Source organism: Nicotiana tabacum, chromosome 22 (genome assembly GCF_000715075.1).
Source record: "Nicotiana tabacum cultivar K326 chromosome 22, ASM71507v2, whole genome shotgun sequence".
Classification (NCBI taxonomy): Eukaryota; Viridiplantae; Streptophyta; class Magnoliopsida; order Solanales; family Solanaceae; genus Nicotiana; species Nicotiana tabacum.
In genome coordinates, this window is record NC_134101.1 from 10,771,271 (window position 1) to 10,915,449 (window position 144,179).

Below are 144,179 nucleotides of genomic sequence, written 5' to 3' on the forward strand. Positions count from 1 at the left end.
AGAAAGCAGTAAAACTATCAATTAACAAGGATAAGGATTGGAGACAAGATTAAGGAGGTCTAGAATTATGATTTCCCCTATTGTCGAAATCCTTTCCGCTACATTTTCTATAAATTTGCCTAAGTTTTCTCTACCGATCATGAGCGCTCTGAGTATCATAACTCTCTCCCGAGTAATTACCATAATTTATTAGACATATTCTCCCGAATTACGCTAGCTGGCATTAAGTACGGCTCACTCGGGTCGCACCAAGGTTTCGTTATCCCTAATCTCACCTTTAAACCCTCCGTATTGATCCCTCATATACGTTAGGAGTGATGTTGTTCAACAACTACCTAAATATGCACTCTCTCCCGAGTAATAAATATTAAATAGGCACAGTCGATTGAGAGCTCTTCAACCAACCATAATATAAACGTAGTTGAACAAATAGAGAAATCCAACGGCTCAATTATATAAAACCATAACAAGAATTTATCCTACAAAAGGTTCATAATAAATTAACTATTCACAATATTATACATAACTACAATACTAGAATTCATAACCAATAATGGAAATAGGAAGAAGGAAGTGAAAAACCCGTAGAAGAATTCTCCGCCTTGCTCCTAGTGTGTTCTTTCCTCCTTAGGTCGAATCTTCGGTCTAATGTCGGTCTTCCCTTAAATTGGTGTTTAATGACTATTTATATATGTAGGGAAAAGGCCTAGACGAAATAACCAAGTCCAAAATCAAATAGGAGACAAAATAGGCCTTAAAAACCCGGAACACGCGAACATCCCGTTGTAGACCTGGCGACACAAGCTCTAACGCAAGATTTACACTTCTCGTCGCCTGCTTCTTTCTGCTTCGCTTTGAATTTTGATTCTTTCTGCCAAACTTTCCAATTCACGTTTTCTCTTTTTTCAATTTGTTCTTTTCTCTTCTTTTGCTTCTTTTAATTTTTATTTGTTTTCTTTTGTCTCCAATTGCATGGACATAATCATGAGCCATTCTTGTAGTACATAAAATACACATAAAATCTCTACTTTGCTCCCAATTTCATCTTCAACGTATCTACACATAAAATAAACTCAATTAAGCACAAATATGGTATAGTTTAGCATTAAAGCACTTAAAATGTAAAGTATGTAATGCACTAAAAATATATAATTATAGCCACACATCACTACCCCACACTTAAACGTTGCTCGTCCTCGAGTTAACCAACACCTTTACACTATCTTTCAGCACTTAACATATTTAACACTTTTGAAGCATGCTACACCAATTACTATTGATAGCAACAACTAAACTTTAGCATATGCAATCTCATGCACTTCCCTTTTCTTATGCCATACTTCAAAATATTCACAACAACTACAACATGCTCGTAACAATCCTATCCTGAAAAATCGACTCAAAAGTCACAATGCACTCATGGCTTGAACACCCAACATCTTAGAGAAGTCTAATAACGTTACCTATCCCTCATGAAATTATGTGCCCTCACAACAAGAACAAAATAGTAAGTTGAATCCACACACTTAAATTAAATACTCAAATATACTTTAAGGACTCATATATATATCAAAGAAAATCTCTCACTCTCACAACAGAAGTCACATGCATGCAATTGGCACCATAGGCTTGCCCTTAATGTAAATCTCTACTAATGTAGGCTTACTCGATCTAAAATCAATTAGGACTTTTTCAAGATTGTAATGTGGGCTAAGGGATGGGTAGGATATATTTAGGAATAGTGGTTCACCCTCCTAGGCACTTTAACACATCACATAATAACTTTAAGCGCAAATTCCTCAATCCACTTAAATTTCACAAACAAAATCATCCTTAACAGCATTCCCTCTTTCTTTAGGCACTACTTTAATTCATACCCACTATCAAGAACAAGATATCAATTTATTCATCTAAATTATTTTTTTTTCTTTTGCAATTTCCACTAGTGGTGTATTCTTTTACCAAACAAGTGCATTTTTCTTCTTTTCATTGGTTCCACTCAAAAGCCACCCCACACATAATCCTTACTTCTTCTAGCACTCATTTCACAATTAAAATGTTTTAAGAGGTAAAATGATCAAAACAATGTCAATTAAAAATAAAAAGGGTATAGGCTTGTAATGTGGGTGTCAAATAAAAGTCTATAGGTTCAAAAGGGTTAACTAGGGATAACTTTTATTTATGGTAAACAATAAGCTCAACGAGATCAAAGAAAGCTTAAAATCATTTTTCAAATCGAGTATCGCCTAAAATTTCGCTTCGACTCACATACGGGGTAAGTTCTAGACGCAATCACAATGACATGGACTACACAAAACTCACTTCACACGCGGCACATGACTCACTAAGTATGGTCTCATTCTAACTCTTAAGCAATGCAAGTATTCACGAAGCCACGAGATATTAAGCATTAAGCACAACGTGAACATAAGTCAAGAAAATGAGACGTAGGCGTCACAAAACATGTTATCTAACTAACCAAGGCATCATAAGTAATTTTAGCTCTTAGGGAAGATACTACACATGCCAAAGCCTAAATATGCTACTATCAAACAAGTCAAGGGCGCCTAAGAATCTCATCTTTCTTCCTCCATTTATTTCCTAAATTCTAATCTACTCTAAAAAATATAAAAGGAAAAACTACTACCCGGTTCAAACTACATCCCATGGAAAAGAATCGAGGCACAAAAAAAAATTTACGGGGAATTATTACTACCTAAAAAACAGAAAGACATACTTTTGTATTATTTTTTTATTTTTTTATTTGTTTGCTAGACTTTAATCCCTCAAAAAAACTGTCTAGGAGATCCATCGTCATGAAAAGTCAAATATTTTTCAAATTTTGTTTTTTAAAAAAAATTATTATTCCATTAAACTAACACAACTAAAATAGCATAGAAAGTCACCCAGACAATCTCCCCACCCCACACTTAAAATTGTGCATTAACCCCAATGCACACCCATAAATACAAGAGGGTAAAAGAAACTCCCTAGTAGGCCAAAGGCCGAAGCACTAGCAGCTCATGAGGTACTCAGACTTCTCCCAGGCCCGATCCTTCGTGCGGGTACCTCATACTTAGTTCAACCATCTGGTTTGATGTTGCATCCTTTCAATAGCTTTACTTTACATGCTCCTAGAAAATCAAAAAATGACACTACAAACATAATACAATTAAAAAAATAAAAAATAAAAGAAAGCAGTAAAGTTGGGTTGACTCCCAACAAGCACTTGATTTAACGTCGCAGCACGACGCGAATCACTTTCTGCCTCCACTTTGAACTTATGAATTGGACCCTAAGTTTTGATTCTGCTCTATGATCATGCTCCTGGGGTGGTGGAACGAATCTTGACTGGCCCAATAAAATAATATAGTATTCTGCACTTCTTGGCCTTTAGATGAGGTGTGTAATCCCGACTTTCTGGCAAGAAGAATTCCAGAATGTAGGCACCTTGTTCCTCATTCCTTGACTCCTCAAGTGGCTCAGACGACTCTACTTCTATATCATCATCCAAACACAATGTGGAAAAATTCTTGGAGTGTGGACCAATGCGCTCAACTGCATGAACATTGGGATTGTCAGCATCCTCAACACCAATGATACTAGAGTCAACTAAATTTGTATCCTCAATGTCCTTGGTTGACTCTAGTATCTCTTCTTCAACATCGACATCATCAAATTCTAGTTGGTTGGTTTGGTCATATTCTACTCTCAACTCCTCTATTATAAAGGCAATTTCTGCCGCCAATTCATGCTCTTCTTGGCTATTTTCCACAATGTAAGCCTGTTGTGCTTTACAAAGTTCAATTAGTTGACTCACATGAGCTTCCAAGTTGTGAATAGTTGTCTCTTGCCTTTGTATTTGCAGTGGTTTCTCATCATATTGTTTCACAAGGCACTTTAGCATATCTTTGATCTCTTTCAGGTTATCATCCCTCGGTTCTTTATTCCTATTAACTTCACAAGAAAAGAAAAAAACCATCAAAGTAAGGGGTTGGGGAAAGATAAGAAATATAAGCACAACCATGAAAGTGACCATCTTGACCACCACACACATTCCACACATAAGATTGAGTTGATGCACATAACTCGTTCTCGGGAATATTTGGATAATTTTGGCACAAGTGGTTTCCTTCACAATATGTATGAGGATCAACAGTAGAATTACCAATACCTAAACTCCCATAATTCCAAGATGCCATGTTTCTCAAATCAACAAGTAAAACAAAAATAAAAAAAATCAAATACAAAAATAAAAAATAAAAATAAAAGTTCAAACTTAAAACCTAGCAATATGTACATCTACAGCTACACCATTAGTTCCCGGCAACGACGTCAAATTTGATCACGCCCAACTATGCCTTATAAAAAGGACTAAGCGATCGTTGCAAATATAATCCGGTTTACAAGTCCGGAGTCGAATCCCACAGAGAACTAAGGCTTAGCTACAGTTGTTCAATATCGCTAAGAAACACAAGTCCAAATAATTTTCTAATTATAAAGATTATAATATTTATTTTTCTAATTAACTAACAAATACTATAAAGCAGTAAAACTATCAATTAACAAGGATAAGGATTGGAGACAAGATTAAGGAGGTCTAAAGTTATGATTTTCCCTATTGTCGGAATTCTTTCCGCTACGTTTTCTATAAATTTTCCTAAGTTTTCTCTACCGATCATGAGCTCTCTGAGTGTTGTAATTCTCTCCCAAGTAACTATCACAATTTACTAGACATATTCTCCCGAATTACGCTAGCTGGCATTAAGTACGACTCACTCGGATCGCACCAAGGTTTTGTTATCCCTAATCCCACCATTAAACCCTCCGTATTGATCCCTCATATACGTTAGGAGTGATGTTATACAATAACTACCTAAATATGCGCTCTCTCCCGAGTAATACACACTAAATAGGCACAGTCGATTGAGAGCTCTTCAACCAACCACAATATAAACATAGTTGAACAAATGGAGAAATCCAACGGCTCAATTATATAAAACCATAATAAGAATTCATCCTACAAAAGGTTCTATCAAAACTCTAGATAACAAATTAGCTATTCACAATAGTATGCATAACTACAATACCAAAATTCATAACCAATAATGGAAATAGGAAGAAGGAAGTGAAAAACTCGTAGAAGAATTCTCCGCCTTGCTCCTAGTGTGTTCTTGCCTCCTTAGGTCGAATCTTCGGTTTAATGTCGGTCTCCCCTCAAATTGGTATTTAATGACTATTTATATATGTAGGGAAAAGGCCTAGACGAAATAACCAAGTCCAAAACTAAATAGGAGACAAAATAGATCTTAAAAACCCGGAACACGCGAATACCTCGTTGTAGACCTGGTGACGCAAGCTCTAACGCGAGCTTTACCCTTCTCGTCGCCTGCTGCTTTCGTCTTCACTTTGAATTTTGATTCTTTCTGCCAAACTTTCCAATTCACGTTTTCTCTTTTTTCAATTTGTTCTTTTGTCTTCTTTTGCTTCTTTTAATTTTTATTTGTTTTCTTTTGTCTCCAATTGCATGGACATAATCATGAACCATTCTTGTAGTACATAAAATACACATAAAATCTCTACTTTGCTCCCAATTTCGTCTTCAACGTATCTACACATAAAATAAACTCAATTAAGCACAAATATATTATTGTTTAGTATTAAAGCACTTAAAATTTAAAGTAAGTAATGCACTAAAAATATATAATTATAGCCACACATCAAGTCCTAACCAGTAGCATGCTCGCCTGCAAAACCGGTTTCTACGTTGTACCATAGACCAACGTAGGTTCCCAAAAGAGAACGTCAGTACCATCCATTGTACTCAGTGAGTCTCAGCGACAGGGGACGAAACTTTAATAAAATATACATTACGAGCAAAGATTCTAAATGCATGAAAAGCATAAAGCTTCTAAGAACAATTCTAAAATAATTGTGTAATAGCAGTTTATGAATATTATAAAAGAAATTCTTTTTTTTTTCTTTCTTATAAAAAAAAATACTTCACTTTATACTTCGGGAGTTCCAACTATCCTGATTTATTTCTGTCTTAGTCACCGTGTGAGTGGCACGGGTTCGATCCCAACCTGATCGAATAAGCCTAATCCACGAGGTGCCACTCTCTTCATGCATGGTTCTCAGCGCTCATATATCATACCTTAGCCTGGCTAAGTAAATTCTCAACAACGAGACCCTCGGCTCGTGTGCTCCCTACTTTGGCACAAGTAGTTTCAGGAAGTCAATGCCTTGGTCAGGACCCTCGGCCTGGATGATGACCCCTTCTCAGAATAGAGGATACTTCCAAAAATCTTTTCTTTCTAAAACTTCTTCTTGTGACTTTTAAATCTTTTATACATTAATCATTTTGTAGTTTGTTTTTTAGCAAGATCCATTTAACAACATAGAACCTACGGAAGAAGTAATAACCAATTACTGAATGTTTACGTATACATAAAGTTTAGTTTGATCAAAGGCCACATTCCATAATATCATGAGACCGTCACATTTGGCAGAACAATCAACTATCTCCATGAAGTTTAAAGTAAAAGGGAAAGCAACATGGAAATGTTATTTAATGTTATATTCTTGAATAGTATTGCTATATAGCTAGACTTTCTTACTCTACTTCAAAGAACTTTTACCTTACCTTTTAATCGGATATTTGTCATCAAGGAACCTGACAATCAAATTGATACTTGAAAAGAGAACACAAACAAGAAATACAGACAAATGCAATTTTATAATTCCATAAGGTTTAATGCTTTTATTGCAAGAATGAATAAAAATTCACAGTTGCAAAATCCTTATATCACAAAAGAACAACTCGATATAGCATATAATAGTTTTGATTTCAAACTCACTCCAATTAAGTACATATTAACACTTTTAAGCAATTCATCAAACACCTTGTATATGTGCTTTTGTGAGTTAAACCACTTTAGTAAAGGGTTATATCAACTCACCTCTAAACTCCTCGAGCCAACACGTAGACTCCGGTCCAATTTATACCTGTCAAATAATTGATTCTACAACAACCAGTGCATTTTAATTAATTTTAAAGTTTCACACCTAGACATGAAATTTAATGTTGATACAGAGAAAGAAGGGAATTAACTATTCAATTCTTACCTACTACTACTTTAGGATAATTGACAATAGGGGATTTTATATACCTGAGTTCAAGAATTAGTGATTTATAAAGAACCCTAGAATTTGCGTTGCCTGCGTGAATAAAATGTTAATTCTGTTTTGTTCTTATAAGGCTATTTACGCCTCTTGACTTCCAACAGCCCTTTATGGGCTTAGGCTTGGCACGTGCTTCTATTATTATTTTTTTGACTTAACTAGTATTTAGTTATACCTACTTTTAATAATTAATAATATTAAAATTATTAATATTTTCCTAATTGTATATCCAATTATTTATAAATAGAGAATCTCAAAAATCAATCATAAGGGTTTAAATCCGTAATAGAAGTATAATTTAAGATTAAAAAAATTAAATTCTATATTTAGCGTGTCTTGAAACTTTTATAGATTTGAGGAGTGTTACAGATACAAAGCTCGATTGGTGGAAAAAGACTTCGAACAGGAGAAAGGTTTTCATTTTGACGAAATTTTCTCACATGTTATCAAAATGACTTCTATTCAAATAACCTTGAGCTTAGCAGCTAGACAAGATCTTGAAGTGGAGCAGTTGGATGTGAAAACTGTATTTCTTCACTGAGATTTGGAAGAGGAGAACTATATGGAATAGCTGAAAAGAAACACATGGTGTGCAAATTGAATAAGAGTCTTTATGGGTTGAAGCAGGAACCGAGGCAATGGTACAAGAAGTTTGACTCATTCATAAAAAGTCAAACTTACATAAAGACATATTCTGATCCATGTGTATATTTCATAAGATTTTCTGACAACAACTTTATTATTTTGTTGTTGTATGTGGATGGCATGTAAATTATAGTAAAAGACAAGGAGTTGATTGCCAAGTTGAAGGGAGACTTGTCTAAGTCCTTTAACATGAAGGACTTGGGCCCAGCATAACAAATTCTGGGGATTAAGATAGTTAGCGAACAAGCAAAAAGTTGTAGCTGTCTCAGTAGAAGTACATTGAACGTGTACTGGAACGCTTCAACATGAAGAATGCTAAGACAGTCAGCACACCTCTTGCTAGTCATCTGAAGTTGAGCAAGAAGATGTGGCCAACAAAAATTGAGGAAAAGGAGAGCATGGCCAAAGTTCCTTATTCCTCTGCCGTCGGAAGCTTGATGTCTGCAATGGTATGCACTAGACCTGATATTGCTCATGCAGTTGGTGTTGTCAGCAGGTTTCTTGAAAATCCTAGAAAAGAACACTGGGAAGCAGTCAAGTGGATACTCAGGTACCTGAGAGGTACCGTAGGAGATTATTTTTTCTTTGGAGGATCTGATTTAATCTTGAAGGGCTATACAAATGTTGATATGGCAGGTGACATTGATAACAGAAAATTCACTACTGGATATTTGTTTACATTTTTAGGGGAGTTATATCATGACAATCGAGGTTGCAGAAGTGTGTCGCACTCTCTACAACTGAAGCAGAGTACATTGCCGCTACTGAAGCTAGTAAGGAGATGATATGGCTAAAATGATTCCTTCAAGAGCTTGGCTTGCATCAAAAGGAGTATGTTGTTTATTGTGACAGTCAAAGTGCAATAGACTTGAGCAAGAACTCCATGTACCATGCAAGGACCAAACACATCGATGTGAGATATTACTGAATTCGAGAAAAGATAGAGAGTGAATATTTGCAAAACCTGAAGATATCCATAAGTGAAAATCCTGCAGATATATTGACCAAGGTGGTATCAAGAGACAAGTTTGAGTTATGCAAAGAACTTGTCGGCATGCACTCAAACTAGCAACCCCGGTGTTATCACCTTCAGGTGAATGGGTCTAGAGGGGGAGATTGATGGGATCCACACCCACTAAAAAGAAAGGAAAAAAAGGGTTGTCAGATATTCAAAACTAGTTTTGGCCAAACTTGGTTTTGATATCAATTTGCAAGAATCAAATTGGCAAGTTGCAACGAGACAAGCTTCTGATTGGTTGAAAGTGAGGCCTATAAATAGATGCATCGGCTTTATTCTTTAGACACACAGAAGCAACGAAGCATCATGTATTTCAGAGATAAAAAAAATAGAGAGTGTGAGCAATATTATAGTGAGATGGAAATCTCAATAGAGGGTTAATTCTTTTGAGTGTGTAGTGGTTCTGAAGTATTTACTCAGGATTACTTGGTGTAAAACTCCTCATTATTACTTTGCTCCTCTCGTGCCCATGGTTTTTTTCTTTATTCAGAAGGGTTTTTCACATTAAAATCTTTATGTTCTTGTTGTTCTTTTTATTCTTGTTGATTACCGTATCTCGGTACTACATTGTTATTCCGCTGTTATTACCGTGAATATTATTTCTGTGGTAAGTTTATTCCCAACACATATTCCATAAACAAACAATATTTTTAATCTTTTTTTTAAATAGAATTGCCAAAATTTATGGCCAAACAGTTCCCAAATCTTTCGATGCAAAATGATTTTTTCTTTTAGTTTTAAAAAATGTCTGTGGAAGAAAGCCATATATAAGTCGTCCTTTGATTGGGAAAAGTGTTTCTTTCGATCCTTCCGTGCTAGTTTTCGCTTATTGTCTGCGTGGAAGTTCTCATTCTTGTTGGCGTTAACAAGGTGGAATCAGTAAATCTTAATACTATATGATAAGATATCATAATACTTTAATAAAAAAGGTCAGTCTTTTCTGTCTCTATGTACTTTCTTCACTAGGAAAAACGTAACTAACAATATTTTAGATATTTCGGTCTTTATATGGAACTAAAAGGCTTGCCTAACTGGATTTTCCTAGTAATAAGGTTCTTAATAGGCAACTAATTAACAATGTATTCCTTTTCCTTTATTGGGATATTTCCTGCAGGGAATTTTTTTTTTAATAAGGTTTTTACGTGATACATTATCGTTCTAATAAATATCTAAGGGAGAGCTAGCATTGTAGAATATTATATTGTGGATATATATTTATATAGCGCTAAATTTATCCAATTATTAAAAGTTCATTCTCTATTTTGAAGTTGAAGAGTTAATATAACTGGCTCTTCTACAAGGGTAAACTCTTTGCATATAAATAGGTAAGGCCATTTTCACTTCACATCAAACGTAATGATATCTCTTATTAAATTACTTGTCTCATTCTTTTATTTCACTTTTAACTTTCTACTAGACTACTACCAATTGAAAAGGGGTATTATCACTTTTAGTCTGTGCCAGTAATTATTTATATATGGTAGTCGAAAAAGTATATAAATTTTATATAATTTTTGTATATAACATACAGAATATATATATACAAAAAATATATAAATTTTATATATTTTTCTGACTATTATTTTTATAACGGCTATACAATATCATTTTTCCAATAGAAAACAATACTAGTGAACCAATACAGGCCCACAATATTTTCTGGGCCTTTAACCCAATACTGGTATTTAAGTTGAGTCACATGTTTAGTTGTCAGAAATCCAAAGGACGAACGGCAGGTCCCAGAGTCGTTAAGTACTTGTACTGTATTTGATAAAGTTGAGCATGATAATGAGACAAAACCTATGATGGTAAAAATGGTTGTAAAACTCAAAACAAATAAGGTACTAGCTTGATAGGAAATGTTGCCAATGAAAAAAACAAGAGTAATGAGATATAAAGAAAAGAAAAAATATATTTATTTACACTCGAATCAAAAGCAATAAGTGCATGACTTATGTTTTGAAGAATTAACCTACTTAAGCTAAAAATAGCCGATTGAGGTATAATATATGCATAATTTATGTATTATATATGTATAATCGTGTATAATCAATATATAAATTATGTATGTAGATAGAAAAATTAAATAATCAATATGGTCGGCTATTTGTGTTAAGATCCCTTATGTTTTTATATACACATATTACTTAATTATAATTAACTAATATAGTTTTTTAATCTTATTCTAGCATTTAAGCATGTTAATTTATATAATTTGATTCTAAACTTTTTTTGTCAAGGAAAAACATCAAACAAGATTCTTATGGTGGCAGCTTAACGCAGATAATTAGATTCACAACTATTTTTTGCCGAGGAAAAGCGTCAAACAAGTCTCTTCTCCAAATATAAATCATCATAACATAAAAATTAAACTCAAACTCTAGTCCTACAAACTTTTTGAAGATGCCATTAATTATTAGGAAAATGATATTATATAGTTACTCTCAAAATAATAGCCGAAATATACACACACTTCTATATGTGATATACTAAAAATATATAAATTTTATACATTTTTACAAAAAATATATAAATTTTATACATTTTTGCAGCCATCGAATATAAATAATTTCTGCAAGCTAAATATGATCTTTGCCCTTAGTTATTATAAAGAGTAAATTTTTGGGACCATAATTCCATCATCACTCGCACGTTATAATCTTCCTATCCACTCGTCACAACCATCTCCCTCATCAACACTATTATATTAATTTGATTTAGCATCTGTTATAGTTGCAGCTACACAATTGCCATTAAAGCCTATGACTTTTAGTGGCAATTTAATTCAATTTACTAGCAATAAAAATGGGCGTTAAAGTGCAAACTAGGCCTCTTATGGAATTAGTTTAGCAACAATTTTAGTTGCCGCTAAATTATTACTGTTAAAGCATGTGACTTTTGGCGGCAATATAGTTCGATTTACTGGCCAAAATATTAGACATTAAAGTGCATATTAAGCCTACTATGGAATGGATTTTGCAGCCATTAAATTGCCACTAAATATTTGACATTAAAGCATTCGACTTTTAGCGGCAATATAATTAGATATATCGGCCAAAAAGAATGGCCGTTGAAGCACAATCTAAGCCTATTATGAAATGGATTTAGCAACCTTATAATTGCCGCTAAACTTTAGCAGTTAAAGCCTGCGACTTTTAGCGGCAATAGAACCTAGCTTTACCGGCACTTCATCGAATAGCCGCTAAAGGCTTTAGCGACGCCAGCAACCACGGTCAAAAATGAATAGCCGGTAAATCATTTAGCGGCAATATCTATTGCCGCTAAAAGTATTTTTTATTGCCGCTAAAGACTTTTTTTTGGTTGTAGTGAATTTGTTCTTCAATTGCCATGGACTTCGAAAATCGATCAAGTTGCTATTTCTTCACTTAGATTCTAAACTTCGTAGATAATTCAATTTGAAAGCAGAAGGAGACGAAAAAATTAATTGCATAAAATATTGAACCCTCGCTCGAACGAGAAATGTCGTCGATCTCTAGATAAACTAGAATTGCAGTAACTGGAATCAATATTCGCAGCTCACTACTATCTAGATCTCTTGCTCTGATACCATAATGAAGATCAGAGATGAGCTCAAGCTTGGCCTTCAATAGAGGAATCGAAGGATCTAGAGAAGTGCTCTCTATCTGTGGATGAGAGAAAACAGAGCTTCATTTAGTGAAAACTTAAAATGATTACAAGACTAACTTTCTATATAAATAAAGATGTAACTACTGCTATACTACTCACTTAAGCAACCAAGAGGGAAATATACACCTAACTACCACTTCTGTAAATTAGTTATAACTAATTAACAGACGCAAATATATGCCGGCAAAATATGATCTTTGCCCTTAGTTATTATAAAGCATAAATTTTTGGGACCATAATTCCATCGTCATTCGCACGTTATAATTTTCCTATCCACTTGTCACAACCATCTCCCCTCATCAACACTGTTATATTATAAGGTTGCACAAACCAAGCAACTCACCATTTTTATTCAAACACTTTCCTTCAATTCTCACTTTTATTAATTTCCACTTTATTCAGCAAAAAATGGAACTTCCTTCACAAATCAAATATCATATTGTTGCAATGCCTTATCCAGGTAGAGGCCATATTAATCCTATGATGAATTTCTGCAAACTCATAGCTACAAAACATCCCAACATACTCATCACTTTTATTGTAACTGAAGAGTGGCATAGTTTTATTAATTCCGACCCTTTACCAGAAAACATCAAATATGCAACTATACCTAACGTTATTCCCTCCGAAATTGGTCGTGCTAAAGATTTTGCTGGATTTCTTAGAGCTACTTTAACTAAACTAGAAGCTCCTGTTGAGAAATTGATTGATGGGCTTGGGCCGTTGAAACCGAGTGTCATAGTGTATGATACGTATATGAATTGGGTTACAAGAATTGGGAGTCGGAGGAATATTCCGGTGGCTTCATTTTTTCCGATGTCGGCGACCGTGTTCGATATTTTTCATCACATGGATCTTCTTGCTCAAAATGAGCATCTTAAAGCCAATTTGTCAGGTATTTCATTTTCATTTTTGTTTTATTTTTTCAAATGATTATTATGTTTGATTAGGTAGAGAGTGTAAGAAAGAGACTTTTGGTAAGAACAAAATATTTTCTTAGAAATTGTGGTCTTGAACATGCGTTACATATTTTTATGGCTTGCTGAGAGTAAAATGGAAGTTTAAAGTCAAAAAGTTTCAAATATAACTAGAAATGTATCATTCAATTTTAAATATAATTAAAAAAAGGGAAATAGTGCCCTATAAAGTAGAATTCAGGAAGCATTATTTTGCTTAACAACCAGTTATTTGGTCTGAGTAGATCTGATTAATTTATATCTTATATAAATGTATCGTTATTTTTTAAATATAATTAAAAGAGAAAATAGTGTCATATAAAGTGGAACAAAGGAAGCATTCGTTTTGCGTTACACCAGTTATTTACTCTAAATAGTCATGGAAGCAACCATTAATGCTTGCATTAGGGTAGACTATTTATATCAGACCCCTTAGGGAGCGGCTCTTTCCCGACCATGCATTAACGCAGGATGCATTGTGCACCGGTGATGAGGTTAATCTGCCTTCGTAATTGGAATATGTCATCCAAGAGAAAGCTATTGATTAACCATTTCTATTTACATATTTTTAAATCTACATGATTATCATTATTCATGTACAGGAAAACTACAAGAGCAGGTTGATTATATTCCTGGAATTCCTTCTATTCGCGTTTTAGATCTTCCTACACCAATGCATGGAAAGGGGCAAGAATTATTGGATGTAACAATGGAGATCTTCTCTACAGTATCTAAAGCACAATATCTTTTGTTTACTTCAGTCTATGAGCTTGAATCTTCTGTTATTGATGCTCTAAAACAAAAATTTCCTGTCCCTGTCTATCCAATTGGTCCAGCCATACCTTACTTCACTAGCGAAAAAAATCTCTCCTCGACTACTTCTGTCGATGAACCAGAGTACATTAACTGGTTAAATGCTCAACCAAATGATTCTGTGTTGTACATATCACAAGGGAGTTTCCTCTCTGTATCGCGTGCTGAATTGGATGAAATCGTGGCTGGTGTGCACGATAGTGGTGTTCGATTCTTTTGGGTGGCACGTGATGAAAATATTCGATTTCAGAAAAATGGATGTAGCAAAGGTCTGGTTGTGCCCTGGTGTGACCAATTGAGGGTGTTATCACATCCTTCTATTGGTGGATTTTGGTCACATTGTGGGTGGAATTCGACTAAAGAAGCAGCATTTTCAGGTCTTCCGATGCTGACTTTTCCAATATTTTGGGATCAACAAACTAACAGTAAGCAAATTGTTGAAGACTGGAAGATTGGTTATAGGGTGAAAAAAGATGATAAATGTTCGATAACGAGGGAAGAGATCTGTAGCCTGTTGAAGTGGTTTATGGATTCTGGAAATGCTGAAGTGATGGAGACGAGGCGAAGAGCGAAAGAAATCCAGAAGATCTGTCATTTTGCCACTGCAAATGGTGGATCTTCTGAAATTAACATTGATGCTTTCGTCAAGGATGTTTCATCCCATAAGTTTCATTGATGTGGTGTTATGTGGAACTTGTAAGTGAACATAATATTGAATTTATGTTCATGAGATTATTGTAGGAAATTATTGCAGAATCCAGTTCTGCCCTTTAAGTAGGATTATCAAATAATATATGTAGTCTCAACTTTGATTTAGCTCAGTTGTTTGGCTAAGGAACTTGCTTTTCAAAGCTACTGATGCAGTTTATTTTCTTTATTTTATGCAGTGATTCTTTCTCTTCTCAATATCTGAGATTATTTGGTTTGTGTATCGTAGAATGAATTAGAGTAGATAAAGTGAATCTGTTTTTAACTAGTTACTTTTAATGCATGCAGCTTTTTAGTTGCTCCAAGTCAATAGTGACATTTATTTCAGTCTTTTTTTTACCCTCTAGATCAACAGTGTTTTCACTTATCCTTTGCATTATTAGAACGAAGGAGATTCTTGGAGTAACAGTAAAGTTGTATGTGACCTATAGTTCATGCCCTAAAATCGAGTTGTTTGGTTCGAAGTATAAAAAGCTCTTAATATCAACATAGAATGTCGAATTAGTCATACAACCGGGGGCGGAGGGAGAGTACTGCCAACGGGTTCGGATGAACCCAGTAATTTTTACTTATACATTATTTTTGTATTAGAAAATTCTTTATATATGTATAAATGTTTAGTTGCGAACTAAGTAACAAAAGGAGCTATGAGTTGTTCAATGACAAGTTCAGAACCCATAAACTTCAAATCCTAGTTTCGTCTCTGCATTCAACATGTTTAATAAAAAAATGGGTTACCTAACTGCTTCACCCCTCTCCCCCCCTCTCCCCCCATGATTTCCTCCTCTCAGCCCCATCACCCACTCCCTCACGCCTCTAACCCCATATCACATAAAACTCCCTTTTGAAAAAATCCTTGGCACGTGATATGAGAAGGACTAATATTCTTCTATTTAAAAAGAGAAGAACAACGAAAAAAGGAGGGAGGCAATTGGACAAAAAAAAAAAAAAAAATCGGCAACTAAGAAAAATTAGCATGGTTCTTTTAGAGTAAAAATTATTTGGAGATAAATTGTTAATTTGGTGAACTTATTAGGTTTCGAGTCGAAAATCGAGGTATCCTTCGTGGTTTCAAGTTCGCGGGTTCAACTCAGCAGATTGTAAATATTTTTTTTATTGTGAAATCTTACAAAAAAGGTAACACTCAATCTCCTCTGTATAGTTTAAACATGATATATGAGATTTATGTCTTCTTAAAGTCTGGAAATTTCCTTTAATTCATTTGTAAGTTTTTTGTTAAAATTATTTTTTTGCCATCTTCTCTTTTTTCTCTGGTAAAGTAGAGAAAGGTGGCTACAAGTTTCTGTAGCTACTAATAGAAGATTCCGGGACTCAAAAGGTCACTCATATTCCTTGATTATTTTCCTTTCAACCAAATAACAAATTGTTATACACAAGGAGAACGTTAGTCTCGTGCAAATTGTTATCCAAAAAGCGGAGCATACAACAACTATGTAGTAGCAAACTCAATAATTTTATTAAGGCTGTTCAAGATTTGTTATTCCTCTTTGTATGTAATATTTAAAATATTAGAAACACTTTTATACTAATTCATGAATTTGGAGGCAAGATATAATGAGGGTTAGCATGTTATTCTTAATTAGTTAAGTCTATATAGTTTGTAAAGCTCAGGCTTGTTTTGAATTAGTAAATCCAGTTTGGGACGGTGATATTAATTAATTTTAATAAATTGGTCAAATTATTTTGATAAGTCAATGTATTAATCAAAGGACTTTTATCAAGCAAGATTAGTAAGTTGACAAAATTTCAAGATAAAAGTTTCATATTTTCCACAATGTCAACATGTGAATATGGAATCTGTTCATATTGACGTGTGCCTTGGTAAAAGGATGGTTTCATACCATGTTTGATGACTTCATATTTGTTATTCATTTTTTGCTTTGTGACAGATTAATGGTTTGGGATATATGTTTGTTCAAATATTATAGCTTGTTTGGTATATATGATCGTTGCAAGAAGTAAAATAATTAGCATGGTAGGAATAAAATATTTATAAGGTAGCGAGATGAATCAGGAACTAATTTAAGACTCGCAGAAATAAGTAAAAATTAATGATAAAAATATAAAAATATTTGAAATACTCTAAAACGCTAGAAAAACTTTAGATGTACTTTAAATATTAGCTCATGTGTTCATACCCGAACCTTGGATTGATATGCTTAAGCAATAAAAGGACCATGTGCGCATTTCATGTCTTGACACCTTTAATTCTAAAATTATTATATTTTGACCATATGTACATTCCGTACCTTGGTTTAACATTCTATTTCAAAGAAATACCTTATGTGCGTCCCGCATCTTGGTGAACACAATTAATAAAATATAATAAATCAAGTGAAGTGGTAATAGACAAGCCATAATCAATAAAAATACAAGAATAGCCAAAAAAATTGATTTAAGCCTTACATTAGCCAATAAAGCGACCGTGCTAGAACCACGGGACTCGAGGGGTGCCTTACCCCTTCCCCTCGGTCAACAGAATTTCTTACTCAACCTTCTGTTTTTGTAGACCATAAATTAGGAGTCAAACCTTCCTTTTGATAAGGGATTCAAATGAAAGGTGACTTGGAACACCAAAACTCAATTCCAAGTGGCGACTCTAAATAATAAATAATTCCTTTTCAAAACGTCACTTCAATTGGAAAAACTCTTCTAACTCAACCTCGTAATAGGGTTGGGAAAAAAAAAGGTGTGACAGCTCTGCCGACTCTGCTGGGGACCCACTAATAAGAATTCGAGCTTTGTATATTGATTCTTGTTTGGCTTTCATCATGTTTTGGATATTATCGTGTTTGGGAGCCTAATGTGCTATTTGTCGCTTATTTATCACTTTAATATTTATTTGAACTGTGATATAAATTGTATCCTCTCTCGCACCCCTTTGAGTCTTCTGATAGGTAGTTATGTTGTGTTTGTTTACCATCATCACAAAATTTCTGTCTTGAGATAAAGTCGGTTAGCCTACCAGCTTCTGGTGAAGAATTTAGTCACACATGTTTAGGCGGGAGAGCCGTTAGCTAGCCAGTGATGTTCTACTACTGGTGACGCTTGACGCTCTTCGGCTCGGGTTGTCCGCCCGGGTAAGCCAGGTCTAGATACACTCTCCTTTAGGATTTAAAAACTTAGAAGAACAAGCCACAAGCAATGAATATTCCTAGTAGGCTACGCTTTATTTGCATCATGTGCATTGGACTTAGCAGGACTCGGCACATGGGCCGGGCCCGTCTAGGACATGTACTAATTTTTTTAGACCAACATGTTTATTTTTCTGTGCTGAATGTAACATTATTTGGTAGGCTTTACTCAAATGTTGACCGGCTTTAGGATAGATTGATTGAACAGGAGAAAGAGAAAATTTCCTCAAAATTTTCATAAAGTACCCATTTTTTAAATAAAATTTTAAAGGGTTCTAATGTGTAAAATCACAATTTTTAAAATATTTTTTTTTATTTTAACCGAACTACGCGGGTTTGATTCTCACAGGATGTGAGATACATAGGAAACCTTCATCGGGTTCAACCCCATTTTTAAAAAGATATAGTCATTTTGTCAGTTTTATCTCTTTTGACTAGTTTTGTCCTTGCGTCCGGTCCTTTTGTCGAAATAGCCTTGAAACCTTCCTTAGAAATGCGAAAAGGTCGTTTTAACAAAAGAGGCCAGTTTTTTTTTCTGTTAGTTCACTTGTTTTTACAAAAAAAAGTCATTTTGAGCCTTTTAGTTTTTAATTTCATGATTATTTTGTTAATGTAATTTTTTTTAGTCTCACAGTTTGACTTTTATTTTTTATTTTTATAGAGTCAAAACCCGAGAAATCGGATTTTTTGTGTCAATAATATATTTGATTAAAGTCTAACCTCGTGTCTGGGTAAACAGGTACACCATGAGTGGGAAAAGATGTAAATCTGAAAAGAGGCCCAGATCAGAAGGGACACCGGATTTTCTGATAGTCGATCAGATACCACAATTGTTGGGGGATTGGTGGAGAGACTTTAAAGAATATGAACGAAACCAGATAAAGAAGTACTTGGGATATTTGGTTCACATGATTACGATCAAGCCCAGGAGGGATGTGATCGAGGATTTGATTCCGCATTGGGATCCTGAAAATAATATGTTCCATTTTACCGACTGTGAAATGACTCTGACCTTGGAGGAAATTGCCCATTTCCAGGAGTGGGGCCGCAATCTTCGCCGCCAAAGGCCCATAGTACCAAAAAATGGGAATGAGGGTAAGTTTATGAAGCTCTTGAACATAAATTACGGACAATATGAAGGTTTAGGAGGCAAGTGGGTTAAGTTGGGATTTCTGTTTCACTTGTATGGCCTAGAATGCAATTTCAAAAGGAATGTGGGAAAGCTGAAATCAAAGGAAAAATAAGGAAACATGGAAGGTTCACAGAAGGTTTGTATTTATGGTTACTTTTTTGGGGCGTGTAGTTTTTCCGGAAAGGGAAGGACGCATTGACATCCGCTTGGCAGGTGTAGTTGAGGCTCTGACCTCAGAAGGGGATGATTATACTGGTTTCATGACCCTTCGTCGTTTAGTGATAGGCATGAGGGGTCGAACATGAGGAGAAATGATCTACAGATATAATTTTTGGAGTATTTCTATCGTCATCCTACGATCACTGATTTTTGTGAGCTATGGCCCAATCATATTTATGATCACCAGAAAAGAATTAACAAATGTGACTTATCAGAAGGGATAGATGCCTCGAAAGAACTACTCCTTACTCTGTCCGCCAAACGGATCACTTGGAACTACGATTGGTTTTCCTCTAAAGAGGTCATCTGTGAGTCTGCATACCATTCTTATTTGGTACTCATAGGATTGGATAGTGTTCAGCCCTATGCTCCACTTCGGGTAATGCGCCAGTTTGCACGACGACAAGAGGTGCCACCAATACGAGATATGAACAAGTTTTGTTATGATTTTGGTAAAGATCAACCTCATGACGAAAAAGAAATTATGAAAATTTGGTATGCAAGTAAGGTTTCGAAGTTGAATGAGATGGTAGAAGACCGAGATCGTGGAGAGGCGACCCCTGAATATATTACTTGGTTTCATGACCCTTCGTCGTTTAGAGATAGACTTGAGGGGTAAAACAGGAGGAGAAATGATCAAAGAACTATAGAAAGGTTGAAAGGGGAATTGGAGCATGCTCAGATGACCATAGCCAAACAACAAGCCCAGCAGCAAGCTGGAGTCGCTCAGATTCGTTTAAATATTGAGAAAGATTATCAATCTGCCTTACGGGTCATGGATAAAGATCTAAAGCATGCTAAAAATGAGGCGGCCCGCTTAGAAGAAGAACTGGAAAACACGATTGGTTTAGTCAGAAGAGTTGAGGCGAACAAAAATGCCGAAATGCATAAGTTGCAAAAAGACTTGAGTATTATTGAAGAGGATGTGCACCAGCAACAATTGGAGTTTGATCAGCAGAAAGAGCAGTTTGAAAGAGAAAGGGCCCATTGGATACGCTCAAAGGGTCAGTTTCATGCACAATTAGAAGAAATAAAAAGGCAGAAGAAGGATCATCAACATGCAGATTTTGAGGCAGAGCGGCGTCAGTGGATGATAGAGAGAGGTGTGCTAAACCGTCGTATTGAAGAGTATGAGAGACAGGAGGCTCAGATTGGGCACGCCCTCAACACTACCCAGATGTGGTTGCAGAATTGTCACGTGAATATAGGGTAAGCTGGAGTGCAAGTAATTCGATTGGCAGAGGAAGCATCATATGTTCATGATGATCATCGTCATCTAAATAATGAGAAAGTTGGTCAACAGGCACGCATCCTCGTTCCACAGTTATCGACGGTGTTTCAAAATTTGTACGAGACTTTGGGTGGGGGGAGGGGAGGGGGAGGCCAAGAGATGCATATCATTGATGATATCAATTTAAGCAAGAAAGCCATTGGGGATTAAATTTTAGTACAGTCGATTAGCTTTTAGTTTCATTTTCGTTTGTCGTATTTTTTTTATTTTTTATTTTATATTTGGAGTCTTTTATTCTTATCAAAGTTTGTTTTATTCCAGTCATGTTTATGTTTTTAGAGTCAGTAGAGTCAGCTTCTATATATTTTCTTTTCTCTCATTGTATATAAAAAATTTGATTGAAAATGAATGAAAAATATTTTAATTGTTTTATTTTATTTATATATAAAAAAAATTTAATTAATTTTTTAAAAAATCATCAAATTTGTTATTGTTTCCCCCCTGAACTACGTAATGGTCTGATTCATATGGCGTCGTGATACGTAGGCAATCCTCATCGGATGCGATCATAGCCATAATTAATCTGAAAAAAATGAGAGAAAATTTTTTTTAAAAAAAAAAAGGAAAGAAAAAAGAGCGTTAAATTAAAGAGGAAATAAATAAATAAGTCGGGATGAAGCATGAAGCCTTCCAAGATAATTTTAGAAATGAAAATGGCACTAGGTGCATGACATACAATGTGTGATTAATATCTGCAAAATGCCTAACTCTAACACGTTTGTTGTTTGTCATTTTAAGATAAAGTTAAACAGAGGTGGTTGGTTTGTGGTTTAAACTGGAGACTCACCTTTACAACACGAGATCAAAAGGAAAATGTAGAATGGTAAGCAACAATAAGAATGAGTCAGATAATGATGATGTTCATGGACAATTGGTCGAACAAGGTTCGGGAATGGTTAAAGAAGTAAGAGTGTTAAAACAACAATTGGCAGAGATGTACCAAGCCTGGGTGAATGGACAGGCACCGCCCCCACGACCCATAGGGCCTTCGGATAATCTTCATAATGTGTCAGTTGCAACTCAAGTGCCCATATCCCATAACAAGTAACCCATTGTACCAACCTGGATTCAGTCCAAGCATTAACCTTCCCACTATCCCCAGTACCTCCATTCAACGTCCTCAAACCCCACCCCTCAGAAATGACCCACCTACTGTACCCATTACCTATGCTTTCACTGTCCCCCAACCGGCTCTTGCTCAAAAGTCCAACAATGATCCACAATTGAATTCTCATGATGACTAATATTACTCTCCAGAACTGACTTTCAAGGTTCCAGATTCATACAAGCATACTCCTCAGAACGTGTTCCCAATCGAGATCGAAAATCCCGACAAGAATATGGAATAAGAGAAAATGACCAGAAAAATGAAGAGCTTGGAACAAACCATGAGAAACATACAGGGTTTGGGAGTCCACAAGAGTGTTTCGTTTAACGATCTATGCATGTTCCCCCATGTTCATTTGCCACCCGGCTTCAAGACCCCTAAGTTTTAAAAGTACGATGGGCATGGTGATCCCATTGCCTATTTGAAGAGGTATTGTAACCAATTAAGGGGAGCAGGAGGCAAAGAAGAATTACTCATGGCTTATTTTGGGGAAAGTTTGAAAGGAATTGCTTCAGAGCGGTTCATAGATCAAGACATCTCTCACTGGCACGTTTGGAATGACATGGCTCAAGATTTTGTCCAACAGTTTCAGTACAATATTGATATAGTGCCAGACCGCTCCTCTCTCGTCAACATAAAGAAGAAACCAACATAAAGCTTCAAAGAATATGCAATCAAGTGGAGAGAGCAAGCCGCTAGGGTCAAACCACCAATGAAAGAGGCAGAAATGATTGACTATTTTCTCCTAGCTCAAGATCCCGATTACCTCTATTACATGTTGGCCGCCATTGGTAAACCTTTCGTTGAGGCGATTAATATTGGTAAAATAGTTGAGAATGGCATGAAGTCGGGCAAAATTATGAGTCAGGCAGCCCTTAAGGCGACCACACAAGCAATTCAAAGTGGGTGAGGCAGTTTTGGAAATCGAAAAAAGAATGAGGAAGGATCCATGATGGCATCTGGGTTCGGGTGAGTTCAAAGAGGAGTATCTCCTTCTTATGTTCAATTTAAACAAGGACAATCCTATTCTCCTCAACATTACTATTCGCCTCAGGGTCCCCGGTACTCAGTTCCCCCACAACAGTACACAGTGTTTAATGCTCAGGATTATGCTAGGCCTCTCAATCACCAACAATGGTGGGCACCGATTTCACTAGGCTCCCATCAACTCCGGACGAATTTTTTGGTGTCATATAATCCTCGTCCCCGATAGGAATATGTGAGAGAACATGAGCTAAAGAAAGAGTTCACTCCAATTAGAGAATCATATACAAGCCTATTTTAAAAATTGATGAAGTTGCAGTTAATTGAACCTATCATGCCGCGTTATGTGAATCCAAATTCAAAAGGTTTTGACTCAAATGCAAGATGTGAGTATCACTCTAACACCCAAGGTCATAGTACCAAAAATTGTTGGACGTTAAATAGAGCCATTGAAGATTTGATTAAAGCAAAGGCAATTGTGGTGACAAACAATGAGGATACTCCTAATATCACGAACAATCCACTCCTAGTTCATAATAATACACATTTTATGGGATGATTTGTGATGATCGGGATTATAAGCAGTCTGGCAAGACAGAGATGGTTGTTGGAACCATAGGGAAAGAACCAAAAGTGACAATAAGCCCACCGCAATTGGCACCGTTGATTGTGAAAGGTGCGAGCTCTAGCTTGAACTTGGCAAGTTTGGGAAAAATGATTCTCTATGTCCCTAGAAGCACAAAAAAGGTTGAGGTTCAATTGGGTGGACCCAAAATTTATATCCCTGGGGGCATTCTAAAGATCGTTTCGAATAAGGGTTTGATAAATATAACAGAGCCAGTCGTGATCTGACCTGTTGCACAACTCCCAGTGACAAACACGAAAGCTATTCCCTAGAATTATAACAAGACTGTCATGACATACAGAGGAAAAGAGATAGTTGAAGAAACAGATGAAATGGGGGGGCTTGACCCGCTCTGGAAGGTACTACTCACCATAAGAATTGAGAAAAGCTAAGCAAGCCAGGGAAAGTCACTTGCCAATGAAAGAACCCGTTGCAGAAAAAGAAGCGGAGGAATTCCTTAAGAAGATGAAAATGCAAGACTACTCAATCATTGACTAAATAAGGAAAACCCCTGCTCAGATATCTTTGTTATCTTTGCTTTTGCACTCGGAAGAGCATCGTCGTGTGTTAATCAAAACTCTGAACGAGGCATATGTCTCAGAAAAGACAATGGTGAATCAACTAGAAAAAATGGCTGAAAGGTTCTTTGAAGTAAATAGAATTACTTTCAGCGATGATGATTTGCCTGAGGAATGGGTTGGGCACAATAGAGCTTTGCATCTTATGGTCAAATGTGAAGGGCACTACGTAAAACGAGTCATGATTGACGGAGGCTCAAGCATAGATGTATGCCCTCTTTCTACTCTACAACAGTTGAACATTGACACTAACAGAATTCGGACTAGTAATGTCAGTATCAGAGCTTTTGATGGTTCAAGAAGAGACATTATTGGGGAAATCGAACTCACCATGACAATTGGCCCGGTTGATTTTAACATTATCTTTCAAGTGTTGGATATAGAGACTTCCTATCATTTTCTTCTGGGAAGGCTATGGATCCATATGGCCAGAGTTGTACCATCCACCCTACATCAAAAGGTCAAATTCGAGTATGACAGACAAGCAATTATTGTTCATGGGGAGGACGACTCATCCGTCTATAAAGACCCGTCCCTTCCATGTATCGAGGCCAAGGAAGGGTGTGAATCCATCATATATCAAGCTTTTGAGGTGATTGAGGTTGACCAAGTGGAAGAAGGAAAACCAATTCTGCATCCCCGTCTTTCAGCCACATCCATGATGGTAGTTTCACTGATGTTGAGGAACGGCTATGAACTAGGAAAAAGGATTAGGATCCTCTCTGCAGGGAATTGTGAACCCTATTGCTTCTTTTTCGAAGAAAGATACCTTTGGCTTGGGTTTTAAACCAATATCAGCCGACATAGACAGATCCAAGGCCCACAAAAAGAATGGTTGGAATTTGTCCAAACCAATCCCTCACATTGCCTACTCTTTTGTCAAGCCACAATTTGAAGAAGTCCAAAATCCCTCTACTCGGGATGACATTGATGATGTTTTCCAGGGTCTCAAGGAGATGTTATATGAGATAAATATGGTTCAAGTTGGTGAGGCCCTAGCCGTGCAAGTGTTCAGTTGATTGGTCCAGATACCTCGCTTAACAACTGGGAAGCAACTCCTTTTCCCATCAGGAAGGAGTCTTGGTAGTCTGTTTTGTTGCTTTTTCTGTATTTGGATTATTTTAAGGGTTGTAATCCATATAGTTTAGTTTAATTGTTTTGCTTTGATGTTAACCCTTCTATCCTTTCAAATTCAATGAAATGAAGCTTCAGTTTCATAGTAAAATTCTGTCTTTTCCTTTCCCTAATTTTTGTTAATTTCTTATCATTTTCAGTTTCGTTAATGATGGTTTTAAAAACATGACATGCACGCGGAATTCATGCCTAGATCTTAAAAAATTATCTAATCTTGAAATAATGAATCAAGAAGTTGAGTATGATGAAGATGAGGCTCTTAAGGAAATAAAAAGGGAATTGGATCAATTTGAGAATAAGCCTAAGCCTAACTTAAATGAAACTGAGGCAATTAACCTAGGAATTCCTGAAGAAACCAGAGAAACAAAAATAAGCATTCATACTGAACAAAAGACTAGAGATGCCATAATTCAAGTTTTGTTCGAGTACAGAGATGTATTTGCTTGGTCGTATGATGACATGCCGGGTTTGAGTGCCGATTTAGTGGTTCATAAGCTTCCCACATACCCTAATTTTCCACCAATCCAACAAAAATAAAGGAAGTTTAAGACAGACATGAGTGATAAGATTAAAGAAGAAATCACGAAGAAACTAAGTGCAAATGTGATCAGGGTCGTCCGATATACTACATGGTTAGCAAATATTGTGCCGGTTCCAAAGAAGGATGGGAAAATCAGAGTTTGTGTTGACTATAGGGATTTAAACAAAGCAAGTCCAAAGGACAACTTTCCCTTACCCAACATTCATATCCTTGTTGACAATTGTGCTAAACATGAAATCCAATATTTTGTGGATTGTTATGACGGGTATCACCAAATTCTGATGGATAAAGAAGATGCAGAAAAGACCGCCTTCACCACTCCATGAGGAACTTATTGTTATAGAGTCATGCCATTTGGTTTGAAGAATGCAGAGGCAACTTACATGAGGGCCATGACTACCATATTCCATGACATGATGCACAAAGAGATTGAAGTATATGTTGATGATGTGATCATTAAGTCCATAACACAAGCTGACCATGTGGAAGACTTGAAAAAGTTCTTTGAAAGGCTATGAAGGTACAATCTCAAACTCACTCCATCCAAATGCGCATTTGGAGTTCCTTCTGGGAAGCTTTTGGTTTTTATAGTTAGTCGAAGAGGCATTGAGTTAGATCCCTCCAAGATAAAGACCATTCGAGAGCTGCCTCCCCCGAATAACAAAACAGAAGTCATGAGTTTACTTGGGAGGTTGAACTACATCAGCAGGTTCACCGCGCAACTTACAACCACATGTGAGCCCATTTTCAAGTTGTTGAAAAAGAACGCCACTATCAAGTGTAGGGGTGGGCGTCGGTCGGTTCGGTTCGATTTTTCAAAAATTCAGTTCAGTTTAATCGATTTTCGGTTTTTCATTTGGTGCACCAATAACCGAACCAATATTAGTTCGGTTTTATCGGTTTTTCTTAGTTCGGTTCGGTCGATATTCGGTTTGGTTCGGTCGGGTTGAGGGATTTTTGATTGAGCTTGTTCTACCAAAAAAAGGCCTTTAAATTTAGTTTTTTACAATTAGCTTTTTCTAAAAGTTAATTGGACATTTTCTCCAGTTAACTAGTTAAATATTAATACACCACAAACTCACAAAGATGAAAAAAGAATGAGGTAATACGTTCAACTTTCCTATGAAGCTCCTTGGAGCAACTTCAATACATTAATAATTATAGATATTATTTCAAATATAAATAATTTTCATTTTGCCAAAATAAAAATTGGAAACTAAATATGTATCATAAAATATGAATAGCAAGGAATACTACAGTAGAAAATAAAAGGCACAACTTAGTCTTTATAGTTGCTATCTTTTGCTTTTCACTTAAATAGGAACCCTCTAAACTGGAACTAATCTTGAATGAGAAAATAGAAGAGGGATTTTTCACTTAAATAGGAACCCTCTAAACTGGAACTAATCTTGAATGAGAAAATAGAAAAGGGATTTGGTAAACTGAAATCGTAGTCTAAACTATATGTATATAGATATTAACAAAAGGGCTTGGTTTTGAAAAATGGGTTTTTGGACTTCAGCCTTTAGAGTGTGGGTAAGCAAATTGGGCTAGAAATTAATAGGTGAAGAAGAGCCCACCAAAACCTATACACTAAAATTTTGGTTTTTCGGTTTAACCGAAAATTGGGGCACCAAAATCGAAAACCGAACCGATCACCGAACTTTTTTAAAATATAAATCGCAAACCGACCGAAAAATCGAAAAAACCAAACCGAAAAAATTAAAATTATTGGTTCGGTCAGTTTTTCCGGTTCGGTCTGTATTATGCCCACCTCTAATCAAGTGGACAGATGAGTGCCAAGAAGCTTTTGATAAGATCGAGGAATATTTGTCAAATCCCCCTATTTTGGTCCCGCTAGAACCTGGTAGGCCTCTGTTTTTATATCTGTCAGTAATTGATAGTTTCTTTGGTTGTGTTCTGGGTCAACATGATGCCACAGGCAAAAAGGAATAAGCAATATATTATTTGAGCAAAAAGTTTACCACTTATGAGTCCAAATACACTCTTTTGGAAAGGACATGTTGCGCCTTAACTTGGGTTGCCCAGAAGCTTAGGCATTATCTTTTGGCCTATACAACTTACCTCATATCCCGAATGGATCCCTTGAAGTACATCTTTCAGAAGCCGATGCCAACTGGCAGATTGACAAAGTGGCAAATCTTGCTCACAGAGTTTGATATTGTTTATGTCACTCGCACTGCCATGAAGGCACAAGCTTTGGCTGATCATCTGGCAGAAAATCCGGTTGATGATGAGTATGAATCTTTGAACACATATTTTCCAGATGAAGAGGTTAATTTAGTTGAAGAAGTAGTCCAAGATGACAGTCAAATTTGGAAATTATACTTTGATGGGGCTGTCAACATCAAAAGCGTAGGGATTGGGACAATTCTGGTATCACCTACTGGGCAACATTACCCTACTACGGCGCGACTTCGTTTTTTCTGTACAAACAACACAGCAGAATATGAAGCTTGCATCATGGGTCTGAACATGGCAATAAACTTAAATGTGCATGAACTGTTGGTGATAGGAGATTCATATTTGCTTATTCGGCAGGCTCAAGGTGATTGGGAGTCTCGAGACATCAAGCTCATTCCATATAGACAATGTGTGGAAGATCTTAGAAAAAGGTTCAAGTCTATCGAGTTCAGGTACATTGCCAGGTTTCACAATGAATTAGCTGATGTCTTGGCCACCCTGGCCTCAATGCTTCCATACCCAGGTAATACTCATATTGACCCATTAGAAATTCAAATTCGGGAACAACATGGTTATTGAAACACAATTGAAGCAGAACCAGATTGTGAACCATGGTACTGTGACATTAATGAGTATCTAAAAATAAGAGAATATCTGGAACATTCTAATAGGGATTAAAAGAGAACTATTAGGCGACTCTCTAATGGTTTCTTTTTGAGTGGGGAAATCCTATACAAAAGGACTCCGGATTTGGATTAGTTGAAATGTGTGCCAAAGAAGCTAAAATGATTATGAATGAAGTGCATTCAGGAGTATGTGGTCCGCACATGGATGAATATGTTCTAGAGAAAATCTTTCGGGCAGAATATTATTGGATTACTATGGAGCGAGATTGCTTTCGTTTTGTTCGCAAGTGCCACCAGTGTCAGATTCGCAGTGACTTGATTCACTCGCCTCCTTCAGAGTTGTATCCTATGTCGGCTCCTTGACCTTTTGTTGCTTGGGAAATAGATGTCATTGGGACAATCGAGCCAAAAGCTTCAAATGGGCATATATTCATCTTGGTTACAATTGATTACTTCACCAAATGGGTGGAAGCTATTACATTGAAAGCAATTACTAAGAAAGAAGTAGTAGACTTTGTTCACTCTAACATCATCTGTTGTTTTGGTATTCCAAAAACCATTATCACTGATAATGCTGCTAATTTGAATAGTCATCTGATGAAGGAGGTATGTGAACAATTTAAAATTGAGCATCGCAATTCTACTCCTTACCGGCCCAAGGCTAATAGATCTGTTGAAGCTGCGAATAAGAACATCAAGAAAATTCTTTGGAAGATGGTCCAAGGGTCTAGACAATGGCACGAGAAACTGCCTTTTGCTCTTTTGGGATACCGGACAACTGTTCATACATCAGTTGGCACAACGCCAAACTTGTTGGTTTATGGCACTGAAGCGGTCATACCTGCTGAAGTTGAGATTCCCTCTCTCCAAATCATTGTTGAAGCAGGGATCGAGAATACTGACTGGGTCAAGTCCCGATTGGAACAGTTGAGTTTAATTGATGAAAAGCGTTTGGCGGCAGTTTGTTTTGGTCAGTTATACCAACAAAGAATGGAACATGCTTACAATAAAAAAGTGCGCCCAAGACAATTCGAGGTAGGACAACTTGTTTTGAAATGTATGTTTTCTCACCAGGAAGAAGCAAAAGGAAAGTTCGCCCCGAACTGGCAAGGTCCTTACCTCATCAAAAAAGTATTATCAAAAGGAGCTCTACACTTGGCAAATATAGAAGGAAAGGTGACAGATATATCCGTCAACACAGACGCGGTCAAGAGATACTATGTCTGACATGCCTCTGTTGGGGCATTTTTATACTTAGCATTCTCAGGTTGGTATGACGAAAGACTATCATTCTCGTTACCCAAACACTGGTCAACCCTAGTTAGCCCTTTGTAGCCTTGTTTATACTTCTTTGTTTTCCCCTCTTTTGGAACCAATGTACTTAAAAAAAATGAAAATGAATGAAAAAAAAAAAAGAAAAAAAAATCATCATCAAAACAAGTTAATGTTACTTGAACTACGTCCGACCTGATTCCGAAAGGATACGTAGGCAGCCTCACTCTAGGGTTCGGTCACACCAAAACAAAAATCCACATTTCCCTAGTATTCAAATCAACTAGGCATGATTTTATTTTATTTTCAATGGTTGTTCCCTCAAAATGGTTCCAAAAGTTGTAATTCAGTTGAATAGTTCTTTTTACCTTTCCCTGCTAAGACCTTCTGATCAACTTTCGAGAATGCTAAGTCAGTATACTACGGGTAATGCCTCAGCCATTGAAGAGAGAAAAATAAATAAGAGTGTCTTATTGGTGAAAACCTTCACGGGCACTATAAGGCAATGGTGAGTTGAGAGAAAGGCAAATGAGAGAGGTCAGTTAGTGAAAACCCACAAAGGGCATCATTGATCGATTTAAGGCTTCGTACATCCCGACACAAGCATGGTTAAGACAAAGAACTCAGTTTCAAAGTTAAGTTTACAGCAGATTTCAAGAATTATACGGTTCAAACGGATCGCGCATCCAGTCCAAAGTGCATGTCATGTTCATTGAAGTCAGCATATTTCCTCCAGATAAGTCCTTTCTTATTTTCTCCTCTAAAAGGGATACTTCTTGATTAAGTTGTAATACCTATTAGTTCACCTTCTTATTTTCTTTCGCATTACTTTTTTTAGTCCTTTTCAGTCTAATTTTGTCAAAGCAAAGCAAAGAATAGGCCGCAAAATTAGTTACAGTTTCCCTGTTATATAAAGCAAAGATTGTTGGGCATAAACCGTATGGGCAAAGGCATAAAGCCATCTGTGATTTTTCCTGACGAACAAAAGGCTTTAAGGATTGAACAATGTTTCAAGGGTAAACAAAAGTTACTTAGTTAAAAGTTGTTTTGGGAGCAAGGTTGTTTGCACCATGAACACAAATGGTGATAGGCACAAAATGGTTAGGTTTTGATATTGAGAAAGAAGATCTCCAGAAAGAAAGGACGGAATCTCCCGACAATTTGTACAATCATCGACAGAGTCAGTTTTTCTAACAAGTGTAATGGACGCAAGGTCAAGTCGCCCAAGATATCAAGGCCACAAACTGACCACCATTTTAAAACTAACGAATCTTTCTTTGTTCAGAACAAAAACATAACAATTTTAGGAAACAGTTCGTGAAAAGACGAACACCACCAAGTGATGTTCTCAAATCCTTGATTTCCTTCCAATATACATGTAATCATGTTATTTTTAGTTTCATTATAGGGAATCAATGCCCTATCTTCACCTCAGGGTACTACATCCCCTGGTTGCATTTCTTATTGCTAACATAGGGTACGACATTCCCTAGTAGCATCTCAGAGTGCCACGGGTCTCATCTTATTGCCAACACAGGGTACTACATTCCCTGGCTTGGCAATATTATATTTCCAACATAGGGTACGACATTCCCTAGTAGCATCCCAGAGTGCCACGAGCCACACCTTATTTCCAACACAGGGTACTACATCCCCTGGTTACATTTCTCATTGCTAACATAGGGTATGACATTCCCTAGTAGCATCTCTGAGTGCCATGAGCCTCACATTATTGCCAACACAGGGTACTGTATCCCCTGGCTGCATTACTTTCTGCCAACATAGTGTACGACATTCCCTAGTAGCATTTCAGAGCGCCACGAGCCTCATTTTATTGCCTCCTGAGGGTGGGAATTTTGGGTCGTGACATAGAGAGCCAAGAGCCTCGCCTTATTGCCAACACAGGGTACTACATTCCCTGATTTCATTTTATTGCCAACATAGGGTGCGACATTCCCTAGTAGCATCTCATAGTGCCACGAGCCTCATCTTATTGCTAATATAGGGTACTACATCCCCTGGCTGCATTACTTTCTGCTAACATAGGGTACGACATTCCCTAGTAGCATCTCAGAACGCTGCAACCCTTATTTTATTGCCAACATAAAACATTCCCTAGTGGAATCTTAGAGAGACAAGAGCCTCACCTTATTACCAACACAGGGTACTACATCCCCTGGTTACATTTCTCATTGCTAACATAGGGTACGACATTCCCTAGTAGCATCTCATAGTACCACGAGCCTCATCTTATTGCTAACACATGGTACTATATCCCCTGTCTGTATTACTCTTTGCCAACATAGGGTACGACATTCCTTAGTAGTATCTCAGAGTGCCACGAGCCTTATCCATCTTGTTAACACAGGGTACTACATCCCCTACCTGTATTACTTTTTGCCAACATCGGGTACGTGATTCCCTAGTAGCATCTCAGAGTTCCAAGAGCCTCGCCTTATTGCCAAACACAGGGTACTACATCCCCTGGCTGTATTACTTTCTGCCTACATAGGGTACGACATTCCCTAGTAGCAACTCATAGTGCCACGAGCCTCATCTTATTTCTAACACAGGGCACTACATCCCCTGGTTGCATTACGTTTTGCCAACATAGGGTACGACATTCCCTAGTAGCATCTTAGAGTGCCACAAGCCTCATCCTATTGCCAACACAGGGTACTACATCCCCTGGCTGCATTACTTTTTGCCAATGTAGGGTACGACATTCCCCAGTAGTATCTCAGAGTTCCACGAGCCTCATCTTATTACCAACAAAGGATACTACATCCCCTGATTGCCTTCCATCTTATTAACATAGGGTACGACATCCCCTATTATTAAAAAAAAGCATATTTCTCTTTCAATTCTTCATTTTGCAATAGCAAAGATAGTTTATTGTGTTTTTAATAACTCACAAAAATTTCCTAGTGTAAACTGGGGCAGAAAATTTTTGTTCGTTTTGTTTGTTTCTGATGGTTTGCAGGTTTTTCTGCAAAGTACGGATTGGATGTGCAAAAATAAGATTCCAGCTCTCGCCAAAGAAAATGAAACGTTTGATCTCAATACCATCCGAACCAGCTTTGACATAATGGATGCGGAGACATAGGGTCTCAAAATCCATCTTCTTATCATCTAATCAAGGAACAAGCCTGTGAGAATATTTTCATAGTCTGTTATATCGAGATCATCAAGTTTCAGTCTAAAATCAATGGGGAAAACAAGTCAAGAATCAAGACAAGATTCCATATGGCATTTAGATAAGAATTTTATAACTCTTAGATTTCACGAGTATGTAATTTTCTTTTCATTTTTGTAATGATCCAACCGGTCATTTTGACTTTTACAACCCAGTTCTCCTAAATAAAACTCCCCGTATGTGCTTTTATAAATTTATAACTTGCGGGGATGGTTGGTTCAGGATTTGGAAGTGTTCGGGTTAAAATCGGAACGCTTGATTCCTTAAGTTGGCCTTAAAATGCTAAGTTTGACTTCGGTTACGACCCCAGAATAGAATTTTGATGATTCTAACAGCTCCGTATGGTGATTTTCGACTTAGAAGCGTGTTCGGAATTTTATTTGGAAGTTCGTAGTTAAATTAGGCTTGAAATGGCTAAAATAGGAATTTAAGTTTGAAAGTTTGACCGGGGAGTTGACTTTTTGCATCGTGAGATCTGAAAATGACTAGATGCAGTCCAAAATCAAAAATATCAAAGCTAAACTCCTTGTGTGGGGGAAATTTTTCCTAGGATTGGTATTGAAGTGATAAATTGAAATGTGTTGAAAGTAGTGTACACGAGGTAACGAGTGTGTACACGGGCTAAATGTGAAAGATTATGTCTTTAAATTGTGTAAATTATTGTTGCATATTAATTAAATAATTTTACCTTGTTATATTCTTCATCATTGATTTAAATGTTTATAATTTAAATTTGCTTCACCTTTTCCTGCTAATTATTTTACCTGTTTAGTTGAAACTTGATTTCTTTTATTCTGTGCATTATTTGAAGGGCGATTTTCTTTAAATTAAATATTATTAATATGAATTATTTGACATTTTAAATTTGGTATTGAAGCAACGTATTAAAAATTTTGAAATATTATTTTATTGAGTTAATTATTCTCGAATATTTTGTGAGATTTTCGTGCTCATTGTGATGGAGTCGTGAGCTCTTTATTGTGGAAAAATATTATTGTTGGATTATTTTGGCATGAACCGTGAGCTCTTTATTGTGAAAAAATATTATTGTTGGATTATTTTAGCATGAGCCGTGAGCTCTTTATTATGAAAAAATATTATTGTTGGATTATTGCAAATTGAAATATTGGGCACTTGAGGTGCAAATTGTGATATATTGTGATATTGATACGCATGCGGTGGTATAAGGTCTGGGTATTAAAACGCATGTGATGAGATAAGGGTGGCTTGATACGCGTGGCTAGTAGGGGAAACTACTAGAAGTCATGCGGTGTGATAAGGATGGCTAAAACGCGGGATGCTATTTCGGGAAAAATATTTTCTTTAAAATAAATTATGAAGGCTCCCACGGTGATATAAGAAAATGAGATATTGTGAACTTATTTATGAGTTGGGACTACGAGGTGGTACCTCGAGAGTGCCCTTGTTGATATTGATTTATGGCCGCAGTTGCCTTTGATTATTGTTGTGATTTTCTTAAAGTTGAAAAGAAATTCTGTTTTGTTTCCACGAGGTATTAATTTCCATTATTTGGTGTAATTAAATGGTGACATACTACTTGATTCATTTCCATTGTCATTTTATCTTATTATATTGTTAAACATTTTACCATGCCATTATTTAATTTCCAATAGGGCCTGACCTGACCTCGTCACTACTCTACCAAGGTTAGGCTTGGCACTTACTGGGTACCGCTATGGTGTACTCATACTACGCTTTTGCACATCTTTTTGTGCAGATCCAGGTACATCTTACCAGCCCAGGCATCAGTGAGTTACCGGTATACGGAGACTTCGAGGTATATCTGTCAGCGTTCGCAGACTCCGGAGTCCCCTTCTATCATTATCATGTTGCTTCTTTATTTTTCCTTAAACCTTGATATATAGAGACATTGAGGATAAATTCTTAGAAGCTTGTGACTTATTTCTACCGGGCTTTGGGAGTTGTAATTGTTTGAATTGTAGTTTATTTATTTCAGATATCTATTATTATTCCGCATTGATAGGCTTACCTAGTCTTAGAGACTAGGTGTCATCACGACCTCATACGGAGGGAATTTGGGGTCGTGACAATTTTGATGTAATAGTAGGAATCGTGGATCGGAACCTCGACGGAACCTCAGTGGACTCTCCATCTATGTATACTCCATCAGTCTTCTTCCACTTGAACTACACGTGACCTGATTTTATTGGCCTACCCTGTATAAAGATGCAAGTGATCTTGTTAAGAGGTGTGATGAATGCCAAAGAGCTGGTGGAATTTCCAAGAAGGATGAAATGCCTCTCACCACTATTCTTGAGATCGATATTTTTGACGTGTGGGGGATAGACTTCATGGGGCCATTTGTGAGTTCCTGTGGTAACACTTACATTCTGGTTGCTGTTGATTATGTTTCCAAGTGGGTTGAAGCTGTAGCTTTCCCAAACAATGAGGCACGGAGTGTGGTGGTGTTCCTAAAGAAAAATATCTTCACACGGTTTGGCGCTCCTCAGGCAATCATCAGTGATGGGGGTTCTCATTTCTGCAATAAGGCTTTCGACACTTTGCTTTCCAAGTATGGTGTCAATCATAAGGTGTCAACCCCTTATCATCCCTAGGCTAGTGGACAAGTTGAGGTCTCCAACAGGGAGATTAAGAGCATATTATCAAAAACTGTCAATGCAAACCGGACGGACTGGTCAAGGAAACTCGATGATGCTTTGTGGGTTTATAGAACTGCGTACAAGACTCCAATTGGTATGTCTCCATACCGTTGGTATTTGGGAAAGCATGCCATCTTTCGGTTGAGTTAGAGCACAAGGCCATGTGGGCACTCAAGAAGTTAAACCTTGAATAGGATATAGCAGCCAACCTCCGGGTAGAGCAACTCAATGAACTTGATGAATTCCGGTTTCATGCTTATTCCAGCTCATCCTTGTATAAGGACAAGATGAAGTTCTTACATGACAAATATGCCCGAAACAAAGAATTCAATGAGGGTGACTTGGTTCTTCTATTCAACTCCCGGTTTCGACTGTTTCCGGGAAAGCTCAAATCAAAATGGAGTGGCCCTTTTGAGGTGGTGCACGTGACTCCGTTTGGTGCCCTTGACTTGAAAAAACAAATATGGTGAAATCTTCAGAGTTAATGGGCATCGAGTAAAGAATTACCTCGGCAAGTTTGATGACAGCCATGTGGTAACCTTGATCAATTTCCATTGATGTTGGTAACATGCGTCGTGCCGCGATATTAAATCAGGCGCTTCTTGGGAGGCAACCCATGTGTTTTTCTTTCTTCTTTGATTTTCTTCTTAGATTAGGCTTTATTTTGAACTAACTAGTTGTGAGCTTTGTGTAGGAATTGTTTATGCAGTACAGGACTGTTGCTGAAAAAAAATTACCTAAAAGTGGGAATTCGCGGACTACGCTCAAAATTTCGCGGTCAGCGGGAGCTATTTCGCGGGGGCATAAATGTGTAGCGGACGCGGACTTGAAAAGCCTTGAATGACACCTCTCTGAAGTTGAATCCAAGTCCGCGGTCGTTAATTCGCGGTCAGCGGTGCTTGTTTCGCGGTCGCGCCTATTTTTCTGCTCTCAGCAGAGTTGGTCAGGCAGCAGCTTTTCAAAAGGCTAAGAGCGCGGACCGTGGTGAAATCCCGCTGCCGCACCCAGGTAGGTCGGAGGGTCCGTCTGTTCTTAGTATAAATAGAAGGGCCCATCTCCTTTTACCCTTTTCGAACTCTCACTTCTCAAACCCATACAGCACTATTCATTTACTTCTGGTCTGCATCATGAATTCATATCATTAATCAAGAAGTTAATTTCTACCACAAATCAAACAACCGGTATGCTAAATTTCTTAGTCTTCATTTTAGTTCTTTCTTTTATATTCTTTTAGTTCCATTTTTGTTTTTCTTTTAGTTAGGGTTATTACAAGCCTAAGTCTAAATAATGTGCAATTGAGGGGTAATTCATGTGGGTAATTGATTTTCATGCCTAATGGGGGATGGGGTTGTTCATTTTACCACTTAGTTGCCTAATTTTTATGCTAAGTGAAAACCCTAGGTCATAAACTCTTCGTCAGTGCCCGTCTATTTTGAATTTCGCGGACCGCGGTCCAAACTTCGTGGTCCGCATTCTTGATTATACAAGTGCTAGATGGGTTAACTGTTTCGCATCCGCGGAGATTTTTTCGCGGTCCGCGGCTTACATTACGCGGCCGTGCTTCTAATTTCGCGGACCGCGGAGCTGAGTTTCAGAGAGTTGCTAAATGGGGTCCGCGGTCGTGTTCGTTTTTACGCGGACAACGCTCCTTGTTTCGCGTCCGCTCCCAGTTTTTCGCTCTCAGCGGTGGCTCAACTTCAGAGACTGGGTAGTCAAAACCCCAGTCTTCTGCGGCCGCGGCCCTTTTACGCGGACCGCGGTGGCCAGTCCGCGGCTGCGATTCCTTTTCTGCTAACAGCGAACCACTGCTCTTTGAAACACTGCGATCATTTATCTGCTTTTATTTCATAATTGATTGAATAACATTACTAATGAGCTTTCAATGATTGTGTATGCAGATAATGGTTAAATCTCGAGGTGGTCGAGAAAAACAACAAGGGAGGGGAGATTCCTCCCGGGGCTGGGGGAGAGGAAAACAGACAGCACCTCTAGCTCCTAAAAGAATCATTGGGAATAAACAGACCCTCCGGAGACCCACTCCAGACACTTCGAAGACCAGCGAATATGTCCCCTCCCGGGAGATTTCAGAGGGGGAGGCTGCCCAAACCCAACAAGAGGCACAATCTCAGCCTTACAGGCTCGTAAATGAATCTACCTCTTTATCCGGGTCTGGCTCAAAAGGAGGTAGTGAGACTCCAACACCTCCTACCCCAACTGCTACACCTCCAGCCTCCACAGCAGCCCCAGTGAATGTTGATAGTAATGACGATGTCCCAGATGATGAGAGAGGTGGTGACACCCGAACTGAGGGGTTGGTGAGATCAAGGAACCCGACAGTATGGCAAGACCGATTCGTTAGTGAGAAGGCCTACCACAAGTTCCGGGAATGGTGGCCTTAGAGGTCACTCACACTTGAGAGGGACTTCATTGAGAGAGATCTTCTACCCCACAACCCCAACGTTAAGAGATGGTTCAATGAAAGAGTGGGGTGGAAGTTCTTCACTAGCAAGCTACCAGAGGCCAATGAGTATTTGGTCAAAGAGTTCCATGCAAATGTCGCCCACATAAAAAAGGGCACATATTTGACCAAGGTCCGGAACCGGAAGATTATGTTTGATGGCAGGACTTTAAATGATTATGTTGGATTCAATGATGAGGATGAGTCGCTCTATCTGGAGAAGGTGGCTTTAGATGAATTAGCCCGCCCATGGCTTGCATCGGTGATAGCCATTCCTGGGACTATTCCAGCTTGGCTTACACATGGGGTTCCAATCTTTAGGAACACTCTGAGCTTTGAAGCAAAAGGGTGGTCCACTTTTGTGTGCAGTTGGATAGACCCCACTTAGCATGACAGTGATATGCCGGTCTCCCGGGCGATTATTGTGGCGGCTATCATGGCGGGGTTCCCGTTGAATGTGGAGAACATTATGGCTAGAGTTATCACCAGAGCTATTGGCAAGGATGAAAGCTCATATCCCTTCCCAAACTTCCTCACCATGTTCTTAGAGGACCAGGGAGTATAAGGGAGGGACTTTGACACCAAAGTGAAGCCAAAAAAAGCCATTCTCCTGGTACAGCCTTCAGGGTCCAGATAATCCCAAGTCAGGGGGCAAAGCCACCACCTCCACTGGCCAGTCTGAAGATCCAGGGGTAGTGGCCACTGGGTCCGAGCCTTCCACAGCCGAGGGGTCATCTGCTGCCATGCCACATCCACCCTCCGGGCCATCTACTTCTATCCCACTCTCAGTGCCTTCTTCATCAGCTTACCCTCAGACTACATTGAGGGTAAATCAGACTTTGGCCGGCATCAACAACTGGATGCACGTAGCTACATCAAAGCTATCTGCCTTATCCAGTGTAGTAGCAGCTCAGGCAGTTCCAGCACAGCTCCAGATGCCTCAATCAGTGGAGGAATCATTGAAGAGTATTCTTGAAAACCGAAAGAAGATTCTGGAGTCTCTGGGTGTGCATGAAAAGGTAATCAAGGAGCTGGGTAAACAGGTGAGGAAAGTGAAGAAGAGTCAAGAAGAGTTGAAGAAGGAGGTGGCGAAGCTCACTTCCGCCGGCGATATTCCTCTAGATCTCCTTATGGGAGAGACTGCCCCTGCAACACAGACTGCTCAGCCAGCACAGGTACCAGAGCAGGAGGCAAACAGAGAGCCGGTGAAGAGAGTGGTGATACCCCAGACGGAGGACTTGGAGATTGAGCTGGAGGACCCCGGGGGAGGTAATGAGTCTGGCCAGCCATAGGACCCCACCAGTGACCCCATGAAGACAGCGGCCTCATAGGGAGTTCTCTTTACTCTCTATCCCTCCCCTATTCTATTTTTGCTTTTAGCATTGAGGACAATGCTAATTTTTATTTGGGGGCTGGCCTTATTTTGATATGATGATTTTGATAATTGGTCTGTAATAACTTTGATACTATTTTTCTTTATTCTCTACTTATCGTACTTTCATTTTCGTACTTTTCACTTTTGGTATGTATATAAAATTACCATTCCATGTATATATTCATCCCCATTTTGTGTATATTCATTTCAATCCCCTATTGTACATATTCAGTTACTTTCCGTATTTTACTTTATAACTTCTTTTGTAATTATCCTTTATAGCTTAGCTTTTTATTTCATTTAGTAGTTTCTTTTTGAATTTGTAGCTTCTTTTTACAATTTTTCGTGATCAATAAGCCTTTGGTTTTCTTAATGCCACGGTTCTTTCCAAAGGTGGAATTTGTGTGAACCGGGTGGCTCTTCCCAACGATGGATGGCGTGACAACCTTCTTAAGGGATTGAGTCTGTTTTTCTTTTTGTTTTGATATATAGTAGTTATGAATAAAAGTGACTCAAGTAAGCTTCACTTGGTACTAGCACATTTAACTTTGACCTCATGGTTAGAGACAAGTTGTTGACGAGATTAGCTCTAGTTGTGACCTTTAGAATCTTGATTTGACTAAAACTATCATCAAGTGGTTTCTGTTAGCCATATGTGATCTTCAATCTTAGCTAGGTTTGTTGTGGGCCCTCGATTCTATTCTCTTTAACAATCCAGTAGCTTGAGAGGTGAGGTTTTGAATTGCAAGCCCAAGTCCCGTGCCAACAAGTCTAGAACTTGCCCCGAATATTTTTCTAGGCAAAATTCTAAGTGTAGCTCGACTTGAGAAGTGATTATAGGCTCTCCTTGGTTCCATGTGAATTTGAAAACTTCCATAGCCTACCACTATGATATCCTTAGTCAACCCCTTGGAGCCTGAGCCTTTTTCATTCAATAACCACATTACAAGCCTTCATCCGTTCTATAATGACCCTCTCTTGGCACCCAATCTTTCCTTAGCATTCATGATGAACAATAGTCAAAAACATAAGTTTGGGGGATAGAGGAAGAACTTCAAAGTGATGAATGATGCAAAGAACAAAAGGAATTGATGAAAAGGAAAGGCAAAGAAAAGGATTTAAAAAAAAAACAAAAAGAAGCATGTCAAAAGAAAAGCAAAGGTTGAAAGTATTCAAGAAAACAATGTTGAAAGACTTGGAATGATGCGAAAAGGAGAAAAATGATCGTCACAGAGAAGAAAGAGTGACAAAGTGTCTCTCTAGTTCCCCCAAGGAAGAAGAAAATGACTCAAAGAGTCAAGAAAGCATGAGCTGAATTGAGAAAATGGAGTGCTTAAGGAAAGATGATACCATCGCAGTTCATTAGGTCCGACCTTGATCCAAAAAGCCTTCATTACATCCCGCTAAAGCCCTATAGGATTTGAAGTTGAGTGAGCTTACATTAGTGGTGATTTACATGAGGGGCAAGCCTATGGTACTTAGAGCCGGACTTGTGACATTCTTTTGAGAGTGATGAGCGCACTTCTTTACAATCCCGGTTTTGAGTGTCACATTCTATAAGGTAAGATGAGCTCATGGAGAGTAGAGGAGAAGGAGTCTGGGATCCACAACGACCTACGTGAGAGCGAGGTTCCTCGATGAATTGAGTCAACTCTTGATTCTCTTGTGTCACATTAGACCTATGAAACTCAAAAGGTCGTAGCATAATGTTGTTGATAATGCATTGGTGTTGAGGGTAATTGTTAGTTCCAATTGATGTTTGATGAAGTCACCTTAGGACAACTGAGATTTTCCTTTCTTTTTCTTACGGAGGTGGGAATTACCTTGTTTGCTTGAGGACAAGCAAAAGCTTAAGTTTGGGGGAGTTGATAACTAGGAATTTTAGCCTATTATTTGCTCTCTTTTGCTTAGGTTTTAGGGGAAAAAATGCTAAAGGTAGTCCCGAAAACTAACATAATGTGCTTGCTTGCAAGATTTGGTCAAAATGAGGCAAAGAATCCAAAATAAGCTCATGAAGGAGTCAAACTTGCACAAGCCAAAGGCTGAAACTGAATTGCGGACCTCGATGGAAAAGCGCGGCCGCGTAGGGTTCACCGCTGAGGCGGATAATATTCTGCGGTCGGCGAGATAGAGGTTTAGAGAAGCTGCAATCTAGAGAAAACACCACCACTGACCGCGCTACAAAAGCGCGGCCGCGAGGGAAATTACGGTGACAACGAGGATCGAGGTTCAGAGGCTTTGAAATCTTGGCTTAAACAAAGAACGCGGCCCACGTCTAAATTACACGGCCGCGAAATTACCAGACGCGAATGCGGTGGAAATTCCACTGGGAGCATGATAAAATGTTCAGAGACTTGGCAAGTGAAACCTAACTAAGGAACGCGGTCCGCGAACATAATATGCGGCCGCGATTGAAGCTAACGTGGACGCGAATATATTTACGCTGTCCGCGAAACCTAGTCCAGTCCAAGCCCAGATTTGAAGAAACGCGATCCGCGCTCGTTATTGCGCGGACGCGAAAGTCCAAGCGCTGAGGCACCCATTTTTACGCTGTCAGCGAAACCTCCGTAAGGGGCATTTTTGTCCAGAAAATTCAGCCGTGTATAAATAGATCTTTTTCACATTTTTAGAAAAAGTTCTGTATTAGGGAGCTCGTGAACAACCGTACTTTACCATTTTGAGTAATTTTAGAGTAGTTTTAGCTTCTATCTTTAGATTTTGTTCTTGTATTTGACTTTTATGGCTTATATTACATCTCCATCTGTGATTTCTATCATTATTATGAGTAGCTAGACCCATTAGCTAGGGTTGAGACCCAACCCTAGTGTGGGTATTTAATGGTCTTCAATTTTAGGGCTTAATTATTTATGAGTTAGTGATATTTAGCTTGTTTCATGCTTTAATTGTAGAATTGGTAGTTGCAAACACCGATTCATGCCTTTTTGACTTAGGCTCTTCTTGAGAAAGAGGGCCCAAGTTTAGGAAAAATAGTCTAGCAAGGAATTGGGGTAAATTCAAGAGATTGATAGCCAAAATTAAAGGGTTAAACATAGAGATAGTAATACCCGACTTGAGCCAATTTTACTTGCATTATTTGAACACCCATTTAGGCTTGAGAAAGCCAAATCGGGCAAAGTCACTCAAACTACCGAGAGGTGTAGAGTGAGCACTTACGTGTGAAGGTTATATCAGGGCCCCAATTACAACAGGTTTGTCCTAGATTCTAAATCCCATTAGATACTCGCCTAGGAGGAAGTCACTTCCCTAGTGCTTTTAATCATTTGAAAAACTCTCACAAAAATTTTGTACTTAGATTATTTTTAGTAATCAACAGCGTTAAAAGTAGAATAGAAACAATCCCAATCATGGTTAGAAGTGTAATTGGAAACAACACGCACAGCTAGATTAGGTAGAAACCCAACTCCCAACCAATATTAACTCCATGTGGATATCGATACCGACCTATCGGGTAAAACTGCATCGACCACTCCTCGCTACTTTATAGTGGTGCAGGGTTGGCCATGATCAATCACTCCAAAATCAAAAAACAAGACCTCCCGGCAAGTCACATAAGCAGAAAAGATACGGGGGAAGCAGTTAATAGGGGATCGGGGCTATTACTCTCAAAATGACCGGCCGGATCATTACATTCCAAGTGTTAACAAGGCATACTCTATGGTAATATCATAGGAAAGTCAAAGGTCTTTGGGTAAATTCACACAGGCTATTGATATATCTGATGGAGTTACACTATTCAGTAACAAAGGAGGTGTGAACTCACGGAATAAATACAGACCTAGAAGGAACAACTTGTATTGTGATTTCTGTAATTACAAAGGTCACACCAGGGACAATTGCTACAAGATACATGGTTATCCCCCAGATTTCAAGAGGAGGAAGAAGACTACTAGATATCAACAAAGGCCTATGGCTAATCTGATAGCACATGAGATGCGGCAGACACAAAGGAAGCCATCAGCAAATGCAGTAACACAAAGGAGCAGCAAGCAATGAACCAGCCTACAACAAACATAGTGCAAGGACAAAGGCATATTATTCACTGAAGAGCAGTATTATCAGATACTGAAGTTGATCAACAAAGACAACTCTGGTAATCATATGAAGGAGTTTGTAAGTATTTTCAATACTTTTGTTGTGAATGACACGGTAAAGAATAGAGACAAAACAAAAGGCACGAACTGGATAGTGGATTCTGGTGCTACCAGTCATATGGTTCATAATAAGAAATTACTAAATAAAGTAAATAGCAATAGCATCAATATAGATACAAAGGTGTACCTACCAGATGGAAAATCTTTGGACATAGCTTGCACATGTGAATGTAAAATTGGTGAAGGAGAAACCATTAAAATGTGTTGTATGTGCCAGGTTTCAAATACAATTTGTTATCCGTTTCAAAACTAACAAAGGACCTAAGGTGTTTTGTGTCCTTTTATTGTAACGATCCGACTTGTCATTTTGAATATTTATGCTCCTTCCAACTATTTGAAGTCTTGAATAGCTTCATATGATGTATTATGACGTATGTCTATCGTCGGTTTTGATTTTCAGGTGTTTCGAGATTAGTTCGGAAGAATAAATTCCATGTTAGAAGCCTTAAGTTGAAAGAGTTGACCAAATTTGACTTTTTAGTATTCGACCTCGGAATAGAATTTTGATGGTTTCGTTAGGACCGGATGGTGATTTTACACTTAGGCATATTCCTGAATTTGCATTTGGATAGGTCTAGAAGGTTTCGACACTAATTGGCGAAAGTTGAAAATATTAAGTGGAAAAGGTATCTTAATTTGCACAACACCTACTTTTGAACGGGTATAACTCTCATAATGTGAAGATAATTTCCATGAATTTTGCACCTGGAGTGTGCCTTTGAATCTAGTCTCTAACGCATCAAGCTGTTCATCATTTGGACATTCCTACTAAAAGTTATGATCAAATTACCAAAGTTAGATCACCCAATTATTTTGGCGGACAGCGAAGTGAGGGTCACTTCGCCAGACCGGGTGCGGATCCTGCCTTCTCTTGCATGCAGTGGACAGCGAAGTGAGGGTCACTTCGCCAGACCGGGCACGAATCAACTCCAGCTCTTTTTAAGCCAATTCGGGGCTTATTTTCCCCCATTTCATTTGGACGAATTTTGGAGCTCTTCTCCACTCTCTCAAGACCACCAACTCCCCTCTTCTTCAAGGTAAGAAATCCCCATTATCTTGGTGTGAAATTATATCATTTCTATACTAGTATTGATAAAATCTACACATACAATACTTAGATCTTTAAGAAGTTTCTTCAAGAACTCAAATGAGGGTTTTGCAAGATTTCTTCCAAAAAGGTAATCTTATACCCTTAGACTTACATGTACGGATTCATTGTGTTAATATGAGCATGAATTAAGTATTGGAACTCATAGTATGGTGATTGGAAGCCATAAATTCTCAATTTAAATACATAACCATTGTAGAGATTAAAAAGTGATTAATTGATGTAAATTTTGTTGGTTGTGTATGGATGAATGGTCGCGTGTGTGATGATTGGAAGTTATTAATTTGTTTAAGAATGACGGTGGGTAAATTTTTGGTAATTGGTGGTAGTTGGATGAACTAATTCTATGGTTAAGAGATGTAGAGATTTATGCACTCTAGGTGTTTGACAAAATGCCCAAATGGCCTAAAAATCTAGAAATTTTTACTAATATTGGTCCAATTAAATTATGTTGATGTAGATTGAAGTTTTAAGAGTAGTTGGAGGTTTTAATATCACTGAAGAGCTGAATCAAGAAAGCTCGATTTGTGGCGATTTTGCCCAGGGATTTTCAAGGAAATATTCATTTGGATTCCAGCCATTAGGCATTGGATAATCGTGGAAAAGGCTTACCAACGGAGTTGGATAATCGCGGAAAAGCTTACCAATGGATTAAGTTAACGTATTTTTCGGTAAGTATCTTGCCTAACCTTGAGCGGGAGAATTACCCCTTAGGCATTGAGTCGTATGTGGAAATTGTGTAATTGAAAACCATGTACGCGAGGTGACGAGTACGTACTTGGTTTATTTGTGCAAATTATATCGGTTGCAATTCGTAGACGCCCTTATGTATTAGATTGAAAAAATTGTTGGAACATAGTAAATCCTTTATTTGCCATGCCTAAATCCTTGTTTGTTGAAATTATTTTTATATGATAATTTGGTGTGATTGCCATCTTAAATTTTATGTGAATCCCGTATTTTTTGTTGAGTTGATATTTCTTGGAGATAATTTCATTATGGATTATTCATTTGCAAATAATTTATTAAATAAATTTAAAAGGAGGCATTAATCTATTTGCCAAAAATTTGGATTAAAGAAGGCGTTATTCCTTTATGAATTACTTTCCAGTTCATATTGTTGAAATTGGTATTGAGTTATAAAGTCCGTAAATCATATTGAGGCAAAGTGTTAAATTGTGCAATTTTATTCTGTTGAGTTGTTCACTCCCGGATATTTTTGTTAAGATTTTGTGCACATTATGGTCGAGCCGTGAACCCCTTATTGTAAAAATTAATGTATTATTGATTTCTGTGATATGTTGTAATATTTGATCACTTGAGGTGCAATTAATGAGATGTTGTGACATTGGCATGTGATTTTGTTGGGAGGTTTGTTCGGGTGTTTGCACGAGGTTTCTGCCGTGCTATTGTTACTATTTATATATGCACATGCGGCGTGACTAGGCGAGCTATATATATGTGGGTTTGCACATGTGGCGAGACAAGGTGGGAATATTATTATGTGTGTGCGGCGATACAAGGCAGACATTTATTTTATTATTGTGCACGTGGCGAGACAAGGTGGGTTATGTCAGGGATTGATTTGTGATGACTTGTGATGGCCTGGGGGCATTGTGGTTTGTTGAAATTTATTTATGATTTGGGACTACGAGACGGTACCTCGGGAGTACCCTTTTGTTGATATTTCTCTATGGATGCACTTGTCTTTGGTTATTTTATTTTTTTCCGTAATATGTAAATTCATGTGTTCTCCGTGATGTATTATTTGACTTAATATTAAGTGTTTTGTATTTTTTGTAGTATTGTGTTGGCTTTGGCTTTTTCGTACGAGACTCTGAGGATTTGTATTTCTAGTTTTTACTTGTTCTTGATGATTGAGTTGTTTTAAATAAAAGAAATTACTATTATATTTTAATTTAATAAGTTGTACATCCAAATCAGTAGCTTATCTGATGCTTTATTTAAATTGAAATGTCATTTTCTTCACTCAAACTATTTCTAAAATAAACTCATTTCTTTGTTGAATTCTTACTTGGTTTAAAATTTATAACCTTACTTTATTGAAAATAAATTGATCGTGCGGATTTTATGTATTGACATATTCGGCACGAGAGTTGTCCGGTGGTTGTGATAGAGATATGGGCACGAGATGTCGTGAGAATATGAAAGGGGCTGAGACCCGTATTTTTATGATTATGATATAAGATATTTATTTGGAAGAGTTTTATATTCGAATGATATTTATTTGAAAAAATATATTTGGAGGGTATTTATTCGAAAGAATTATATGTGAAAGATTTATATTTGAAGGACTTGTTTAATTGGTTGTACTTGTGTTTCTTATTCGTCTTAGTGATAATTATGGTGTTCTTGCTGCCTTGCTGTTTGCATCACTAGTTGATTATGGTTGTTATCACTGCTATTTGTTTTCTATTATTTTTGTATAATATATTGCACATGTTATTAGACTAGTGAGTGTCTTGACTGTACCTCGTCACTACTCCACCGAAGTTAGTCTTGATACTTACTGGGTACCGACTGTGGTGTACTCATACTACACTTTTGCATATTTTTGTTCAGAGCCAGGTAATTTGGAGTCAGTTGATTGCTAGCTAGCTGTACGGATCTTGTTGCGGAGACTCAAGGTAAATCTGTTGCTGCATTCGCAGGCTTCGGAGTCACCTTCTGATATTGTACTTGCACTGTTTTATCTCTATTTCAAACAGTTGTATTTGTAGGCTTTCTAGTAACTCAGTAGAGCTTATGACTTATACTACCGGGTTTTGAGATTGTAAGTATTGTATAGAGATTTCTACTTCGTATTTGTCAGTCGTCATTTAATATTGTTATTATTTTGGTAAATGTTAGGCTTACCTAGTCCCTAAGACTAGGTGACATCACGACATCCTACGGAGGGAGATTTGGGTCGTGACAATTATCCTGATTTTTGGATAATGCAGGACCTTCACACTGGAAAAGTGAGGGGGATTGGTAAGGACCTGGAAAGACTATACAATCTGCAGCAGAAGAGAATTAAAGCAAATGCTACAGATGTGCAAATAACAGATGGTCATGGGAAGGAAGAGGATCTGGAGATTTGGCATGGCAGACTTGGGCATGCTCCTGATAGGGTGGTGAAACAAATTCCAAGCATGAGTTTTAAGACAAGTAGTAATAGAATAAAGAAATGTACAATCTGTCCTTTAGCTAGACAAGGCAGATTGCCATTTCCTAAGAGTTCCTTGTTCTAATAAAGATACAATTTGATGCTTTAGTTAAGACCTTGAGAAGTGATAATGGCACTGAGTTTTTCAACTCTGAGTGCAAAAGTCTCTTTGAATCTTTTGGTATAGTCCACCAGAGTTCATGTATGCACACCCTACAACAAAATGGGGTGGTTGAAAGAAAACACAGACACATCCTAGAAGTGGCTAGAGCAATAAGACTTCAAGGTCATCTACTCTTGAAGTTTTGGAGAAAGTGTGTTCATGTTGTTGTTTATGTGATCAACAGACTTCCTTTATCAGTGTTGAGAGGAAAGTCTTCATTTGAGATCCTATATGGAAGACCACCGTCATTGCAACACATGAGGATCATAGGCTGCCTATGTTTTGCCAGCAATGTAGGAGGAGGTGATAACACAGCCAGATCCACTGCAACTGTCTTAATGGGATATTCCTCCACACAAAAAGGATACAGACTCTACAATATATTAACTAACCAATTTTTTGTTAGCAAGGATGTTAAATTCATGGAGCACATCTTCCCTTTCTAGTTGCTGAAAGAAGGAAGGCTACAAGTTTTTTTCAATAGTGTGATATCACACACTGATCCCCCCAAAGTAGAGATATCAACCGAGGAGCCAACACAAGCTACAACAACACCAGAAGTAGTGATTCTATCCCTTGCAATTTCACCATCTGTAGACTCACAATAACATTCAGAGGGAGATAATTTGCTTTCTCAACAAGGACTATTACCTGGTGCACATGCCAATGATCAAGATCATTCAATCTTTCCTTTAATAGATTCTGGGCCTACTAGAGGAGAAGAGAAACTAAGAAAATCAACAAGAATAATGAAGGAACCTATATGGATGTAGGATTATGTATGCAGAGGCACTTCCACAAAGCACTCAGCAAAGACAGCCTGCAGATATCCTTTGAAAAAGTATCTCAGTCATCAAACTTTTTCAGCCAGCTATCAGAGTTGCCTGTCCAAATTCACTCCACCAAAGAACCTCTCAGCTATGAAGAAGCAATGGCAGATCCCGGGTGGATAGAAGCAATGGATCAAGAGCTAAATGCCCTTAAAGAAAATGGCACTTGGTCATTAGTAAACCTGCCAAAAGGCAAGGTACCCATTGGATGCAAATGGGTGTTCAAGATAAAGTACAGAGCAAATGGTGAAATAGAAAGATTCAAGGCACGACTAGTGGCAAAAGGGTACAACCAGATAGAGGGACTAGATTACCAAGAAACTTTTTTCCCAGTGCTTAAAATGGTGACAGTCAGAGTTGTTCTAGCATTGACTGCAGCACATAACTTGAATCTATATCAAATGGACGTTTACAATACATTTCTCCAAGGGGATTTGACTGAGGAGGTATACATGTGCTTGCCACAGGGATTTCCTAGCCAGGGGGAGAAAGTATGTAGGCTACACAAATCCTTGTATGGTTTGAAACAAGCTTCACAACAATGGAACCTAAAGCTGACTGAATCGCTTATCAACTCAGGCTTCACACAAAGCCACTTTGACTACTCATTGTTCACTAAAAGAATGGGCACAGGAATGGTAATCATTTTAGTATAGGTAGATGACCTTCTCATTACTGGGAATGATCAAAACATGATTTCAGAGGCAAAAGACATACTGCAACACAACTTCAAAATCAAGGACCTAGGAGATTTGAGGTTCTTTCTTGGAATTGAGATAGCAAGATCAAAACAAGAAATCTTGATGAATTAGAGGAAGATTTCACTATAGTTGATTAGTGAGCTTGGATTGACAGGATCAAAGCCAGTAAGCACACCAATGAAGTGTAATCAGAGATTCACTACAGCTGAATATGACAAGCAAAACAACTATGAAGGTGATGAGAAGTTAGGAGATGCAGGACCTTATCAAAGATTGGTAGGGAAACTTTTGTATCTCACAATGATAAGGCCGGACATATGCTATGCAGTACATGTACTTAATCAGTTTATGTATTTTCCTATAAGATCACACATGGACGCAACAGTTAGAATAGTCAAATATATAAAGGTGTTCCAGGACAAGGACTGCTGATGAGCTCAAATCAGTCGACCAAACTTACTGCATTTTGTGATGCAGATTGGGCATCCTGTCCAGTCTCTAGGAGATCAGTAACAGGATATGTAATGAAGCTAGGGGACTCCTTGGTATCATGAAAGTCAAAGAAGTAATGCACAATGTCACGAAGCTCAGCAGAAGCTGAATATAGAAGTATATATGGTACCAGGGGTCTGAGAAATTCTGTGGCTAACTGGGCTCTGTAGAGAATTGGGTGCAGAAGTTGACTTACCAGTTGAGTTGAATTGTGATAGCAAAGCAGCAATTCAAATTACTGCGAATCCCATATTCCATTAGCGAACAAAACATATAGAGATTGACTTGCATTTCATCAGAGAAAAAATTCAACAAGGAATCGTAAAGACAAGATATGTTATGTCAAAGGATCAAGAGGCAGACTTGTTTACCAAGGCTCTAGGAAGATCACAACATGAGTATCTGATGAACAAGCTAGGGATGCTCAAACTGTTCGCACCATCTAGCTTGAGGGGAGTATTGAAGGAAGAAGCACGCGAGAAGCACGTGTGTCTGTTAGTTAGTTATAACTAATTTTCACTGTTTAGTTTTTCTAGTAGGTATGCATAGATAATATACTGATTATACACAGTTACACACACACACATATATATATATATTACTTCTGCTGGCTATTTTTAATTAAGGGATTAGGTGGACAGTTTTTTGGATTAATTTCCCAATTTCTTTTTAATGTTTTGATAAGCTCTTTGTTACTGGTCAATTTGCATTGAAGGCTTGAGCTCACCTATGATCTTCATTATTTCCAATATAGATAATTAATATTGTAAGTTTAATATCTCAGGCAATTTGATTTATCGCTTGAGCTAATTACGTTACTCTCTTTGTTTTTCTTTAATTGTCGTGGCATGCCTAAATTTTCTACAATTCTATCGTTTTATAGTGATCTCCTTGTCATCATCAAAGTTTTAGTTACTTGCACGTAGGATGACGAACAACTACTTCGTTATCCACTTTGCTTCTTTTCTGCTCTATTCCCTTTCTCGACACTTTTTGGATTATTAATCTTCCTTTCAAAGTGAAGATTTAAAAGGAAATACCCATTGACATTAGAAAATTAGTACTCCAAACTTAAATTTCAAATGAAAACACATTGACGTTAGCAAATTAATGCGAGTTCCCACAACCACAAGAACCATTTTATTGTGTCTACCCATAACTCTGAAAGCTTCGAAATTCAATTGAAAAATATATTTCTAAATAAGCAATGTGTCTTCGCAAATTATAGAATTTCGTGTGGTCACTTCAATTCAATTGCCTATATTGAAGATGAGAAAATGACAAAACGAAAGAAAAATACTACTATACGACTTTGTTCTTTGTCTGAGCCAATTAAATTATCAACTATATTACTCCATCTTATTGCAAAATTTGCAGTCGTATCGTTGTTCAAAAATCATCTCATCGCAGTCTTATTCCATTCCAGAAGAGAAGAGTAATGAAAAAGAAAGAAACATATATGACGGTTTTCATCTCTAAAAGTCCTTTCGTATTTTATTAAAAGGTGCGTGGATGACTGAAATTATTCTTTTTTAGTCAAAAATGTCGTGTTTGAACTCTGAAATTTAGGGTGTGTTTGGCACGAAGAAAAATATTTTTTAATTTTTTCATGTTTGGTTGGTGTAAATATTTTGGAAAACATTTTCCTCATTAACTCATTTTACTTCAATTGGAGGAAAAATGTTTTCCCTATCAAGAGAATGGAAAATATTTTCCAAAATTCCTTCTTAACCTTCCTCACCCTACTACCCATCCCCACCAACCCACACCCATACTCAACCCCCACTACCCACTTTCACCCTATCCCACCCTAACTAAAAATATTATTAATAGTACTTTCTTTTCATGTTATAGATAGATTTTTTTTTATTTCAACAAATAAGTATTTTTTTTCATGATATAAAAAAAATATTTTTTTCATCTTAACAAAAAAAATGAAACTGGGTTTGTTGTTGTTTGTTGTATTTTAACAAAAATAATACTTTCTTTTCATGTAGAAAAAGTATTTTTTTTTATTTCAACAAAAAAATATTTTCTTTTCATGATGTAAAAAAAAATATTTTTTTATTTCAACAAAATGAGTATTTTCTTTTATTTCAATAAAATGAGTACTTTATTTTCACGTTGTTGAAATAATACTTTCTTTTTCAACCAAAAACGAGTATTTCTTTTTAGTTATGGAGCACAAATTTCAACGTTATTTTTGCGTAAAAAAGTAAAGCAGCACATTAGTTCTTTTGAATTTGTGTGAAATTTTAGAGACTTGGGGGAAGGGGAAGGGGAGGGGAGGGGGATGAGGAGAGTGGCATAAAAATATATTTTCTACTCTCTAACCAAACACTAGAAAATATTTTCCAACCTTTCCCCTATTCCCCATCCCCACCAACACCCACCAACCCACCCCACCCCGTCCTAAAAAGCGATATTATTAATTGTACTTTCTTTTATGTTATAGATTGATTACTTTTTTTTTTTAATTTCAACAAATGAATATTTTCTTTTCATGATACAAAAAAGTATTTTTTTTATTTTAACAAAACAAAGTACTTTTTTTCATGATATAGAAAAATAATTTCTTTTATTTCAACAAAATGAGTATTTTCTTTTAATGATATCGAAAAAGTATTGAAGAATTAACCCAAATTGCCGTCCACCCAACTGCTTAAACTAAAAATAGCCGGTGAAGGTATAATATATGCATAATTTATGTATTATATGTGTATAATTATGTATAATCAATTTGTAATCTATGTATATGTCTAGAAAACGTAAATAATGAACATGACGGGCTATTTGTGTAAAAATCCCAAAAGCATTTTCTTTCGTTTCAACAAAAATAGTATTTTCATTTCATGATATAGAAAAAATATTTTCTTTCATTTCAACAAAATGAGTACTTTATTTTCATGTTGTAAAAAGAGTACTTTCTTTTTCAACCAATAAAAAGAGTTTTTTAGTTATGGAGCACAATTTTCAGTATTGTTTTTGAATAAAAAAAGTAAAACATCACATTAGTTCCTTTGGGTTTGTGTGAATTTTTAGAAGAATAATTAAAATTTTGAAGAAAATAGAGTCCTGAAAATATTGGGTATTTGGGGGGGGGGGGGAGTAACATAAAAAATTATTTTCCTAAAAAATATTTTCTACTCTCTAACCAAATATTAAAAAATATTTTCCGGAAAAAGTTTTGTACTCACCAACCAAACAAGAAAAAATAAGTGATAAAATCACTCATTAATCATGAAAACATTTTCTTTCATACCAAACACACTCTTAAAATCTTTTATGGAAAAGGTGTTTTATTTTCGTTTAAGATCAGTTCGGAACTAGACTGCCAAGTTAGTAAACTTTGAAGGACAAAGTTATTCACTGTCTATTTATGTTGAACATAACATACATAATTGGACTTTAGGTATGAACAAATTAGCCGCAGACCGTTAGAAAAGAAAAGGGCAAAGATTAGTATAATATATTTTTTTGTATGTAAAATATAAAAATATATATTTCGATTATTATTTTAAAAACTATTATTTTTCTAAAAGAAAAGGTAGTAAAAAAGGAATATGTTGGGGTCGAGGTGTGAACAAAAATTTGCCTTACACCACCGCTATAATGAAAAAAGGAAAGAACTCTTGATAGTTAAATTAAATTAGGAAAGTCAACAGTTGCAGCAAAATCCCCAAAATTTTGGAACCCTAAACCTAACCGCAACTCCTTTCTTCCTCCTCAAACCCTGCCCAAAAATCTCACAAAAAAGCTTTCAGCTTTCTGTCCTCTCTTGAGCCCTAATCCTCCCTCTGAGCAGCTAATCCTCTAACGGGAGGAACCCAATTGAACACAACCCGTAACCCGAACCGAGAGGAACTGAAACCCTAAAATTTTCGTAATTTCCCCTAATTCCTCTCCATGGCTACCGATGCTTCCCCAAAATTTCAAAAACCGGACCTTTTGTCAGTGCCGCAACCACCTGATTACCACCGTCCGGAGGTCGCCGTTTCGCCGGCGCACGACGGGCTGCATTTCTGGCAGTTCATGATCGCCGGGTCAATCGCCGGCATGGTAGAACACATGGCGATGTTCCCCGTAGATACAATTAAAACCCAAATGCAAGCCTTGGGTTCTTGTCCTCTTAAATACGCCAGTATCCGTACGGCCCTTGGTTCAATTCTCAAATCTGAAGGTATTCCTGGACTTTACCGTGGTATTGGAGCTATGGGCCTTGGTGCTGGCCCAGCCCATGCCGTTTACTTCTCCGTTTATGAGATTTGTAAGAAGAGTTTTTCTGGCGGGAACCCGAATAATTCGGGTGCACATGCTATTTCGGGTGTTTTTGCCACGGTGGCAAGTGATGCGGTGTTTACGCCTATGGATATGGTGAAGCAGAGGCTGCAGTTGAGTGATAGTCCGTACAAAGGTGTAATGGATTGTGTGAAGAGGGTTTTGAAGGAAGAAGGGTTTAAGGCTTTTTACGCTTCATATAAAACTACGGTCTTGATGAATGCCCCATATACGGCTGTGCATTTTTCTACATATGAGGCTGCGAAACGGGGCTTATTAGGGGTTTCACCAGAGAGTGCAAGTGACGAAAGATTGATAGTTCATGCCACTGCTGGTGCGGCAGCTGGGGCGTCTGCGGCATTGATTACAACGCCGCTTGATGTTGTCAAGACGCAATTACAATGTCAGGTATTTAATTATATGCTTTGTGGCTTTGTTGGAGTTGGATTTTTTATGTCGGAGCTTTTTAATATTTATACTGGACCTCCTGTTGCTATATGTGGTTATATGTATTTATGTTGTTTTTGTGTCTGTAATTGTGGGATTAAGCTTGCTTTTCTATGACCTGCCTGAAGATGCTCTGTCCCCTTAAAGTGTCCATGTTTTGCAAAGCACATTTGTAACTGGATTTCTTCAGGTAGCTAACTAAACAAGCAAAATGTAAAAGTAGGAAGGTATCATTTTTGGGAACCAAAAGTGGAAGATAAAACCTGGAGCAATAATTTTGTTGATATTTAGAGTAAGATGCAAGTTCAGCATACAGTTCTTGATGAAGAAGTGATGAAAAAAGAGGAGGGCGAGTGAGGAGTATCTGACCAAAGCTGCTGGTGGGGGAAAGTTTGTTTACTACTTGCTATCAGCATAAATCAACCAGCTTGAAGGGCAGAATACGTAGCTGCGCTTTTGAAGTTCAAAGAGATAGCATTTGATTAGCATGTGTAAAGTAATATCTGTTTTCATTTGCTATGTAAGGGTATCTTGAAAATTGGTAAGAATCTGAAGGTTATTTTTTGGTCTGTTTTTTATTTTGGGGGGTGGGGTGGGGGGTGTTTGGTTGTGAGATCTGGGTTTGCTTTGGGTTATGTTGGTTCAAAGGTAGGTGTGTGTTTGGTTTGAGAGAATGGTACTGATTTGGGCTGATTAAGTACGAAATGGTTGTCTGGGAATTTAGTGATTTCCATCTTAACTCGTTGTGGTATATCGATCTGGAACTAATATTCTAGGCTTTGGAAGTGTAACTATTGAAAAAGGAGACTGAAAAGTTCAGGAAAGTTTTATCTTGGGACTGGGGTTTTTGAGGACAAGGTTACATGACTTAAAAGAACAGAACTAGAGGAAAAGCAGAGAAAAGAAACCTACGCATTCTGCTCGGCTTCTTGATATCCCAAGCTACTTAAGGCTGGCTTGTTTTGACTATTTGGGGTTGGCTCAAGTTGGATTAACCTCAACTCAAGCTCAACCTCAGGAACAGTTGCTGCATAGAAATTATGCCCAAGGTTATACTGAAATCTGTAACCTCTATCTACTGCATGTTTTCGTATAACGTTCTTTTAAAAGTTTGGATATCAATGAAGGCCTTTTCAATCATTGGTGACTGAATTAGGCGACAAGATCAGTAGCATTCATGTCCTTTTTAAGGCTTTATACCATTATGCAGGTTAAGTGGTTAAGGGCTTTTCTTTAACGTAAGAGAATGATGGCCTAATTGAGATTTTTGTTGAATACTATATTGTTTGTCCGGTTAGGTTCTTTTATTTTCTATTTCAAGTTTGGCCTTTCTTAAAATATTTTGAGACATGAAAGGTTATGTTTCTGCTGTCAGCACAAGCAGAATATAGGTAGTTGATTTACGGGTCTAATAGGTTAGTGCTGATGCGCAAGACATTTGCCTTGCCTTCTTGGTTCTGTTGGCTGAAAACCTGAATAAGATACTTTGACTTGTGCTTCATCAAAAAGTACATCTGACTTCTTCATATTATATGACATATGGTATGTGGTAATGATTTATTTAGTTTTTAAAAATGTTTACATGAGCGTACAAAATGATTTTTGTGGTGTTTTTGATGTGGGCTCTAATTAAGAAATCTGCTCTAATGAGTGATTAGAAGATAAATTGTTTTCGTACTTACAAACAGTGCTTCAGGCATCACAGTTCTAGGAGACGTACACTTTGGTGGGGTGGGGGTCCTAACCCCCTAGGAAAAAGTACAAGAAGAGCACTTCTCTTTCCTACTATAAGGGCCACATGCTATGGTCTAAATCCAAACAAGTAATTTCTGTAAATTAATTTGGCTGTCATGAATGGTATTAGGTACGCGGAATAACACGCATCTAGATTTGTACAGATTAGTTGCTGTTGAGTGTTTAGTTATTGAAAATTTAAAACATTTATTTACTATTGCCTGTTTATCATAATGGAACCGATTCATAAAATGTGATGCAGTACAATGCCAATGCTTATCAAGCACACTAGTTTATTTTTGTTCTCAAACTTTCCCCTAGTCTTTGACACTTCACTGTCTAGTCGAAGCAGTAATTGTTGTGATGGCTGAGTGAAATAATTAACTAGGCATTTGGTCAATATTTGAGTTGACATAGAAAAAAAGAATATTTGAAGTTGAAAAGAATCTGTGAAAGTGATGCATTTGTGAAATTACGTTACTCATCTAACTTTAACGTGTTGGTGCAGGGTGTCTGTGGCTGTGACAGATTTAAATCTGGGTCAATTAGGGATGTTTTTCGAACAATTCTAAAGAAGGATGGATACAAGGGTCTTATGAGGGGGTGGGTGCCAAGGATGCTTTTCCATGCTCCTGCCGCTGCAATTTGCTGGTCTACATATGAAGCTTCCAAGGCCTTCTTCCAAGAGCTCAACACTGGTAACAGCAGTGTGACCTGAAAATATATTATTTAGAAAGAGGGAATATTATCAGTTTATCTCCAAAATCTCTGTTGTTGTATGCATACCATCTTTTTTTATGGTCGAGCAGAAATTCTACTTGCTGCAGGAGACTGAAGACGGAGAGACAAGAAGAGGGATTGTGTAGCCTTAATTTGGCATGTACAATCACGTAGCAATATTTCATTTTTATTTTTGTTCTATATAATTTATTTTAAATTCGAATGAGTTAGGTGAGATTGAGTCATTGTTTGATGGTTTTTTTCCCATGTCATGGAGAAAGAGGGTGAATTGGATTGGAAAATTGTGTTGAAAATTTTGAACATTAATTCTTCACATATATTCTTAGAAAAATCTGTGCATGTGGATGTTGTTTTGGTTAAAAGTATATATATATATATATATATAATTTTGAACATTAATTCATCACATATATTCTTAGAAAAATCTGTGCATGTGGATGTTGTTTTGGTTAAAAGTATATATATATATATATATATATATATATATATATATATATATATATATATATAATTTTGAACATTAATTCATCACATATATTCTTAGAAAAATCTGTGCATGTGGATGTTGTTTTGGTTAAAAGTATATGTATATATATATATATATATATATATATATATATATATATATATATATATATATATATATATATATATATATAGTATAATAATGATATATTCTGTATACATATATTTGTTTATTTTTGTGTGTATATCTAATTATGTACACGATATAATAAAGATAAGTTAATAGTATATGTGTGATAAGCTTTCATAGTTTAATTTTAATCATCAAATCACAAGAAAATGCAAAAAGTTAGATCGAACAAATCCACAGATTAATAAAAAATTGTTATAAAATAAAGACTGTAAAGTAAAGACAAGTATAGAGAGAAACTGATATATTATTCAAACTTCAAACTTATGTACATAATGAACTGAAAACTCCTCTATTTATAGAAGAAAGGAAGCAGCTGCGAAGCTTTGCTTGCAACCTGCATGTTTAATAAGAAGTTGCTGCAAATTATTTCATTGAGCTGCTTGCAACCTGCCTGCATCAGCTGCTTGTAGATAAACTTCAACAGAGTACTAAATGGATAATCTTCTTCAGGAAGATTATCAATAGCGGAGTAATAAATGGACATCCACAATATAATTATTTTCATAACACTCCCCCTTGGATGTTCATTAAAAGATATTGTGCCTCGTTAAAACCTTACTAGGAAAAACCCAGTGGAAAAAATCCTAGTGAAGGAAAAAGAGTATACATATTTAGTAATACGCATTTCTAACTGCCTCATTAAAAACCTTATAAGGAAAACCCTGTGGGAAAAAAACCTTAGTGAGGAAAAAAGAGTACATCGCGTATTTTACTCTCCCTGATGAAAACCTTGTTTCAAATATTTGAGTCTCCGCATTCCAATCTTGTATACCATCTTCTCAAAAGTTGAAGTTGACAAATATTTAGTACATAAATGTGTCGGATTGTCACTTGAACGGATTTGTTGCACATCAATGTCACCATTTTTCTGAAGATCGTGTGTGTAGAATAATTTTGGTGAAATGTGCTTCGTTCTATCTCCTTTTATAAATCCTCCCTTCAATTGGGCTATGCATGCAACATTGTCTTCGTATAAAATTGTGGGCCTTTTCTCACATTCCAAACCACATTTTTCTCGAATAAAATGAATTATTGATCTCAACCATACACATTACCTACTTGCTTCATGAATACCTATTATTTCAGCATGATTTGAAGAAGTAGCAACAATATATTGCTTTGTGGAGCGCCATGATATCATAGTACCTCCACATATAAACACATACCCGGTTTGAGATCTAGCTTTTATGTGGATCAGATAAATAACCCGCATCTGCATAGCCAACAAGATCTGCACTATCTTTGTTAGCATAAAACAAACCCATATCAAGAGTTTCTTTTAAATATCGCAATATATGCTTAATCCCGTTTCAATGTCTCTGTGTAGGAGAAGAACTATATCTTGCTAGTAAATTAACAGAAAATGCTATGTCAGGCCTTGTAGCATTAGCAAGATACATTAGTGCACCAATTGTACTGAGATAGGGTACTTCGGGACCAAGGAATTCCTCATCCTCTTCTGGAGGTCAGAGCAAATCTTCTTCAAGTGATCGAACAACCATTGGTGTACTCAATGGGTGCACTTTGTCCATGTAAAAGCGTTTTAAGACCCTTTCTGTATAGGCAGATTGATGGATAAAGATCTCGTCTGCTAAATGTTCAATTTGCAGACCAAGACAAAGTTTTGTCTTTCCAAGATCTTTCATCTCAAATTCTTTCTTAAGATATTCAGTTGTCTTTTGGAGCTCTTCTGGAGTTCCAACAAGATTTATGTCATCAACATAAACAATAAGTATAACAAATTCTGAAGCCATTTTCTTTATAAAAATACATGAACAAATAACATCATTTATGTAACCCTCTTTCAACAAATATTCACTGAGGCGATTATACCTGTCACGACCCAAAATCCTAACTTGTCGTGACGGCGCCTATCTCGATACTAGGCAAGCCGATAATCTCGATAAACCACAATTTCTCTTAAGTTTGAAAATATAATAATTTAACACAATACAAAATCTCACAAATGCTGACATGAATACTCCCCAAAACTTGGTGTCACTAAGTACATGAACATCTAATATGAATACAAGTCTGGAAAATACGGTCTATAATAGTCTGAGACCAGATACAATGAACAAGGAGATAGAGAAGGAGAGACAAGGTACGGAACACGGCAGCTACCTCAAAATCTCCTAAAAATCAACTGCGTGAAATGATCAACGCCCGCTATGTCCGGGAATACCTGGATATGCACACGAAGTGCAGGGTGTAGTATGAGTACAACTAACTCAGCAAGTAACAATAATAACTAAGGAACTGAAGATAATGACGAGCTACACAGTTACAGTTTATTTTCAGTAATTCCAGCAAAGAATAGACATGCTTTCAAATTCGGCAGTTTAAGTCAAATCAATTTTATATAGTTCAATTTCATGTAATCCGGATATAAAATCTTTCAGAGATTTCACAACAATGAAAGATAGCAATCAAGTGCAATAACAAATGCAAAGCAAGTACAACCTCTCAGGCGACAGTCACTCAACTCATCACAACAGCTCAACCACTCGGCTCTCAGCCCTCAGCACTCACACTCAATGGGTACCCGCGCTCACTGGGGGTGTGTACAGACTCCGGAGGGGCTCCTACAGCCCAAGCACCATAATCCGCACGGACAACTCACATACTGCATGGACAACTCACATGCCATATATCTTTACCTCACCGGCCTTACTTAGTCCTCAGCCTCTCTAGTCTCTCGGGCTCTCGAAAATCACAAAGATCAGCCCAAACAAAGATAACATAGTAAATCAACAAATATCAAGAAAGACTGAGGTATGATGCACAAGTAAAATCATGACTGAGTACGAGACAACAATTAGCAAATAATTCAACAAGTACGCGACCTCTGTGGGTCCCAACAGTACTATCACATAGCATAAACATGATTTTTAACATGATTTACAGTCAAATTTCTTCAACACAAAGAGAGCTTATAGCTAACAACATGTTATTCAACTTTACAGTTTCACGGGACGGACCAAGCCACAATCCCTTCGGTGCACGCCCACACGCCAGTCACCTAGCATGTGCGTCACCTCCAAAATAATCACATGACACAAAAATCTGGGGTTTCATAACCTGAGGACCGGATTTAAAATTGTTACTTACCTCAAAACGTGAAATTCTTTACTCTGCTATGCCTTTGCCTCGCAAATCGGCCTTTGAATGCCTCGAATCCAGTCACAAATAATTCTTTTCAGTCAATAAAATTTATTGGAATTAATTCCATAAGAAAATACTATTTTTTCATAAAAATCTAAAATTTAGCTCAAAAATTATCCGTGGGGCCCACGTCTCAGAAATCGACAAAAATTACAAAATCCGAAAGCCCATTCAACCACGAGTCTAACCATACCAATTTTGCCAAAATCCGACCTCAACTCAACCCTCAAATCTACAAATCTTATTTCCAAATTTCTAAGTTCCAATCTCCGATTTACACCTCAAAATCATGTAATCTAGTCGGATTATTCGATGATAATACAATATTATGGAGTAGAAATGATTACAAGGGACTTACTTCAAATTTTCCTTGAAAATCTATCAAAAATCGCCTCTCCTCAAGCTCCAATTTGTCAAAAATGGCGAATGGTGAATGGGACGAAGTCCCTGCTTTATAATTCTGCCCAGACTACCTCGGTTCTGCCTCGATCTTGGCCTTCGATCGAGATCCTAGATCCTGGACCTCGATCATGGCCCTTGACCCTGGCCTTCGATCATGGCCCTCGACCCTGGCCTTCGATCATGTCTTCGACCCTGCCTTCGATCGTGGCCCTCGACCTTGGGCTCGATCGTGGCTTCGATCCTGATCCTCGACCCTGCCTTCGATCGTGGCCCTCGACTCTGGGCTCGATTTTATGGGCTCGATTCTGGGCTTGATTTTATGGGCTCAGTTTTCTGTGCTCGGTTCTGGCAGAAGAAATTTCCAACACAAGGAAATTGCAGCAGCTGTTGTAGTTCAATTTTTGATCCGTTAACCATACGAAACTCATCCGAGGCCCTCGGGACCTCAACCAAATATACTAACAAGTCCTAAAACATCATACAAATTTAGTCGAATCCTCAAATCACCTCAAACAACGCTAAAACCATGAATTACGCCCCAATTCAAGCCTATTGAACTTTGAAACTTTCCATTTCTACAAATAACGCCGAAACCTATAAAATCACGTCATATTGACCTCAAATTTTGCACACAAGTCATAAATGACATAACAAACCTATTAAAATTTTCAGAATCAGATTTCGACCCCGATATCAAAAAGTCAACCCCCGGGTCAAACTTCCCAAAAATTCAACTTTCGGCATTTCAAGCCTAATTCCTCTACGGACCTCCAATTTTTTTTTCGAACACACTCCTAAGTCCAAAATCACCATACGGAACTATTGGAATCATCAAAATTTAAATCCGAGGTTGTTTACATATAGGTCCATATCCGATCCACTTTTCTAACTTAATTTTTCAATTATGAGACTAAGTGTCTCATTTCACTCCGAATTCCCTCCGGACCCGAACCAACTAACCCGATAAGTCATAAATTAATTGCAAGGCATAAATTGAGCAGTAAATAGGGGAACGGGGTTATAATAGTCAAAACGATCGACCGGGTCGTTACAATACCACATGCGCCCAGATTGCTTTAAACCGTACAAAGATCTTTGTAATTTGATTGAGTACATTTTCCGAGATTTTGAATATGCTTCATGCATTTTAAATCCTTCAGAGATTTTCATGTAAATTTCATTATCAAGTGACCCGTATAGATAAGCTGTAACCACATCCATTAGATGTATTTCAAGCCTTTCACGTAAGGCTAAACTGATGAGATATCGAAATGTTATGGCATCCATAACTGGTGAATATGTTTCTTCATAATCGACTCCAGGTCGTTGTGAGAATCCTTGTGCAACAAGGCGGGCCTTGTATCTTTCAACTTCATTTTTATCATTCCTTTTTCGCACAAAAACCCATTTATGACCAACTGGCTTTATACCAGCAGGTGTTTGGACTACTGGTCCAAAGACCTCTCTTTTAGCAAGTGACTTCAATTCCGATTGAATTGACTCTTGCCATTTTGGCCAATCAGATCTTTGTCGACATTCTTCGATAGATCGGGGTTCAAGATTCTCACTATCTTGCATAATGTTAAGTGCAACATTATATACAAAAATATTATCCACCACTATTTCAGATCGATTTAAATTAATCCCATTACTAGTAGAACTTATTAAAAGTTCCTCACTCACTTGAGTCTCGGGTTCATTGATTTCTTCAGGAATCTCAGAACTAATCAGATCTCGGGTCTCTTCAGGAGATCCCTTCATAATATCATTTTGATCATTTGTCGATTTTTTTTTCTAGGATTTCGATCCTTAGAACCCAAAGGCCTACCACGCTTCAAGCGTGCTTTAGGTTCACTAGCTCTCATGCTAGTAGATGGTCCTGCTGGGACATCAATTCGGATAGGTACATTCTCTACAGGGATATGTGACTTAATTGTCCTTTTCAAATCAGTAAATGCGTCTGGAATTTGATTTGCTATATTCTGTAAATGGATGATCTTCTCGACCTCCTGATCACATATAGGGGTATGTGGATTAAAGTGAGATAATGATGAAACTTTTCACTCAATTTCTCTTTTGATTTCCTTTTTCTCTCCCCCTAATTGTGGAAAATTTGTTTCATCAAATCGACAATCTGCAAATCGAGCAGTAAATAAATCCTCCGTCAATGGTTTAAGATAGCGAATAATAGAAGGTGATTCAAACCCAACATATATTCCTAACCTTCTCTGCGGGCCCAACTTACTGTGCTGTGGTGGTGCTACTGGCACATATACAACATATCCAAACATTCATAGATGGGCAATATTTGGTTCATAACCAAAAACTAATTATGACAGAGAATATTTTTTATAATGTGTCAGTCTGAGACGGATAAGTGATGTTGCGTGCAAGATAGCATGGCCCCAAACAGTAGTGAGCAATTTTGTTTTCATAAGTAGTGGTATTGCTATCAATTGCAGGTGTTTAATAAATGACTCTGCAAGGCCATTTTGAGTATGAACATAAGCTACAGGATGTTCAACTTTTATCCCAACTGATAGACAGTAATCATCAAAAGCTTGAGATGAGAATTCTCGAGCATTATCAAGGCGAATAACCTTTATAGGATAATCTAGGAATTGTGCCCTTAATCGAATTATTTGGGCTAATAACTTTGCAAACGCCAGGCTGCGAGATGATAGTAGGCACACATGAGACCATCTTGAAGATGCGTCTATTAGAACCATAAAATATCTGAACAACCCACTTGGTGGGTAAATAAGTCCACATATATCCCCATATATACGCTCTAAAAAGGCAGGGGACTCAATGCCAACCTTCATTGGTGATGGTCTAGTGATCATTTTTCCTTGATAACAAGCATCACAAGAAAACTCATCATTTGTAATAATCTTCAGGTTCTTTAATGGATGCCCACTCGAATTTTTAGTAATTCGTCTCATCATTATTGATCTAGGATGGCCCAAACGGCCATGCCAAAGCACAAAAGTATTTGAATCAGTAAACTTCCGATTTACGATAGAGTGTGCTTCAACTGTACTAATATTTGAATAGTATAAGCCAGAAGATAAAGTTGGTAACTTTTCTACAATGCACTTCTGACCAGAAACATTCTTTGTAATACAAAGATATTCCATATTCATTTCATCTATCGTCTCAACATGATACCCATTTCGGCGGATATCCATAAAGCTCAACAAGTTTCTTCGGGACTTGGAGGAGAATAATGCATTGTCTATAATAAGTTTTGTTCCCTTAGACAGAAATACAATAACTCTTCCGGAGCCTTCAATCAAACTTATATTACCAGAAATTGTAGAAATATTTGCTTTTTTCTTATGCAAATAAGAAAAGTATTTTTGATATTTGAATATGGCATGAGTTGTTCCACTATCAATTACACAAATATCTTCATGATTGGTCTTTGATCCAAACATAATTTGAGGATTATCCATATTCTTCAAAATGACATAAATAAAATAAATATGATAGTAAATATTATTATCAAAGCATAACTTTTATTTATGTATAACTATTACATAACCATACTATCTGCTACAAACAACAAAAATTAAAATATTTACATCTCTACATATTCATCACCGATCACATGACTTGTTTTTTCTTCCGGGAGTACAAAGTAATCAGCTACATCCAAATGCATGAAGTCTAAATTATCTTCAGAAATAAAATTTGTTTCATCATTTTTCTCAGTCTTCTTCAGGGAGGCTTGATACAGCTCAACCAGGTGCTTTGGCGTACGGCATGTACGTGACCAGTGCCCTTTTCCTCCACATCTATAGCATGCATTTTCTGCGTTTGCTGCTTGCACCGCTTCATGCTTTTGTTCCTTCCTTTTCCACTGTTGGTGGTGAGGATGGTTCTTTGGTACATTATTATTACCATGATTAGTGTTTCTTCCCCAACCACGGCCATGACCACGACTGGGGCCACGTCTTCTTCCACGCTTAGCTTGGTGGAAGTTTGTCTCATTCACTTCAGGGAATGGACAAGAACCAGTAGGTCGGCTTTCATGGTTTTTTATTAATAGCCCATTATATTGCTCGGCTACAAGAAGATGTGAGATAAGTTCAGAATACTTTTTGAATCCCATCTCTCGATATTGCTGCTGCAGGAGCATGTTCGAGGCATGAAAAGTGGTAAAAGTTTTCTCCAACATATCATGATCAGTAATATTATCACCACATAATTTTAATTGGAAAATAATTCTGAACATAGCAGAATTATACTCACCGATAGATTTAAAATCTTGTAGCCTTAAATGAGTCCAATCATATCGTGCCTGTGGAGGAACGACCATCTTCAGGTTGTCATATCTATCTTTCAAATTATCCCACAGTATGACTGGATCTTTAACAGTAAGATATTCCATTTTCAGGCCCTCATCAAGGTGATGGCGTAGGAATATCATTGCTTTGGCACGGTCTTGGTTTGATGCCTGCTTTTTGTCCTTGATGGTGTCTGCCAGACCCATCGCATCAAGATGAATTTCGGCATCAAGCACCCAAGACATGTAGCTTTTGCCCGATATATCTAGGGCTACAAATTTAGGTTTAGAAAGATTTGACATTATTTAGAAAAAGAAAGTTCGTACATGTGATACTTTCAAAGTATTTGCTCGAGATGACAGAGTCTCGTGCTGATAACGTGTTATAAAATAAAGACTGTAAAGTAAAGACAAGTATAGAGAGAAACTGATATATTATTCAAACTTTAAACTTATGTACATAATGAACTGGAAACTCCTCTATTTAAAGAAGAAATGAAGCAGCTGCGAGGCTTTTCAGGAAGCAACTGCAAGACTTTTATTTAGCTGCTTGTAAGATGTCTGCATGAGCTGCTTGGAACCTGCCTGTTTAATAAGAAGCTGCTGTAAATCATTTTATTGAGCTGCTTGCAACCTGTCTGCATCAGCTGCTTGTAGATAAACTTCAACAGAGTACTAAATGGATAATTTTCTTCAGGAAGATTATCTATAGCGGAGTAATAAATGGACATCCACAATATAATATTCTTCATAACAAAAATGACATTTACTTATTTATTTATAAAAAATTAGAAATACATCTAGATTCAGGAACTTGAAAATCATTGTGATTTGTGAGCGGAGGCTACAACATTAGACTACTACTCTTTTTGTCATGTTGCAATATCAGCACACAAAGAGAAATATTTTATCAGAATACAATCGCAAATGGGAAAAAAAGACCTATATGAAAATAGAAATGAAGGACGACGATCCAGGTTATTTTCGAGCAAACCGTGCTAACGACAATATTGTTTAAGAAGTGCTTTCTAGGATTGTAATGGAGTTCTTGAAAGGCAAAAGTGAGATGACAGTTTGACAGAGATAGAGGTTCCCAGTGGAGACCGGGGCGGCTCAAGCATATATGTGGCCTAAAGTCAAAGTTTATAATATGAGTCTTGTGAGCACCTAATTTTTTACCGTGCTTGAATATTTTCCGCTCTCATTTTTCCAGGTGTGTCCCCACTCCACTTTCCTTTGTCCCCCATGCTTGTCCCCCACACTTGTCCCACACACTTGTCCCACATGCTTTGTCCCCCATGCTTGTCCCACATGCTTTGTCCCCCATGCTTTGTCCCCCATGCTTGTCCCCCACTCACAAACTCCATACCACTCTCCCTACCCATTAAAAACAGGAATTCCTTTCTTCAAAAAAGGAAGAGAGAACAGAGAATCGGACCCCCTCCCTAAAATAAAGGAGCAACACCCACACAACCGGGACCCAAGGATTTTCGGGCTACTATTGCTTCGTTCATGTGCGCCGCTGCCAGGGGACTCTAAATTTTCAATTGATCCTTCCCATTTTCACCTTGCCTCACGTGTTAGTTTCTAGAAAAAAGGAGAACAAGAAATAGATCTGGGCAAAGGGACAAAACAGGCGGGGATTTTGGAAAAAGCAAAAGGAGAGAGACGAGAAGGAGAGGTTCACAGAAAAGATTTTGATTTCTTTGTTCAAATTTCATCTAAGCTACTGTCAGTTCTGATTTCGATGTACTTGGAGTAATTTTTACTCATGGAGTTTATTTGAGGTATTTGGAGGCTGAGTTTTAGGTCTATCCGATTTCGAGCCTTCTGGTGCCAATTCGAGGTTGCCGACGGGGCTTGCGGTCCAAGCTCCTGCTACTGTTTTGTTTTCCTGTCAGATTTAGTTCGTCGGAGTTTGCTGCAACCGAATTCTTGTTAATATTATTGAGGTCCGATTCTAAACTCTTCCTTTTTTTTTTTACATTTCTCATGTGAATGTTTTGCGTTTGTTTCATCTTGTTTTTAGTTCTTGTTATGTGTATGATTTGCATTCTCGATTTCATATTTGTTTGAGCAGTTCTTTGTTTAAAATTTTTAATTATAAGAAAATATTTGAATTCACGTTAGGCAAATACCAATATGTGTTGAAGAACAAAATGCTTAACATGTGAATGAGTCTCAAAGTCAAAAGAGTTTTTCCTTTAAAGAATAGGGTGATATTATGTATTAATTACTTTTTTCCAATACTTATCATTTAAACTGATATTTGTTCCAGATTTACTTGAATAACTTTATTTATTTGGTAGCTTTTTGGTTTGTTAATGAGTGGGTGCAGCATTGATTCATGAATTGAAAAGATAAACATTAGAATTCTGGCCTTATGGGTTGTGTACGGTTGGGTAACGAGAATTGGGAAGTTAAATGATTTATTGCTTTCGTTTACTGTTTTATCAATTGTTATATTTCACTAGTTTAGTAATTGAAAAGAGTCTCAAGAGGTAGAATATTAGCAATTCATTAAGTTGTAAATATTTCTAATAACTTAGTTATATAATTGATTCTCATGATTTCTTTAGCTCATCTAATCCATAACTTTTGGCCCTACAATAATATCAAATCTCAGGAAATAAACAATCCAAGAACATCGTTAGAGTGCTTTAGGTGCGCTTTTAATTAATTTATCGCGATTATGTATACCTTCGCGTGGCATATTGTGATTTTTAAAATTAAAACCGAACTATGTGTTCGCGTAACTTTGGTCAAAACAATCTTAATATAATAAAATGTTATTAATTGTATACACGTATCGTTACATGATTTTGGCACAGTGAACAAAACGGATTCACACACGTGATTCGTTTCAAATATAGTTCCATATTTTAATAATTAAAAGCGGATAGATAAAATATGGAAACCAATAGATCACAGTTTATCCAAAATTAATTTAAGCCAAGTTTAAGTCAATAAAGCAACCGTGCTAGAACCACGGGACTCGGGAATGCCTTACACCTTCTCCCCGGTCAACAGAATTCCTTACCCGGACTTTATTTTCGCAGACCAATAATAATAGAGTCAAACATTCCTTTGACTAGGGATTCAAATAAAAGGTGACTTGGAACACCCAAAAAATCAATTCCGAGTGGCGACTCTGTAAATAAAATAATCCCTAATCAAGTCTTGTCACTTTAATTGAAAAAACTCTTTAACCCACCATCCATAATACACATTTATCGTTTTGGGGGGCATAAAGGGGTGTGACAGCTCTAGCGACTCTGCTGGGGAATTCAAGAATTCGAGCTTGTACATTGACTTTATTTGGCTTTATTAATTTTTGTATATATTGTGATTTATTTGGGCCTAATGTGTTACTTGTCGAGTTTTTACCGTTTTGATATTGTTGAACTGTACATATAAATTGTATCTTTTCTCGCATCCCTATGAGTCTTCTGATAATTAGTTATGTTGTGTTTGCCTACCAGCATCACAAAATTTCTGTCTTGAGATAAAACCAGTTAGCCTACCAGCTTCTGGTGAAGGATTTAGTCACACGTGTTTAAGCGGGAGAACCGTTAGCTAGCCAGTGCTGTTCTATTACTGGTGACGCTTGACGCTCCTCGGCTCGGGTTGTCCGCCCGGGTAAGCCAGGTCTAGATACCATCTCCTTTAGGATTTACAAACTTAGAAGAACAAGCCACAAGCAATGAATATCCCTAGTAGGCTACGCTTTATTTGCATCATGTGCATTTGACTTAGCAGCGCTCGACACAGAGGTCGAGTTCTATTTTAGGACACACTTTGTTGAGACCATTATGTCATGTTACGTGCTACTTGTTGCATTATTTGGGAGGCTTGCATGTCGACTGGCTTTAGCATATATCAGTTGAACGAAAAGAAAAAAAATGATGTGGTCTAGTGTATATGATTTTTAAAGATTAACTTTCATAAAAGTCAAAAACAAAAAAAAGAACATAGTCGGTTTTGACCGAACTATGCGGGTCTGATTCTCACCGGATGTGGGATACGTAGGCAAACCTCATCGGTTCCGGCCCCAATTTTCAAAAAAAAAAAATACTAAATCCAAAAATATTTTTTTTATAGTCCCATAGTTTAGCTTTTATTTATTTATTTATTTATATTCTTTTATAGAGTCAAAACCCGAAAAATCAGAATTTTTGTGTGTCAATAATATGTTTGATCAAAGCCTAACCCCGTGTCTGGGTAGACAGGTATACCATGAGTGGGGAAAAAGGCAAGTCTGAAAAGAGGCCCAGATCAGAAGGGATACCAGATCTTCTCATTGTCGATCAGATACCACAATTATTGTGGGATTGGTGGAGAGACTTTAAGGAATATGAGCTAAACCAGATAAAGAAATACTTGGGACATTTGGTTCACATGATTACGATAAAGCCTAGGAGGGATGTGATTAAAGCTTTGATTCCGCACTAGGATCCTGAAAACAATGTGTTCCGTTTTACCGACTGTGAAATGACTCCGACCTTGGAGGAAATCACCCATTTCCAGGGGTGGGGCCACAATCTTCGCCGCCAAAGGCCCATAGTACCAAAAAATGTGAACGAGGGTAGGTTTATGAAGCTTTTGAACATAAATTACGGATAATATGAAGGTCTAGGAGGCAAATGGGTTAAGTTGGGCTTTTTGTTTCAGTTGTATGGCCTAGAGTGCTATTTCGAAAGGATGTGGGAAAATTGAAATCAAAAGAAGATAAGGAAACATGGAAGGTACATAGAAGGTTTGCATTTATGGTCACTTTTTTGGGGCGTGTAGTTTTCCCGGAAAGAGAGGGACGCATTGACATCCGCTTGGCAGGTGTAGTTGAGGCTCTGACCTCAGAAGGGGGTGATTATACTTTGGTCCCTATGATTCTTTCTTGCATTTTCCGTGCTTTAACTAGATGTAAAATGGATGCGCGAAACTTTGATGGTTGCAATATTTTGTTACAGATATGGTTTTTGGAGCATTTCTATCGTCATCCTACGATCACTAATTTTAGTGAGCTATGGCCCAATCATACTTATGATCACCAGAAAAGAATTGACGAATGTGACTTACCAGAGGGGATTGGCGCCTGGAAAGAACTACTTCTTACTCTGTCTGCCAAACGGACCACTTGGAACTACGATTGGTTCTCCTCTAAAGAGGTCATTTGTGAGTCTGCATACCATTCTTATTTGGTACTCATAGGATTGGATGGTGTTCAGTCTTATGCTCCACTTCGGGTAATGCGCTAATTTGCACGACTACAGGAGGTGCCACCAACACGAGATATGAGCAAGTTCTGTTGTGATTTTGGTAAAGATCAACCTCATGACGAAGAAGAAATTATGAAAATTTGGTATGCAAATAAAGTCTCGGAGTTGAATGATATGGTAGAAGACCGAGATCATAGAGAGGTGATCCCTGAATATATTACCTGGTTTCATGACCCTTCGTCGCTTAGAGATAGGCCTGAATGATCCAACAGGAGGAGAAATGATCAAAGAGCTATAGAAAGGTTAAAAGAGGAATTGGAGCATTCCGGGATGACCATATCTAAACAAGAAACCCAACTGCAAGCCGGAGTCGCTCAGATTCGTTTAAATATTGAGAAAGATTATCAATCGGCCTTACGGGGAATGGATAAAGATCTAAAGCATGCTAAAAATGAGGCGGCCCACTTAGAAGAAGAATTAGCAAGCACTATTGGTTTAGTTAGAAGAGTTGAGGCAAATAAAAATGCTGAAATGCATAAGCTGCAAGACGACTTGAGTATCATTGAAGAGGATGCGCACCAACAACAATTGGAGTTTGATCAGCAGAGAGAGCAGTTTGAAAGAGAAAGGGCCCATTGGATACGCTCAAAGGGTCAGTTTCTTGCACAATTGGAAGAAATAAAAAGGCATAAGGGAGGTCATCAACATGCAGATTTTGAGGTAGAGCGGCTTCAGTGGATGATTGAGAGAGCTGTGCTAAATCGCCGTATTGAAGAATACGAGGGACGCGAGACTGAGATGGGTAACGCCCTCAACACTACCCAGATATGGTTGCAGAATTGTCTTGTGAATATGGGGCAAGCTAGAGAGCAAGTACTTCAATTGGCAGAGAAAGCAGCATATATTCATGACGATCATCGTCATCTAAACAATGAGAAAGTTGGTCAACAGGCACGTGCCCTCGTTCCACAATTACTGGGAGTGTTTAAGAATTTGTACGAGATGTTGGGGGGAGAGTGGAGGCCAAGGGATGCAGACCATTGATGATATCAGTTTAAGAAAGAATGCCATTGAAGATTAAAGTTTTAGTGCAGTCAATTAGTTTTTATTTTCATTTTTCATTTGTCGTATTTGTAATTTTATATTTGTCGCATTTTCAGTCATATTTATGTCTTTATAGTCATTTTGAATAATAATAATAATAAAAAATCAAAATTGTTATTATTTTCCCCTGAACTACGTAATGATCTGATTCATGCGGCGACATGATACGTAGGCAACCCACAAAAGGTTCGATCAAAATATTTTTCAATGATTCTAAGATGAGGTATCAAAATGAGGCGTGAGTAAAAAAAAATTGAGAAGAAAATAAGAGCGTCAATAAGAAGCTACCTCATAAGCCGGAATGAAACATGAAGCCTCCAAAAGCATGTTAGAAATAGTGAAAATGATAGGAGCATGGCACATTATGTGTGATTCATATCTATAAAATGCTTAACCCTAACACGTTTGTTGTCTCTTACGTAGTAAGCTTAAGGTGGTTGGTTTGTGGTGAAACTGGCAACACACCATTACTTCACTAGATCTAAGGGAGTAGTAGTAATGGACAACGATGATGAGATCGAGCTGATCAGTGATGACCCCCAGGGTCAATCAGTTGAACAAGAGTCGGAGGAAATAAGAAAATTGAGACAGCAATTGTTTGATGTATATCAAGCTTGGGTGTCTGGTCAGCCTCTACCCCGGGGTCCCTCAGAGGGAACTTCCACCGTACCCCTGGCTACTCAACCACCGCTCCATGCAATGAGCGACCACATTCTACCATCAGGGTATGTGCCAAATTACAGCCTCCACGTTGCTCCTGGTACCTCTAATGTGCGACCTCCAGTCACACCGGTCAGGAACACTCCTCTAGTCGTGTCTGGCGCACCGACATACACAATCCCGCCTCCACCTCCTGTGACGAGGCCAATCAACGATCCACCATCTCATGCTTATGATGGCCAATACTACTCTCCAAATATGGCTTTCGGGGTCTCGGCTCCATATAATCAGACTCCTCAGTACGAGTCACCAGTGGAAAATGAAAAGCTTGCCAAGAAGGTTGAGCCGGATGAGATGGCCAGGAAAATGAAAAGTCTTGAACAGAACATAAAGAACATACAGGGACTAGGGGGTCACACAAGTGTTTCGTTCAGTGATCTATGCATGTTCCCTCACATCCATTTGCCACCAGGGTTCAAGACCCCAAAATTCGAGAAGTATGATGGACACGGCGACCCTATCGCCCATTTGAAAAGGTACTGCAACCAGCTGAGGGGTGCAGGTGGAAAAGAAGAATTACTGATGGCTTATTTTGGGGAAAGTCTTGTGGGGGTAGCCTCCAAATGGTTCATTGACCAAGATATCTCTCACTGGCATGTCTGGGACGACATAGCCCAAGCCTTCGTCAAACAATTTCAATAAAAAATAGATATTGCGTCGGATCGCAATTCCCTGTCCAATATAAAGAAAAAGCCGACTGAAAGCTTTAGGGAGTATGCAATCAAGTGGAGGGAGCAAGCAGCTAGAGTTAAGCCACTCATGGATAACCACGAGTTGATCACTATTTTTCTGGAGGCCCAAGAGCCTGATTACTTTCAGAACATGATGTCCGCAATGGGTAGACCTTTTGCGGACGCGATCAAAATAGGAGAAATAGTCGAAAATGGCCTCAAGACTGGCAGAATTGTAAGTCAAGCTGCTCTCAAAGCCACCACCCAAGCTATCCAAAATGGGTCGGGAAGTTTGGCAAATAGAAAGAAGAGAGATGAAGGGTCCATGGTGACTTCGGGATCCAGGGAAGTTCAAAGAGGGGCATCGCACCCTTATGTGCAAGTTCAGCAGGGGCAATCCAGCTACCCTCAACATTACTATCCCCCGCCAATTCCTCAATACTCTATGGGACCGCCACAATATACAGTGTTTAATGCTCAATCATATGCTCGTCCTCCCAATCAATAGGTACGAGCACCAGCTCTAAGATTCCCCCGACCTCAGCAGCAAAATTTTTGGGTACCCTGCAATGCTCGTCCTAGGCAGGATTATGGTCAAGAGCAGAGGCCGGTGGAAAATTTTACTCCATTGGCTGAATCATACTCTAGTATGTTCTAGAAGTTGAAGCAGATGGGCGTCATTGGACCCATCGCTCCCCACCATATGCATCCCGATTCACATGGATTTCAAGAAAATGCTAGATGTAGGGCTGCTTATCGGGCGGATTGGGCGGTTATTTACTCTTAACGGTTTGGCTTATCGGTTATCGGCTTTTAAATGTATAAATCCGCTAGCCACCCGATAAGATATCGGACGGATTGGTATCGGTTTAGCGGTTATTGGGCGGTTTATCGGATTGTTTGCTGACCGCTGTGACTCAAAATAAAATTTCTATGCTCAGCCGACTACATTCCAGTCTATAGAATATGGCACCTAAGAAGATAGCTAAATAGAAGAAATATAGAGCTACATTCCAGCGTATTTCCTAGTAGAATCATCTCTGGGGATGAGCCTATTAACAACTTATAACTATCAGAAGAAATAGAAGAGAATACTGGGTATAACACATGACATCAAAATTATCTAATAGTAACTAACTGGAATAGTAAATTATAACTAAATGTCTAATAGTAAATTAGTAATAGATAGTGTACTGGAAGTGGAAGAAGGGTTTTTGATTATTTAATATATATATATATGGATAAAAATAAATTTTATATACATATATATATTCTTAACGGGTTAGTGGATTATCCGTTAAGAAAATTGAATAATCCGCCCCCAAACCGATAAGTCGTTAATAAAAAAATTTCAATCCGTTCCCCGTCCGTTAAACCGTTAAACCGATACCAATAAGCCATTAAGGTTCGGTTCGATTCGGTTTTCGGTTTTTGGTTTCGGTTCGGTTCGATTCGGTTTTCGGTTTTCGGTTTGGGTTCGGTTTTGAACACCCCTAGCTAGATGTGAATATCATTCAGGTGCTCCGGGGCATAGCACTGATGACTGTTGGACCCTGAAAAGAGCCATAGAAAGACTCATTGTTGAAAAATTGATTGTAGTCACGAATGGCGAGGACCCTCCTAATGTTACCAATAACCTGTTGCCAGTACACAATGATGTTCATTTTGTGGGAATGATTGGCCGAGATCATGAATACAAGCCGGTTGGTCGAGCAGAAATTACAGTGGTAACGATTCAAGAGGGAACCAAACTGGAAGTAAGTCCAAGCCTAGATGCACCATTGATTGTGAAAGGTGCCCAGAGCTCAGAGAAGGAAAATTTATTTGTTCCAAAAATCTCGAGGTTGGAAGTTTGCTCCAATGTTCCAAACCCAAAGTTATATGTCCTTGGAGGTCACCCCATCACAAAGCAGAATCAGGGTGATACGACGGGTATAATAGAACCGATCATAATCAAGCCTGCCACACAACCTCGTGTAACAAATACGAAAACCATCCCTTGGAACTACAACAAAACTGTAGTAACCTGCAAAGGCAAGGAAATCATAGAAGAAGTGGGGGAAACTGGAGGTTTGACTCGATCAGGGAGGTGTTACTCTCCAGAAGAGTTGAGGAAGGCTAAGCAAATCAGAGAAGGCCAAATGCCAATAAAGAAACAGGTCACTGAAGAAGAGGCGGAGGAGTTTTTGAAAAAGATGAAAGTTCAGGATTACTCAATCATTGACCAGCTGAGAAAGACTCCTGCCCAAATCTCTCGGTTATCTATGCTCATACACTCAGGAGAGCATGCCCGTGTACTAATCAAAATCCTGAACGAGGCACATGTCTCAGAGAATACCACCGTGAATCTGTTAGAGAAGATGGCCAATAGATTTTTTGAGGTGAACAAAATTTCCTTTACTGATGATGAACTTCCTGAGGAGGGATCCGGTCACAATAGGGCTTTGCACTTGATTGTCAAATGTTAGGGGCATTACGTGAAGCGAGTCATGGTTGATGGAGGCTCGAGTGTAGATGTATGCCCCCTCTCCACCTTGCAAAGTATGAAGATCAATACAGACAGGATCCGACCCAGCAATGTTCGCATCCGGGCTTTTGATGGCTCAGCGAGAGATACCATTGGGGAGATCAACCTCACCATGACGATTGGGCCTGTTGATTTTGAAATTGTCTTCCAAGTAGTGGACATGTAAACTTCTTATAACTTTCTTCTTGGAAGGCCATGGATCAATACAGTTGTGCCATCCACCTTTCATCAGATGCTCAAATTCGATCACGACAGGCAAGAAATTATTGTTCACGGAGAAGACGAGTCATCCATTTATAAAGACCCGTTAATCCCATGTATTGAGGCCAAGGAAGGATGTGAGTCTATTGTCTATCAGGCTTTCGAAGTGGTTATTGTGGACCATGTTGAGGAAGGAAAGCCCATTCTGCATCCTCGTCTCTCCGCCACATCTGTAATGGTAGCTGCACTTATGATGAGACAAGGTTATGAGCCAGGAAAAGGCTTGGGGGCATCATTGCAAGGAATTTCAGAACCTATTTCTCCGTTCAGTAACAGGGGTACTTTTGGTTTAGGCTTCAGGCCAACACAAGCGGACAAAGACAAAGCCAAGCACCGCAAAAAGTACGGGTGGGTCTTGCAATAACCTATCCCTCACATTTTCTACACTTTTGTCGAGCCACGATTCAAACATGGTCAAAATTCCTCGGCGCATGCAAACATTGATGAAATTTGCCATGGCCTCAGGCAGATGTTTTCTGAAGTGAATATGATCCAGGCTGGTGAAGGCACTAGTCGTGCCGATATGCAACTAATTAGCCCAGAAACCATGCTCAATAACTGGGAAGCAACTCCTCTCCCCACAAGGAAGGAGTCTTGGTAGTTGACTTTTGCAGCTTCTTTCTTTTGTACTTTGGGTTACTTTCAGGGTTGTAATCCAAATATCTTAGTATGATTGTTTTATTTTGACGTTAACCCTTCTATCCTTTCAAATTCAATGAAATGCAGTTCAGTTTCGTATTTTGTATCTTTTCCTTTTCCTAATTCCTGCCATTTTATTTCCATTTCAGTTTTGTTAAAGCCGGCTTTAATAACATGACATGCATGCGGAATTCACGTCCAGATCTCAAAAAGCTGTCTAATTTCGAAATAATGCATCAAGAGGTCGAATATGATGAAGATAAGGTTTTTGATGAAATAAAAAGAGAGTTGGAACAATTTGAAAACAAGCCTAGGCCCAACCTCAATGAAACTGAGCCAATTAATATCGGAGGTCATGAAGAAGTCAGAGAAACAAAGATAAGCATTCACACTGAACAAAAAATCAGAGATGCCTTGATTCAACTTTTATTTAAGTATAAAGATGTGTTTACCTGGTCTTATGATGATATGCCTAGTTTAAGCGTCGTTTTAGTGGTTCATAAGCTTCCCACGTATCCTAATTTTCCACCAGTCCAACAGAAGCAGCGAAAATTTAAAACGGACATGAGTGATAAAATCAAAGAGGAAATAATGAAGCAATTGAGCGCTAATGTTGTCAGAGCCATATGATACACGACCTGGGTGGCAAATGTTGTGCCCGTGCCAAAGAAAGATGGAAAAACAAGAGTCTGTGTTGACTACAGAGACCTGAACAAAGCAAGTCCGAAGGATAATTTTCCTTTGCCGAACATCCATATTCTTGTAGATAATTGCGCAAAGCATGAGATACAGTCGTTCGTGGATTGCTATGCTGGGTACCACCAGATTCTAATGGATGAGGGTGATGCAGAAAAGACCGCTTTCACCACTCCGTGGGGTACCTATTGTTACAGGGTCATGCCATTCGGTTTAAAGAATGCAGGGCAACTTACATGAGGGCCATGACCACCATTTTTCACGACATGATGCACAAAGAGATTGAAGTATATGTCGATGATGTCATCATAAAATCAAAGACACGGGCTGATCACGTGAATGATTTGAAAAAGTTCTTCGAACGGCTTCGAAGGTATGACCTTAAGCTCAATCCAGCCAAATGTGCATTTGGGGTTCCATCTGGGAAACTCCTCAGTTTTATAGGCAGTCGGAGAGGCATCGAATTGGATCCATCTAAGATAAAGTCCATTCGAGATCTGCCACCCCCGAAGAACAAAAAGGAGGTCATGAGTTTGCTCGGAAGGTTGAACTACATCAGTAGATTCATTGCTCAGCTCACAACCACGTGCGAGCCCATCTTTAATTTGCTGAAAAAGGATGCTGCAATCAAGTGGACGGACGATTTCCAAAATGATTTTGACAAGATCAAAGATTATCTATCAAAACCCCCTGTACTGGTCCCACCTGAACCTGGTAGGCCTTTGTTTTTATATCTATCGGTGATGGATAATTCCTTTGGATGCGTTCTGGGGCAACATGATGCAACAAGCAAAAAGGAACAAGCAATATATTATTTGAGCAAGAAGTTCACCAATTATGAGGTTAAGTACACCCTTTTAGAAAGGACATGTTGTGCCTTGACTTGGGTCGCTCAAAAGTTGAGACATTATCTTTTGGCCTATACTACTTACCTTATATCCAGAATGGATCCTCTGAAGTATATCTTCCAAAAGCCAATGCCCACCGGCAGGCTCGCAAAATGGCAAATCCTGCTCACAGAGTTCGACATCGTCTATGTCACTCGCACCGCGATGAAAGCACAGGCTTTGACCGATCATTTGGCAGATAATCCAGTTGATGATGAGTACAAGCTACTTACCACATACTTCCTAGACGAAGAGGTCAACTCAATAGAGGAAGTAGTTCCAGACGACAACCCTCTATGGAAAATATATTTTGATGGAGCTGTCAATATCAAAGGAGTGGGGATCGGGGCAATCCTCATCTCACCTATTGGACAGTATTACCCTGCAACAGCCCGGATTCGGTTCTTCTGTACCAATAATACGGCAGAATACGAAGCCTGTATCATGGGTTTGAAAATGGCCCTCGATCTGGATGTGCATGAACTATTGGTTATGGGAGATTCTGACTTGCTTATCCGGCAAGCCCAAGGCGAATGGGAGACTCGAGACATCAAGCTTATTCCATACAGACAATGTGTACAAGATTTGAGCAAAAGATTCAAATCCATCAAGTTCAGGTACATTCCCAGGTTTCACAACGAGCTAGCCGATGCTTTGGCTACTTTAGCCTCGATGCTCCCTTATCCGGGAAACACCCATACGATCCACGAGAAATCCAAGATCGAAATCAACACGGTTACTGCAATACAATTGAGACAGAACCAGATGGTGAACCATGGTATCATGACAAAAAACGATTCCTAAAAACGAGAGAATACCCAGAGCACGCCAAGGGAGATCAAAAAAGAACTATAAGGCGGCTCGCCAGCGGTTTCTTCCTGAATGGGGAAATTTTGTACAAAAGGACCCCAAATTTGAACTTGTTGAGATGCGTAGATGCCACAGAAGCTGAGCGGATCATGAGTGAAGTGCATTCGGGGGTATGCGGACCTCACATGAATGGATATGTTTTGGCGAAGAAGATTCTGCGGGCAGGGTATTATTGGCTTACAATGGAGCGAGATTGCTTCCGTTTTGTTTGCAAGTATCACCAATGCCAGATTCATGGTGACCTGATTCACTCGCCACCTTCGGAGTTGCATCCCATGTCCTCTCCTTGGCCTTTCGTTGCTTGGGGAATGTATGTTATTGGGCCAATTGAGCCAATTGAGCCAAAGGCTTCAAATGGGTATAGATTCATTTTGGTTGCAATTGATTACTTCACCAAGTGGGTGGAGGCCGCCACTTTCAGAGCAGTCACCAAGAAAGCAGTGGTAGACTTTGTTCATTCCAACATCATCTGCCGTTTCGGTATCCCAAATACCATTATCACTGACAATGCATCCAATCTCAATAGTCATTTGATGAAGGAGGTATGCGAGCAATTTAAAATTATGCATCGCCATTCTACCCCTTACGCCCAAAAGCCAATGGAGTTGTTGAAGCGGCAAACAAGAACATCAAGAAGATTCTTAGGAAAACGATCCAAGGTTCCAGACAATGGCATGAAAAGTTGCCTTTTGCTCTTTTGGGATACCGCACGACTGCTCGCACATTTGTTGGTGCAACTCCTTATCTGTTGGTATATGGGACGGAAGTTGTAATACCGGCTGAAGTCGAAATTTCCTCTCTTCGGATCATTGTGGATTCGGAGATTGAAGATACAGAATGGGTAAAGACCCGATTAGAACAACTAATGCTGATTGATGAAAAACGGCTAGCAGCAGTGTGCTTTGGCCAGTTATACCAGCAAAGAATGGCACGCGCTTACAACAAGAAAGTGCGTCCAAGGCATTTCGAGGTAGGCCAACTCGTTCTGAAACGCGTTCTTCCACACCAAGTAGAAGCTAAAGGAAAGTTTACCCCAAACTGGAAAGGACCCTACATCATCAAGAAAGTGTTACCAAAAGGGGCCTTGCACTTGGTAGATGAAGAAGGACGGGTACCAGACATGACTATTAATGCAGATGCAGTCAAAAGATACTATGTCTGATATATACTCACTGTGGAACTTTCACGCATGATTTTCTTAGATCGAGATGACGAAGGCTACCATTGCTCGCTATTCCAAGCAAGTGTTACCCTTTTGTTACCCCTTTTAAACTGTATTTTTCTTCCTTGTTTTCCATTTTTTGGAACCTGTGTACTCAAAAAAAAAAAAGTCAAACAATAAATTGTTTGAGTCATTGAACTACGTCTGACCTGATTCCGAAAGGATACGTAGACAGCCTTACCCTGGGTTCGGTCCCATCGCAACAAAAATCCATATTCCCAATACTCCAAAACTGGGGCAGAAGTTTGTTTTTATCTTACAGTGTTCCCGTAGAAACAGTTCCAAAAGTTGTAATTCAGTTCAAGGTTCTTTTCGCCTTTTCCTGTTAAGAATTTCTGATCGATCTTTGAGAATACTTGAAGTCCCCATGCCAGGGGCATTGGCCAACCTTCCGCATGAAAAAAAAAAGAAAAAAAGAAAAGAAAAGAAAAGAAAAAAAGAAATGAGAGAGTCTTATCGGTGAAAACCTGTATAAGTACTGTAATGTGACAGATGGGCACCATAAGGCAACAGTGATTAGAGAAATGAGAGAGGTCAGTTAGCGAAAACCCGCAAAGGGCGCTACTAGCCGAATAAGGGTCTTCGATGCTCCGGCATGAGCACAACCAAGACAGTTTTGAGATGAACATTTGCGACGTATTTTGAGAATTAGACAGCTCAGACAGATCAAGCGTCCAGTCCAAAATGCATGTCATGATTCATTAAAGTCGGCACATATCTCCAGATAAGTCTCCTTATTTCTCTCCCCGAAAGGGACACCTTTTATTTAGACGCAATTCCTTTTTCACTTCCAATTGCTCTTCTATTCTTTTCCATATATTTTCTTAGATTCCCTTTCGGTCTAATCTTGCATCAAAAGCAAAGCAAAAATGGCTGCAAAACTGTCTACAGTTTTCCCGTAATACCGAGCACAATTTGGAGCATATACGGCATTGACGAAAGCAGGAATCCATCTGTGATCTCTTTTGACAAGGCGGACAAAGTGTCTCAAAGAAACTGAAAAGGTCGCCTAAGCAAGACTTGCTTCATGGGAAAAGTTGATAAGCACTACAGACACAAACTGGTTCTGAGTGCAAGACAACTAAGTTTGATTTTAAAGAAAAATTGCTTTGCCTTAGATACAAGGGTTAACGGTACCGTGGACATCCGGGTATGAAACAGCCAGGGGAGACGTCAGAAAGACAAAGTCTCCAGAAAATGATACAAAGTATCCGAGCATCTCGGTACCACTCTGATAGAATCAGTTCTTCGACAACGGGGTGTCCGTGAACTCAAACTCCTCAGTGCATCAAGGCCACAAACCGATCACCACTTTAAAAACTCACAAATTTTCTTTGTTTGAAGCAGGAACAAAGCAGTGCAGAATGGCCATTCTCAAAGGACGAATATCACCAAATGTAAGCTCCTTAAAATCTTCAGCATGCATCACTACTGTCCATACCTCTCATTTTCGTAGCTTAACCCATGTAGAACCTTTTCGCCTAGGGGAATCCAGCTCATAGTTTCCGGGTAGAAGTACTTTTCGCTCAGGCTGTTTTAGGTAGCTTAACCCAGGTAGAACATTTTCGCCTAGGGGGATCCAGCTCATAGTTCCGGGTAGAAGTACTTTTCGCTCAGGCTGTTTTAGGTAGCTTAACCCAAGTAGAACATTTTCGCCTAGGGGGATCCAGCTCATAGTTTTCGGGTAGAAGTACTTTTCGCTCAGGCTGTTTTAGGTAGCTTAACCCAGGTAGAACCTTTTTCGCCTAGGGGGATCCAGCTCATAGTTCCGGGTAGAAGTATTCTTCGCCCATGCTATTTTTCGTAGCTTAACCCAGGTAGAACATTTTTGCCTAGGGGGATCCAGCTCATAGTTCCGGGTAGAAGTACTCTTCGCTCAGGTTGTTTTACGTAGCTTAACCCAGGTAGAACCTTTTCACCTAGGGAGATCCAGCTCATAGTTTCCGGATAGAAGTACTCTTCGCCGAGATTGTTTTACGTAGCTTAACCCAGGTAGAACCTTTTTCGCCTAGGGGGATCCAGCTCATAGTTCCGGGTAGAGGTACTTTTCGCTCAGGTTGTTTTACGTAGTTTAACCCGGGTAGAACCTTTTCGCCTAGGGAGATCCAGCTCATAGTTTTCGGATAGAAGTACTCTTCGCCGAGATTGTTTTACGTAGCTTAACCCAGGTAGAACCTTTTTTGCCTAGGGGGATCCAGCTCATAGTTCCGGGTAGAGGTACTTTTCGCTCAGATTTTTTTGCGTAGTTTAACCCGGGTAGAACCTTTTCGCCTAGGGAGATCCAGCTCATAGTTTTCGGATAGAAGTACTCTTCGCCGAGATTGTTTTACGTAGCTTAACCCAGGTAGAACCTTTTTTGCCTAGGGGGATCCAGCTCATAGTTCCGGGTAGAGGTACTTTTCGCTCAGATTTTTTTACGTAGTTTAACCCGGGTAGAAACTTTTCGCCTCGGGGATCCAGCTCATATTCCGAGTAGAAGTACTCTTCGCCCAGGTTTGCTTTTTGTAGTTTAACCCAGGTAGAACCATTTCGCCAAGGGGATTCAGTATTTGTTTTCAGTAATACAAGGCGCCAACCCCTGGTTACATTTCCTTTTCAGTAATACAGGGCGCAAACCCCTGGTTACATTTCCTTTTCATTAATACAGGGCGCCAACCCCTGGTTACATTTTCCTTTTCAGTAATACAGGGTGCCAGCCCCTGGTTATATTTTTTTTTCAGTAATACAGGGCACCAACCCCTGGTTACATTTCTTTCCCAGTAATACAGGGTGCCAACCCTTGGTTACATTTCCTTTTCAGTAATACAGGGCACTAACCCCTGGTTACATTTCCTTTTCAGTAATACAGGGCACAAACCCCTGGTTACGTTTCCTTTTCAGTAATACAGGGCGCCAACCCCTGGTTACATTTTCCTTTTCAGTAATACATGGCGCCAACCCCTGGTTACATCTCTTTTTCAGTAACACATGGCGCCAACCTCTGGTTACATTTTTCTTCTCAGTAATACAGGGTACACCAATCCCCTGATTATATTTTCTTACCAGCATAGGGTACATCAATCCTTGATCTCCTTACCAGTATAGGGTACACCAATCTCTAGTTGTGTTCTCCAACATAGGGTACACCACTCCCTAGTTGATTTGACTTTAAATGTAGGATACACCACTCCCTGGTATCATTGCCAATATAGGGAATCCCATTCTCTGACCACATTTTCCCAACGTAAGGTACACAAATCCTTAGTTGAGACATTACAAAAAAAAAAAAAAAAAAAACATCATCATCACCTTTTCAGGGTACACCATTACTGTTTTTTTTTTATTTGTTTTCAATAAAGAAGTAGTTTAGAATTTTATTACAATAACTCACAAAATTTTTCCTAGTGAAAACTAGGGCAGAAAAATTTTGTTCGTTTGTTTGTTGTGATGTCTGAGCAGGTTTTACCTCGAGGCACAAGATTCGAGATGATTAAAAGAAGGAGTCTCAATCCAGAATAAAGAAAAGAAAAGAAAAAAGAAGTGAATCCAAAATGCAGATGAAAGATGTGAACTGCTGAAAAAAGAAGTGAATCCAAAATGCAGATAAAAGATGTGAACTGCTTAAGACGTAGCTGAAGTCACAAGCTCTGCATGTCCCCTCTTGATTCGAAAAACTGAAGAAGAATGAACTAGCACCTGTAACTAGCAAGCATCAAGGCTCCAATCAAAAGTCTGCATGAAGAACCATTCAAGACTCAAGATCAAGCTTCAAAAGACTTATAGATAGGAATCTTGTAACTTATAGTTGATAGGTTTGTTTAGTTCCTTTAGATTTTGATGTAATAACAGGGCCACGGACCGGAGCCTCGACGGAACCTAGCTCGACTTTCGAACTCATCACTCCATCATTCTTCTTGAACTATACGCGACCTGATTCCCTTATAACCCGGGATATGTAGGCTGTCCAAAACCAGGATTCGGTTGCACTTTTTTCTTTTATTTTCTTCCTCTTTTGAATAACGATATGGTAAAAACTTAGTCACACGGCTCACTTTATCTTTGCCTGAAAACTTTTAATGTTTCCAAGCAAAGAGAGGCATGCTGTGAGCACCTAATTTTTTACCGTGCTTGAATATTTTTCGCTCTCATCTTCCCAGGTGTGTCCCTACTCCACTTTTCTTTGTCCCCCATGCTTGTCCCCCATACTTGTCCCACATGCTTTGTCCCCCATGCTTGTCCCACATGCTTTGTCCCCCATGCTTGTCCCCCACTCACAAACTCCATACCACTCTCCCTACCCATTAAAAACAGGAATTCCTTTCTTCAAAAAAGGAAGAGAGAACAGAGAATCGGACCCCCTCCCTAAAATAAAGGAGCAACACCCACACAACCGGGACCCAAGGATTTTCGGGCTACTATTGCTTCGTTCATGTGCGCCGCTGCCAGGGGACTCTAAATTTTCAATTGATCCTTCCCATTTCCACCTTGCCTCACGTGTTAGTTTCTAGAAAAAAGGAGAACAAGAAATAGATCTGGGCAAAGGGACAAAACAGGCGTGGATTTTGGAAAAAGCAAAAGGGGAGAGACGAGAAGGAGAGGTTCACAGAAAAGATTTTGATTTCTTTGTTCAAATTTCATCTAAGCTACTGTCATTTCTAATTTCAATGTACTTGGAGTAATTTTTACTCATGGAGTTTATTTGAGGTATTTGGAGGCTGAGTTTGAGGTCTATCCGATTTTGAGCCTTCTGGTGCCGATTCGAGGTTGCCAACGGGGCTTGCGGTCCAAGCTCCTGCTACTGTTTCGTTTTTCTGTCAGATTTAGTTCGACGGAGTTTGCTGTAACCGAGTTCTTGTTAATATTATTGAGGTCCGATCCTAAACTCTTCCTTTTTTTTTACATTTCTCATGTGAATGTTTTGCGTTTGTTTCATCTTGTTTTTAGTTCTTGTTATGTGTATGATTTGCATTCTCAATTTCATATTTGTTTGAGCAGTTCTTTGTTTTAAATTTTTAATTATAAGAAAATATTTGAATTCACGTTAGGCAAATACCAATATGTGTTGAAGAACAAAATGCTTAACATGTGAATGAGTCTCAAAGTCAAAAGAGTTTTTCCTTTAAAGAATAGGGTGATATTATGTATTAATTACTTTTTTCCAGTACTCATCATTTAAACTCATATTTGTTCCAGATTTACTTGAATAACTTTATTTATTTGGTAGCTTTTTGGTTTGTTAATGAGTGGGTGCAGCATTGATTCATGAATTGAAAAGATAAACATTAGAATTCTGGCCTTATGGGTTGTGTACGGTTGGGTAACGAGAATTGGGAACTTAAATGATTTATTGCTTTCGTTTACTGTTTTATCAATTGTTATATTTCACTAGTTTAGTAATTGAAAACAGTCTCAAGAGGTAGAATATTAGCAATTCATTAAGTTGTAAATATTTCTAATAACTTAGTTATATAATTGAATCTCATGATTTCTTTAGTTAAATCTAATCCATAACTTTTGGCCCTAGAATAATATCAAATCTCAGGAAATAAACAATCCAAGAACATCGTTAGAGTGTTTTAGGTGCGCTTTTAATTAATTTATCGCGATTATGTATACCTTCGCGTGGCATATTGTGATTTTTAAAATTAAAACCGAACTATGTGTTCGCGCAACTTTGGTCAAAACAATCTTAATATAATAAAATGTTATTAATTGTGTACACGTATCGTTACATGATTTTGGCACAGTGAACAAAACGGATTCACACACGTGATTCGTTTCAAATATAGTTCCATATTTTAATAATTAAAAGCGGATAGATAAAACATGGAAACCAATAAATCACAGTTTATCCAAAATTAATTTAAGCCAAGTTTAAGTCAATAAAGCAACCGTGCTAGAACCACGGGACTCGGGAATGCCTTATACCTTCCCCCCGGTCAACAGAATTCCTTACCCGGACTTTGTTTTCGCAGACCAATAATAATAGAGTCAAACATTCCTTTGACTAGGGATTCAAATAAAAGGTGACTTGGAACACCCAAAAAATCAATTCCGAGTGGCGACTCTGTAAACAAAATAATCCCTAATCAAGTCTTGTCACTTTAATTGGAAAAACTCTTTAACCCACCATCCATAATACACATTTATCGTTTTGGGGGGCATAAAGGGGTGTGACAAGCCTAAATTTTTAAAAGAATATTATGATATATATTTTTATTTGAAGTCTATTTTTCTAACTTTTTGAGATGCAAAGTTGTTAATAATTATTTTATAATCGATTTCCTCTAGTAATTCCTTTTCAATCGATAGTATAGCCAACTTATTTAATTTTTCTTGAGATATTGTTGATCTTAGTTAAGTTTTTATCAATTATAATTTGAAAAACTTATTTTTTGTGAGGCAATTATTATAAAAAAAAACTCTACTTTTGTGTTAAAAATATTAAATTATTTTTTTAAAGACCTATAAATATATTATTTTTAAAAAATGGGGCCCCCCAAATTTGGGGGCCTAAAGCATAAACCTTACTTGTGATAACCTTAAAGTCGGCCCTGAGTGGAGAGGTGATTGTGGAGCTTTTTGGTCTCGAGACCAAGACTCCTTACAACTCGTACCAATAGTGGCACTGAGCGGCCAAAGATTGATTGAAATGGTAGGCCCAGCCGGCCCTCTCCCCCTAACCGCCTATTTGCTCGTGTTCGCAGCTCGATCAGAGGTGAAAAACTGTGGTCCGGCAAAAAGCAGAAGTCGTCCGTATATGGTGGAGAGGGAGAGTCAATGGTAGAGTGGCTGCTAAGGTTTTGAATAAAAAGTAATATCAAAAGAGGAATAAGATAACAAGAATTTAAACATAATCCCTTGTTTTGGAAAGAGTTATAGAATAAATGGGTTACTATTAAATAGTATTTTGTTTAATTATGCTACAATTGTAATAAAATATGCTATTATTGAAACAATCCAAAAATGGTGATATTAATATAAATACATTTTAATAAGAGTCCTACCTGGTAAAAATCTTCCAAAAAAAGAAGAAGAAGCCTACATGCCTTTGATCTAGTGGTGAGAGCACAACGCATAATGTGTTGTATTGAACTCTCCCCTATATGAAAATATGGTATTAAGTGGAAATGGTAAAAGGATAAACTCATTATTCCTCGAGTTTTGAACTCTGTGACGCTTGCCTCAAGGATTTCTTAATTAAAAAAAGACACAAAACAACTTATTTTCTTATATATGAATAAATCAAATGTGACAAAAAAGAATAGCTGATTTAGAGACTCTGAGATTATAAAGTAAATTTGTGAGAAACATGAAAAAGACTATATATAGAGGAAGAAAAATAGAATTGATGAGAAAATAAATATATTGTTTAACTTAATGAGAGAAAAAAATTATAATTAACTCACTCAATCCTACCTCTACTAAATTTAAAAAGAAATGCTAAAATTTGAAATCCTTCTTTAATAATTATATAAATATAAATCATATATATTATATAATAATGTAGTACACTTTATATTTGGGCAAGGGCTTCACCTGCTTACCCTAGAGCAGCCCTTGGATTTTCCTAATTCCAACCAAATTGGCGTAATTGTTTTTTGTTTTTTCAGTTGCACATGTTATTACCATTTTTGGAAATAAGTCTAAAAACATTCTCGAAATTACAGTCAAACTCCAAATTTTCCTAATTCCAACCAAATTGGCGTTACTTGCACTTGTTATTAAAATCTTAGAAATTAGTCTACCAATCCATCTCTAATTAGGATTAGTTCATGTATTATAAAAGTACACCACCCCTCTCATTAAAATAACTTCCCTGTGCTACAACCATGGCTTACTCAAAAATGCTAGCGTTTTGCTTCTTTTTTTCCCTATTCTTCATCTCTTCTGCTCAAACCAACTGCTCCGACTTCCAATTCCATGACAAGTCGTTTGATTCATGCTCAAATCTTCACACTTTAAACTCTTTTATTCATTGGAATTTCTACCAGCCTTCTCGTACTGTTGAAATCGCCTTTAGAAGGTCCGAAAAGGTGCATGGAAGATGGCTTGCTTGGGCTATAAACCCTACATCCACAGGGATGGTTGGCTCACAAGCTTTTGTGGCATTGCAACATTCTGATGGTACTCCTGAAGCATACACATCACCTATTAACACCTATGGAACTATGCTCGAAAAGGGTGACTTGAGTTTAAGGGTTTACGACGTTTCAGCTCAGAATATCAATGGAGAAGTTATCATCTTTGCCAAGTTTGAGATTCCTACCAATGGAAGTACTGTTGTGAATCATGTATGGCAAGAAGGACCATTACAAGATGATAAACCAAGAATTCATGACTTGTCAGGAGATAACGTGAAGTCTTTTGGAACTTTGGATTTCCATTCAGGGAAAACTATGGCTACAAAATTAAAATCAAGTTCAAGGTCTAAGCTTAAGATTGCTCATGGGATTATCAATGGTGTTAGTTGGGGTATGTTAATGCCACTAGGTGTTGTTCTTGCTAGATTGAGATATTTACCTTTGACAGATCCTTTGTGGTTTCATCTACATATTTATTGTCAAATTTTGGCTTATTTTCTTGGTATTACTGGTGGAAGTTTGGGATTTGTACTTGGGAGGAAATCTTCTGGAGTGAAAATTAAACACACTTCTCATAGGTATATTGGTGGTGCACTTTTAGGGCTTGCAACATTACAAGTTTTAGCTCGATGGTTGAGGCCCAAACCAGATCACAAATATAGGGTATATTGGAATTTTTACCATTGGTGTACTGGTTATGCTACTATTATATTGGGAATTGTCAATTGTTTCAAGGGTTTTCAGATGATGGATGTGGGAATTTGGAAGAATGCTTACATTGGTTTTCTTGCTTCGTTGGGTTTTGTTGCTGTTATTCTTGAAGTTCTGAGATGGTTCTTGAAGGCTAAAAAAGACACAGAAGAAACTGCAGTGGGAGCTTAATTTTCCAAACTTTATGGAACAAAAAGTGTAGAATTGTAACGAATTATAAATCAGAATGTTTAATTTCATAGGCGTATAATTTTTGTAGCTCAAATTTAATGTATGTTACATGCTCAAGGGATTATACTAGATGTACTAGTTTTACAATATTTCTTCTATTATGTCTGTCCTTTTAACTACTACTATTTTTAATTAAAAAATCATGATTTATTTAGGACTAAAACGGAAAGCAGAATTTCATAAAATGCATCTGTCTGAAAAAATTTATGACTACAGCAAATATTAAAAAGTTCATGTAAGACTAAAAAGTAGGAGTTTCACGTATGAATGTCCTTGGTATGTTAGAGACAATTGGCATATGATGCTATTTTTCTTATATACCTTGTTCAAATACTAATGAACACGCATATTTCTGACTAGTATTTAAATTACAACGAATCACTATACACGATTTATACAAATAGAAAACAAGGAGCCAGCTTTCAATCCACAGTTCCCTGTTTTCTGGAATGGATAAATTCACTCATTCACCAATTCATATGGCCATTTGTAAGAGACAAAAACCCCGTCTTGTTTTATTCTAGTTCAAAGTTCAAACAGGCACTGAGCCATGTCAGTGGTGAAATTTCAAAGATATATGAAAAGCCTGTAGAAACAAATAAGATGAGGGAATTTTTTAGGATTGCAAAGTTGGGGTTGAGAAAATCCAAGTCCTACAGGCATCTTTTATTTCTGTCATCTGAACTCACAAAAAGTTTTTTTTGTTCCTGAAAAAATTACTGTAGTACATGTTCTTTTCGTGGATGAGGGAACTCCCCCTAAGGATGCAGACAAGTTCATTCATTCAGAGAAGCAAATTCAAGGAATTTTATGAACTTCTGAATGTCCCCCCATTAAAACATAACAAGCCTCATGGCATTTATTCCAGTGAAAAATATATCCAGATCGGTTTTTCACTTTTTCTTTTTCCCTTTATATGCAAATTGGTTCGAATCATTCAAAAGCACGCAATACCAGACAAAAATAAAGATGAAAAGAAAAACGAAAGTAAGGAGAGGTCCTTTATTTTACTATATTTTTATTCTTCATTTCTGTTTTATATTTGCAAGGACGGGAGAGAGTTTGGTGCTGCAACCAGAATAGCATCAACCCTTGACATGGTATAACGTGAAACATCATACCAAATGCATAATAAAGTTCATCTCAGCATACCTTGGGGTTCCTATGAAATCTACGTGTAATCAGCAACCTGAAGTTCACTGGACCAATCCCTTGTGCTCCTTAGGGCTCTAGCTTTATTATCTCTTATTTCTAGGACCTGATAAAAAAACAAGAAGTGGGAGATTTCTAAGTATAAAGGGCGCATACATCTGTATAAGGAGCCATACAATCAAGCTAGCAAACATGACTATGAAATGGTAATAAACCTAGACATAGTAGCCTCCTAGAAGTGGCATCAACAGTGAATGCGAGTTGTTATATTTTCTCATTTAATACTGGAATTATAATAGTGCTTGGGCCAGAAAGGAAATTACCTCAGGGCTCGAGCCAAGTACTCCACTAGACATTCCCACATCAATTCGCCATATGCTACAGTTGTATTTGCTGCAGGGAAACCAAGATCAATCATCTACGTGGCCTAAAGAGATGCTGATCTGTAAAGATAGTTCTTTCTTTGAGCTAAAAATTGATTCCTAAAGTTAACTGTTGGTTGTAATATTTATATCTAACACAAAAAGTTCATCTTAGTATCACTTTAAGAAAATAACAGATCGTATAAAGATCCTCTACCAATTCACCCCCATAGGTTGAGGAGTATGCCCTACAACCATCGCTTTGGCACCCACAGTTTGCAGTGTCTCTTCAAGAAGAGATTGGATCTGATCATGAAAAAAGCGGTAAGTTGAAAATTAGCATCACCTAAATAATCAAGTCAATAAGATCACAAATTAAACTTGATTTATTTCAACATTGGAAGAGATCAATATGCAAAAGGGCTAGAAAATACAGCTTTGAAAGAACTAATCGACAAAAAAGATCCACGGATTCAGTGAAACCCAGAATAATGCTTGCTGAATGTGCATAGAGGAAAATGCCTATAACCTGCTCGATCTGGTAGTCTTCCAGATCTGAATCTCTGGAGTACAAACGGTTCCACACGATACTATCATAGCCCCTGGTGGCTATGAAAGGCATCTGCGGAGAATCGTCAGCTTCACTCGGACCTTTCATCCATTGAGATACTTCTCTATTCAATCTCTCTAAACCATAGGCAACTGCAGCAACAGCAGCATTAATAATCAATATACAAGAATCTTTTTACATGTATCCTAATAAATCAGAATACTGGGTAGCAGATTAGCTTATTACCATGATGAGGAAGAAGGCCACCATGGCAGAAGAGCCAATCATCAACCTTAAGAACAACACCATGACGGGCCAACTCACATGCCAATGGACCTCCGGGTCTCATGAGGATTGATCTTGCAATTACACCCTTTTGCCGCTGTCCTAATATTTGGACGACTTAATAAGCATAGAAAATGTCAAGCACCAAACCATATGGAAAAAGCAACAAATGTTTCTTATGAATTCTAAAAGGGGTAACTATCTTAAAATATCTGCTTAAAAATTATATAGTTATCACTTTCAACGTGTTTCTTATCAACCCCGCTGATTGCAAATGGACTGCTTGCTAATCTCAATACTAGTGTAAACGGTATGCTTTTACTTCACAGCAATAAGGTGGTACTTTCTGTTTACCCACAATATAATGTTTTTTTCTTTTTATAATTCAAAACTAAAATGCTTCTGATGCCAATATATTTATTTGCCCGGCCACTCAAATGTAAGTAACTTCCAAACCTCCCATTAGCCATGAGACTAAGACCTTGATCTTAATAGAAACCTTGATCTTAATAGAACACACCTTTACCAAATTCCATGGAGCCCAATAATTTTGAGACACCTTCCGATCTTGTTTCCATCTGCCAGACACAGCACACCAACTGACAAAAGCTTCTTCCCAGTTGTGTTCACATTCCTCCAAGTAATCCAGAAAGTCTATACACTCGTCAAGTCCCCCATTGTCAACATATCTGAAGTCCCCCTCTACATTCATAGTTTCATGATTTCCATTGACCTATAATAACCATTCAGAACATGAAGAAAACAGATATGGTTGGAAGCAAATAACCATGCAAATCTCCAAAGTAGTTGTAAAATTGAACAGTACAAAACGATTAGCATTACCCTGTTTAAATAATAACGATGTACAGATTAGCAGTCAGCTACAATCAAGATACTTGTAGATGTAGCTGAAAAAACACAGACCTGGAAAACTGCTCCACCATGAGCTTTTGCTTGGATGTCTAGTGACTTCAACAATGATAAAATTGCAAGTTCATCTTCACCTCGGTCAAGTATATCTCCAAGCTGAATCAACACCTGGTAAAAAGAAACTTGTTATATTTTTATAAGCTAATAGATGCAGGGGCGTATCCAGCCTTAAGGTACCGGTTCATCTCCCCGTACTTTTGACGCGGAGCATAATTTATGTGTAAAAATTTATTAAAATTGCAACAGTAGATATGAACCCATAACTTTAAAATATAATAGGTCGAATGCTAAAAACTTAGAGATTGAACCCAGAGAGTTTAAATCCTGGATCCGCTTCTGATTATAGATGCCTTAGAACGAGTTCATAAATCTAAACAAAACGTAGAATGCATTTAATACCCTCCAAGCTAGAAATGTGATGGCAAATTAAAAGCTTACCGTCTCACCGCCAATCCAGAAATCTTGACCATCAGAACTCAGCACACCAGCCGTCTCAAGTGCACCTCTTGCCTTGTCAAGATCTCCATGCAAATCTCCGACTAAAATTCACCTCAAATAAGAGACAAATAAATACACAGAAAGAAAGACTGCAGAAACAGTCGGGCCAAAAAAAAATAAATAGCAGAACTGAGAATTTCATTATGCCCAATTACAATAACGAAACAATTCACTAAAGGAAGATAAGAACTAACAATTTAGAGAAACAATCAAAATAATCTATATAGCAAAAGAATGCCCTAACTTTCTTTATATTTACATTTTGCCTCTCAATTTATGTGAAAACTTATTACACGACAACTTTAAATCTCAGTTCCAATTCAATAACTGCAATTAGACTAGTCACACTACCCAGATGTTGTTCTTCAGAAAACCAAAAGCAAAATTGAAACTAACCCGCGACAATTCGACGACCCGGAGCTGAAACGAAAGTGTGCGGGTCCCCATTTACTACAATGGGTTTTAAGCTTCCATAGCTATTAGTACTGCTACTGCTATACTGAGCTGGAGTTGAAACAATCGTATCAACCAATTTGCGGGACTGTGATTGTGAAGAAGCAGAAGGTGGTTGAAGTGGTAAAGAACATGTTAGTGCAACAGTAGCCATTGATTGAATAACACAAGTCAGTAGTTGTGAATATTTTTGCCTTTTGTGTTTTCAATTGTTATTGGTCACTCAAGTCAGTATTTTGTCCAAATATTTTTTGCACACTATATTGTAACTGGTCTACCTTGCAATAACAACCATGAATAATTGGGCACTCCGAAAAAAGAGGAGCTGTCTTAGCCACATGTTTCGTGACATTGTCATTTTTTACTAGAACTAGTATCTTTTTCTTTTCTAATTCTGAGTCACCTGCCGGTTAGGGTTACACATTCATCCTCAATGAGAGGTTATCCCCTATGTGAAATTTTTATCCCCTATGTGAAATTTTCTAGCGCACATCTGGATTTAGTCGGGTACTGAATACTGAGTAAGAAACCCAAAAAAAAAAAAAAAAATTGAGTCACCAAAAGATTCTTCAAATAAAAAAAGGTTTAAGTTTTATAGCGGATAATTTCACAAGTGATTATTGAACTTTAATTTCACTTGGATTAATTTCACCATGATTACCGAACAGTTGTTCCAATAAAGTCGCAAAATTATTTCTTGTATCATTAAAGTTATTGTACTTTTTTTGTTATATAAGTAAAATCATAAAACTATTTTTTTTGTATCATTAAAGTCTTGAGCTTTACTCGTTGTATTAGTAAACTCACAAAACTATTTTGTATCTATCAGCCTAAAGGATTTTATGTTTTAGTTTTTAGGTTTAGTTAAATGTTGTCGCTGTCACCTAAAGTGACTTAATCTCTATTATGACCCAAAGAAAATCTAATAAATATAAGCTCAGCCAAGAAAGATTTTAAAGAAAGAGAGAAATGTGATGACAATAAAATTGTTCAATACTTCTCTCTGATGCTGAACATTAATCATAGACAATAGAATTCCAGACTTTACTTAATAAAGCAAAGGCAAAATCCTGATAGCTCACACTTGAAAAAACAATAAACAGACACACTAAGAACTACTTAATTTTAAGACAACAATAACATGGACAATTTGCTACAATTTCAACATCTTAGCATTGTGGTAGATCTGGTGGAGGTGGCTCCATTGTCTGTTTCTCTCCTATTCCATTCTCGACGATGAACGCCATCCCTAGCCCCCAAGCCAAATGAGAATCAATGTGGCAATGGAACAACCAAAGCCCTGTAACAAATACATAAACTGATCAAACTTTCTGAATATGTACACAAAATTTCAACTTGGAACATTTTTTAGTGACATTTTTATGATTAGGATCAGGTTCTTACCTGGATTATCTGCCACGAAACGAATGACTGCCCATCCACCAACAGGCACATCGATTGTGTTCCTGACAGGCGGATCAATTAGGTTAAATGTAGTAGTATCCGTCTGAGGATTGAAGTTACCAAAACCTTGTCCAACGACCCAAAAATGATATCCGTGAAGATGTATAGGGTGATCCTCTGTTGAAAAGATAGCAGTATCCTGCAATACAATTTGTACAGTAGAACCAAACTTGATCTTGTGCAACTTAGTTCCAAATCTTGGTTGCCAAAGTCCTCGTGAAACATTGCCCGTGTAGTCAAATTGCACAGTTGGAACAGGAGGAAAATCCAATGTATAAATCCCTGGAATGTTTTGGTAATAAGCCTGGAGCAATGAAGTTCTTCTAGGAAGAACAAATGAAATATTATTCATGCTGGCAGCAAACCGCGTATTATTAGGCCCTTGACATCTAGGACCAGGAGCGCAATTCACTAAGCCAAGTCCAACAGTGAAAAACAAGTTCTCATCAATCTGAGTGGGAACTCTAACATTGTTACTAGGAATGCTCCTCAATTGGCTAGTGAAAGCAGTCGCGGTAGCTGTATCGTTGAAAGCTGGAAGCTGAGGCAATGAAGGTCTTGAATTCGCTCCTGGATTGAGATTTGCGTATTCAAGGATGGCAGTGGTAGTGGTGTTGTCAAATTGCGCGTTTCTGGCAGTGGCATAGGCGCTAGCCGCCATATAGTAGCGGCCAGGGGGGCGATTAGCAGTGAGGATTACATTGGTTGTTTGACCAGGTCCAACCATAATAACATTGGTTGTAAAAGGCTTGTTGTAAGTAGCATCAACACCTACAACAGTGAGCATGTGGTTTGCAACTGAGAAGAAAAGTTGTTGATTGAGTGCAGCATTGATTACTCTCAGTAGAACAGTTTCTCCAGGGTTCACTGAGACTTTCATAGTACCTGCATTAAAATTCTGAATTAGTAATGATGAAATCTGTTATCCTCTTTTGTTTTTTCCCTTTTAAGGATAATTTTGGTTCCATATTTTGTGTTTAAGTTATATATACTAAGTACTGACAGTATAGAAAAGGTTATCAGGACTTGACCTACGACAATAGATACCTCTCTATATCAAGCCTAATATAATCTGGAAAATAAAGTAATAACATTCTACAACCTGTTAAATTTTAAAGATAAAAAGGAAAGCCCGATGCACTAAGCTCCCGCTATGCGCGGGGTACGGAAAAGGGCCGGACCACAATGGTCTATTATAAGCAGCCTTACCCTACATTTTTGTAAGAGGCTGTTTCCACGGCTCGAACCCGTGGCCTCCTGGTCATATGGCAGCAACTTTGCTAGTTACGCCAAGGCTCCCCTTCCTTAAGTTGCAAAGATAGTGTAAAAAAATCTTTTAACTGTCAGTGTATATAAAAAAAATTAAGAGGAGGCTATGTTTTGGTAAGAACCTTGGCTAGAGCATCTGTAAAGGTCACCAGGTTGACCATTAATAGTATATGCATTGGAAATATTAGGAGCTGCTCCAGTGAATTGTGCTTGTCTTTGAACTGCAATAATGTCTCTGTTCCACCATTCCCCTATGATAAAATCAAGAACTTAATTAGTCACATACTCACATTGGATTTTGATCAAAATTAAAATGAAAAGGGAAAAAAAGCTATGTTGCGCCGACTCTCCAAAAGTATTGCCTCATCCGTGTCGGATCCTTCAAAAATGCACTACTTTAGGAGGATCCGACGTGCACCCGACACCATTTTTGCAGAGTCCGAGTAACATAGGAAAAAAATAGTACCAAGAAGAATAGGGATATCTTTCTGAGGCAGTGAAAAAGGAAAATTAGAACCCTGTTTTGGTAAGATAACTAAGGCTCCATAAACAGTAGCTCTAAGCCATTTGCTGTGTGCATGCCACCACAATGTACCCTCTTGGTTTTCAATAGTGAATCTGTATGTGTAAAATCCTCCTGGTCTAATTGGGCATTGTGTTACATACTCAGGCCCATCAGCCCATGGCGTTCGCATTTGACGAATTCCATGCCTGCATGGAAATTTAAAACAGTTTAAGTTCTGTGCACTGACAATGTAAAATATTATTTGCAGTGAAGTCGTCTATAAAGTAATTACCAATGGATTGTAACGTTGTAACGAGCTCTATTAACGACAGTAACAAATAGTGTATCTCCGTTTCGAACTGTCAAAGTTGGTCCTGGGAATTGTCCATTCACTGTAATTATATTCTTGGTTCTGCATAGCCTTGTTACACTTGTTTCTTGAACCTGTCCAAAAAAAAAAAAAAAATCGTGACAATGTTGGAATTTTTTCTAGAAAATAAGAAGAAAATGTGAATGGATACTTACAATAAATTCATGGTAGTGAAATTCTGCATTTGCAAAAGAAGACAGTAGAGATAGTATAGCTATAATTGTTGCCAAGAGGCCATTGGACAATGGAATCTTGAGATAATTTTTACAAGTCTCCATTTCTCTTCTTTTTCTGACTTTGTTTTAGTGAATTCTTGGAAGTTGTAATATTCTGTTTAGAAGACTTAATGAAGTTGTGATGCTGTGGTTAGTGGACTTAACGAAGTGGTCTATTTATAATGCTATGGGGAGGGAATCTAAAGCTTGGTTTACTCTTCAAGAAAAATAAAAAATTAAGGGATTTTGGAAAGTTTTAGGCAACTTAGTCCAACTACATGGAGGGGTTGGTGCACCCACTTGCAATTCTTAATCTAATAAACTAATATCATTTCTTCTTACATATTAGTAGTAAATTCAGTTAATAACGGTTTCTACTTTTTTTGTTCTTTCAAAATTTCCTGAGTTTCCTCATGATGGAAAATATCCTGAAAACATTTTCGGTTGTGTGGTATAACGGAAGTTATTTTCTAGAAAAATATTTTCTATGAAGAAGTTTGTTGCTGATGTTTGATTAAGAAAAATGTTTTCCATCAAAAGGGGAAAAATAATTTTCCTTAATTATGGACGGGGTCATTTTTGTTTCAATTATCTTACTTTTGATTCATCACTTGCTCCAGCCAACACATAGACACTATTATTAATATTTAATAATAAAAAAATTCATCAAACGTTATCCAATTAGCTAATGTTATTGCTAATCTTTAATATATATTTTTCCGAAAAATATTTTCAATCACCAATCATACACCATATAACATTTAAATTCTAAGAATTGTTTTTTAAGAAAATTGACTTCCGTTGCAAGGTGAAATCTTACTGCTTAATGTGTGAAGTAATAGTATTTGACTGGGTGATTTTATATTAGAATCCAACGGTCAATAAAGTAGCAAGTCATCGGATTAGTTGAGGAGAAAACTTAATTCAAAACAACGTTAATCTTCCTATGGATACTGAATTAATTTATTCCGTTAAATAGGACAATTGATACATCTAATTTAAGTACGAGGAAAAATTAGAAACTGAGAGTGTACTGACGTTGAATTTTGGCTTGGTTTTGGTAGATTGAGAGAGATACTACATGGTGCCATCTATGGGCAGTGAGATATGCAAAATTTTACGCAAGCAGTATCAATTTATTGTCGCAATTTGACTTAGCTTGTACATATGTTTTCATTTTCGAGTGGTAAAATTCTAAAATTTTACTTCATGTACCAAATTGATGTTTACATATGGTTACCTTTTTCATTTGTCAAGTAAGTCTACATTAGACTTTTCAAGTGGTTGAAACTTGAAAACCTTGCAATATATTATAACAAATCTAATGGACGATATACTTTATGCTAACCTGAACAACTTCACAAATTCATAAGCTTAATTAGCTAGTACGAGGAAGTGGTTAACAAAAAGTTTTAGATTCAGCCAATCTCTTTAATTATTAAAACAAGCAACTTCACTTTCATTACATGGGTTAGGCAGCCTGCAAACTAACCACTCGTATTAGAACATATATATAGAGAAAATATTATTTCTGCTATAGTACAACTGCTTATATTTGAAGCATTTTTATTCTCCAAGAACAAGAAAAAGAAGAGAAATTGCCCGTATTAGAATGTGGTGGGATGGTTGGAATCCCTCCATTCTTAATCAGAGATTTTGAGTTAGATTCTGGAAATGAATAATTTTTTGGTCTTTTCATTAAAGTGTGTCAAAATATATAAAAGTAAACATACGAAAAAATCAAGAGGAGTTAACATATAGTATATATGCATATAAAAAAAAAGACACCCCTTGTTATAAGGTGTCTCCGCCACTAGCGGTTGCCAGTTGAGCGAATGCAATAGTTCAAAGCTCGAATATCGGATGGTTAAAAAAAAAAAGAGACAGAGAGGAGTGCAGTAGGAAAAATATAACTAAAAAAGAAAACAGAAAACCACTTGAAATTAAAAAGAGGTTACAAAACTAGTACTTAATAAATATGGCTGAGAAAGATATTATGAAAGTTTTTTATTTTATGTATTTATTCTAAAAATAGAGGAATGGCAGTGGTCATGAAATAATCAGAGATGGAGTGGTAGGCCAACTCGGTTGGATGAATAGCATCAAAATATAAGAACTGACTTGCATTTGAGCATATTGGAGTTAGATGATTACACAACCATCCAACTTCAAATAGCCCAGTCCCACAACATCCTCTCCCTACCTCCAAATATCCTGTAAACAAAAAAGAAAAATTAAAAAATTATATAAAATATATACGCTTACAGTGAAAATGAATTTTAACCCATCGTGCCTGCTACAACAAGTTAATTATACTAAAACAATTGGAGGTTTTTACACCATTAATATTATTTAACATGGTATAGCAAGGTTTTTACTTCATTTTCTAGGTGCGAAATTACTTGTAGTTATATTTTAGTGATTACGACGGCCGACGGGTAACCTTGGTGTAACTGGTAAAGTTGTTGTCATGTGCCCAGGAGATCACGGGTTCGAGCCGTGAAAACAGCCTCTTGCAGAAATGCAGGGTAAGGCTGCGTACAATATACCCTTATGGTTGTCATGTGCCCAGGAGATCACGGGTTCGAGCCGTGAAAACAGCCTCTTGCAGAAATGCAGGGTAAGGCTGCGTACAATATACCCTTATGGTCCGGTCCTTTTTCGGACCCCGCGCATAGCGGGAGTTTAGTGCACCGGACTGCCTTTTAATAGTGTAAAAACATTTATATTATCACTATCTATAAGTTAAACTTTAAATGATTGCATGTAATCAATTTCCAAGTGATCTGGAGATAGTGAAAAGCTTTTTTTACACCATTCAAGATTTTCTATCATTTAAATTTTGTAAGTATGAAGTATGAACAAATAACTCGATCAAAGAACACGCTATGCATGTAAACTTCATACATATTAATGAATAAAACTCGAACTTTTCATAAATAGAAGGAATTTTTTTTTTTTTGACGAATTGGGAAAATACCATATTTTTGAGGATTAGTATTCATGTCAATCAAAGGCTGGTATAAATCGGCATAGACAAGTTTGCTCCCAGGAAATGTGCCCTGAATTCGAGGCAATATTTCAGTAAGTTTCTGATTATAAGATTGAGCTTCTGAATTCAGGTTTTGAATACACTGACGATTAAAGCTTGATCTTGCAGTCATTTGAGCAGGTATACATCCGAGGGGAGGCAGCCCTGTTATCAGCACGTTCCGGCATCCGTTATCATACAGTCTCTGCATTTATAATAGTAATTTTTATATAATTTCTAAATATATAAATTTTGTTCTAGTGCATTAGTAAAGGTGTGATATCCAAATTCACATCGAAATCTAATCCCACTATGTATTTTGGGATGGACTAAATAGCAACAACAATAACAACCCAGTATAATCTCACTAGTGGGGTCTGGAGAGGGTAGTGTGTACGTAGACCAGGGGCGACTCAACGAAATTGGTGGCCTAAAGCCGAAAGTTAAAAAGAGGCCCAAATTTTATTTAATAAAATTGCATATATTTATGATTTTTTTTCTTTGTTGTTATTAATAATAGTTTTATGGACCGTTTTATATGTATTTTGGCCTTTCACTTGGTTACCTACTAGATTCCACCATCGAAGATATCTAGTAACTCTACTCATCAAGGTTTCAATTTTTTTTAATAAGAAATATCTGCAGTTAAGAAAACGTTTTTATAAGTTCTCAACATCTAATTATCGTAATTTTATACTATTAAAGCAGATTTTAAAATAATTTTATACATTTGTAAGAGTTCAAGTTTATTTGAATTAAAAAAAAAATGACTTGATATACTCTTTATAAGAAATAATTTACTTAAAAAGATATTACAAGAGATTTTGTTTTTATTTTTTTATTATCAATGTCATCATCAAACTGTTATTTTGCGATATTGTATGTGTATTATAAAATTCAAGTATTTATCTAAATAACCTCTATTTTTTCTAAAAAACTTTTATATCCAAAAATAAAAAAACATAAATCTAGTTTCTTTTTTATAATAATTTTTTAATAATATAAAATTAACTAATAATGAAAATTGGGGCCTTCAATTAGGGGGCCTAAGGGGGGGGGTAAAGCAATTGCTTTAGCTGCCTCTCCCTTGAGTCGGCACTGACGCAGACCTTACCCCTACCCTGGGGTAGAGAGACTGTTTTCGATAGACACTCGGCTCCCACCCTCCAAGAACTCCCCATCTTACTTTTGGGGTGACTCGAACTCGCAACCTCTTGATTGGAAGTGGAGGGTGCTCACCACTAACCAACCCACTCTTGGGATGGACTGAATAGCATGCATGATTAAACCAGTGTATCACGTATTCAAGTGATATGGCGTGTCCAATCAAATTTTAAGGCCAATAAGACGATGTCATGTGTTCAAATAATGTGGCAAGTCTAAGCCAAAATAATGACAAAGCAAAGGTCGTTATAACAAGTAGGTTAGGAAAAAACGAAAGATATCTTACATTTTTTTTTTTTTTTTTTGAAATATTAACAAAACAATCTTGTACAGAAAATATAAAGATCACATTTTTGTGATAATAAGTTGAAATAGAATATTAACCTTGATAATTTCTTCAAGCCTTTGGTGCAAGAAACTATGATAGCCACTTAGGCCAAGATCAAGCCTTCTTAGGAATCCATTATTCAAACTTAAAGCAATGTCATTACTTCCTGCCATAATTAGAACAAGAGCATCCTTAATTATGTCCAAAGCCTCTTTTTCTCCTACAACCCCTTTTAGAATTTCAATATATTTCTTGAAGTTCTCCACTTGTGTGAAAATTGGAATTCCCTGAGTTTTAACGTTTGTCAAATCATCAAATCCTGCACCTTTGAATCCAAAATCTAAATTTAATAAGTTCATCCTTTAAAGCTCTAAGGACTAAACTTATTACTCCCTCTAGTCCACTTTAATTGATTTTTTGTCTTTTTTTGTGATCCACAATATTTGATTTTTCCAGATATCAAGAAGAATTAACTTTTTTTTTCAAAGTATTTTCAATGAACAAATTAAGGTAATATGATCAATTTTATTATTTAATCAATGTTAAAAGGTGGATTCATTAATATGTGTGAAAACAACCAAAAAATCAATTAAAGTAGACCGGATGGAGTAATACTTTTAAAATTACGAGTTTAGAATTTAATGTTTATTAAAATTTAAGTGGTTCAATACCTGCAGAAGCAAAACTAACACCCGTTTTGAGCTCACTGACCGGTAAATTGGGATCAAGAAAAGGAGGAATAGTGTCCTTGATTCCTAGAGAAAAGGCTAAGAAATCTGAAACAAGTTTTCCATTGGAAAATCTCCCAGTTGGGACTTGATTAGGAAAAGATTGTCCATAGGGTGGGTGATTGGCTTGAAATAGAGTTAGAATAAAGTTGTTATTGCCAGAATCTAGCAATGAATCTCCAAAGGCAAAAATAGCAGGAAATTTTGGTATGTGGGCAGTGCAAGTACTTGAGAAAATACATAAAAGTTGTAGAATTAAAAGAAGGGAATTTGCCATTGAGAAGTCATTCTTTTTTGGATTAATGAAACTCTCAGCATTTATGCTGAAACAGGTGAATTCAAGCTTTTAATGAAATTAAGGAAACCATAACTTACATTTTTTGGTAATTACTTTGATTCAATAGATTAATTAATGCAGTAATTGATCAATTGAGATAAGTTATGGTCTTGAGATTTAATTTCATTTGACATTAATTACAGATATGACCTTTTACTCGTCCTTTGTATTATATGTAAACCTTGCGATCAGTTTAATTTATGTTACCACTATCCCAGAAATACAACAACAACAACGACCCAGTAAAATTTCAGTTGTGGGGTATGGGGAGGTGTAACGATCCGACTAATCGTTTTGAGCAATTGCGTCCGGCTCGGCAATTTGATGTTACGAGTAGCTTCACACAGCGTATTATGACTTGCGTACATCATCGGTTCGGGTTTTTGAGAGGTTCGGAAAGGATTTTTAGGAGTAACTCTAATTTGAGAAGCTCGAAATTGAAAGAATTCATCAAAGTTTGACTTTTGAGTATTTGACCTCGGATCGGAGTTTTGATAGTTCCGGTAGGTCCGGACGGTAATTTTGGACTTGGGCGTACGCCCGGAATTTCATTTGGATGTTTCTAAAAGGTTTCGGCATCATTTGGCGGAAGTTGGCAGTTTAAAGGTTTAGAATTTTTTCTAAGTTTGACCATGGTTTGACTTTAACGCTATCGGGTCCGGATTGTAATTTCTGAACTTGGAATAAGTCTATTTTGTCATTTGGAACTTGCCTGCAAAATTTGGTATCATTTGGAGTTGATTTGATATGGTTCGGACGCTCGGTTGCGATTCTAGAAGTTCTTGAAGTTCATTGTGATTTTCATGTGTTTTGGCGTTCGATTCGTGATTCTAGAGGTTATTTTGGTGTTCTGATCGCGGGAGCGAGTTCGTGTTATGTTTACAGATTTGTGTGAATATTTGGTTTGGAGCCTCGGGGGCTCGGGTGAGTTTCGGATTAGCTTCAGAGTGTTTTGTTAAGAATTTTGAGTGTTGTTCTGGTTTCATCGCATTTGCGATGTTTTGATCGCAAATGCGACTGCCACATTTGTGAGGTAGTCTTCGCATTTGCGAACCTGGACTGCTAGGGATTGGATCACATTTGCGATGAAAGTGTCGCTTTTGCGAAACCTGAAGAGTTTCGCATTTGCGAACTCTGTATCGTATTTGTGATGAAGGCCTGGTCTATCAGGGGTCGCATTTGCGATGTTTTGTCCGCATTTGCGAACCTCCTGTCGCAAATGCGACATCTGCAACCTGCTAAATGCTGGGCATTCCGAGTTTTAACTTCATTTTTGTTATATTTTGAACTCTAGGTCCAAGAGTGGGCGATTTTGAGAGAGGAATTTCATCTACAATTATTGGGTAAGTACCCCTAATCAATTTTCAATTATACTTTGTGAATATACATTAGATTTAACATCTAATTCATGAGAATATAAAAGAAAATTTAGGAAAAATTGTAAAATCTTTCAAAAATGAAAAATGATGATTTGAAAGACGATTTGGTATTGGAACTTGATAATTTTTATATGGTTGAACTCGTATCGGAATGGGTGTTCGGGTTTTGTAAATTTTATCGGGTTCTGAGGTGCAGACCTGGGGGGTTCACTTTTGTTGACTTTTTGCAAATTGTATAAAGATCATAGCTTTATTAATTGAAGTTGTTTTCTCTTGCATTGTTTGATGTATTTAAGTCGTCTTTGGCTAGATTGAGCCGAACGGAGATGAATTTGTAAAGAAAAAGCTAATTTGAGTATTGATTTGGCCGAATTGAGGTAAGTGTCTTGCCTAACTTTGTGTGGGGAAAACTACCCCTTAGGAATTGAGTAAATTGTGTTATCTTGTTATGTGAAAGTCGTGTACGCAAGGTGACGAGTGGGTACTCGGTCTATATGTGGTATTTGACTGGTTTAGATTGTCTAGTGTCTTCCCATGCCTTTAATTGAATTGTCATAACATGTAGTATCTCGTTGTTAGTCTACTCTTACATGCTTTATCTGACGTTGCTAGCACCAAACTGTACTTTTTGCTCGTTATTTGGCCTTATATGCCTTAGTTAAAGTTATTGACTTCCTTATTGTCTTGTTACCGCTTAATTATTGAGTTTCTTCTATGTCTTGTACTTATTTGCTACATGTCCTAATTATTGTGATTGCATGCTTAGTTATCATGTACCTTACCTGTTCAGGGATTTTGTAAAGTTTGTTGTGTTCCTCCGGTTTCTATGTGATTTCTTCGTTGTTGTGCATTGATTCCCTTGATTGTAGAAATTCTTGTAAATGGAGTTACTGAATTGTTGTTATTGATTTAAATTATTGTAAGGGGGATCGGGTTGCACGCCGCAATAAGTAAAATAAGGGAGGATATTTATATTGTGATATTGCTTTTATATGGTGGGATCGGGTTGTACGCCGCAATAGGTGAAATAAGGGTGAATTGATATAGTGGAATAAGGGTAAATTATGATATTGATATTATATGGTAGAATCGGGTTGCGTGCCACAACATATTTTGTGTATTGGCAACAACAACAACAACAACCCAGTAAAATTTCACTAATGGGGTCTGGGGAGGGTAGTGTGTACGCAGACCTTTTCCCTACCCCGAAGAGATAGAGAGGTTGTTTCCGAAAGACCCTCGGCTCAAGAGGACAAAAAGATAAAATAAGACAATATCAGTATCACCACAGAAATCATAGGAAAAATAGGAACAACATGAAATCCAGAAGAAAGATGCAAAGCAAAAACGAAAAAAAGCAAAAACAAAAACGATAGCTAGTAAATAGGTCTAACATTGAAACGCAAAATAGTAAGATACGACATTGCCACTAGCTAGCTTAGAAAAAAACCCTACCAGGCTAGTCTCACAACGGTACGAAATAAGTCAAGACTCAACTACCTCCTAACCTACAACCCTAATACTCGACCTCCACATCTTCCTATCAAGTGCCATGTCCTCGGAAATCTGAATCATCGCCATGTCCTGCCTGATCACCTCTCCCCAATACTTCTTCGATCGCCCTCTACCTCTTCTCGTGCCCTCCACAACCAGCCGCTCACACCTCCTTATCGGGGTATCTGGACTCCTCCTCTGTACATGCCCGAACCATCTGAGTCTCGCTTCCCGCATCTTGTCATCAATGGGAGCCACGCGCACCTTCTCCCGAATATCAACATTCCTGATATTATCCATCCTAGTGTGCTCGCACATCCACCTCAACATCCTCATTTCTACTACTCTCATCTTCTGGATATGTGAGTTCTTAATAGCCCAACACTCATCCCCATACATCATGGTCGGTCTGTTAGGGATATATTAGATATGCCCTAGATCCAATCTCATATTTGATGATTTGAACATATTTTTGTGAATGTTATTTGATATAAAAATATATAGCATTTGATATTCGTTTATCATAGTTATTATTAATTATTTAATTAATTTAATAAGGTCCTTGATTAAAATCTAAGACTTGTCATAATGATGGAGATCATGATAATGAGAGTAAAGTTTCTTACAATTTAATCTAAATTTTGTTCTTGATCGTAGGATTATTAATTTGGACATTAGTAATCCGGTTAGATCAATATTTATGTGAGCGTCTTTATGGGATAAAGATTAGTTGATCACATTAACTAAATAACATAAATAGATGATGCATATAGAGATATGATCATTGAACCGATTCATTGGATAATTCCTAATGGTTAGAATTATCATAAATTGTCAATAGGATATTCTCTTGAAGAATGTGATGTAAGAGTTTCCTTTGACCTGATATCATCATAGTAATTGACAAGTTATTTATTGTTCTTAGATACTAGACATCTATGGCCCTAGAGCGATAGTTGAAAGGATATTGGGTACGATTAAATACTTGTAGAATTAGTGATTTATCAAGATGGAATCTGTCAACTCATGGTAATGAGTTTAAGCTTCATGTTGTCATAAATTATAACCGACCAAATTAAGACCTTGGCCAGGGCGATTGAATGAAAGAAGAAAAGAGTTTCTTAGGTCATTCAATGATCAATTATTTTTGACATGAACACATAAAGGTGGCATGTGGGCCGGTTAGGACCGGGCCCGGCCTAAGACCGCAAGTCCAAATGGGTAGTGGGCCTAAACGGTTCTAACCGGATAGGACCGGGATCGTGGGGAGGTAGGCTGGGTAATGGGCCGGTCCCATAGGCGAGGCCCGCGAGACCGGGACCGGGACCGGCTGGGAAGTGGGCCGGTTCAAGCAGTCCTAAACGGGCCTATCCGAGCCCAAGGACTAATTTATTTTTAAAAAAATATCTGCCACATTATAGTCTTTATGGCATTTAAAATATGGCCGTTTTACCTGCCAAAATAGCCGTTGGCTATTTATAAATAGGCATTTAACCCTCCAACTTTTTTTTAACCCCAATTTTTTTATAATTACACCTTTTCTTATATAAACTGCCAATAGGATATTCTCTTGAAGAATGTAATATAAGAGTTTCCTTTGACCTGATATCATCATAGTAATTGACAAGTTATTTATTGTTCTTAGATACTAGACATCTATGGCCCTAGAGCGATAGTTGAAAGGATATTGGGTACGATTAAATACTTGTAGAATTAGTGATTTATCAAGATGGAATCTGTCAACTCATGGTAATGAGTTTAAGCTTCATGTTGTCATAAATTATAACCGACCAAATTAAGACCTTGGCCAGGGCGATTGAATGAAAGAAGAAAAGAGTTTCTTAGGTCATTCAATGATCAATTATTTTTGACATGAACACATAAAGGTGGCATGTGGGCCGGTTAGGACCGGGCCCGGCCTAAGACCGCAAGTCCAAATGGGTAGTGGGCCTAAACGGTTCTAACCGGATAGGACCGGGATCGTGGGGAGGTAGGCTGGGTAATGGGCCGGTCCCATAGGCGAGGCCCGCGAGACCGGGACCGGGACCGGCTGGGAAGTGGGCCGGTTCAAGCAGTCCTAAACGGGCCTATCCGAGCCCAAGGACTAATTTATTTTTAAAAAAATATCTGCCACATTATAGTCTTTATGGCATTTAAAATATGGCCGTTTTACCTGCCAAAATAGCCGTTGGCTATTTATAAATAGGCATTTAACCCTCCAACTTTTTTTTAACCCCAATTTTTTTATAATTACACCTTTTCTTATATATATATATATATATATATATATATATATATATATATATATATATATATATATGGTATATACTATATATATATACTATATATATATATATATCGAATATATCGAATATAGCTTATATATCTTAAGTTGTATATATAGTATATACTATACTATACTATACTATACTATACTATATATACATCTTACTATATATATAGCTTATATATCTTAAGATGTATATATAGTAAATCGAATATAGCTTATATATCTTAAGATGTATATATAATATAGTATATTATATATATATATAAGCTTATATATATATATCGAATATAGCTTATATATCTTAAGATGTATATATAGTATACTATACTATACTATACTATATATATATATATATATATATATATATATATATATATATATATATATATATATATATATATATATATTATAAAATTATAACGCATTGCTTTGAATATCTCTTTAAAATATTTTTGTCTTTAAATTTGAATTAAAAAATTTAGGTGACAATTCTATAATATAATTTATAAGGAATTGCCTTAGATATTTTTATTACCATTTTTTTTCTCTAACTTCTATAAAAATAAATTAAAGATAGAAAGCATCCGTTGTACCCACTTAGGCCCGCTTGGGCCCACTTAACCCGGGACCGTTAGTTCGTGGTCCCAGTCCCTGTCACACCTCCTTTTTCCTGAAGGGGGTAGGGGTTTTTTCCAATTAAAGTGACATTAATCGAAATGAGATTATTTATTTGTTCAGAGTCGCCACTTGGAATAGTTTATGGTGTCCCAAGTCACAGTTTTATTTTAAATCCCAAATCGAGGAAATTGACTCTTATTTATGGTCTGCGAACACAGAAGACCGAGTAAGGAATTCTGTTAACCCGAGAGAAGGTGTGAGGCACTCCCGAGTTCCGTGATTTTAGCACGGTTGCTCAACTATTATTAATTGGCTTAATTATCTGATTCATTACATTGTTTAAAAACTTATTGTGCATTTTACCTTTAAAACCGCTTTTAGTACTTATGGAATTTATTTGAACAAGTCGCGATATTGTGCACTTGTCATTTGGTACATGTTGCAAACCGCGCCATATGAAATGCACCCGCGATTTATGACATATTTATTTTTATTATTTAAAGTTATGGTCAGGTCACATGAAATGCACACCCAAATTTGGATTTATGTATCGTGACCATACCACGGGAACTGTACCCATGGCCACGATAATTATTAATCGCGCCTAAAGAAAACTACGATGTTCATGAATCAATTATTCGACTATTTGAGATCGTGTATTGGGGTCTATAGCTAAGGAGTCGTTATTGGGATAAATTACAGATAAGGTTGAAGAACTTAATGACGGGAATTTCTGGGCCATGGAAGTTTGAATTAATTGCCAACATACATACCAACAGAGTAAATGGATGAAATTGAATCACAATCTAACTTTTGAGGAATTTCGTATGCATAACCAGAAACGAATTAATAGCCACTTTGGACATTGCAGTGATATCCATTTTTGAGTAACAGCCAATTTTAGCCTTCATTTCCAGCCAATCGATCAACTCAAATGCTAAAACTTACAATAACAGACACACATGACAAGTCCGAAAACCAGAACAGATTTAGAACATAATGGTTTCAGAACTTAACAAAACTCAACAATAGAATCATATTCAAATTATGGCTACTAACTTTCATCGGCCAAACATTCGCATGTACTGCCATGAAGGATGGATTTAGTCTTTAGTTCTAAGAATGATCCAAACAATAGCAATTAAAAGCAGACATGTCTCAAATCTGAAGACATATATGATATTATAATTGAAAGGTGATATTCAATCAATACTATGAACATTACATGAAGATTTAGGTACCAATTTTATGACTGGATCCACTAATAACAAAGAAAACATGATACTAAACATACACAAGAAGAAGAACTAGATAACTTCAACAGAACACAAGAAATAATGGCAGAAAATGACTGATTCCATTAATTTCAAAGCACGCATATGTCTTCCATGTAGGCATATTTCATATCCAATTTACAGTCCAAGGTTCAAAAGAGGTACCTGGACAGCAAGAATAATAAAATAAGATAAGTCTCTGAAATTGCAATGAAGCAATAGCAGTAAGAATAACAGCAGCAGAAACAGCAGAGCAGTGGAGATAAACCAAACTCCAAAACCCAGAACAAAATGAAGACCCAAGAGCAGCCAATGAAGCCAACTGAAATTTTTTTTGTTTTTTTTCTGTATTCTCCCGTTAAGCTTAGAAGAGAAAAAGTTCGAATAAAAATGAGGAAGGAAAAAAAATGAGTCCCCCTCTTTCTGAGGGTTCTCCCTCTTTTTATATAATGTAAGCATGTGTTGTGTGTGAGGAATAGGGGGTGTGGGAATCTTTTGCCAGCTTCCTGAAAATCAGGGAAATAGCATCTTTTGCAACTGAAATGGACAGCTGTCCAATTCCAAAAATTCCTTCCTATTCTTCAAACCCCTTAACTTCTCAAATTGACCCTTTTTTAAACCAAATTTAAACTAACTTCCTCATATTATTGCATTTTGGTCCCTTATCTCTATTCTAGAACTTTTCTGCTATTAAAAGAAAAAGATTCTGCTCAATTCTAGTTCCCGAATGCCCCCTTAGACTTTGGTTAATGACAAAGGAACCTTAGCAAGGAATCATACGGATCAGAACAAAAGTAAAAGTGCAAAAACCAAACCATTTAATAACTTATTTTAATATCTAATTAACTCAAAATTGATTAAACTAAAAACTTGTGTGATTAAACTAGTTAACATGTAATTGACCTAACTATGTAATTAATTAGAGCATGCAAGCAGAAATTAACTAAAACTGTCTTCAATTGAGCAAAACAAACCATTAACTACTTTTAAATGATCATGCAATTGAAATGGAGATTTATGTATCAATCCGGTCAAAACAAAAAAAAAACAAGCAAAAAAAAAAACAAAAGAAAATTTTAATCCAAATTTAATGAGAAGCAGTGAACAAAACCGGCTAGTTAATAATGGTGATAAGCTTTGGCCGGACTCCGATGATTCCGGAGTGAACTCAAACTTACATTAATCAATTTTTCTTGACAAGAATAATTAATTAATATTAGTTTCAACTCAAAACGGCTAAATCGATGAGCAAAATCAGAAAGGAACCAAGCTAGGTTTTCTGACAACTTTAATCGAACATCGACCCTTCTAAATGAACCGAGAAATAGAAAAACACCACGAGAACAGACGATTAGTGCAAATTTCAAGATGAATCGAGTTTTGAAACTTCAAGAGTCGACAAAGAGTGAAACTAGGTTGCATGAGGGTTTTCGGATCTGGAATTCAAGGGTTTTGGGGAGGTTTCTGGAGAGATTGATGGGGGATTAGGGATTAGGAGGGTATGAGGGTTATAGGGTGTGAGTTTGAGGGGATTTGGAGTGGCGCCGCCGGCGTGGAAATTTTGGGCGGCTAGGGTTCTAAGGGAGTTTGAGAGAGAGAGATGAGGGGTTTGGGGGCGGCTAGGGTTCGGTGAGTGAGAGAGAGGGAGAGGAAAATGAGAGAGGTCTCAGGGGTTTTAGGGGGGGCTCCGACAGATATAAGGGGTTAGAGGGGGAGTTACGGGCCGCTCGATCAAAGAAAATCAACGGCTAAGATCGTCGTTAATGAAACGACATCATTTTGGTTAAGTGATGGGGCTGGACCGGGTGAGGGGGGTTTGGGCTTGGGGCGAGTTCGGACAATTTGGGGCAATTGGGCCACTGAATATGGTGGCCCAATTCGGAATTGAACAAGATTTTGTTTTTTGATTTTTTTTTTATCTTAATAAATTTAATTTTTTATTTTTTATTTTTTAAAAAAAAATCCTAAACTAAATCCTACATAAAAAAAAAATTCTAAACTAAATCCTACATCAAATTTAATTTGTAAAGTTAAATTAATTATCTATTTCTAACATAAAATAATTAATTAACTTAAGACTAATGAAAGAAAATTACTAATTTGCAACTCAAAGTTAAAAAATGTAAAAATGTCCAATATTTTGATTTTTTTTGTTTAATAATGCAATTAACTTATGTAATTAAATCCTAAATGCAATTAAGACCTAAAATGTTATACATGAAATACTTTAGGCATTTTGGTACTTTTCTTATGATTTTAAAATGTTAAATATGCAACTAGATGCAAGCAACAATTAACCAAAATTCCTACGAATTCTATAAAAACTAAAAACAATTAAGAAAAACTCTATTTGTGAATTTCTATAGGAATATTTTAGTCGGGCAAAAATCACGTGCTCACAGCTGCCCCTCTTTGCTTGGAAACACGAAGAGTTTTCGGGCAAAGATACATTGAGCAAATACGAGCGATTTTTGACCGTTTGGATACTCCATGGAAGCATTTTGAAAACGTTTGACCGAACCTTGCTTCCGAGGTTGCCTACATATCCTCGGCTTTGGAGGAATCAGGTCAGTGTAGTTCTGGAAGTTTTGGTAGCTGGGACTACCGAGAAGCTGTGATTTCACTGTTGTTGCCGCTGCTACTGCTTGCCTAATTCCTTATTACATCGAAATCAAAATGAAGAGAAACTAAGCAAATTTATCAGCTATGAGTTACAAGATTCCTGTCTATATGTCTTCACAACTTGATTTTGAGTCTTCTGTCACCTCTAACTTGAACTTGAAATGACTTCCCTCATTTTTCAGGTGGGCGCTTGCGACTGATTTGAACTTAAAATAAATTCTCTCATTCTCCAGGTGGGCGCATGCGACTGACTTTAACTTGATATGAATTCCCTCGTTCTCCAGGTGGGTATCTGATGACTTAAAACTTAAATAAATTCCCTCGTTCTCCAGGTGGGTGCCTGATGGCTTAAAGCTAAAATGAATTCCCTCGTTCTCCAGGTGGGCGCCTGATGGCTTAAAGCTAAAATGAATTCCCTCGTTCTCCAGGTGGGCGCCTGATGACTTAAACTGAAATGAATTCCCTCGTTCTCCAGGTGGGCGCCTGATGACTTAAAACTTGAAATAAATTCCCTCGTTCTCCAGGTGGGCGCCTGATTTTGACGTAAAACTGAAATGAATTCCCTCATTCTCCAGGTGGGAGCCTGTGCTAACTTAAAACAGAAATAAATCCCCTCATTCTCCAGGTGGGCGCCTGCTATCACAACAACACAGACAAAACAAAGAAAATTTCCTGCCCCAGTTTGTACCAGGAACCTTCATTGATTGTTAGTTGAATCCCATTATCCAGGAAGGTCCTGAAAATTTAAAACTAGATCCCCTTATCCAGGAGGGTCCTGAACAGTTAAAACTGAACTTATCTGGAACATGCTTTCCTCATGGGGGATTCCTGGCAAAGCAAACAAGATTTCTTTCCCCTGCTTAAAACAAAGAAAATTTTGTCAGTTTGAAAATATGGTGGTTAGTTTGTGGCATCCTTGCTGAAAGTGTCTACTTCTGCCACTATCCCGCTTCATTTTGATTAGATGCTTCGGGCTACAAAGAATTGTTTGACCTTTCAATCGGACCTCGACCACAAAACCTCTGAATGACTTGAATCCCTTTCACTCAACTCGTCGTATGGCACTTTCATTCTGACAACTGTTGAACCTTTGCATTTCCTACAAATTCACGAATCACTTGACCACTGAACTTAAGTTACCACCGCATTGCTCATTCTAAATCATGTCACTTGTGATGTGCCTGGCCGAATTTCACTTGGTGCAAATAAAAAGCTGGTAATGAGCTTTGAAGTCCTTTCTTGCTTGCTTAACAAAGACTGATTTGACAGAGACTTAGAAAAATAGACCCAAAAGAGACGAAGCGAAGTGACTTCGAGAATTAGGAATAAAAGGAAAAAACTGAGATGAATATTTGAAGAAAAAAGGAAAAGAGACTTATCTGAATGAATCAGCTGGCTCTAATGATCATAACATGTATTTTGGATTGATCAGCCTAATCCATCCAACTAATCACATTTCTGTTCATGTCATGTCTTCATACTTCAAAAACCGGGCTTTCAACGATCCAACTTTTCTGTAGAGTCACCAACCTCTTTCGACTTGTAGTGCCTCGAAGGGTTTTCACCAACAAGCCTCTCTCATTTGTTCATCTCTCAACTCACTGCCGCCTTACGGTGCCCTTGAGAGTTTTCACCAATAAGACTCTCTCATTTTATTTATTTTTCTTGTACCCAATGAACAAAGTGTTACCCATGATGGAGATCATACCTCTATCTCACTTGACTTGGCATCCTCAAAGATTGATCGGAAGGTCTTTCTTTAGACCGTAGTATAGGCTTTTGGAAAGGGTTAGAAAGAAAAGATGGTATAAGGCTCAACATGACTTAAGATGAAAGGGTTCAAAATTACAACTTTTGGAATCAGACCTATTGCAAAACTAAAACTTCTACCCCAGTTCTTTTTTGAATCTGGGGAATTTTAAATTTTTTATTTGATGGGACTGAACCTCAGAGTAAGGCTGCCTACGTATCCTTAAAAGGAATCAAGTCTAACGTAGTTCCAACATAAGAGTTTTGTTTTTGTTACCTTGCTTTTCTTTTTCTCCTTTCTTTTCTCTTTTCTTTCTTTGCTTTTCTCTTTTCCTTCTCTTTTTTTTTCTTTTTTTTTTCTTCTTTTTTTTTTCTTTTTTTTCTTTTCTTTTATATTTCTAACTCTGCTTCTGATTCCAAAATAGGGGTATGAAAGAAAATAAATAAGGCTCAAAAAGGGGTAACAAATGATAAAAGTGTTTGGGATAGCAGAATAAAATGCCTTCGTCATTCCAACTTTGAACATGCCTAGTACAAAATACGATTGAAGATAAGCAAAGAAATCATACATAATATCTCTTGACTGCATCAGAATTGATAGCCATATCCACACATTTACCTTCTATGTCTGTTAAATACAAAGCACCATTGGGCAACACCTTTGTCACAATGAACGGCCCCTTCCAGTTTGGGGCGAACTTGCCTTTAGCTTCAGCCTGATGTGGAAGGATGCGTTTCAATACCAGCTGACCCACTTCAAATTTTCGGGGACGCACCTTCTTATTTTATGCTCTTGCCATTCTTTTCTGATACAATTGACCATGACATACTGCTGCCAGTCTTTTTTCATCAATCAAACTCAATTGCTCTAGCCGGGTTTTGACCCACTCATCATCATCAATTTTAGCTTCAACAATGATCCGCAGGGATGGAATCTCAACTTCCGCAATTATAACTGCCTCGGTTCTATATACCAGCAAATAGGGAGTTGCACCTATTGAAGTACGAACAATAGTGCGATAACCCAGTAAAGCAAAAGGTAACTTTTCATGCCATTGCCTGGAACCTTGCACCATCTTACGAAGTATCTTCTTTATGTTCTTGTTAGCAGCCTCAACAGCTCCGTTTGCCTTAGGACGATACGGAGTGGAGTTTCGATGCATAATCTTGAATTGTTGGCATACCTCTTTCATCAAATGACTGTTGAGGTTAGCAACATTATCTGTGATGATTACCTTGGGAATTCCGAACCGGCAAATGATATTTGAATGAACAAAATCTACCACCTCCTTCTTGGTCACGGCCTTGAAAGTTACAGCTTCGACCCACTTAGTAAAGTAATCAATGGCCACCAGAATAAACCTATGCCCGTTTGAAGCTGCCGGCTCAATTGGTCCAATGACATCCACGCCCCAAACAACGAAGGGCCAAGGTGCAGACATTGTGTGCAACTCAGATGGCGGGGAATGAATCAAATCACCGTGCACCTGGCATTGATGACATTTGCGAACGAAGCTGATGCAATCTCGTTCCATGGGGAGCCAATAATAACCTGCTCGAAGAATCTTCTTCGCCAAGACATACCCACTCATATGTGTCCCGCAAACCCCGGAATGCACTTCGGCCATGATAGTCGAGGCTTGTTTAGCATCTATACACCTTAGTAATCCTAGATCTGGAGTTCTCTTGTACAATATTCCCCCACTTAAGAAAAATCCACTAGCCAGACGTCGAATGGTTCTCTTTTGATCGCCTGTGGCATGTACCGGATATACCCCCAATTTGATGTATTCCTTGACATAATGGAACCAAGGCTCACCATCAAGTTCCTCCTCAACCACATTGCAATAGGCATGCTGATCACGGATTTGGATATGCAAAGGGTCGACATAAGTCCTATCCGGATGGTGTAACATTGACGCCAGAGTAGCCAAGGCACCGGCAATCTCATTATGAATCCTAGGAATATGCCTGAATTCTACCGACCTGAATCGTTGAAAAAGATCATGCAGACATTGTCGATACGGTATGAGCTTCAAATCACGAGTCTCCCATTCTCCCTGAATCTGGTGAACCAACAAATCTGAATCTCCCAAAACCAATATTTCTTGAACTCCCATATCTATAGCTAGCCTCAAACCCAGAATGCATGCCTCGTATTCAGTCATGTTGTTAGTGCAATAAAATCAAAGTTGAGCTGTTACGGGGTAGTGATGCCTTGTTTCATAAATGAGTACATCCCCTATTCCGAAACCTTTCATGTTAGCAGCTCCATCAAAGAAGAGTTTCCAACCTGGCTTTTCATCATGATCAGCCTTGTCAACATACATCACTTCTTCATCAGGAAAATAACTCTTCAGTGGCTCATATTCTTCATCCACCGGATTCTCGGCCAAGTGATCGGCCAGGGCTTGGGCTTTCATCGCGGTCCGAGTCACATAGATGATGTCAAACTCTGTGAGTAAAATCTTCCACTTTTCCAATCTTCCTGTGGGCATAGGCTTCTGAAAGATATACTTTAGAGGATCCATGCGAGAAATTAGGTAAGTAGTGTAGGATGACAGATAATGCTTCAACTTTTGTGCCACCCAAGTCAGGGCGCAACATGTCCTTTCAAGAAGAGTATACTTAACCTCATAAGGAGTGAACTTTTTGCTGAGATAATAAATGGCTCACTCTTTCTTGCTCATGATGTCGTGTTGACCCAACACACAACCGAAAGAATTATCCAATACCGTCAAATAGAGAATTAAAGGTCTCTCAGGTTCTGGCGGGACCAGCACAGGTGGGTTTGACAGGTAACCCTTGATCTTATCAAATGCTTCCTGACACTCATCAGTCCACTTAACCGCATCATTCTTCTTCAGCAACTTAAAGATGGGCTCACAAGTTGTCGTGAGTTGAGCAATAAACCTGCTGATGTAGTTTAACCTTCCGAGAAGGCTCATTACCTCGGTTTTGTTCTTTGGCGGTGGTAATTCTTGGATGGCTTTGATCTTTGATGGGTCCAACGCAATACCGCATCGACTGACTATGAATCCCAACAGTTTCCCGGACGGGACACCAAATGCACATTTTGCCGGATTGAGCTTGAGGTTGTACCTGCAGAGCCTTTGGAAAAACTTTCTCAAGTCTCCAACATGGTCGGACTGCTTCTTTGACTTTATGATCACATCATCTACATAAACCTCAATTTCCTTTGTATTGTGTCATGAAATATGGTAGTCATTGCCCTCATGTAAGTTGCCCCAGCATTCTTCAAACCAAATGGCATTACCCGGTAGCAGTATGTCCCCCATGGTGTGATGAATGCTGTCTTTTCTGCATCTTCCTCATCCATCAGGATCTGGTGATATCCTGCGTAGCAATCCACAAAAGACCCAATCTCGTGCTTAGCACAATTGTCGATCAGAATATGGATGTTCGGCAATGGAAAGTTATCTTTTGGACTTGCCTTATTGAGATCACGATAATCAACACAGACCCTGGTCTTACCATCCTTCTTTGGTACTGGCACGACATTAGCTAACCAAGTGGGATATCGAGTGACCCGAATGACCTTTGCGTCAAGCTGCTTTGTGATTTCTTCTTTGATCTTCACACTCATGTCAGTCTTAAACTTCCTTAACTTTTGCTTGACTGGAGGGAATGCCGGATCAGTTGGCAATTTATGAACTACCAAATCAGTGCTCAAACCCGGCATGTCGTCATACGACCATGCAAAAACATCTTTATATTCAAACAGTGCTTTGATTATTTCTTCCTTGATTTGTGGTTCCAGATGCACACTTATCTTGGTTTCCCTGAGATTATCTTGATCTCCTAAATTGATTGCTTCAGTTTCATTCAAATTAGGCTTGGGTTTTTCTTCAAAGTGATTTAGTTCTCTACTGATTTCCTGAAATGCTGCTTCTTCATCATATTCTGTTTCATCATCACACTCTACCTCTTAAATTGTTGTTTCAGAATTAGATTGGCTTTTAAGATTTGGCTGAAAATTCCTCATGCATGTCATGTCATTGAAACTAGCATAAAAAGAACTGTACAGAAAAAAAGAAACAAAACAAAAATGAAACGCTATCAGGAATAATGGAAAACGGGAAATTGTATTTCATTGAAAATAAAGTATAGAAGGGTTTGTACATCAAAACAAGCAAACAAAAATAAAAAATCTGGATTACAACCCTGGAATAACCCAGATAACAGAAAGGAAAACAAAGCAAACTACCAAAACTCCTTACGGGTGGGGAGAGGAGTAGCTTTCCAATTGCTAAGCTTCACATTTGGCCCAACGAGCTGCACATCGTCATTACTGGAACCTTCCCCGATTTCCACCATGTTAACCTCATCAAACAAACTCTGGAACCTCTTGATCAGCTCTTCATCAAAGTCGACCACAGGTTTTGGGACCGCTGATATTGGGCATTTTGCGACCTCTGGCTTGACAAAAGACTTGGAGATATGTGGAACAGGCTTAGGAAGTGACCATGCCTTTCTTTTCAAATTTTTAGCCTTTTTCATGTCCTTCCCTGTGAGTGTGAATCCCAAACCAAATGTACCGAAACTTTCACGTGGACACACCGGATGTGCAATACCCTGCAGAGACGAACTCAGGCCTTTACCCGGCACAAAACCATTCTTCAACATTTCATTTGCTACCATGACGGACACGGAGGGTAGCTTTGGACCTGGAATGCATTCTCCATCAGGAATCTTCTCGACAGACACTGTCTCAAACATTTGGTACACCCAAGGCCCTTTATCATCTTCGACTTCAATAAATGGAACAATTGTGTCATTGTAAGCAGATAAGTTCTCATCACCGTGCACAACTATTTCCTGCCTGTCCCATTCGAACTTTACCATTTGATGTAGAGAAGACGGGATTGCCTTGGCAGCATGTATCCATGGCCTGCCCAACAACAAGTTGTAGGAGATAGCCACATCTAGCACTTGGAACTCCATAGTGAACTCAACTGGCCCTATTGACAATTCGAGCATTATATCACCGACAGAATCTTTCCCTCCTCCATCAAAGCCTCGAACACATACATTGTTCATGTGGATCCTTTCAGTGCCGATCTTTAACTTTTGCAAAGTGGACAGAGGGCAGATATTTGCACTAGAACCGTTATCAACCAGTACCCTTGAGATAGTAGAATCCTCACATTTCACTGTGAGATAAAGAGCTCGGTTGTGCTCTGTACCCTCCATAGGAAGTTCATCATCTGAGAAAGTGATCCTGTTTGCTTCGAAAATCTTGTTAGTAATCTGTTCCAAGTGGTTTACCGTGATCTTATCAGGAACATGGGCCTCATTCAAAATCTTCATCAGGGCTTTGCGGTGTTCATCTGAATGTATCAGCAAAGACAAAAGAGAGATCTGAGCTGGTGTTTTCCTTAACTGCTCTACAATGGAATAGTCTTGCATTTTCATCTTTTTCAGGAACTCTTCAGCCTCTTCTTCGGTGACTGGCTTCTTTACTGGGATGTGGCCATCCTTGAATGGCTTGGCTTTCCTCAATTCTTATGGGGTAAAACATCACCCAGAACGAGTCAGTCCTCCGGTTTCATTGACTTCTTCCTCTACTTCTTTCCCTTTATATGTTACTATCACCTGTTTGTAATTCCACGGGACGGCCTTTGTGTCAACCATTGGTAATTGGGTCACTGGCTTAATAATAACGGGGGTAATACGAGCCCCTTCCACGATTATGACAGGCTTGCCCGGGACCCCTGGTACGATCACTTTTTGCTTTTCCTGGTTCGCTACGACATCAATCGGAGGCCCTTTCACAACCAATACAGATGGCTTCACGTTGAGCGTGCTTAGCTTCTCCGACACCCCTTCAACTGTCAAAGGCATTGCTTTTGCAAAATCTGTAGCTTTAACTGGATTACTTTCGCTAGCCCGGATCATCATGACACACTTGGAAGAATTCTTGGGCTCCCCATCCTTATGAAATATCTCAATCATATGTGTCTCTGCATGAGCCGGCAAAGGATTTTGGTTGATGTTTGGCGCCTCTGGGCTCTGGACCACAATTTGATTTGTATCAATAAGCTCTTGGATCGCCCTCTTCAAATGCCAACACTTCTCTGTGTCGTGCCCTGGGGCATCAGAACAATATGCGCATCTGAGGGAATAATCAAGGTTCCTTGGAGGTGGATTTGATGTCTTTGGCTCAATCGGTCTCAAAACGTCCAACTGCCTCAACATTTGAAACAAACTGGTATACGACTCTCCAAGAGGGGTGAAGGTTTCTTTCCGTTGCTGCCTCTCTTTTCTATAATCCGGCCTCGATCGAAAGCTTGGACCAGTAGGGTTTCGGTATGGTTGTGGGGGTGGATAAGGATTTTGTGGAGTTGGAGCACGCCATTGCGGGTAAGGAGGGGGTTGCGCATATGACTGTGCATGGTGAACATGGTATTGGGGTGGTCTGACTGAATATTGAGGGTCTTGAGGTGGGAAATAATGTGGGGATGGATTATATGGAGTTTGGGTATAGGCTTGAGGTTAGGGGCGAGGTTGGGTGTACTGGTGAGGAGAACCCCTTGGGCCACACCCTGATCCAGAGACAAACATAGCGACATCATCTTTCTTCTTTTTGCCTAATAGGCTTCCGGTGCCACTTTGAATTGCATGTGTGATTGCTTTTATGGCAGAATAACTCATGATCTTGCTTGACTTGAGTCCCTCTTCCACCATTCCTCCCATCTTTACCACATCGTTGAAGGACTTACCTATGGCTGAGATCAAATGGCCAAAATAAGTAGGTTCTAAGGCTTGAAGAAAGTACTCGACCATCTCATCTTCTTCCATTGGAGGATTGACCCGTGCAGCTTGTTCTCTCCATCGGAAACCATATTCCCTAAAGCTCTCACTGGGCTTCTTCTCTACCTTGGTCAAAGATAGGCGATCCGGGATAATGTCTATATTGTACTGAAAGTGCCGAGCAAAGTCCTGAGCCAAGTCGTCCCATGTGTACCACCTGCTAGCGTCTTGGCGGGTGTACCACTCCAAAGCCGCCCCACTCAAACTCTGACTGAAATACGCCATTAATAATTCGTCTTTCCCACCGGCGCCTCTCATCTTGCTGCAAAAGCCTCTCAAATGGGCCACGGGATCTCCATGTCCCTCGTACAGGTCAAACTTGGGCATCTTGAACCCAGCGGATAGTTGGACATCAGGGAATAAGCATAAATCCTTGTAAGCCACACTTACTTGGCTTCCTATCCCTTGCATGTTCTTCAAAGATTGTTCTAGACTCTTCACTTTCCTGAATATCTCATCCTGCTCCACGTTCCGGGATGGTTTCTCAGTTTCAACAGGAGGTTCAAAGTGAGGGGTGTAGGAATAAGGATCCGTGACTTTGAAAGTTGGTTCCGGAGCATAATATTGGGTATCTGGAGCTTGGAACGCGGGTTCACTAGAAGATCGGTAGAGGGTAGCTCGCGGAGGGCTACGAAAATAGGAGCAGATGTCGGAGCCGGGTATGCGGTTGTTTTGGCTGGTGGAGCATAGAAAGTTTGGGATGAGGTGTCGGGGTAGTGGTGGAAAGGGGTAAAACCTGGTGCATGCTGAGGGGAAAAATCAACGGTAGTGGGATTCTGGGCTTGTGCCAGTGGTGGGATGAAAACGGGATTTTCTGTGTAGTTAGCGGGAAATGAAGGTGGAGGATGCCCCCTGATCCAGGCTTGATACATTTTAGCTATTTGATGCTTCAACCTGTGGACCTCCTCTTTCAATTCAGACTCTGATTCTACAATCTCCCTCGGCGGGTCAACAACACCCGTGTCCGACTCTTTGCTAGTCATGACTGACTTGCGCTTTGATATGGTATTATAGGGGTGACTTGCCAGGATGCCAACAAACTAACCACCTAAACAGAACCTGACTTTATGCATACACAATGGCTTGGTCAGTTTTAAAGCAATTTAACATATAGGGAATCGCATATTGGGGATACAATGCACCTGAGCAGTTAAACATTTCTAAATGCTTTGCGACGGCTTATGTGCTTCATCCCGGCTCTTTTCCCAAATTTTGAATCCTGATTTTTTCCTCTCTCCTTTTGCTGTGTTTCGCTCTTTTAATTCTCATTCTTTTTTTTTCTTTTTGGCCCCTCTTTTATTTCTTCCCTCCTTTTATTTTCCTTTTTTTTTCTTTTCTCTAATTTCTTTTAAGACTATGATCGAATCCTATGGGGATTGCCTACGTATCATGACGCCGCATGAATCAGATCATTACGTAGTTCATGGAAATAAATGCAAAATGAATTTTTTTTTCAATATTTCATTAATAAAAGACATTGTTTTGGATTTTCTATTACAAGGACTTAAAAGTAGTGATGACTACAAAAGAAAAATCTACAGAATTGAAATAAAGCAATAAGCAGCCTTGACAAGGATGAACAAAACTCGAGGAAAGTAAAATACAGACTCAAAAACTAACTAAAAAATAAAATAAAAAATACATAAGAGCCTCCACTGGTACTCTGGGGGCTTGCTGGACATCAGCCGGTCTCCGCACGGGCCTACGGGCAATATCTTCTTGAAGGTGGTCTAGGTCAACCATCACCTGTCGAACGAATGTCATTACAGAAGCAAAAAACATAGACTTGGTAATGTCTTCACATTCATGGCATTTCATTACAACATAATTAGCTATCTCTTTAATCCTCATTCTGATGACACCCTTTTCTTGAAGCAAACGTCCAATCTACTGGGCCCGAGCCTCTAACACTTGTGTATCTATGTTATTTTGGTCTTGTAACTGTTGCATGCTTTCTTGTAGTTGGTAAATCAATGCATAGCAATTCTCTCTTTCTATCTTGAAATCCTTTATTTGCTTGACCATTTCATTTTCCAGGGCAACCAGCTTTTTCTGTAAAATTGCTACTTCTTTGTCATATTTCTGCTTCAACTGGTGGGCTAATCTAGCATGTTCTTCCGCATTTTTGGTCAACTTTGCTTGAGCATTTAACAAGTCCGTTTCGGCCTTTGTCAAGTCAAAACCATAATCATGCACTTTTCGCCTTAGGTTGGTTATAATTTTCTCATCTCTCTCACTTCTTACCGGTGTCTCGGCGGCTATTTTCATTCTCTGGATTTGGGCTCGAAGGGCTTCATTTTCCCTAGTCAACCTTTTCTTTTCCCCTTCATCTTCGGCTGCCTGCAAACTACTATCAAATTCGATTTTTTCAATTTGTTCTTCTAGTTTGTTTATAGTAGTACGGTATTCCTTTTCTTTAGCTAACCAAACCCATTGCTCTCGTGCTCCATCAGTGAATTGCTGGACATGGGGCCTTTTGGCGGGTTGTTCTGGCTCTTGATCGACCCGACTTCTTTTACCATACCATGTGGCGTAGTTGGATCCTACTTCACCCATGGACAAATCTCGTACTTGAGTCTGTGGTTCCAGGAACCTACATTAGTGCCAAATCTGGCAAACCCTTTCTTCTGGAAATGTGGCTTTTGGGCATAGTTCAATAACCTGTGGACTCAAATCTTCGTCATAGGGGACTGTTTGGTATCTGCCCAATTGGCGTAGGACCCGATGCGGGGCATATGGCTGAATACTCCGAAGACCCATTAATAAAAGAAAGCACACTCCGGCGGACATGTAAATAACTTCATCGACCGGGAGCCAACCGAAAGTCCACTCAATTCGATTTGAGTTTAAAGAACCCAAATACGCGAACCATGCCTCAGTACCTTCTGGCAACTCATGACCGTTTACTCGGTTTTCATATTCTTCGATACAATTGAGTCCGGTCAGACCGTAGTTCATGTAACCTGGGCGATGACAAAGATGTTCTACCAACCACATTTGTAAAAGCAAGTTGCAACCCTCAAAAAACTTTGTCCCGGCTCGACAAACGGTTAAAGCTCGGTAAATTTCTACGAGAATCATCGGTATGAGAGTGCCATTGGCCTTTTTGACCATAAAGTCGGCCACTCCTGCGAGCCCCAATTCTATATGTCTGTCACTCCTTGGGCATATCAGAGTGCCTAAAAATGCCACCACAAAGGCCAAACCCCTGCATGCTTCCCATTTGTCTTTATTTCCCTGATGATTCAAACCAGTGTCCGGAGCCTCAAATCCGTGGGGGTCCCCATACCGGCTGTATAAGAAACGGAATGTGCAGAATCCTCCGGCTAAATTTTCATCTTTAACCTGCCGGCTAATACTGAGGAGGTCCAAAAACTTATGAGGGGTTACAGTTCTTGGTGCTACTGGATATTGATACCTTAACTTCCCTTCGAAACCAACATAACCTGCTATCTCCTCTAGTGTAGGGGTCAACTCGAAATCAGAGAAGTGGAAAACATTGTGTGTCGGGTCCCAAAACGGTATCAAAGCTTCGATTATATCAACCCTTGGTTTAATTTCCAGAAGACCAGTGAGCCCACCTAAAGCCTTTGTCACAGAACGCTTGCTGACCTCCCCTAGGTCGTTCCACCACATACGGAGTCCTAGTGGAATCTCGTCTACGACTCGAAAAGGTATATTTTCAACAGTGCTCATCCTGCACATTTTATTTAAGGCGACTGGTTAAAAACAAGTGATTTTTTATTTTTTATTTTTATTTTTGACCCCAAAAGAAAGATTATTTGTGCAAAATAAAACTCAAACAACTCAAGGCCACCTTTGCAAATATGGCCCTTCAGCTCTTCAGAAATGAAGATTTTAAAGCTGTGCTTGCTAAGTGGCCAAAATTAGGAAAAGAGCCATAGGTGGCTGTTCTGGTAAAACAAACTTCCTGCGTCCCGTCGGGACGTTTCTGGCTATTTGGACAGAAAGTAACATCCCCTAAATTTATTTATCACAAAATGATGCATTTTCATATTTTCTGGTTATTTTTGCAAAAACGGGGCCGGACCCGATGAGGGTTGCCTACGTATCTCACATCCGGTGAGAATCAAACCCGCGTAGTTCGGTCAATTTTGATGCACAAAAAATATAATTTGTTTTGAAATGATTCTCTCTTTTTTTTGAAATTTTGGTAGAGTAACGGGATTTTTGAATATTGGGATTATCAAAACCGGGCATTTTTCTATCCTACCACACTCTTGGTTTTTCTTTTTCTTTTTTTCTTAATTTTCTTTCCTTACTCTAGAAGCCGGTCAACATACAAGCCAAGCAAATTAATGCACCAGTAGCACGTAAAGAATGCATCAGGATGGTCTTTTGATTTTCGGGTGCACCTATCCTTGACGGACCCAACCCCTGTGTTGAGTCCCCTAAGTCAAATGAACGTGATGCAAGCAAATGTACCTACTAGGGATCCGGCATGAGGCTGTGTTATTCTAAGTTTTAAATCCTGGGTGTATTGTTCTAGACGTGGCTTACCCGAGCGGACAACTCGAGCCGGGGGGCAGCGTACCGGGAATACAGAAGCTTCACCGGCTTTACAACTTGTCCGAACCTCGTTCTAAAATTAGGATATGACTCTAACAGAAAAGAAGCCACGCGAAGCGCACGCTCCCCAGAAGATTTAGACGACTCAGAGAGAAGGAGGGTTTCGTAGCAGTTTATATATAGTTCAAACAATATCAAAGCGGTAAAAAGCGGCATTAAGCACATTAGGCTCAAACACGTAAAAAATCAGATAATAGACAAAAACCAAGTATAACATTTATTCTAAGCTCGAATTCTGAACCCTGAACCAGAGATTCTGAATTCGATCCCCAGCAGAGTCGCCAGAGCAGTCACACCTCCTTTTTCCCGAAGGGGGTAGGGGATTTTTTCAATTAAAGTGACATTAATCGAAATGGGATTATTTATTTGTTCAGAGTCGCCACTTGGAATAGTTTATGGTGTCCCAAGTCACAGTTGTATTTTAAATCCCAAATCGAGGAAATTGACTCTTATTTATGGTCTGCGAACACAGAAGACCGAGTAAGGAATTTTGTTAACCCGAGAGAAGGTGTGAGGCACTCCCGAGTTCCGTGGTTTTAGCACGGTCGCTCAACTATTATTAATTGGCTTAATTATCTGATTCATTACATTGTTTAAAAACTTATTGTGCATTTTACCTTTAAAACCGCTTTTAGTACTGATGGAATTTATTTGAACAAGTCGCGATATTGTGCACTTGTCATTTGGTACATGTTGCAAACTGCGCCATATGAAATGCACCTGCGATTTACGACATGTTTATTTTTATTATTTGAAGTTAAGGTCGGGTCACATGAAATGCACACCCAAATTTGGATTTATGTATCGTGACCATAACACGGGAACCGTACCCATGGCCATGATAATTATTAATCGCGCCTAAAGCAAACTATGATGTTCATGAATCAATTATTTGACTATTTGAGATCGTTTATTGGGGTCTATAGCTAAGGAGTCGTTATTGGGATAAATTACAGATAAGGTTGAAGAACTTAATGACGGGAATTTCTGGGCCATGGAAGTTTGAATTAATTGCCAACATACATACCAACAGAGTAAATAGATGAAATTGAATCACAATCTAACTTTTGAGGAATTTCGTATGCATAACCGGAAACAAATTAATAGCCACTTTGGACATTGCAGTGATAGCCATTTTTGAGTAACAGCCAATTTTAGCCTTCATTTCCAGCCAATCGATCAACTCAAATGCTAAAACTTACAATAACTGACACACATGACGAGTCCGAAAACCAGAACAGATTTAGAACATAATGGTTTCAGAACTTAACAAAACTCAACAATAGAATCATATTCATATTATGGCTACTAACTTTCATCGGCCAAACATTCACATGTACTGCCACGAAGGATAGATTTAGTCTTTGGTTCTAAGAATGATCCAAACAATAGCAATTAAAAGCAGACATGTCTCAAATCTGAAGACATATATGATATTATAATTGAAAGGTGATATTCAATCAATACTATGAACATTACATGAAGATTTAGGTACCAATTTCATGACTGGATCCACTAATAACAAAGAAAAGGTGATACTAAACATACACAAGAAGAAGAACTAGATAACTTCAACAGAACACAAGAAATAACGGCAGAAAATGACTGATTCCATTAATTTCAAAGCACGCATATCTTTTCCATGTAGGCATATTTCATATCCAATTTACAGTCCAAGGTTCAAAAGAGGTACCTGGACAGCAAGAGCAATAAAATAAGATAAGTCTCTGAAATTGCAATGAAGCAATAGCAGTAAGAATAACACCAGCAGAAACAGCAGAGCAGTGGAGATAAACCAAACTCCAAAACCCAGAACAAAATGAAGACCCAAGAGCAGCCAATGAAGCCAACTGAAAATTTTTTTGTTTTTTTTTTCTGTATTCTCCCTTTATGCTTAGAAGAGAAAAAGTTCGAATAAAAATGAAGAAGGAAAAAAAATGAGTCCCCCTCTTTCTGAGGGTTCTCCCTCTTTTTATATAATGTAAGCATGTGCTATGTGTGAGGAATAGGGGGTGTGGGAATCTTTTGCCAGCTTCCTGAAAATCAGAAAAATAGCATCTTTTGCAACTGAAATGGACAGCTGTCCAATTCCAAAAATTCCTTCATATTCTTCAAACCCCTTAACTTCTCAAATCGACCCTTTTTTAAACCAAATTTAAACTAACTTCCTCATATTATTGCATTTTGGTCCCTTATCTCTATTCTAGAACTTTTCTGCTATTAAAAGAAAAAGATTCTGCTCAATTCTAGTTCCCGAATGCCCCCTTAAACTTTGATTAATGACAAAGGAACCTTAGCAAGGAATCATACGGATCAGAATAAAAGTAAAAGTGCAAAAACCAAACCATTTAATAACTTATTTTAATATCTAATTAACTCAAAATTGATTAAACTAAAAACTTATGTGATTAAACTAATTAACATGTAATTGACCTAATTATATAATTAATTAGAGCATGCAAGCAGAAATTAACTAAAACTGTCTTCAATTGAGCAAAACAAACCATAAACTACTTTTAAATGATCATGCAATTGAAATGGAGATTTAGGTATCAATCCGGTCAAAACAGAAAAGCAAGCAAAAAAAAAAAAAAAAAAATATTAATCCAAATTTAATGAGAAGCAGTGAACAAAACCGGCTAGTTAATAATGGTGATAAGCTTTGGCCGGACTCCGATGATTCCGGAGTGAACTCAAACTTACATTAATCAATTGTTCTTGACAAGAACAATTAATTAATGTTAGTTTTAACTCAAAACGGCTAAATCGATGAGCAAAATCAGAAAGGAACCAAGCTAGGTTTTCTGACAACTTTAATAGAACATCGACCCTTCGAAATGAACCGAGAAATAGAAAAACACCACGAGAACAGACGATTAGTGCAAATTTCAAGACGAATCGAGTCTTGAAACTTCAAGAGTCGACAAAGAGTGAAACTAGGTTGCATGAGGATTTTCGGATCTGGAATTCAAGGGTTTTGGGGAGGTTTCTGGAGAGATTGATGGGGGATTAGGGATTAGGAGGGTTATAGGGTGTGAGTTTTAGGGGATTTGGAGTGGCGCCGCCGGCGTGGGAATTTTGGCCGGCTAGGGTTCTGAGGGAGTTTGAGAGAGAGAGAGATGAGGGGTTTGGGGGCGGCTAGGGTTCGGTGAGTGAGAGAGAGGGAGGGGAAAATAAGAGAGGTATCAGGGGTTTGGGGGGGCTCCGACAGATATAAGGGGTTAGAGGGGGAGTTACGGGCCGCTCGATCAAAGGAAATCAACGGCTAAGATCGTCGTTAATGAAACGACGTCGTTTTGGTTAAGTGATGGGGCTGGACCGGGTGAGGGGGTTTGGGCTTGGGGCGAGTTCGGACAATTTGGGGAAATTGGGCCACTGAATATGGTGGCCCAATCCGGAATTGAACAAGATTTTATTTTTTTTTTAATTTTTTTTGATTTTTATCTTAATAAATTTAATTTTTTTTAAAAATAATAATAATAATAATAATAATAAAATCCTAAACTAAATCCTACATCAAATTTAATTTGTAAAGTTAAATTAATTATCTATTTCTAATATAAAATAATTAATTAACTTAAGACTAATGAAAGAAAATTACTAATTTGCAACTGAAAGTTAAAAAATGTAAAAATGTCCAATATTTTGATTTTTTTTGTTTAATAATGCAATTAACTTATGTAATTAAATCTTAAATGCAATTAAGACCTAAAATGTTATGCATGAAATACTTTAGACATTTTGGTACTTTTCTTATGAATTTAAAACGTTAAATATGCAACTAGATGCAAGCAACAATTAACCAAAATTCCTACGAATTCTATAAAAACTAAAAACAATTAAGAAAAACTCTATTTGTGAATTTCTATAGGAATATTTTAGTCGGGCAAAAATCACGTGCTCACAGTCCCGGACCGGTTCCAACAAGAAACCCGCAAAGTCCGGGACCGCTTAGGACCAGCCCGCCTTAGATCGGCCCACTTAGGATCGGGCCCGGCCCACATGCCACCCTTATGAACACATAGTCGGTCGCCTATTAGGATTTGACAGTTGAACCATATCCTAGGGTGATCCAGAGCTATAAAGACAGAAGGAATTAATATATTATTCTTCTAGAGGTTCTTGAGAGTAAATTATATACTTCATGCTATCTGATCGTTAAGGAATGTTTCTAGACGCCACCCTTGATTAGTATATTGATGCGATCAATTTACTACCGGTTTAGTATTGAACCTATGGGGTCGCACACTAACGAGTGTCCTGATCTTTGCTAAAGGATTAATTACTTTATTATTTGATAATTAAATTAAAGAATTTAATTAGTCAAATAAATTTAGTTATTAGTCCAAATGAAATATTATTATATTCTTTGCTAGCATAGAGGATATAATTAATATTGTGGACAAGTTGAAGTTTTCTATTTTAACTAAGAAAATTAAATTATATCTCTTGGTTGATATATATATATATATATATATATATATATATATATATATATATATATATATATATATATATATATATATATATATATGCACTTGGTAATTATAATTAATATTTGTAGAATTCAATTTAGAATTGAATTCCATAAATGAGTTACATGTTTTTATTTTAAAATTATGGCTAAGTTGTCGAATTCAATTTAGAATTGAATTCCATAAATGAGTTACATGTTTTTATTTTAAAATGTTGACTAATTTATAGAATTCAATTTAGAATTGAATTCCATAAATGAGTTACATATTTTTATTTTAAAAGTATGACTAAGTTGTAGAATTCAATTTAGAATTGAATTCCATAAATGAGTTATATGTTTTTATTTTAAAAGTATGACTAAGTTGTAGAATTCAATTTAGAATTGAATTTCATAAATTAGTTACATATTTTTTAAATATTTACCATAAAGCATGTGATTTGTATTTTCCAATAAAAATTATGTGTATATATATATGTGTGAGTCCTAATTAAGAATTAGGGTGATATAGATCTTACACATATTGTAAAGTCATGTAAAAATCAAGAGAGTTATTCTTGAGAAGAAAATTACTTTGAGAAAGTAATAGTGATATACAAAGCCAAGATAGAAAATACTAGTGTAAGAAAATTATTTTTTGTTCTTCTACCTTTGAGTTGAGATTTTTGAGAAAAATTTCAACATAATATTTTCATTCAATTTGTTTGTGGGATTTCATTACTCTAAGAGTTGATAACAAGGATCAGTCTCGGTGTCTTTGCACTATCGAAAAAAATTAAAATGAGACTCTCTTCACCAGGTACGTCTTAGATCTGATCTTTGACATGCAAAATAAATTTTAAACACGAAAAGATTTACCTAAGATTGTTATTGTCTTCCGCTACATGTTATGAACACCTCTATGCAATCCTTCACCGGTATCGGAGCCGTGGTTTATTGTGTCTAAAATTTATTTATGAAATATTTTAAGATTATATTTGAAGAGTTCAAACCATAATACATGTGTCTTGTTGTAATGACCCAACCGGTCATTTTAACTTTTAGAACCACGTTCCCTAAAATAAAACTTTCCGTAGGTACTTGTAATAATTTATGACTTGCGGGGATAGTTGGTTCAGGATTTGGAAGTGTTTGGGGTGAAACCGGAACACTTGGTTCCTTAAGTTGGTCTTAGAGTGCTAAGTTTGACTTCGGTCAACATTTTGAGAAAACGACCCCGGAATAGAATTTTGATGATTCCAACAGCTCTGTATGGTGATTTTGGACTTAGGAGGGTGTTCGGAATTTTATTTGGAAGTCCGTAGTTAAATTAGACTTGAAATGGCTAAAAACAAGAATTTAAGTTTGGAAGTTTGACCGATGAGTTGACTTTTTGATACCGGAGTCGGAATCCAATTTCGAAAATTTTTATAGCTCTGTTATGTAATTTATGACTTGTGTGCAAAATTTAAGGTCAATCGGAGTTGATTTGATAGGTTCCGACATCGAATGTAGAAGTTGAAAACTCTTAGTTTCATTAAGCTTGAATTGGGGCATGATTCATGGTTTTTGCGTTGTTTGATGTGATTTAGAGGTTCGACTAAGTTCGTATGATGTTTTAGGACTTGTTGGTATATTTGGTTGAGGTCCCGAGGGCTTGGGGTGAGTTTCGGATGGTTAACAGATCAAATGTTAGACTTAAAAAGCTGCTGCAATTTTCCCTTCTGCAGTATATTCTCGGTTGTGATCGAGCCCCAGATCGAACCCAGATATCGAGCCCACGATCGAAGCCTGAGTCGAAGCCAGGGACGAGGCTCAGTATCGAAGCCACGATCGAAGGCAAGGCTCGAGGGCCATGATCGAAGGCAAGGCTCGAGGGCCAGGATCTAGACCCAAGATCGAACTTGATCGAGGCCATGAACAGCTCCCAAAAATCAAGCTCCCAAGATCGAGCTCCCAAGATCGAGCTCCTTGATTCGGAAAGAAGGGCAAGTTGAGCCCAAGGTTTATAGGCCCATTTGAGGTGTTGAAACGAGTTGGGGAGGTTGCTTATGAGCTTGAATTGCCTCCCAGCCTATCGGGAGTTCATTCGGTTTTTCACATATCTATGCTCCGGAAGTATCATGCCGACCTATCACATGTGTTAGACTTCAGCACAGTTCAACTAGATAATAGCTTGGGTTATGAAGAGGAGCCAATTTCCATTGTTGATAAACAGGTTCGCCAGTTGAGGTCCAAGAGTATTTCTGCAGTAAAAGTCCAGTGGAGGGGCCAACCATTCGAGGAAGCGACTTGGGAGTCCTAGGAAGACATGCGGAGCAGATATCCACACTTATTCAGCACTCTAGGTACAATTCTAAACCCGTTCGAGGACGAACGTTTGTTTAAGAGGTGGAGAATGTAATGACCCAACCGGTCATTTTAACTTTTAGAACCCCGTTCCCTAAGATAAAACTTCCCGTAGGTGCTTGTAATGATTTATGACTTGCGGGGATGGTTGGTTCGGGATTTGGAAGTGTTTGGGGTGAAACCGGAACACTTGGTTCCTTAAGTTGGCCTTAGAGTGCTAAGTTTGACTTCGGTCAACATTTTGATAAAATGACCCCGGAATAGAATTTTGATGATTCCAACAGCTCCGTATGGTGATTTTGGACTTAGGAGGGTATTCGGAATTTTATTTGGAAGTCCGTAGTTAAATTAGGCTTGAAATGGCTAAAAACAAAAATTTAAGTTTGGAAGTTTGACCGATGAGTTGACTTTTTGATACCGGAGTCAGAATCCAATTCCGAAAATTTTTATAGCTCCGTTATGTAATTTATGACTTGTGTGTAAAATTTGAGGTCAATCGGAGTTGATTTGATAGGTTCCGGCTTCGAATGTAGAAGTTGAAAACTCTTAGTTTCATTAAGCTTGAATTGGGGTATGATTCATGGTTTTAGCGTTATTTGATGTGATTTAGAGGTTCGACTAAGTTCGTATGATATTTTAGGACTTGTTTGTATATTTAGTTGAGGTCCCGAGGGCCTCGGGTGAGTTTCGGATGGTTAACAGATCAAAAGTTGGACTTAAAAAGCTGCTACAATTTTCCCTTCTGTAGTATATTCTGGGCTGTGATCGAGCCCCAGATCGAACCCAGATATCGAGCCCACGATCGAAGCCTGAGTCGAAGCCAGGGACGAGGCTCAGTATCGAAACCACGATCGAAGGCAAGGCTCGAGGGCCATGATCGAAGGCAAGGCTCGAGGGCCAGGATCTAGACCCAAGATCGAACTTGATCGAGGCCATGACCATGTCCCAGGCTCGAGGCCTGATCGAGGCCATGACCAGCTCCCAAACATCATGCTCCCAAGATCGAGCTCCTTAATCGAGCTCCCAAGATCGAGAGCTCCCATGATCGAGCTCCTTGATCGAACTGGACAGAGCTGTAAGTTATAAAAAAAAACAGAGGACATTCATCCCATTTGCCATTTTTGACGAACTTGAGCTTGAGCAGAGGCGATTTTTGAAAGATTTTCAAGGGAAAAACATTGGGGTAAGTGATTCTAACTCGGATTTGGTCTACATATATAAGTATATCATTGTTTTCACCATAAATTAGTGTTTTGAGATTTAAATTTGGGAAAGTTTTAGAAATCTCATAGAAACGAATTTTTGAGATTTCGGTATCGATTCGGAGTAGGATTTGAGTAAAACTGGTATGGTTGGACTCGTAATTAAATGGGCTGTCGGATTTAGTAACTTTTGCCGGATTCCGAGACGTGGACCCCATAGACGAATTTTTAATTAATTTTGGGATTTTTATTAAAAATGTAGTATTTGTTTTTATAGAATTGATTCCTATAATTTTTAGTGATTGTATCGAATTATTTTGGATAGATTCGAGCCAGACAGAGTTGGATAATCGTGAAAAAGGCCTTATAGTGGATTAAATTGGAGCAAGACGAGGTAAGTCTCTTGTCTAATCTTGTGAGGGGGAAATTACCTCATAGGTGATTAAAATTAGATAATTGTTGCTAATTTTGGGGGGCTACGTACGCACAAGGGGACGAAAGTCCGTGCGTAGCTACTATTAATGCTAAAGTCCGGGTAGTTTAGGACTCAAAGCATGCCTTACTTGTGTAAATTGTATTCTTTGATTAATTAATATTAATTGATATCTATATGAATATATTGTGAATTGTTAGATAAAGATATTAAAGGATGGAAATCTCATAGGCTTGATTTTCTGTTTAAATTAATTAATTATTAAAAGAAACTGTTCTCCTCCCGAATTTATCTTATAATAAATACACTCTCCTTCCGGAGGCACATAAAAAAATGTCCTCCTTTCTTGTGGAGAAGGCCGAACACCTCGGCAAGATAGGTGCATCTATGGATCGCGCCGCACGTCCCTCGGCAGTGTACACGACACTCTGGATCGGGTCGTACGTCCTCGGTAGAAATCGTGCTTAATAATAATAATTACACGATACTTTAATAATTTATTTCAGCTTGTGAAGCTGATTAATAAATTGGAAAATCCTTGAAATTTAATGAATTATTATTCTTGCTTGTTAAGAAATTAATTGTTACTCCTGTAAATGAGGTTTCATTGATAAATTGGAAATTATTTGAATTGAAGGAATTTAATTAATATATTAAGAATTGTTACATTTGAAGTAATTTGATTATTTCTGCTGATTAAAATAAATTATTGTAAATTTTGTAAATCATGTTGAATTAAATATCCTAGTTTTATTTCAGTTATTATTAATGACCCATAGTGAGTGTCAAAGTCGGTCATCTCGTCTCTACCACTTCGAGATTAGGTTTGATACTTACTGGGTACACGTTGTTTACGTACTCATACTACACTTGCTGTACTTTTGTGCAGGATCTGAGACAGGTACTAGTGGAGGACCTATCATCACATACCCACATCATCCCGAGGCATAGTGGTGAGCTGCCTTTCTGAGCCGTTCTGCAGCTACTAGTGTCTCTTCTTATATTTACATTCTGTCTATTTTATTTCAAACAGTATTTGGAGTTTTGTATAATCTACTAGATGTTCATGCACATGTGACACCAGGTCTTGGCACACACACATTGGTAGAGTTTGGGTTTATATTTTTTTTGGTTTTAAATTTTATCAATGTATGCTTAATTTATTAGTTGGCTTGCCTAGCTGTAGTGTTGGGCGCTATCACGACCTACAGGTGAAATTGGGTCGTGACACTTGTGCAATAGTCAAATTGTTTAAATGCATATGTATTGATATTATTTTATTGTGAATAAAATATGTATTCATATAAGTTAAACTATTGAGATAGTTCGTAACTTGAATTTGAAATTTCGTACAAGATACGACGGTAATCTATAATAGGTTATTAGATTATACAATTATTTTAATTGTTATTAGTTTATGAGATATTAATTAATAATAATGTTCTAGCATGAATTATTTTATGTGATATATAAGATAAACATGTTAGAAGTATGTAGAATTTCATTTTATGTCATGTGCTTGTTCGTTATATGATTTTGAATTATTATTACATGTGATGTAAATTAATTTAGGACTAAGCATGTAGACAACTTACTAAATTCACATGCTATAAAAGATTTGATCTTTATGTTATTAAAAATTATTTTAGTAATAATTCCCTCTTACTAAATGTGATGACCCAGAATGTCATCTTTAAATTTAATGATTAATTATGCGATCTAAGCACTATTTACCATTACTCGACTTGAGTGTGCAGTCCGTAAAAAAAAAATCGGAAAAGTTTTCAGGTGAAAAATGGATTAAAATGTAAATTAGAGTTTTAAAACTCAACTGAGTTGACTTTGGTCAACATTTTGAGCAAACAGACTCGGATCAGTGTTTTGACAATTTTGGTAGGTCTGTATCGTGATTTGGGACTTAGGTGTATGCCCAGAATCAAATTCCGAGGTCCCTAGCCAGAGATATGGAATTTTGATGAAAAATTAAAAGTTTAAGTTCAAATAGTGACCGGATGTCAAATTATGTGCAAACGACCCCAGAATAGAATTTTGATGATTCCAACAGCTCCGTATGGTGATTTTGGACTTAGGAGCGTGATCGAAATTTTATTTGGAAGTCCGTAGTAGAATTAGGATTGAAATGCCGAAAGTTGAATTTTTGGAAAGTTTGACCGAGGGGTTGACTTTTTGATATCGGGGTCGAAATCCGATTCTGAAATTTTTTATAAATCCATTATGTCATTTATGACTTGTGTGCAAAATTTGAGGTCAATCGGAATTGATTTGATATGTTTCGGCGTAAAATATAGAAGTTGGAAGATTTGAAAACTCATAATTTGATTCGATGCGCGATTCGTAATTTCGGCGTTGTTTGGCATGGTTTGAAGCCTCAACTAAGTTCATATTGTATTTTGAGACATGTTGGTATATTTGGTTAAGGTACCGAGGGCCTCGGGTAGATTTCGGAAGGTTAACGGAATGAATTTCGGACAAAAAGGAGCTGCTGGAATTTTTCTGCTGCAGAAGCTGTTTTTGGACAGCAACCGGTGCAATCGCAGAGCTGACTTTGGAAGCTTATATCTCGAAATCTATAAGGAATATGAACATTTTCAAAACATGAAAGTTGTAGCCCTTTGATTCTAGTTTCCAGAATAATAAACCATTTATCATTCAGACATTTATACAAAATATTATGATCGATTGACTGAAGCTGCTACTGTAGATTTTTGCTACAGCAGTGTGCATCGCCAGAAATTTCTGTTGCAGAGGGCTGACTTTGGGAGCTTATAGCTCACAATCTATAAGGAGTTGGGCGATGAGAAAAACATGAAAGTTGTAGTACTTTGTATCTAGTTTGCAGAACTTTAAACCGTTTGGCAGTTGGAGTTGAGTACAAGAAGTTATGATTGATACACTACAGGCTGTCGAGAAAGAGTTTGATGTTTTTAACATAAGCATGTAATAATCCAAAAGTTTATTTTTAGTTCTAGAGATCGAAATTCGATTTTGAGACTTTCGACATTTTGATAATGAATTATAGGAGTGATCTGAAAAGTTTGGTCTAATTTCATCAAGTCGCGGTTGAGTTTTAAGCGCGAAATATGAGTTAATTGTTTAACGAGCGAAATTGGTATCACATTGAGCGAGCTCCGAATTGAGTTTCAATTGAACGAATGGGTTCGTAGTTTTATTTGTGACTCATAGGAACAAGAATCGTCGAATTCCGAGTTCGTATGATGGAGTTAGAGCCTTTTTGGTGAAATAAAATTGCTGATGTAAATAGTCCTGGTGTGCACCTTTAGCGACCAGATGTGACACTTTTAGCGACGTGATTGGACTTTTAGCGACCGGAATAGTGTTTTTGGGGCAGAAACTTAAGGGCCAAAAATGGTCATTTCCTTCATTTCGTTTTGGAGTTTTGGAGCATGGTTCTTGGGCGATTTTGAGGATTTCTTCAAGACTTCAACTTGGGTAAGTGTTCTATATCCAAATGTGATTATATTTCATAAATCCATGGTCATATTCATCATTTATTTCGGATTTAAATGGAAGAAATCAAGATTTTTGCAAAATCTTCCAAAAATGAAAATTTAAGATTTGGAGGTCGAGTTGTTATCGGATTTTGGTAAAATTGGTATGGGTGGACTCGTAATTGAATGGGTTGTCGGATTTTTTAAGTTTCGCCGGATTCCGAGATGTGGGCCCCACGGGCAAATTTTGCGCTAATTTCGGATTTTAATGAAAATGTAATATTTTCTTATGATAGTGATTACTATAATTTTTGTTGACTGTATCGAATTAATTATGACTAGATACGAGTCGATCGGAGTCGGAAATTCGAGGAAAAAGCATAATACTTGGTTAAATTGGAGCAAGTCGAGGTAAGTGACTTGTCTAACCTTGTGTGGGGGAAATTTCCCCTAGGATTGGTATTGATGTGATTATTGAAATGTGTTGAAAGTCGTGTGCACGAGGTGACGAGTGTGTACACGGGTTAAATTATGAAAGATTATATTTTTAAATTGTGTAGATCACTGTTGTGCATTTATTAAATTATTTTATCTTGTTATATTCTTTATCATTGATGTGAGATATATACTTCAAATTTGTTTGATCTTTTCTTACTAACTGTTTTATCTGTTTAGTTAAAACTTGGTTTCTTTTATTCTGTGCATTATTTGAAGGTTGATTTTCTTTAAATTAAATATTATTAATATGAAGTATTTGACATTTTTAAACTTGATATTGAAGCAACGTAGTAAAAATTTTGAAATATTATTTTCCTAAATTATTTACTCCTGAATATTTTTATACTCATTGTGAGGGAGCCGTGAGCTCTTTATTATGGAAGAATATTATTGATGAATTATTTTGACATGAGCTGTGAGTTCTTTATTGTGGCAAACTATTATTGATGATTTATTTTGGCATGAGCCGTGAGCTCTTTATTGTGGCAAACTATTATTGATGATTTATTTTGGCATGAGCCGTGAGCTCTTTATTGTGAAAAAATATTGTTGTTGAATTATTTTGGCAAGTTAAATTATTTGAGCACTTGAGGTGCAAATTGTGATATATTGTGATATTGATACGCATGCGGTGGTATAAGGTCTGGGTGTTGAAACGCATGCGGTGAGATAAGGGTGGCTTGATACGCGTGGCTAGTAGGGGAACTACTAGAAGTCATGCGGTGTGATAAGGGTGGCTAAAACGCGGGATGCTATTTCGGGAAAAATATTTTCTTTAAATAAATTGTGAAGGCTCCTGCGGTGATATAAGGAAATGAGATATTGTGAATTTATTTATGATTTGGGACTACGAGGCGGTACCTCGGGAGTGCCCTTGTTGATATTGATTTATGGTCGTAGTTGCCTTTGATTATTATTGTGATTTTCATAAAGTTGAAGGAAATTCTGTTTTGATTTCCACGAGATATTATTTGCAATTATTTGGTGTCATTAAATGTGACATACTATTTGATTCATTTTCAATGTCATTTTATTTTACTACATTGATAAATATTTTACCATGCCATTATTATATTCCAGTAGGGCCTCACCTGACCTCGTCACTACTCTACCGAGGTTAGGCTTGGCACTTACTGGGTACCGCTGTGGTGTACTCATACTACGCTTCTGCACATCTTTTTGTGCAGATCCATGTACATTTTACCAGCCTAGACGTCATTAACCTGCGCACGGAGACTTCGAGGTATATCTGCCAGCGTTCGCAGACTCCGGAGTCCCCTTCTATCATTTTATATTACTTCCTTATATTTTATCTAGACCTTGACATATAGAGACATTGAGAATAAATTCTTAGAAGCTTGTGACATATTTCAACCGGGTTTTGGGAGTTGAAATTGATTGAATTGTTATTATTCCGCATTATTATTCCGCATTGATAGGCTTACCTAGTCTTAGAGACTAGGTGCCATCACGATATCCTACGGAGGGAATTTGGGGTCGTGACAAGTTGGTATCAGAGCACTAGGTTCATAGGTGTTATGAGTCACAAGCAGGTTTAGTAGAGTCTTGCGGATCAGTACGGAGACGTCTGTACTTATCTTTGGGAGGCTATGGAACTGTTAGGAAAATATTCACTTCCTTGATTCCTTATCGTGTGGCATTGATTTAGCGTGAAACATATATCTCATATTCCTTTGTATCCACTCGTGTATGACATTGCGCACTCAATATCAGTTGTGTGTCGACGGTTCGTGATGCCGCAGATGGACTACGAGGGAGCCAGAGATGCTCAAACATTTCCTTAACGTGTGGTTCCGACTGAAGATGTGGGCGTATTGAGAGATCACCTAGTGAATCATGTGCGGGGTGCAACGGACATTGGCGTCTGGTTGATTTATACAAGCTGTGAAGATTATTATTGTGGATTATCGGACGTTGTGACCTATGACTTCGCGCTGAGTAGGGGGAGTCCACTACCAATGGGTGGATTGCGGGGTCATGTATTATATCAGTTTTGGCCTGAAATGTATATATGTGGTACTGAAAGGTTCCCTAAAATTTACACATGTTTAAGACCTGAGATTTTGTAGAGGATAAGGTTGGGACTTGCGGTATGTCCGCCTCCTTAATAATCCTATACTTCAATAGCAAAGGAGTTATAGAAACAACTCTAAATTTGTAGAAGGTCTACTCAGCGTGGACGTCACTGTTGCGGATTTTGGAGTGCTTCGGAGTAAGTATAGTTGTTGACGAGATTCTGGACTATGTGGTTCGTGCCAAGATTTGTCTGTATGGAGCTCTACTTTTGTGATCGTTGTGTATAAATAGGGGTAAGGGTTACCCCAAAGAAGAATCAAAGAGTATGTTAAGAAATGGGTCAGCTCAACAGTGTTGAGTCAGCATAACAAAAGAAGAAATTTGCCTTGGGAGAGATAATTCTCCACCAGTGTTCGTGGTAAGCCTATGAAGAGGGCAGACCAGCCAATGCAACACCGCCCACTTGGCTCAGGCAGTCGTCCAGCCCAGTCTGCACATCGGATTACTCGGGGTGCTCCAGTAAGTTCTTTTAATGCACCACCGACATGAGTTCCTACAATGGTTATTCCAGTTATTTGGCACAGACTCAATATGAGCAGCCTAACACGCAAAGGAGTTCTTATGAATACGGTGATACTAGGCACATCATGAGAAAAATTATCAAAAACTTGGGAGAGACTTATTTCATCAAAGCATTCAGGCTACGTGCCCCATTGCAATTACTACACCACCCACACGACCAGTTAGGGGTGAAGGTCATATGAGTAAAAGGCGTCCTAGAGGTGGAGACCCAGCCGTTGATATATTTATTTTACGGTATGGCAGAGGTCGCTACATCAAATGGTGTCGTTACAGTTACGACCTCGATTTAATATAAAGGAATAATTTCCTTAAGTTGATTCGGTTCTCAATATCGAAACGAGTCTTCCTATTGTGCTCCACTTATGAGTGAGCTTCATAATTCTATAATCTACTTATGTGTTTACCCCTGTTGGGAGATTTTATGGAGATAACTACGCCTATCATTTCGTGTTGGTCACTAATAAGAGCTGCGAGGCTAAATGTGGCTTTCTGTTACTCATTTCGGTAAATTTTTATGTAAATTCCGAATAATTAATTGCAAATTATGAATTATATGCCCTACCGGTGTGGGGTTCATTATGTGCTGTGATTTGGTGTAACCGAAATTATTTAAAAGGAGAAAATGGAAATTTTCAATTGGCACGATGTGCATATTACTTGTGATTCAGAACTGAGGACGAGATCCTCACATTTTTATGTAAATTGATATGTTTAAACCGGGCTACGAGCTGCGGTGGAAGTTATATAAGGACGAGATCCTTGTGAGGAAAATTCTTGTGTTTAAGTTCTCCCTTGTGAAATTAAATTTGTACTATAGTACTAATAGGGAGTCATGCATGTTAGGCTTATTTGAAAATTCTTATATGAAATTCTTTGGGCATAGTTGTCAAATTCGTGTTGTAATTATTAATTTTTAACCTACGAGATAGGTGCCCGCCTAGGTGGCGTTAAATGTGACTCATTAATTCAAGTAAATAATTATGAAGTTTTCATGCCTCGCATCTAGTTATCAGTATTGTGAAGGTTTGCAACGAGATTTTTGTTAACATGAGGTTAAATGACGATTCTATAATTGATTATGAACAACTATTAAGACCAAATTGATCCAAGAGGGTGCCTCATTTACAGGGTCAGACGAGTGTGAGTTAAGCTTTCAGAAGCTCAAGATCACTTTGACTCCGACACAAGCGTTGGTATTAGTTACATATTCAAGGTCTTATACTGTGTATTGTGATGCATTGCGTATTGGTCTCGGCACGATATTGATGCAAGACGGTAGGGTGATTGCCTACGCGTCCAGACAGTTAAAAGTGCATGAGAAGTATTATCATGTACATGACGTGGAGTTAGCAACTATTGTTCATGCCTTAAAAATTTGGCAGCATTATTTGTACGGTGTCCATTGTGAGGTCTACACCGATCACCGAAGTCTATAACATTTATTTAAACATAATGATCTTAATTTGCGGCAGCAGAGGTGGTTGGAGTTCCTTAAGGATTATGATATCACCATTCTCTATCATCCTGGGAAGGCCAATGTGGTGGCCGATGCCTTGATTCGTAAGGCGGAGGGTTTAGGCAGCTTAGCATATTTACCGGTAGCAGAGAGGCCTTTGGCCTTGGCCAACCAGTTTGGATGTTTGGATGTTTTCGAGCCGAGTCAAGTTTTGGCTTGTGTGGTTTCTCAGTCTTCTCTTTATGATCGTATCAGGGAATGTCAATATGATGACCCCCATCTACTTATCCTTAAGTACACAGTTCAGCACGGCAATACCAAGGAAGTCACTATTGGAGATGAAGATGTATTACGGATGTAGGGCAGGCTATGTGTGCCAAATATAAATGGTTTTCTTGAATTGATTCTCCGGGAGGCTCATAGTTTGCGGTACTCCATACATTCGGGTGCTGCGAAGATGTAGCAAAACTTGAGACAACACTATTGGTGGAGGCGGATGAAGAAAGACATAATGAAATATGCAGCTCGGTGCCTATATTGTCAGCAGGTGAAATATGAGCATCAACGACCGGGTGGATTGCTTCAGAAGTTGGAAATTCCAGAATGGAAATGGGAGCAGATCACTACAGATTTCGTTGTTGGGCTCCTACGGACTCGGAGGAAGTTCAATGCAGTTTGGGTGATTATGGATAGATTGACTAAGTCAGCTCATTTTATTCCTGTGATTACTACTTACTCTTCAGAGCAGCTGGCTCAGGTATATATTCGCGAGATTGTCAGACTTCACGGTGTACCGATATCCATCATCTCTGACCGGGGTACACAGTTTACCTCACGGTTTTGGAGGGCTTTACATAGAGGGTTAAGTACTCGTGTGGAGTTGAGTACAACATTTCACCCTCAGACGGACGGGCAGTCCGAACGCACTATTCAAATACTAGAGGATATGCTTCGTGCGTGTGTGATAGGTGCTTGGGATCAGTTCTTACCACTTGCGAAGTTTGCTTACAACAACAGTTACCAGTCAAGCATCCAGATGGCTCCGTATGAGGCCTTGTATGGTAGGCGGTGCCGGTCTCCAGTGGGTTGGTTTGAACCAGGCGAGGCTAGACTTTTGGGTACAGAATTGGTTCAGGATGCCTTGGAAAAGGTTAAGTTGATTCAGATCGACTTCGTACAGCCCAATCTAGACAGAAGAGTTATGCGGATCGGAAGGTTCGTGATGTTGCATTCATGGTTGGTGAGCGGGTATTGCTCCGGGTTTCGCCTATGAAGGGTGTGATGAGGTTCGGAAAGAAGGGCAATTTGAGCCCTAGGTATATTGGGCCTTTTGAGATTCTTGAGAGAGTTGGAGAGGTGGCTTACAAACTTGCACTACCACCTAGTCTCCTTGCCGGTCATCCGGTATTCCATGTTTCTATGCTTCGGAAATATCACGGCGATCCGTCTCATGTGTTAGACTTCAGTTCAGTTCAGTTGGACAAGGATCTATCTTATGTTGAGGAACCAGTGGCTATTTTAGATA

The 144,179-nt window shown here is 37.9% G+C and overlaps 6 protein-coding genes and 2 pseudogenes across 8 annotated transcripts; 4 read left to right on the top strand and 4 right to left on the bottom strand.

Annotated features, from left to right (window-relative positions):
• Positions 1-12,739: 12,739 nt before the first annotated feature.
• LOC107793341 (UDP-glycosyltransferase 87A1-like) lies at positions 12,740-15,103 on the top strand. The gene is made up of 2 exons (XM_016615670.2): positions 12,740-13,391; positions 14,055-15,103. Exons 1-2 carry the CDS (start codon positions 12,905-12,907, stop codon positions 14,939-14,941), a joined length of 1,374 nt encoding a protein of 457 aa, XP_016471156.1. The 5' UTR covers positions 12,740-12,904; the 3' UTR covers positions 14,942-15,103.
• Positions 15,104-20,161: 5,058 nt separating this feature from the next.
• Positions 20,162-74,234, top strand: LOC107793333 (uncharacterized; annotated as a pseudogene).
• Positions 53,743-57,662, top strand: LOC107793347 (uncharacterized). The gene is made up of 2 exons (XM_016615682.2): positions 53,743-54,835; positions 57,117-57,662. Exons 1-2 carry the CDS (start codon positions 54,056-54,058, stop codon positions 57,324-57,326), a joined length of 990 nt encoding a protein of 329 aa, XP_016471168.1. The 5' UTR covers positions 53,743-54,055; the 3' UTR covers positions 57,327-57,662.
• Positions 74,235-88,359: 14,125 nt separating the features above from the next.
• On the bottom strand, positions 88,360-94,179 carry LOC107790555 (shewanella-like protein phosphatase 1). Of its 3 annotated transcripts, none has more exons than XM_016612511.2 (10): positions 93,857-94,179; positions 93,401-93,501; positions 92,957-93,070; positions 92,553-92,765; positions 91,994-92,129; positions 91,727-91,899; positions 91,415-91,503; positions 91,159-91,228; positions 90,836-90,941; positions 88,360-88,790 (listed from the first exon to the last, which is right to left on the bottom strand). In XM_016612511.2, the coding sequence occupies exons 1-9, from the start codon at positions 94,065-94,067 to the stop codon at positions 90,855-90,857; spliced, it is 1,194 nt and encodes a 397-aa protein (XP_016467997.1). In that variant the 5' UTR covers positions 94,068-94,179; the 3' UTR covers positions 88,360-88,790; positions 90,836-90,854. The 3 variants fall into 3 exon arrangements, with proteins under 3 accessions (XP_016467997.1, XP_075099566.1, XP_016467990.1); XM_075243465.1 differs by lacking the exon at positions 88,360-88,790 and adding an exon at positions 89,830-90,203; XM_016612504.2 differs by lacking the exon at positions 88,360-88,790 and adding an exon at positions 89,830-90,269.
• Positions 88,490-90,101, top strand: LOC107790537 (cytochrome b561 and DOMON domain-containing protein At5g47530-like). Its single transcript, XM_016612473.2, has one exon. The coding sequence runs from the start codon at positions 88,490-88,492 to the stop codon at positions 89,621-89,623; it is 1,134 nt and encodes a 377-aa protein (XP_016467959.1). The 3' UTR covers positions 89,624-90,101.
• A 706-nt stretch (positions 94,180-94,885) lies between the features above and the next one.
• LOC107790546 (laccase-3) lies at positions 94,886-97,874 on the bottom strand. Its single transcript, XM_016612485.2, has 6 exons — positions 97,677-97,874; positions 97,444-97,595; positions 97,113-97,357; positions 96,769-96,897; positions 95,318-96,262; positions 94,886-95,213 (listed from the first exon to the last, which is right to left on the bottom strand). Exons 1-6 carry the CDS (start codon positions 97,797-97,799, stop codon positions 95,083-95,085), a joined length of 1,725 nt encoding a protein of 574 aa, XP_016467971.1. The 5' UTR covers positions 97,800-97,874; the 3' UTR covers positions 94,886-95,082.
• Positions 97,875-99,756: 1,882 nt separating this feature from the next.
• LOC107790529 (GDSL esterase/lipase At2g31550-like) lies at positions 99,757-103,264 on the bottom strand. The gene is made up of 4 exons (XM_075242688.1): positions 102,931-103,264; positions 102,316-102,599; positions 100,717-100,972; positions 99,757-99,950 (listed from the first exon to the last, which is right to left on the bottom strand). Exons 1-4 carry the CDS (start codon positions 103,262-103,264, stop codon positions 99,757-99,759), a joined length of 1,068 nt encoding a protein of 355 aa, XP_075098789.1.
• An 11,916-nt stretch (positions 103,265-115,180) lies between these two features.
• LOC142175708 (uncharacterized) lies at positions 115,181-120,726 on the bottom strand (annotated as a pseudogene).
• Positions 120,727-144,179: the final 23,453 nt, after the last annotated feature.

What these genes read in the sequence shown, in the direction of transcription:
- LOC107793341 (XM_016615670.2), top strand. Translation starts at nt 12,905, where the DNA reads ATGGAACTTCCTTCACAAATCAAATATCATATTGTTGCAATGCCTTAT. An exon ending in TCTTAAAGCCAATTTGTCAG is followed by an intron (nt 13,392 to 14,054) that starts GTATTTCATTTT and finishes ATTCATGTACAG; the next exon opens with GAAAACTACAAGAGCAGGTT.
- LOC107793347 (XM_016615682.2), top strand. Translation starts at nt 54,056, where the DNA reads ATGGCTACCGATGCTTCCCCAAAATTTCAAAAACCGGACCTTTTGTCA. An exon ending in AGACGCAATTACAATGTCAG is followed by an intron (nt 54,836 to 57,116) that starts GTATTTAATTAT and finishes GTGTTGGTGCAG; the next exon opens with GGTGTCTGTGGCTGTGACAG.
- LOC107790537 (XM_016612473.2), top strand. Translation starts at nt 88,490, where the DNA reads ATGGCTTACTCAAAAATGCTAGCGTTTTGCTTCTTTTTTTCCCTATTC.
- LOC107790555 (XM_016612511.2), bottom strand. Translation starts at nt 94,067, where the DNA reads ATGGCTACTGTTGCACTAACATGTTCTTTACCACTTCAACCACCTTCT. An exon ending in GGGTCGTCGAATTGTCGCGG is followed by an intron (nt 93,502 to 93,856) that starts GTTAGTTTCAAT and finishes GGTGAATTTTAG; the next exon opens with TCGGAGATTTGCATGGAGAT. An exon ending in AAGACTACCAGATCGAGCAG is followed by an intron (nt 91,504 to 91,726) that starts GTTATAGGCATT and finishes TTTCATGATCAG; the next exon opens with ATCCAATCTCTTCTTGAAGA.
- LOC107790546 (XM_016612485.2), bottom strand. Translation starts at nt 97,799, where the DNA reads ATGGAGACTTGTAAAAATTATCTCAAGATTCCATTGTCCAATGGCCTC. An exon ending in TTCACTACCATGAATTTATT is followed by an intron (nt 97,596 to 97,676) that starts GTAAGTATCCAT and finishes TTTTTTGGACAG; the next exon opens with GTTCAAGAAACAAGTGTAAC. An exon ending in TTACAGATGCTCTAGCCAAG is followed by an intron (nt 96,263 to 96,768) that starts GTTCTTACCAAA and finishes ATTTTAATGCAG; the next exon opens with GTACTATGAAAGTCTCAGTG.
- LOC107790529 (XM_075242688.1), bottom strand. Translation starts at nt 103,264, where the DNA reads ATGGCAAATTCCCTTCTTTTAATTCTACAACTTTTATGTATTTTCTCA. An exon ending in TGTTAGTTTTGCTTCTGCAG is followed by an intron (nt 102,600 to 102,930) that starts GTATTGAACCAC and finishes TATTAAATTTAG; the next exon opens with ATTTTGGATTCAAAGGTGCA. An exon ending in TACTAATCCTCAAAAATATG is followed by an intron (nt 99,951 to 100,716) that starts GTATTTTCCCAA and finishes TTTTGTTTACAG; the next exon opens with GATATTTGGAGGTAGGGAGA.